At 43.1% G+C, this 118,158-nt stretch overlaps 3 protein-coding genes across 3 annotated transcripts in view; 2 read left to right on the top strand and 1 right to left on the bottom strand.

The window, feature by feature from the left end:
• The first annotated feature begins 43,325 nt into the window (after positions 1 to 43,325).
• On the top strand, positions 43,326 to 54,907 carry LOC127213204 (arylacetamide deacetylase-like 4 family member 1). Its single transcript, XM_051173510.1, has 4 exons — positions 43,326 to 43,515; positions 47,154 to 47,370; positions 51,976 to 52,039; positions 54,133 to 54,907. Exons 1-4 carry the CDS (start codon positions 43,351 to 43,353, stop codon positions 54,905 to 54,907), a joined length of 1,221 nt encoding a protein of 406 aa, XP_051029467.1. The 5' UTR covers positions 43,326 to 43,350.
• Positions 54,908 to 66,583: 11,676 nt separating this feature from the next.
• On the bottom strand, positions 66,584 to 95,082 carry LOC127213352 (arylacetamide deacetylase-like 4 family member 1). The gene is made up of 4 exons (XM_051173699.1): positions 94,866 to 95,082; positions 75,585 to 75,801; positions 72,885 to 72,948; positions 66,584 to 67,443 (listed from the first exon to the last, which is right to left on the bottom strand). The coding sequence occupies exons 1-4, from the start codon at positions 95,037 to 95,039 to the stop codon at positions 66,672 to 66,674; spliced, it is 1,227 nt and encodes a 408-aa protein (XP_051029656.1). The 5' UTR covers positions 95,040 to 95,082; the 3' UTR covers positions 66,584 to 66,671.
• A 20,731-nt stretch (positions 95,083 to 115,813) lies between these two features.
• Positions 115,814 to 118,158, top strand: part of Aadacl3 (arylacetamide deacetylase like 3) — a 7,988-nt gene continuing 5,643 nt past the window's right edge. The window contains exon 1 of the mRNA XM_051173700.1: positions 115,814 to 115,984. Coding sequence (XP_051029657.1) covers positions 115,814 to 115,984 — 171 coding nt within the window. The remainder of the gene's footprint in view (positions 115,985 to 118,158) is intronic.

The following is a 118,158-nucleotide window of genomic DNA, read 5'->3' as shown; positions in this document are numbered from 1 at the left end:
CTACCTGGTGTATGGAAGGCATGTCCCTATGTGAGGAAGGTGATAAGCTCACATATTATTTCCACTCTTACAAGTGCCCCTGCCCTTGTTTAGCCGGCGCCATTATCTCTGTTGAGAGGAAATTTGAAGGACTCCTCTCCACTGCATGTTGGGAGTCATCCACAGCAAGGTGGATGTTGTTGTTGTTTAATGGGTCCATGTTTTGTAAATTATCCCCCATTGTTATTAGCCCAAACCCTATTTCTGTCCAAAATTCTGAATTAGTAAGGTCACTGGCTCTGTCTCCTATGGACACTTGTCCTTTCTTGGTTTTAGTACCTCCAACTGTGAATGGTGGAGGAATGAGGTCATGCCTGTGTCCTGAATCCTTGTAATTAGGGAAAACATCGGCATACAGAATGGAACTGAGATTCTGGGAGTACAGCAGATACTTTGATTCATGGGTTATATGTCCCTAGCTTTGATGGAAGGTGTGCCATTTTCATTTCTCTATAGCAATGCCAACATAAATGTGTTGCTTAATAACACATATTAATTATGCCATGGGTTCTATAGGTCAGGAATTTTGACATGAGCTTTAGGATTATGACACCTGCAGGGCTGTCATTAGGAAGTGTGTATCTCCTGTGCTACAATCTGTTCCACTAATCGGACGAAGGCTAGAGATTTAAATAAAAGACAAGACAGCGGGTCATTTATGCAACAGGAATGCCGAATGCCATTTATTGAGAGGAAGGAGTGGTTTTATACACTGACTCACACACAGTGGGAAATAATCAAGGGTCAAGTGTGCAAGTTCTCAGGCTTAGTTCCTCCCCAGCAGATGTGCATTAGCAAATTAGGCAGAGTACCAGTAACAACTCTGGGTCAAGATGTTCCAGCCAACAGCTTCAGACTTGCTCAAGGTGCCTCGGAGGTCAATGCAGGGCCTTACAGTAAGTGTACAAAGAGCTTCAGGTTGCAAGAAGCTATGGGAATATACAGCACTGACAACTAGTATCTAACGAGTTGACCCCCCCCAGATGAATAACTCCCTGTTGGGAAGCCCCACTTGCAAAACTGTGAGATTACTGACTGTAAATGACTGGTTGTTTCTGTCCATAACTTTCACAGGTGTCACTACTTGCCCTAATAAGAACAGCTGTGGGGGTCTTTCCACAGCCATTTAGTGGTGCATTATACACTTATTGGGCACACATATGGGTATAGATGGTTAGGAAGATGATTTCTGCTTAATTGTATAATTTTGATGAATGGAAATAATACTAGGATATTTTACATTACTTGACTCACATAGAATTTTCAGTTACAAAGACAGTCTTTTACACAGTTAATTTTAGACCCCAGAACAAATTCAAAGCAGGCTGATTGCCCCTGGAGGATGAATATCTGGTTGTCCATGGAGACAAATACATGAGGTAATTTTCCCAGGCGTTGTTTCGCTGATTCAAGGTCAGAGTGTGAAGCAACTTTAGTAGACATAACTCCCTGCATCAATGGACTTACTGCATGTACTCTCTACTACTCAAAGTCCAGCTAATTAATTGTTATTGTTAAGTCTTAAATTCCAATGTCATTTTCTGTTATGTGCATGGTCAAGCATCACTCACTGGACAGTCAATGTGACATCCTCAGCCTAAGAGAAACTATGTGACTTATCTTGTATTATGAGAATATGCCAGGCCCTGAAAATGGAACATATAGTTGTTCAGAGTTTGGCTGTGAGAAGCTGTGTTGAGCTACGTAGAGATTTGCTGGAAATAGACCTGGGCAGAATGTGAGTGAAGTGTGTGTGTGAGTGACTTGCTGCTGTGTAAAGGGACTGTGTAAAGTGCTATATGGTGAGAAAGCTTTGTAAATGAGATGTATAGCAATGGCTATGTGGAGATACATAGTTGTGTAGAGACAGAGTCATAGAAAGCATCTTTAAAGATGAAGTAAAAGAGAATTTACCACCAGTCGTTTTCCTGGAGTTTTTCATCTTAAAGCTATTATCAAAGCATCTGCTGTGTGTAGGGGAATGCCATCCAGTTGGGGTCATATAGATCTGACAGGTCATGTGAAGTAGGGACTAGGGATTCTCTCCTGTCTCTAGGTTAAGGCAGTTATCCCTCCATGGGGGATGTGTTCACAAGGTCATTTTGTGCACTAGGGATACATCCTGGCTCCATTGTCTGAGGTCCCTTAGACTGCTCAGTCCTTCTGGCTGAGACCCATATTCACGGGGGCCTGAGTCAGTCCCATGCTGGCTTCCCAGCTATCAATCTGGGGGCCCATTAGCTCCTCCTTGTTCAGGTAAGCTGTCTCTATGTGTTTCTGCCGCCTGGTCTTGTCCTCTCCATCTGCATCTGGGTTCTACTTCGACTCAGTGTTTATGTATGGGTGCTGTTTCCAACAGGCATTAGATGAGGGCTCCATTGTTGATCTCACTATCCGGGAAGGGCATTTATGGTAGCCTTTCCAGGGAAGCTCAAATTGTTAGTTGGCAGCAGTCTTATAGTTCTCTCGACCTTTCTATGTGTTCAATTTTATCTTCAAACCAATATTGGCTCCCTCTTTTATGTTCTCTCTCTCTCTCTCTTTCCTGTCTTCTATTCCCAACTGGGCTCAATCTTCCTGGTCGTATGTGTTTTCCTTTCCTCCTCCTCGTTTTCTCCTACTTCTCTCTGCATTTGCTTCCCCCCCCCACTTCCCCTGTGTTCTGGGGGACTTGTCCCTTCCTGGTTCTGTGAGGGACTTTATATGGATCTCTTAGAATACACCTTGCATCCTAGTTCCTCTGGTGGTGTGAATTACAGGCTGGTGTTCCTTTGATCTAGGTCTAAAATCCATATATGAGTGAGTACATACTATGTTAAACTGGATGGCATTGGGGTGGGAGGATGGGAGGGGAGGGTGGTTAGGGTGCATGTGAGAGGGCAGAGAGGGTAAAAGAAAGGGAGGGAGGGAGGGAGGAAGGGAGAGGGAACTGAGATCGACATGTAAAATAATAAATTAAATTAAAAAAATGCTTTGACTCCAAAATTTAAGTTCAATGACAAGTTACTGGGGAAAAGGATTTCTATTTTTGTTTCCACAGAAAATGAAAAGCTGTGGATTCCTTCCACACTAATGTGGTTTGATCAAGCCAGACCTCCTGAAACAGAGTACCAGGTGATTCTACATTCAAAACAGCTGGACAAAGCAGCCTTGTAGACTACAGCCAGGATTTCTGCATCTTCTTAGAATCCCCCATGACAGCGCCCCTTACCAGCAAGAAGTAGTTTGGAAAAAATGACACCCAAATTCCCAAATATTGTCTATAAATGTTTGTTTTCATTTAAATGGACTTGGTTATAATAAATAAATAAATAAAAGCATCTTCTCTAACATGAAGGTGTTTTAAAGCTTTGTTTCACCTAATGATGCACACCAAAACCTGGGCCTTTATCTTTAAGCATTAAGATTAAAGGAATTTGAGCCTGGTGTGGTGGTGCCTCTGAGCACTCAGGAGGCAGAAGTAGGCAGATATCTTTGAGTTCAAAGCCAGCCTGCTGGTCTACAAAGTTCCAGGACTAATAGGGCTGTTACACCGAGAAACCCTGTCTCAAAAAAAAAAAAAAAAAAGGAATTTGAGTCAGCCTGGCTCCTGGGACTCAACTGTTTTTCTTAATCATTAACTTGAGCTGTGATCTAATTCACCTCTTTAAGTGAAATTCATAGGCCCTAGCTTTGTAACATTTTCTTGTATTTATTTTTATTCATCAAAACTCTGCATAAGCTAGCATTGTTATTATTAATTAGACATTACTGCTTAGGAGGTAAAAATGCCCAGTAGAATTGAATGTTTCCATGAGATAAGCACACTACATTACAGAAAGTGGTTGTTGTGGTGATTTATTAAAGCATGCCTGAGGATTCAGAAAGCAAAGTCAGCTGCAAGCCATAGAAGTCAGGCACACATCTTTAATCCCAGGATTCAGGATTAAGATGTAGAGCTGGAATTCATTCTCCAGACACACTGAGGATAGCATAACCATCTGGGATTGCAGTCTGAAGATCCAGGATTGTCTTTCAGTAGAGATGAGAGCTAGTGGCCAGCTGCTTTGCTTTTCTGATCTTCTGCTTGAAGCTTGAACTCCAATGCTAATCTTTGGGTCTTTTTATTTATCGTGTTACTAGTGGGTTATCTCCCCACACCTACTCACACCTGTCTCTACCTCCTGGATGCTGGGATTAAAGTCATAAACCTACACACCTGGATCTAGTCTATTAATTTTAAACCTAGAACCACTTATATTTTTAGGTCATAGACAAAAACATAACCATATTTGTTAAAATATGTCATAAGCAGACACTAGTTCCTACTGGATATCTCATAGCCACATCATATTCTTTACTGTCTATATTCTTCCTTCCTTCCCCCACTTTTTTGGCTTGGTTATTAGAGACAGGGTGTCTCTGTGTAGCCTTGGAGCCTGTCCTGAAACTAGCTCTGTAGATCAGGCTGGCCTCAAACTCACAGAGATCCATGTGCCCTGTCTCCTGATTTCTGGGATTAAAGGTGTGCACCGCCATTACCCAGCTTCCTGTCTACATTCCTATCGGTACACTAGTCTTCTAAATTTACCCTGCTCTCTGTCAACACTCACAAGTCATCCTGGAAGAAGGGGCATAAAGAATGAGCTTGAGGATGGAGAAGAGTGCTGTAAAATGCAATCTTCTGAACATCATCATACTTATGAACTGGTTTCCCACATGAAACCTACAAAATATTAAGCCAGCCAAAAGTTCCAACATAGATGGGTAGAATCATCTTCAGGTACTCTCCTTAAAAGCAGTTATTGGCAGTTTAATAGCTGCTTAATAGAGAGAATAAATTTTAAGGGTGTGTAGCCACTAGTAGGTTCCCCATGTTCCAATTGATGGCCCCCATATCCATGTAAATATTTGCAAAACAAAACAAAGCAACAACAACAACCAAGGGATCAGGAAGACTGAGTCAGAAGATGAATAGAGGAGAGCAAGAAAAGAGACACATCAATAAAGGGAGCCATTATAGGTTAAAGAGAAATCTGCCACTAGGGAATTGTAGAGATTCATAAGGATGGCCCCAACTAAGAATCTAAGCAATAGTGGAGAGGCTACCTTAAATGCCCTTCCCCTATAATGAGAATGATGACTACCTATATGCCATCCTAGAGCCTTCATCCAGTAGCTGATTGAAGCACAAGCAGAGATGCACAGCTAAGCACTGAGCTGAACTTCTGGAATCCAGTTGCAGAGAGGGAGGAGTGATGAGCAAAGGGGTCAAAACCAGGCTGGGAAAACCCATAGAAACAGCTGACCTGAGCAAGTGGGAGCTCATGGATCTCAGTCTGACAGCTGGGGAACTAACATAAGACCAAACCAGTCCCCATGAACGTGGGTGTCATCTGGGAGGCATGGGAAGTCTATGAAGCCTCTGGCAGGAGAGTCAGGATGTATTCCTAGTTCAGAAATGGACTTTGGGAGCCCATTCCCCATGAAGGGATACTCTCTTAGCCTAGAGACACAGGGGAGGGTCTAGGCCCTGCCCCAAATGACTTGACAGATTTCGGAAGGCTTCACCCTCCCTGAGGAGTGGATGGGGGATGGGATTGGAGGAGATGGGAGGGTAGAAGAGAGAACTGGGATTAATATGTAAAATAAATTATATAATAAAAATGTATTCAGAACTGACTGAAGAGATGAGTTTAAAATGGGAGTATTATAAACTAAGTATTAAAGGCTGAGTGTGATGGCTTTTATTCACAACCTTAGCACTCAGAAGGTTCAGGAGGGAGACCACAATCCTCTATGCTTTGCTGTGAGAGAGGAATGAAATTAAAAAAAGAAAACTGCAGCTTGCCACTTGTGCCCCTCTTTTATGCCTCCCAATGATCTCATGGACTCAGTGGCCAGTGTTTCCTCCTGTGCTTGCTCTGTCACAGCCCCTGAATATGTTCATGTCCTTCATCCCCTGCCCTTAGTTTTTGTAGGGCCCTGCATGACCCTCGAGGCACCTTGAGCAAACCTGAAGCTGTTGGATGGAACAGCTTGCACCTGAGTAGTTCTTGTTCTCTTCTTGATTTGCTAACACACATCTGCTGGGGAGGAGCTAAGCCTGAGAGCTTTCACTCTTGACCCTTGATTATTTTCCACTGTGCTGTGAGTCAGTCTATAAGCCCGCTCCTTCCCCTCAATAAACAGCATTCGGCCTTCCGGCATTCCTGATGAATGTCTTTTATTTAAATCTCTAGCTTTCGCCCAATTAGTGGAACAGGTTGTAGCATGTGGGCACTACAGTTTTCTTGTTGGTGACTTGGGCTCAAAAGGTGGCTGAGGAACCTGCATAGGACAGAACTAGACTAGGCCCCTGAATGTGGATGACAGTTCTGTGGCCTGGAAAGTCTGTGGGGCCTTTGGCAGTGGGTTCAGGATTTATCTCTAGTGCATGACTTTTTTGGGAGTCCATTCCTTGTGGAGGAATGCCTTGCTCTGTCTTGATACAGGCTTGGTTGTGCCTCAACTTGATATGCCAGACTTTGTTGACTGCCTGGCGGGGTGGGGGGTCCTTACCCTTACTAAGTAGTGGATGTGGGGTTGGGTAGGAGGATGATGGAGAGAAGAGGGAGGTGGAACTGTGGTTGGTGGGCAAAATGAAAAATAAACTTAAGTAAAAAATGTTTTACTTATTTATGTAAAGCTTCTGACTTGGGTTGACTGTACTCTTATTCTACTTTTGTTCCTCGTGGCTCTTCTGGAGTGACCTTCCCCAGCATCTTACTAAAGACTCTTACTGTCACTCTTAGGCCAGACCGGGAACTCCTATCACCACACACGGTTTCTTCCTTGCTAAATGTCTTGGCGGTGCTTATCCCCCATCTGAGTTTTATGATTCTGCTCTGTCTTTTCTTGTTTGCTATGTGTTTGAACTTATGAAGGATGGGAACTCCCAAGAGCTCAGGGAAGACATGTCATGTTCATGGACTCTGTGTTTCCAACTCAATGTTTTTTTTTAATGCATCTATGCATGAATAAGCAGATAAAGGGATCAGTGAGTAACTACATGAAAGGATTAATTTGTGAATGGATATGTTGCAATTTTGGACAAACGGGTCCAGGAGCGCATATCAAATTTGGCTTATAACTAATGACAACGGTCTCACAGAACCATCATTGGAATGAAGGCTACTCACCCTCACCTGGTAAGAAAAATAACTATGACTGTTTTATAGGTTATAGGTGAGGCAGTGTTACACTCTCCTTATCACAAGCCAAGTATGAATATATTCTACCCAGCTATGAGACCCGCCTTTATCCGAGAACATTCTTCCCTTAAGGGGTCCACCCCTCTACACAGTTATGGAGCACTCCGTAGCAACACAGATCTATATGTCCCCCAACAATGCTGTAGATGCACACACCCATCTAGCAAGCTCCCCTCTGGTTACTTGGTGACATTTGAACAACCCTGGTGTAGAAACACTACCCCCAGAGATGCTTACACAATGGGTTGAAATAGCTTGGACAAAGTACTACCCAGTGCCTTTGTGTGCTCAACAGCTGGGGCTGTAAAGGGAGAAATCAAAGCTGCATTGGCAGGGTCTGTGCTAGCACTGGGCTAGCATGTTTCATCTCATGAATGTTAATGGGCCTGCCTCTTAGGATTTCAGAAATACCACCCCACTGACCAAAATACCCTGTGTAACCACTGTTTCTTTTTTAGTCAACACAAATATATGAAATTATTGATATTTCTAAGCAAGACAACTTGAGTAGGAAAGGATTTAGTGCATCTCACAGGTTATAGTCCACCATTGAGAAAAATCAGGGCAGGCACTGGAGGAAGGAACTGGAAGCAAGAAGTGAAGCGAAGACTGTGAAGGTATGTTGCTTTTTGGCTTGCTCCCTAGGACACCTGCTTTTTTATACAACCCAGGACCACCTGCCCAGAGGTGTCACTACCCTCCATGATCTGGGCCCATAACAACCATTAACCAAGAAAATACCCTGGAGACTTGTCTACAGGCCAAACCTATAGATTCATTTTCATGTGAGTCTCTAGTTCATGTCATGTCAACAAAATTAACCAACACAGCATCCATTGTATACATATGCAAAATATCTAAGAATAAGTTTAAATTATAAACACCAAAATTAAAAAAAAAAAGAATACCCACTCTTTCTGTTATTTTCCAATGATAACTAGGTGGAATGTTGCATCTAACCACACTGTTTATTACTGTTACTCCGTGAATGTGAGTTTTGCAAGTACACCAAACACAAATGACAATGGGTCATGGATGCTGCCAACCATATTTCAAAGGGAACACGGGGAACCTGGGAAATGTATGGCCGGGTTGGATTCCAAGTAGGGAACTTCTGACATGTCGAGATGTAAAGTTATAAGTGAGGCTGAAGATGAAATAGAGATTCTGGGATGTTGGAGATGTCAGGAATGTGTATGCCAAGGAGAGGCACAGGCAGTGAGGGAAAACATCCCAAGAGAGGCTGTGTGGTCTGCAACTGTCAAGGCCATAAGAGAGACCTCCCAAGTCCCTCAGTGCTCATGTCATGCTTCTAGACTTGAAGATACAGAATTTAGTATTTTACTTGCTGGCTTTGGGGCTTGGTTTGATTCCATCCATCCTTTTTATACCCACATCCTTTCCATCTACCATAAGAATGTTGACTGTTTACTCTTTGCTACTGTATCTTGAAAGTAAAAGGCATGCTTTATAAGAGTTCACAGATAAGAGTCTGCCTTGACACTCCCCTACATATGGAATTGGGGTGGGGGGATGGGAGGGGAGGGTGTTTAGAGTGCATGTGAGAGGGCAGAGAGGGTAAAAAGGGAGGGAAAGAGGGAGGGAGGGCTGGGGGAGGGATCGAGGGAGGGAGGGAGGGAGAGGGAACTGGGATCGACATGTAAAATAATAAACTAAAAAAAAGATGCTTTGACTCCAAAATTTAAGTTGAAGGACAAGTTACTGGGGAAAAGGATTTCTATTTTTGTTTCCACAGAAAATGAAAAGATGTGGATTCCTTCCAGACTAATGTGGTTTGATCACGCCAGACCGTCTGAAACAGAGTACAAGGTGATCCTACATTCAAAACAGCTGGACAAAACAGCCCTACAGACTACAGCCAGGATATCTGAATCTTCTTTGAATCCCCCCCCAAGACAGCGCCCCTTACCAGCAGGAAGTAGTTTAGAAAGAATGACGCCCAAATTCCCAAATATTGTGTATAAATGTTTGTTTTCATTTAATTGGGCTGTTATATAAAATTAAATAAAATTTAAAAAAGTCTGCCTTGAATCTCAGAGAACACTGAACTTGCTACATGGCTATGGAGACTCTTGGTGATAGAATGAATGCATTTTGCACCATGAGATGGACATGAGACTTTTGGGTACAATGTTACAGTGTAAGGGGATGTATTAGAGTGCCAGGTTGACACGAAGTGGTCCTATGATGGTGACTCCTTGTGAGGGGAGTGAGAAGAATATAACCCATATTCCATCAACTATTTAGATACATTGAGTGATGTAGTCTGACTAAAAAAGACCAGGGGACTCTTCATATTCTACACATCCTGTGGAGACGAGGCTTTATTGCTCATGTGTTAGGAATTGGCCAGAATCCCTGCATCATAAAAAGTTAAGGCAGAGATTCTATGCCACAGAAAACACAGATTTCACAAGAGAAATCTAAAATCCAAACAAGAATACGATTATACTCACCGATACCTATTCCCCCAGCAAAGGTCAAGCATCAAGGGATCCAGGACCATGTGTTGTCCCTGGGGAGTAGTCCTTGTGTAGCTTCCTTTTGGAGGTGAGATGCCTGGTTTCTTCATTGCTTAATACTGTTAATGAATTTGTCACGATCTGGTGACCTCAAAGAACATTCATTCTTGAGTTGCTGTTAGTGCATCTAAGACCATCAGGTCTTCCCACACTGTGAACTCTTTTTCAATTTTTGGGTTTGGGTATGAGATCCCTTGGGCTGTACAAAGCCATCCCGAGAATGCGGTAAAACACAATTGAATGATTTCAAGAAGGAATCCAGTGGTGGAACAGATTAAAAGAAAAATAGTGTGTGGTTGTAAGGACATCTACTAAGAACAATTATCACCCAGTACCCTGGCTTCCCATGCTGTACAATGCTCATCCCTTTAGGATTCCTTTCTGCCAGGGGTCCCTGAGATAGTAGGTAATTTTTTTTGGGGGGGGGAATAAATGTGTTATATCTGGGGCTAAAGCTTTTGAATGGGTTTGTTGTTCTGTCTGTGACTGTTTGCCCTATTTCTTTTGGACTCCCTCTATTTGATCTCTATTGGTGAAAACACCAAAAGACAAATTCAAAGGCTGGTCTGTGGCTTCTGGAGTCCACTATCTTTTTTCAAAGTTCCCTCTAAACATCTGGAGCATGCTGACTGATGAAGTGATTGTTTAGTAGTCCCCAGCTTTGAGTTACTGAATGCGTTTTCATTCTAGTAAACTTGATTATTCACACGCCATCTTGACGTTTTATCTCTCGTAGGTCTTTCTGTGGTACAGGCTTAAACTTTGTGTTTGGGCTTCCTATCTTTCTACTTCCATTTTAGAACAATTCTTTAAATGTCGGACAAAAATCTCATTCCACCATAGTCTCTTATCATCAAGTATTTCTTTTTGTCTTTAAACTATTTTTAGCAACAACAAAAAATTGTATTTGTGACCTTCTAAAGCTTTCTTCCTTGATGGTTTCTTTGGGTATTATTTTCCTTTATAACACAATTAATAAAATAGCTATCTCCCAATAAAAGCACCAGGAGCTGTACCCAGAACCAAGGCAAAAATATGCTCACAAGTACTCAGGACTAGTTTTTCTTTAACCAATAACTAGACAAACTCTGTCTCCTCTGTCTTTAACTTTTTGTTTCCCCTCCTTTGGGTTACTAGCTTTCCCCTCTGCACACAAGCATATTAAAGCACAGAGATGTGACATTTTCTTCTGACAGTGTTGAAGCAGGCTAATTATGAAGCAATGGCTTGATTTTAAAATGGCAACTTTTGGATACTGGAAAGATGACTTGATGCTGAAGAGTACTGGCTGCTCTTACAGAGGACCTGGATTCAGTAACTAACAATCACATGGATGTTCACAACCATCTGTAATTTCAGTTCTAGGAAATCTGATGTGCTCATCTGACCCCAGCAGGCATCAAGTGTGCGTGTGGTGTGCATACATATACATACGAGCCAAACATTCATACCTATGAAATAAATGTAAACATATTTTTAAATGACTAGTTTTTTTCTTTAGTACTAACTTGGCCAAGAAAAGAACCTTGAAAAAAAAATGTTTTTTCAAAAAAGAAGTACACATGGACAGGCTATTGCCTATGTCTCTAGACCACAATTACAGGTTAAAATCACCCTAAAATGCTTGTTTTCACACACACACACACACACACACACACACAGAGACAGACACAGAGACAGAGACAGAGAGAAATGAGGTGTGCCCCCCAATAGAACTTTCTGCCTAAAGTAAGTATAGTAAACATAAAAGTGAAGTAGTTTCAGATTTTGCTACTACTCAGTTACCTTCAGGAATTCTAAGAGGCAAACTGAGTTTTGCCCCTTGATGTTGTAAACTCAAAACAACCCTGAAAACAATGGCCACAAACAGATGTGAGTGCATTCTTAGTACAAAAAAGTTGAAAGTTCATATAGCTACTTTTTTGAGTTGTAACAAAAGCAAAGGTGACCTAGAAAGGACACTTGTTATGCAACTGAGGTAACCCTTATTTTCTGAAGGTCCTGATTAACCTGTTAAGAAAGTGGGCAGGGCTTTCTTCCCTTTCTTATGTAAGCTCTTGGATCTTATCATAGTTGATGGTTTCCTAATATGACTTTCCATTGCTGCCAGGAGGCTTTTCATCATCAGCCTGAATCTATGGGTGGCTGCTGTGCAGGGTAATACCGAGCCCAGAGTGCTCCGGGAGGACTCACACTCTGGGAAGATTGGCATTGGAATGCTGAGCAGTTTTGAGCCACATATCTCCTAGCTTCCAATCCAGAGTTTTTGCATTCTCTCAGAGGTTCAAGTACTCAGGACCAAACATGGTTCTTCCATACTTTGGTCAAATCTTTTTCATGACTCATGCCATTGAAGCCAGTGTCATAGTAAATCTTTAATTTTTTTTCTTCAGGTTGTCAGAATCAGACTGATTTTAGCCTTTGAGGATGAAGACACACTGTAGTAAAGAGGCCGAGGAAGTTAATTTCCTAAATGGGGAAGGTCAAAAGGAGAGGGTCTCTGGAATGAGGTTAGGGGGTATTCCTCCACCCTGTATGCAGAATCTTCAAGGAGACTGATGGATTGGAGCATCCCCGGTTTAGTAGTGCACAGATTTAAGATGCCTAGACTGCAGGATGAGTTGGGCCATTCCCCACTACCATCACACAATTGGGAATTTTTAAAAAGCCAAGAGTAGCCTACTGATGGGGTAGAATGTTGCTATCACTTCTTTGAGGATTGTGAGACACTGGGCTGCAAGCCCATACCATGGGAGCCTTTGAAGATTATTTTACCTTGATGAAGCAACATTTTTCTCCTGAGGGCTGTTAGAATGTCTGAGTGTCTAGGTTCATTGAAAAAGGGGAAGAAGGGTTTTGTGCTGTGCCTTGCACTGCTCCAGGTACTGGCCTGACTTCAGTTCTGGGGAAATGTAACGAAAAGAAACACAGGATCAGGCTCTTACGGAGAAGCCACAGAGTCCTGGAAGCTTAGCACAATTCTTCCATACAGCCGAACAGGTAGATGGGGTTATTCCATACACTGAACATGGAGGTGGGACTATTACATACACATAAACAAGAAATCAGAGTTGTTATATAGAGCTGAACCAAGAGGCAGCTTTAGCTAATCTTAGTAGGAGCCGTCTCTGTTTTAAGGGAGCTGTCTGTAGGCTGTGAACATCAGTGCTTGAGGAAAGCTAAGGTGTCTGACATTTTCTGCACACTTTATTAATATCCACACATGGACCAGAGGAAGGCTTTGCCATCCCCCAGGGCTCCAGCTGGGAAAGGCTCTGCCACTCCCGTGGGTCTGAGGCATGGCTCTGTGCTCATGTCAAACAATGCACTTTCACGCAGGACTTCATTTGCTCTGTATAGGCTTGCCCATGCAAATGGGTCTGGCCTCCCTGCTGACCCTCCAGATTGCCATCCAGGTTAAAAGTACAAATGGGTAGCCTTTCTCTTCCTAGGATCCGTGCTCAAGGAAGTGTCTTACTACTTGGGAGACTAAGTCGATGCCCTCTGGGTTGGAGCTATTTACAGTGAGAAGAACAAAATCGGTGGGAAATGGCAGTACAGAGTTGCAGCGGGAAGCTGAGCAGGAAGCTGAGAACAAAGTTAGTGAGGAAAGAATGATGTGAATGCAGAAAGGCACACAGTATTGCAGGGGAACTCAGTGGCAGTGAATGGCAGAGCTGTGGCTGGATGTACACCAGATCTGGGACCCTTGCATTGTCACCGGCCAGGGCCATCCAAATGGACTCTACACATCTGTGACTTCTCATGCCATCCTGCCTGGACCTCAGAGTGTTGACCAAGAATAAATGCCCAGACAGCCCATTTCCTGTCGTCTACTCACTATACTTGAGGAAGGCAAAAAGGGAGTGGTGAAGGAAGGAAAGAACTGAAGGATGGAAGAAAGGAAGTGGGAGCAGAAGGAAATAAGGATGGAAAGGATCTGGGAAGAAAGGAAGAAAGTGGGAAGGAAGGACTGAAGAAAGGGGAGAAGCAATGAAGAGTGATTGCTTGAGAAGACCAGAGAGAGGAGGAAGACGTCCCTGGCTTCTTTTAAGTTATGAGTGATTTCCTGGGAACTGCTGGGGAACACAGGTAATGTATGATTTTACAATGTGTTTGATGCATGGACATTTCCTTGCCTACAGTAGGGTTAACTTCTAACCTAGGCTCATGACCAGATGATTGCTGTCACAGGAGTCTTCAAGTGGTAGGTGCCCCATGATGCTTAACTGTCTGGAGTACACCGGCAGTTTGGAGTGGTTTCTCTCAGGTGCACCTGGAGTGAGTAGGAATTTTAAGGATTTAAAAGAATAACTCTCACCTCCTTGCTTGGCTTGCCAGCTGGTGTCAGGAGATATTAGGTTTTGGTAGATGCCTCCAGGAAAAGTCCAGGTTCTCAAATCATAGAATGAAGAATTGGCCAGAGACAATCACAGCAGAAGCACAGATAATTTATTAGGAAAAGACACACTTCTGAGGGAGGACACAGACTGGAACAAAGAGGGGTTTAGTAGCTCCACAGACATTCTGTGTTAAGGATTGGGGCTTTTACATCACATAGCACAAGATTGGGATCCTATTTGTATAGCACAGGCTGTTTGCATCATTTGCATAGTGTAAGTTTTCTTCTACTTGTTCAATTGCATATAGTTCTGTATGCAACTTCATGTATTGCAAGACTCACTATCAACTGAAGTCTGCACCCTGGGGTGTGCATTTCAACCTTGTAATAAGCTGTGGGTTAGTTTCCGAAGTCTTTTATGATTACCTCAGTGGGCTGAATTTAGTCAGCCTTGGCTGGGGCAGCGGGGAGGTGGTAGTTGAGATTTTTGTCTTTGCCAGCTTGTTTTTCATGTATGCTGCTTTTGTAAGACTTTATGTTGAAGGCTTCTGGATCTCATTTTCTTCCCTATTCTGCTACTGCATGTCCTTGACAAGGTATGTATTCATTCATTGCTCAGCCCTACAAGCTGGTTAAGTGGCTTGCTCACACTTTCACCTGGTGGGTTATAATGAGTGCAAAGACTGCCACCTTGTGGGCAGTAGATAGATTTCTCCAGATAAATGTTCTGCCCTTGAGCTATAGCCCTGTGTGTGTGTGTGTGTGTGTGTGTGTGTGTGTGTGTGTGTGTGTGTGTCTGCTAGAGATATATCATGGTTGGCTAGTAGAAGCCAGCTCTGTTTTGATAGAGAACCTGCTTGTGTTCTTAGTATCTTTTCTTTCCTGTGGCTGCTACAACACATTGTCACAAAATTAATGCTTTAAACACTAATGAATACATTGTCTTGTAGGTTGAGGTTAGCAGTGTGTGACACTAGGTGTGGTCACAGTTGTTGTATGACACTAGATGTGAAGAAACATCTATTCATCCCAGACAGGGAACCCAAAACATGCCACAGTATGGATACCACTAAAGTCCAACTTGATGGGCTAATGAGTTTTATTTGGGTTATTTATGGGAGCAGGAATGACTCTAAGACAGGTGTACCATCAGCATGGGTGACAGCTCACAAAAACCGGAACCCCAGAACTTACTGCATGATCTGTAGGCAGCTAAATAGGTTTGGGGATGTCTTTTCTAAGCAGATCAGTTGATCTGAGCCTTTCAGGAAGCTCACCCTGTCTCTATTAACTTCAGACAGTTCAGCAAGTCTGAGAGTGTCTCTCTGGAGTGGGGAGGGACCTGGTGTATCTGGTCAGTTTCAGGGACTTTCTGAAGTGTTTGAAGCCTGTCAAAATGCCTGTGCCAACCTGACCACTTGCTGCATGTGTGAGGGAAAGTCCTGTGACCTTGGGCTGCTGATGTTTGTATTCGTGACTCAGCTACGAGTTGGTTCAATTCCACTGTTGAGCCCTGCACACACCCTGCTGGTCATATTGGGCAATTGATACAGGAAGTGGAGTGGGGAAAAGGACTCATGGAAACTGGTTTCCTGACTTTAGAGGACATGAAAAAGGTCATTATCAAACTCACGAAGCACAAGTTACAAAAAATAACAGAGGGAATTTCCAAAAACCCATGCTTAGGCTAGCTGAAACAGTGTACAAGCACACTAACGTGGATCCTGAGAACCTGGAAGGTTAAGCCATCCTGACTGAACATTTTGTAAGCCAACTATTAGATGAAACCTTGGTCCAGAGATCCCTGAGTCCTGACTACTTTATTAGACATAACTTTCATGTCTTCAAAAATGAGACCCCCACAAACCATGGGTGCCAAATTGAAGGAAGAAAGATACATCAGACAAGCCTAATTAATAATCCTAGCAACCATTTCTTCCTTGTCCATCTCAGAACATCTTAGATCTCAATGTAGTGGCCACTTGATTCAGCCTAAGAGGACAAACCCAGATTCTGGCCAAAGCCCTCTTTTCTGCTACCCCTGTACTACTCAGAACATTCCAGCTAGAAGTATTCAAAGCTACTGGGCTTTCAGCCTATCCTAGGGCTATGCACAAGCTGCAAAGTGAGGGGTCTCTGGCAGTGAGAATGAATGTCTCTCTTACCTTTGGGAAAGAGCCAGCTTCCATCCAAGGGCCCCAGACTCAAGTCAAATCCAGAAAAGAACCAATTCTCCTGACATTGTTCTTGAGCTATGAAGATCCAAATAATGAAAGGGTCTACCCCATTTTTGGACTGAAGCTATTCGTGCTCCCGTGCTCGCCATCTCACAGATGAGCCTCAGCTAACTGTATGTGTATATTCATTCCTTTCGGATATGAGAGCAACCACTTCTTTGGTTAGATTTTCCAGTCTCCTTCCCTTTTCACCAATATTGGACACAAACCCCAACCAGTCAGTTCTAACTCCTTTAAGTTGTATGATAGACAATATCTTCATTCCTTTCTTGTCCTAACCAGCTCTCTTCCTTTGTAGAAGTATCACATCCAAACCCAAGACTCATTTAAGATTCTTTGAGAGTTTAGAGGCCCTGTGACTTTCCTAATACCACCCTTGCATCGCTCAATTACTTCCTTCTGAAGTCTGGTATACATCCATTTCTGGGCACTCACTATAGTCTTTTGTGTCACAATTACTGTTAAAGATTGAACAATTTTCCATGAAATATCAATATCCTGTACATGGAAGTTTCTGTCCTACCTGGTCCTGTGGCTATTTAGTCCCAGATAAGCACACAGAGGCTCATATGCATTATAAACTGTTTGCCCAATGGCTCAGGCTCTCTCTTAATGACTAGCTCTCTCTTAATCATTAACCCATTTCTATTAATCTGTGTATCCCCACATAGTCTTGGCTTACTGGTGATGCCTGGGCCTCTTAATTCCTTGGCAGCTCTGTGGCATCTCCTTGATGCTACCTACTATCTTTCTCTATCCCTGTTCAGATTTCCTGCCTGGCTAAATCCTGCCTGTCCATTGGCTGAAACAGCTTTATAACCAATAAGACAAACATATATTCACAGCATGCAGAAGGACATCCCCCATCAATATCTTTTAAAAAGTGGTTCTTCAGCATTGATACCTGGTATACAAATGGACATTAGGAGCACAATCCCCATAGAGGGATACTCTCTAAGCCTAGATACATTGGGGAGGGCCTAGGCCCTGCCCCCAAATGATTGACAGATTTAGATGATGCTCCATAGAAGGCCTTACCCTTTTTTTCCTTTTTATTATTTTTTTCTTTTACATGTCTATCCCAGTTCCCACTCCCTCCCTCCTTCTTACCCTCTCTCCCCCCTCACATGCACCCTGACCACCCTTCCCTCCCATCCCCCCACCCCAATTCCACATGTAGGGCAATGTCCCAGGTGGGGTCATGAACAAGGAGGAGCTAACGGGCCCCCAGACTGATAGCTGGGAATCCAGCATGGGACTGACTCAGACCCCCTGAATATGGGTCTCAGCTAGAAGGACTGAGCAGTCTAAGGGACCTCAGACAGAGGAGCCAGGATGTATCCCTGGTGCACAAAAGGACCTTGTGGACACATCCCCCATGGAGGGATACTGCCTTAACCCAGAGACAGGAGAGAAGTCCTAGTACCTACTTCAAATGATTTGACAGGCCTTACCCTTTCATATGGAGCAGAAGAGGGATGGGATGTGGGTTGGTAGGGAGCATGGGAGAATGGGAAGGGAAGGGAACTGGGATTGATATATAAAATAAAATTATTTCTAATCTAAATTTTAAAAAGGGAAAAATGGTTCTTAACCTATGGGCCATGACTTCCTTGGGGTTGCAAATAGTATATCATGCATATCAGATATTTATATTACAATTCATAACAGTAACAAAATTACAGTTATGAAGTAGCAACTAAATAATTTTATGATTGGGGTCCCCACAACATGAAGAACTGTATTAAAGGGTCATAGTCTTACGGAGGTTGAGAACCGCTGCCGTAAAGCCTGAGACACAGAAGTCTTCATAGACTCCAGCTGATAAATGACTGGTTCCTCCATAGAACCCTCTATGCAATACCACTATTTTAGCAGAAAAATGTCAGATGGATCTATGGGATGGTACAGCATCTGAGGGTCATGCGAGGTTGTGGTCCTAAACCACCCCATCAATTCTAACCCTTAAATCCTTTTTTAAAAATCTACTGTTTAACAGTCAGACCATGACTGCTTGGAACCTGACCCACTGACTATGATGCTCTATATAAAAATTAGAGCCTAATTTTCATTTCTCCTCAGTGTATCACCTTAAAGACTTTTCCTTTGTCACCTCTTAAGGATGTCCCCAGAAGGACTTGGGAATTAACTGAACAAGCCTAATTGAGGAAGCAAGGGTTTAGATTATAGAAATCCTGGCTATCTATTCTAGCAACTCAACACATCCTCTGTGGACCTGCCTTTTCTGTACCTGGATCTTTTTTGCCTACATACATATATAAGCTCTGTTTTGGATCTGAAATGTCCCTCTCCTCCATGCTCATGATTTGAATGCCTGTTCCCGGTCGGTGGTGCTATTTTGGAAGGCTGGGGAAACTGTATGAAGTTAGCTCTGTCTCAATAGTAGGGCACAGGTTCACTGGGTTGTCTTATTTCTAAAAGCTGTCTTGCTCTTTCTGGCCTGCCATAATGTAAATAGCCTCTAATATACGCGTCTGCTCCTCCGCCATGCTACTCTGAGCCAAGATAAATCTTTGCTCTTTTGTTTTGTTTCCATCGGATGTTTGGTCACAGCAATGAAATAACTAACAGGAAATTGGCATGAGAATCAGCAGGTCATCACTGTGACTAGATCTCACCATGTGCTTCTGAGGTCATTGGAACTGCCTTTGAAGGAGAACTTGCAAGATTTTGGAGGTGTGGGCTAAGGAAGCACTGGGATGCTGCAAGCACGGATCCATGGGTCATTCTGTGGGAGCTCAGAAATACAGAACGCAGATTAAAAACACAGACAGCAAACTGTTTTCATGAGGTTTCAGGTGGGAACAAGTATGGCCATAACACTGGGTTAAATCTAATCAGAAAGTGGGTGACTACTCCCGTGACATTCATGCCATTGTTGTACAAGTGGACATGTCTTGGCATGCCATTCATTACTGTAGCTTGCAAGGGTCACAGCTGGGTAAGAATGATGACTATTTTCTCCTCTGGTAGTAAGAAGAACACCTTCCAGCACTATGAAAAGTAGCCAGTAAAGATTAACTTTCAAGGCCGTACCAACTCTATCCCCATATTCTGTAGCTCGAAGATGCACTGTCTTGAGTAATAGAGTCTTACATTCAAATTCTGGAAGGTAATCAAGAGTGTTGGTATTATCCTGTAATATTTGGCCTATGCCCCCCCCCCGGGGCCAACATTTCCAAAGGAGCAAATGGTAACCCATTCCTATCACTGGGCTTTTTATTGGCTACTCAGTGATGTGTAGTAGTGATGGGCATTATCATCCTGTTATAGTATAACTCCATTTAAATTATTGTACATACATGCATATATATATATATATATATATGTACATATATACATGTATGTGTTTTAGGAACTTCCTACAATAGGTTTCTTGGTAACTTTTCAGAAAGGTCTTTAGTGTTAAGTTGTGCTCTACAAGGTGAAATCCATTATCTGTCACCATTACTGGGACCAACAGCCTGTGGCTAAAGAGGTCATACATAGGCCATAAGTGAGAACCTACCATTACTTTCCTGTTATGTTGACATAGTAACAAACAAACTTCTAATGGATTATCAATATACCCATAGGATAGAGCAACTCTCAGCTTTCATCAGGGAAGCTTCTACTTGAGTTCTCTTTGCCTCTGGTTTCTGGTACTCCAGGCACTACCACGGGTGGGCTCCCTCTTATGGCATGGATCTCAAGCTGGATGAGTCATTGGTTTCCCAGTCCCACAATTTCTATGCCACCTTTACCCCAGCATATGTTGCTGGCAGGACAAATCGTAAGTCAAAGGTTATGTGGCTTTGTTGGTGTCCCAATCCCTCTATTAGTTTGCCTGGTTACATCTGATAGCCGGATCTGGCACTGTACCCTCCATTGTAGGAGTCTTAGCTAGAGTCACCGTTTTACCAGGTTTCTGCTTTGCCTTTCAATTGCCCCCCTTGTCCCTATCTGATGCCTCCCCACTCACCCTCAGTCCACCCACAATATCTATTCTATTTATACTTCCCAGGGAGATTCCCCTTCCCCACCTGAAGCCCTCTTTGTTACTTAGCCTCTCCAGGTTTGTGGATTGTAGCATAATTATCCTTTATTTTACAATTAATATCCGCTTACAAATGAGTACATACCATGTTTGTCTTTCTGGGTTTGGGTTATCTCACTCAAGATGATTGTTTTTTCTATCTCCATTCATTTGCCTGCAAATTTCATGATATTTTATGATTTCTAATGATAGTCTGCTGTATTTGTAGACAAGAGTCTGGTATAATCACCGTATTATACCGTATATAATCACCGGTATAATCACCATCCAGCAATTTGTAGAAACAGATACAGAGACTCACAGCCGAACATGAGGTGAAACTTGGTGAATCCTGCGGAAGAAGGAGAGGAAGGATTGTAGGAGCCAGAAAGGTCAAGGACACCACAAGAAAGCCCACAGAATCAACAAACTAGGACTCATAGGGGCTCACTGAGACTGAATCAACAATCAGTGAGCCTGTGTGTGTCTAACGTTGGCCCTCTGCGTATATGTTACAGTTGTGTAGCTTGGTGTTTTTGTGAAACTCCTAACAGAAGGAACAGGGGCTGTGTCTAATGCTTTTGCCTGCTCTTGAGACCCCTTTCCTCCTACTGGTTTGCTTTGTCTGGCCTTAGTATGAGAAGTGCCTAGTCTCATTGCAACTCGGTATACCATATCTGGCTGACATCCCTGGGAGGCCTGCCCTTTTCTGAAGGGAAGTGGAGGAGGAGTGGATCAGTAGGTGGTGAGAGGGAGGGTCTGGGAGGGGAGGAAGGAGGGGAAACAGATCATGGTATAATATATGAGAGGATAAATTAATAAAAATTTAAACGTGTGTGAGCACATGTGTGTGTTCACATGTGTGAGCTAGTGCAGTGTACACATGCCTGGTATGCCTGTGGAGGTCAGAAACACTCTCAGGTTTTGGTCCTTACTGTCCGTCTTGTCTGAGACAGAGTCTCATTACTGTTGCATATGCCAATCTGGCTGGCTCATGGGCTTCCAGAGTCTCACATCTCCCCATAGGGGTTCTGGAATTTTAGATGCATGTGCTGTAGTGTCTAGCTTTTATATTGGTTCAGAGGCCCTGAACCCTGGTCGTCAAGATTTCTCAGCAAGTTCTTTACTCAATGATCCATCATTTCAGTATTCAGAGAGATCATCTGAGGAGACAGTTGATTAACATTCTAAAATCCAGCCCTCCATCTCATCTCTAGCAGTTGGTTTTCTATTAGTGGAAACAAAATAGTTATTCCAGAGTTTAGCCTTATCTCTGTGTTCAAGTAGTCAGCCTGGTCTCTGATGTTTCTGTCCTTACCTCTGTCCTTACCATTCCCCATTGTCACTTCTCCTGGTACAGCTGGGCTTACATAGCCAGAAGGATGCTGAGCCTTGTATCCCCCCCCCCATGTGGCACCTGGGGTAAGGATTAACTCAGAATACACCATTGGCGTTGTCTACATACTAAGCTACATACAATGCATACATACAAATTCCTCTATACAATATGAAGTACAAATTTGTCTTTATAAAATAGAATATAAATATATGCCTACATCTGTTCCTTTTTATAAGAACTCTTTGAATATTATATTAGAGGCCATTCATATTACACTTTGATAAAAATAAAGCCTGTATTTCGCCCATGAACTGAAATGTTTAGACAGGCTGATTACAAATTAAATGGATTAAAGAATTTGAATGAAGAAATTTCAAGATGGCATAGTAGTCATGCTGTGGCATGGTTATTGATGGATATTTTTAAAATCTAGTTTTCAATGATAATTGAGAGTTAAAAACAGAGCATAAAGATGTGAAAACGAATGCAGTTTGGTCAGAAAGGGAAGATATTTAATGTAGACAGATCAATATAAAGAAGACAAACTCATTGGTATAATGAGAAGGGTGTTGTGAATACCTTTCAGGAGAAATGAGACCCAATCCATCACATGCTTCAATGCATGAAACTGTAAACTCTTTGGAAAGACTTGCCTTTGGGAAGACTTCTGTTGTTCAACCTGCAAAGAGTGGCACAGAGAAGTCTTGTCCTGGGTTCAGCCATGAGGGTACTCAGAGTATACTTCATTCATGGTCTAAGGGGCCCAGCTGCTGCTTGATCTGACAGTTCTATACACAATACATGGTTATGAATGCTACCTCAAGATTGCAGCCTGTGAGGCCAGTTGATACATAGCAGGGTCAAGTTGCCTGCAAGGAGTCCCAAGAAGGCTATGTAAGGGTGACATTTGAATTGAAACAGAATCTTCAGATGTTTGAGATGCCAGGAATGTGGGCCATCTGCAAAGAAAGGGCTTAAGTACCAAGTGGAACCATCCCCAGAGGTAAGCTGTGGAGAATTGGCCTAGGACTGTTGGGGCTCATATCATACAGCACATGGCTCAGTCTTCCCTTGTTATTATTCTGTTTGTCCTTTTTTGCAATAGGAATATTTATTTTCTGCCATTGTTATACTGAAAGTAGGAAAGTTAATTTTCAATGTTGCAGGAGCTTACAGTGAAGAACTCACCTTAATTCTCTGTAGATACTCTGGACTTAGCTTTTGAAGAATGTTGGAGCTCAGATGATGTTGAAAACTCATAAGGTTGGATTTGATGCATTTCACATTAAGGGATAGCTGTGATCACAACGTTGGGCAAAAGGGATGGCATGTTACTGCTTGGAAATGCTCAAGTTTTAAATACTTGTTTCCCAGCCAGAAGTGCTATTTTGATAAACCTTGAAAGTTAGCATCTAACTAGAAGATGTAGTTTACCTGCTGTGCATTTTGGGGTTTTATTATTCGCAGTGGCTTATTGTCTTACTCTCTCTGTTTCCTGGCTCACCACGATGTCAACAGTATCACATCTACTGCCACAAACTGAGCCTCTCTGTTATACATTCTCTATTTTAATGAACCAAAATTCTTTGAAACTCAGAGGCAATATCACCCCTAAGCTGTTTTGTTAGGTATTTGGCTACAGTGATGTAAAAGTAACCAATACATTACTGTATGTGCCCAATTGTAAAGCCAGGTAAGCAAAACAGGTCCAGTGACAGCTTATCCAGGGAGCTCAGCCTCCCATATATTCTGGGTGTGTCCCTAGAATGTGCCAGCAAAATTCATCCCCCAGTGTCACCATATTAGGAAGTGAGCCAAAACGAGAGGTAATGAGGTCTTGAAGACTCTGCCTTCATGAATGGGTTGGTTCTGAGAGCACTTGAAGCTATTAATTGTATTTTGTACTTTCATGTTCTGTCCCCTTTTCCCTTTTTCTAGTGAATAATGAATCATGATGGTTTGCACTAGATGGATGAGTCTTGGTGCTGGATTTCACAGCCACCAAAATGATGGGCAATTAATTTATTTTTATACAGAACTTTGTGTGGTATTTTACGACAGCAACACATCCTCTAAGACCTGCTACATGGCCTCCTGGTCTTTCCACTGACCTGGAATTTTCCCTCCACCATGGTGGGAAACTGAAAACTGTTTCTGAAAAGGAGAACACTTATTTGTATTAAAAAAAAAAAGGTCTCTATCCATTCTGGAATCCTAGAGGCTGCACTGTGATTCTGATAGATCACAAATCCAAGTTGGACAGGAGCTCTCACTACAGGGTTGGCTGTCTCCAGAGTCTTCTCTTGTGTGGGCTACAAAACTTTCCAACTCAAAGTTTTCCATTGGACTCTACAGATAGCTTCATGACTGCTAAAATTAGCATTTGAGAAATCCCTACCTTCTACAATAACCTCAAAATTAGTAACTATAAGGTTTTCACAGGTGGGTCCAGACATGAAGAGTTGAGCAGACAAATATTGGAGTCATGTTTCTAGCTAGGGTGTTCCATTGCCTTCTCACTTCAGCCCTTGCATCGTGAAGGGCTGTCTTTCTGTGATTTGTGTAGTGTCCTGATTTTAGAGTTTTTATGGGCATTTTCTGTTCATCAATTTCCTGTTTAGAAGGATCCCCTCAGTATAGCATTGAATTGTTATCTGCTGTTACTAAGTGAAAGAAGTTTATAATGTACTTTCCAGAGAAAATACATGTTTTGGGTGAGCTTGCTGCAGGTACATGTACAGTGCTGTGAGTTATTATTAAAAAAACCCATATTGTACACTAGATAAGAACTCTTTAAATAGAAACCCACAAAGCTCTATTTTCACGGCAAATTTGATAAACACATTGTGGTCAAAGATTTGTTTATCCCTTTGTTTCCCCAAGAAACCACGGTTCAGAATTTGATAAGAGATTTTTGTATAAGAGAACTACCTCAAATACCGTAAGTCAATAAATAAGAACTATGAATCAAAAGGAAGTTTTAAGAGGCCTATTAAACACTCTCAGTGCTATAAGATCCAGAAAATTTTCTTCTAGCTTGGAGAGTATGATACTGGAAACCTCCATAGACCCCTGAGTCCCTGAACATTACCACAGAGGTTACCTCTAATGTTCTGTGAAATTTATCTCCTACTTCTTATTATGTGTATATCTACTGAGTTATCTTTACCACTTAAATATGTATTAACTCCCACTGCCAATCTTCATTGCACAGTCCATGAAATAGACATGGGCCTCTGAATTACTAGCTGAGACTACTAGAAAGCCACTAGAGGATAGAAGTCTCTTTTTCTGGTACCATTACTCTCTGGTCAGCTCCTGGAATATGTGGCTTCTGCAGTGTCTTATTTCTGCATACAGTGATTTTTCTCCAGACCCATCTTACCAGTATCCTTTTGAACAGTTCCTGTCCCTGCTGACCACCTCCTAGATCCTCCATGTGTTTCTCTGGCTGCTGATTTTTAGGGAGGACATTCTTAAAGATAGCCACCAAGGTCTATTCCATTATTTGGCCACTGCCTCATTATTGAGACTGATCACCAAGGTACTACTATCAAAACATCAAGTTTCAGCAGTCAAAATTCATTATTTTGACTAACCGGTGGTGATAACTTGCTTGTACAAATAAAGCTTGTATGAGGGTCAGAGAATGGAGCTTGCCACTAGCTAACCATAAAGGTCTGGAGGTCTGTACAGACAGACAGGACGGAGGTGGCTGGACAGAAACAGGATATAAGCATGGAGGAACAGGAACTTGCTCTCTTGTCTGCTGAGATGAGAAGGTGGTAAGGTGTGGCAGTGGCTTGCTCCTTCTCTCTGATCTCTCAGCACGTTCCTCTATATCTAACTCTGACTGTTTATTGTCGAGACCAATTAAGAACTCCATTTACACTAACCTTTTAAAAATATTCAATAAGAACTTACCAACACATCCTAACACAGACTTCCCTGTTTTCCTCTTAAAATTAACACTTGCAAAAAAAAAAAAAAAAAGCTATTGCTATTGTTTCTGCCCAATTCAGATGCAGCCACCTTGTCTCCTTGCCTTGTTTGATAAAGGATCTCTTCGCATTTGGTTTGTGCTTGGAAAATGGTTCAGAGGGGAGCACCCCACAGTATGTAGGTCCTTTCAGGTATGGAGATACCTGATCTCTTGGTTCACTCAGACTCTTGAGAAAAAGAAATATGTAGGCATTTGCCTCTGCTCAAGTAACAACTGAAAAACTTGAAAGTCCTGTAACAATCGCAAGAAAATTCTTCAATTCTTGCAGCTATAGGAAGGAGACTGGAGGACCCTAAATGCAGAAGTTAATGATGCACCTTGGTGCAATTATGACAGTGAGGATTAGCTACAGTTATGTAGGTCTTCCAAATTCAACCAGGTTGGTGAAACCCCACTGTAGCAGATCCAAAGGAGCACAGTTAACCACAGGCAAGGGAACTGTTCCTTCCATGACAATATTTCAGTATCTATAAGGCTGGTCATTGCTTATCTACCATGGTATCACAGGAAAGAAATGGATGAGTGGCTTACTATAAAATGACTTCATCCCTATAACAGGGAAAGCATCTTAGCCAGATGCTTAATTTGAGTCACTGAGGACAAAAGCCATGCTTTCTCACCCAATTCCAAAGTCCAGTTTTGTTCACAACTCTGGAACCTCCAGATTAAAGTAGAAGCCATGTTCAACGGAGGAAGGACCTTGCATTTTGGTTTAAGTATATAATTATACCATAATATATTACATATGCAAATTTTACTACTTTTTTATTTAATGGGATGTGTGGCTGTCAGAGGACAATCTAAAGGAGTTGTTTCTCTCCTGCTATATATGTCCTAAGAATGAAACTCAGGTAATCAGACTTGATAGCAAGAGCCTTTATCCAGTGAGCCGCCTTTACAGACCTCCTTAAAATCTTTGACAGAAGGGATTGGAGGCCATTTTCTAGATCAGGTGTGCCCAGAAGTAAAGGAAATATTCACATACACCCAAAGTTGTTAGAAGCATATTCTGAATTAACAGTAGCCTCATGACCTTACAATTTCACCCACAGCTGACATCTTTCCCCAAATGGCCCCACTGGAACACAAATAAATGATTCTTATATCTCTGTTCCAGAATGAAATATAGCACAGGTACACCAAGGAACAGGTAGAAACCTCCCACAGAGCAGGGGTCATTGTTGTAGTAGGGCCCATGCGGGAAGTCCCTGTGCCTCTCTTCCTGTCAATACAGTAGAATTTGTACTGTACCCCCACAGACTGCAACAAGATCTAGGCTTCTGTATAAGACTCAAAAAAGTTTCACGTCTTGCTTACATTCCCCTGTCTAAAATATTTGGGAGCCACAAGGATCTTGGGAAATGACTGTCAATGATGCTGATATTACTCATTCAGGAACTGCAGCTGCTCTCCATCTGTGGTGGGTGTCTTTAAGGGAACAAGTAAACACAGCATTAGGCCAGTGGCAAACAGACGCTCACCTATCTTTTTGTCCATCTTAGTCAGTAAGGACAAGAACATCTGCCTTTGTGTGGGAGGGTCGGTGGCCCGTTTTTGCAGTATTCTCAGGTCTTATGTCTGTTGTTCTTCTTTGTACTCTACAATAGCAAGTTGGCACTGTGATTATAACAGTCGTCTGAATCTCACAGTGGTCCTCTCCTTGGATGATCTTGGGCTGATTGGATCGTATGGCCTAGAAGGCTGTAAGTACCACTTTAGATGCTGCAGTAGTCAGGGACTGAAAAGAAGACAGTGAGCAAAAAGCATTCACGGCATATCCACACAATTTCTGCACCCAAGCTTTATGTTGGAAGGCATGGCTATAGCTAACTTGAAAGCAATGCAATTGAATGTCAGATGTGCCATGGGAAGTGTCTTGTTGCTCTGCTGCAAATCTGGCACCAAGAGAAGCTAATGACACCAAGAGAGGATAATGCCTGTTGTGTACTTCAGAAGACAAACACTGAAGGAGCCACTGATAGCAGGGCCCCAGCAGGTCACTGTGCACCAGCAGTAGCAGGCTGCAGAGGGGCTGGGGAGCAGGGGATCAAGTGGCGGTGAGTACTGCAGGCAAATGACCAGGGACACAGGGAGGATAGCTTGTTTATTGAAATGGAGGGGTTAGCTTATATAGCTTGTGGAGAGGAAAGAGGTTGAAGGAGAAAGTTCTGCACTGGGGGTTGGGGCTCTCCAAACATGCCAGTCAGACTAGCAGACTGCCAGTCACATGGATTTCTGTGAAGCTAGTGGAGGAAGAGGGCAGAACAGAAGCTTGACTGACTTTATCACGATGTAGCCTTTGTCTCTATGGAGCTGAGTAGTCCAAAGCCTGATCTGGGTAGGGTGTGGCCCTGCTGTGTTGTCTGTGAGATGCCCAGCATATGGGCAATGCTTTACTGTCCTCCATCTGACTCGGAAACACGCACCTTTGAGTTGGACAAACTGCATACTTTGTGAAGACAGTGCTAGCGAGTTATCAGTGTAAAGTATCTGGCAGGAGAAACACACCAGAGTCAGGAAGAGAACCCCATCCCCAATATTCTCCTTGTCCCTTCCATCAAGAAACTTTGTGTTCCAGGTGACAAAGGAGAAGCTTGTCAAGGGCATGTCAGCCACCTTGAAATGACTGAAATATTTCATCTATTTGCAAGCTACTGAATTATATCATCCCATATTCATAACTACCATTGCAGTAGAGGAGCCATGACAGTCATTTCTAGGATTTTCTTTTAACTTAGAAGGCAGGATGAACTATAGACTGGTACCAGTCCCCTTGACTTTCAGGTCACAGTGGGAGGACACAGAGCTACAAAAGAGGATGAAGTCTGTAGGATGTTTGCAACACAGATGAGAAAGCCAGGCCTCGGGGAACTGCCATCTTTTGCAAGCAAACACACCTGCATAACCTTTCCCCTGTTAGGTGTCATACTGGGTAGGAAATATACACTAAGAAGCACCATCTGTAATTTCCAGCCTTGTTTACCATCTTTGCAGAGAGCCTTATTCAGAAGCCATCATCACTTCTGTTCCCAAGAAGACACCAACAGGAGAGACCCTGGAAGAAGGGTCTCTGTGCATGGCCCACCATCTAGCTGCACCATTGTGGCTTCTGTCCAACTTTCACATGAGTGGGCTTTTCTTCAGCCACTGATTTAAGTCATGCCAGATATCTTCAGCTGATCATCTTTAGCATTTACTTACCAATCATGTCTACAAAGCTACAAATGTCCGGGTTGGGGTAACCTGTCACAGACCTGACCAGTTGCCCAAATATGGTAAAATATAAGGGTTTAGAATGAGAATCTAGGCAGAATTTTACCCATTTATCACCTTTAATTAATATGTATCTTAATTTTACAGTCTGATAGGTTTGCTATGATACTTTTATATATTCATATATTATGCTGTGGATGCATTTACTTTCCCCACTACCCTCACTCCTTATGCTCCCTTCTCTCCCTACCCCTTATATTCCTCTTTTCTCCCCCTTGTAGTCCTAGTAACAGTATAGGTTATCTTTTCTTGAGAGAAAACATACAATACTTCTTTGCCTAGCTTTTTCAGTATACATGATGCAGTCATTTTCCATGCAGTTTCCTTTATGGGTGTGTGAGTATCCATTGTTTACAGACATATCACATTTTTTTCCTATTCATCTGTTAACAGGCGTTTGGGCTGATTCCATAGTTTAGCTACTGTGAACACAGCCTCAATTGACAATGCCTGCTCAGATATCTCTTGTTATATGCTGAGTTCCTTTCCTTTGGGTGTACTCCTAGGATTGACACAGATGGATTACACAGCAGTTTTGACTTTTTGATGATGTTTTCCTTTGTGGGTGTATTAACTTACTGTGTCATTTGGTCTTGATGGTCTATTTGACCGAACTGAGAGATGCCAAGGACTAGTGAAACATGTTTGACATATTTGTGGAGGCTTTCTCAGACATGAGCCTCCATGACCCTGATTTTCCAGCTGTCAAAACATGTATAGCCCAGAGCCTCTTAAAATCCCCTGCAAATAATGTGTCTTGTGAGGACACATAAAATTGAATAGGTATCAGGACAAAGATTTTTTGATTGACACAAATGAGGGGTCAATAACTGGTGGTCTAAGGTTTTAGTTAATGTTCAAAAGGGTTCAGAGTCACTTTCTAAGCTTTTAAGGATTCATAATTGGGAGGAAGTATAAATCCTGGATAGTTGAAATATTAATGTTTTCATAAGCTTCACAAATAGAGGATGTGGTTTTTATCCTTGATAGGCTTGGTCAAGGTATTATGGCAGACAATAGTCTTGTAATGTTTCCCTACCTTTATACAGAACCCAGTTGAACTGTTGTATTGGGAAGTGGTAGTCCAAGTGGTCTCTCAACTGTAGCAACATTGAGAGGATCTGAGCAGGCACCTTCATACCTTAGAGAATCTATTTAAACTCATGCTGTCCCATAGAGGAGTCAAGAGAAACCAATGGGCAGGGAGCATGAAGTTCTAGGTAACTTCTAATTCAGAGGGCCTCTTGTCTTCTCTAATAGTAAAGTTAGGAACCACCACAAAATCAAATGATCTCTATGTTCATGTACTGGAAGGAACCATGAATTGAAATGACATATTCAATAGTGTAAGGTTTTCTGCTTCAACCAGGGTTTAAGAAATTCTGACTATGAGGTTATTTTTGCATACAAACCAGAGGGTGGAGAAGACTGATATAAAGAGAAACCAGACAAATAAACTTTCAAGGGAATGAAAGAATTACCTTTTATCTTGGAGGATAAATTCCCAATATACAGGTTAAACAAACAGGCAAGTCAAAAGAACAAAACAAAAGCAAGCCTACTTATTGTTTCATCCTCCTTATGATAAGTACAGAAGTCCTATTAATTATATTACAACTTACAAGATATGGTATACCTATTCTAGTAAGACATGGAGAAATATAATTGGATAGAAGGTTAAATTATAGAAATAAGTAGACACACAAGGAAAGTAGGACAAAACAATTATTTATTTTTTACTCCTTCCTTCCCTCCTTCCCTTCCTTCCCTTCCTTCCTTCCTCCCTCTCTCTCTCTCTCTCTCTCTCTCTCTCTCTCTCTCTCTTTCTTTCTTTCTTTCTTTTGACACATGGTCTTTCTATATGACAGCCCTGGCTGTCATGGAATGTGCTATGTAGACCAAGATGTCTTTGAACTCACAGAGATCCACCTGACTCTACCTAGTTCATGGGTGCTGGGATTAAAGTTGTGCACTACTATGTCCATTTCAAACTTTCTAATTAGTTTGGCATTGCTTTACCCTCTAAATGAATATGGCAATTAATCTCTTGACCTCTGCTGAATTCTTCAAAGTTGTCTCCAAATAAACTGTGCATTTATTCATTTCTTGCACCCCCTTGAGTGTATCCCTACAGAATTCAAAACTGGATCATCCCTCCCATGTGTTAGACTCTTAGTTAGGAGGGACCCCTGATACTAATCTTTCCTACCACACATCTGAAGTGGGGGGAGAAAAGAGAGAAAGTTGCACAAATCTTTAGGTAATTAGAAAATTTGATTTTATATTTTAGAACATTGAAACCATAGAATTATGCCTCTGGATTTTATGGAAAAATATTTATATAAAATATATACACAGACAAATAAATCCACAGTAAATACATATTGTATACACACACACACACACACACACACACACACACACACACACACACATACACACACACACACACACACAGAGGCAATTCCTTCTGGGGCTCCTTTACCTAAATATAAATTTTCATTATGGCTGAAAGACAATTAAAGATTGCTCGACATCCTTGGCCATCAAGGAAATATAAATCAAAACTACTCTGAGATACCATCTTAAACCTGTCATACTGGCTAAGATAAAAAACACTAATGCTGGAGTGAATGTAGAGTAAGGGGAACACTCCTCCATTGCTAGTGGGAGTGCAAACATGTACAGTCACTTTGGAAATCAATATGATGATTTCTCAGAGAATTAAAAATCAACCTACCTCAAGACCCAGCAATACTACTCTGGGCATACACCCACAGGAAGCACACTCACACCACAAAGACATGTGCTCAACTATGTTCATAGAAACATTATTCTTAATAGCCAGATTCTGGAAACAATCTAGACGCCCCTCGGTAGAAAAATGGATAAAGGACATGTGTTATATTTGCACAATGGAGTACTACTCAGGGTAAGAAACAATGTTCTGCATGTCTATGAAGTGGGATCCTGTAGGAAGAAAATTTTTAGCAACCAAATTTCTCAACAGAACTGGCTGTGACATATGTAGCTAGTCACTGTGTGGCAGAAAATGCTTGACTGTAGTTCTATTTGAAACTCTTTTATGGTCCTCCTTGTTTCCTAGCTTCTCTGGAGGCATGGATTGTAGTCTGGTAAACCTTTGCTCTATGTCTAATACCCATATATGAGTGAGGCTCTATGTCTAATACCCATATATGAGTGAGTGTGTACCATGTTTGTCTTTCTGTGACTGGGTTACCTCACTTAGGATAGTTTCTTCTAGTTCCAACCATTTGCCTGTGAATTTCAAGATTCCTTTGTTTTTTCACTAAGTAAAGGATGATGTTTCTCTGATTTATTTCTCAACCCATTTATCTTCTATATATAGGAAGGTTCCTGTTTTTGTTTGTTTGGTTTGGTTTGGTTTTTGGTTTTTGGGTTTTTTAGTTAGTCTTGTAGTCTGTCACTTTGCTGAAGGAGTAGCTGTAGGAGTTCCCTGGTAGATTTTTATTGGGGGGGTCACTTATGTAAACTATCATATCATCTGAAAATAGTGAAAGTTTGACATCTTCTTTTCCAACTTGTATTCCTTTGATCTCCTTTTGTAGTCTTATTGCTCTAGCTAGAACTTCAAGTACAATATTGAAGAGTTATGGAGAGAGTGGACAACCTTGACTTGTTCCTGATTTTAAAGGAATCACTTTGAATTTCTCTCCATTTAGTTGATGTTGGCTCTTGGCTTGCTATATATTGCCTTTACTTTGTTTAGATGTGTTCCTGTTATCCCTGATCTCTCCAACACTTTTACCATGAAGGGGGGTTGGATTTTGTCAAAGACTTTTTCAGCATCTAGTAAGAAGATCATGTGGTTTTTCTTTTTCAGTTTGTTTATATAGTGGGTTACATTCACAGATTTTCATATGTTTAACCATCCCTGCATCTCTAGGAAGAAGCATTCTTGATCATGGTGGATGATGTGTTCTTGAATTATATTTGCCAATATTTTATTGAGTATTTTTGCATTAATGTTCATGGGATATTGGTCTGTAGTTCTCTTTCTTAATTGCATCTTTATGTGGTTTTGGTACCATGGTAATTGTAGTCTTGTAAAAAGAATTTGGCAATAACCCTTCTGCTTCTACTGTGTGGAACTATTTGATGAGTATTGATATTAGTTCTTTTTTGAATTTCTGATACAATTCTGCACTGAAACTAACTGTCTTTGGGCTATTTTTTGGTTGGGGGAATTTTGATGAGTGCTTTTTATTTCATTAGAGGTTGTAGGTCTATTTAAACTGTTTATCTGTTCTTGATTTAATTTTGGTAAGTGATATCTATCCAGAAAATTGTCCATTTTCTTTAATTTTTCCAGTTTTGTGGAGTACAGGCTTTCAAAATATTACCTGATGATTCTCTTGATTTTCTCACTGTCTGTTATTATGTTCCCTTTTCCATTTATCCACAATGCCAGAGAAGCTAGGAAACAAGGACCCTAAGAGAGACATACATGGTCCCCCGGAGAAGGGGAGATGGACAAGATATCCTGAACAAATGGGAGCACAGGGGAGGGGGGAAGTAAGAGGAAGGGGAGAGAAGAGAGGAACATGAGGGATTAGGAAGACAGAGTTGATGGAAGAACAGAGGAGAGCAAGAAAAGAGATAACTTAATAGAGGGAGCCATTATAGGTTTAAAGAGAAATCTGGCACTAGGGAAATGTCCAGGAATCTACAATGATGACTCCATCTAAACAATAATGGAGAGGATACCTTAAATGTCCTTCCCCCATAATGAGACCGATGACTACCTTAAATGCCATCATAGAGCTTTCACCCAGTAGATGATGGAAGCAGAAGCAGATATCCACAGCTAAACACCGAGCTGAACTCCTGGAATCTACTTGTAAAGAGGGAGGAGTAATGAGCAAGGGTCATGACCATGCTGGGAAAACCCACAGAAACAGCTGACCTGAGCAAGTGGGAGCCCACAGACCCCAGTCTGACACCTGGGGAACCAGCATAGAACCGAACCAGGCTCCCTGAATATGGGTGTCATTTGGGAGGCCAGAACAGTCTATTGGGCCTCTGGTAGTGGAACCAGTATATATCCCTAGTGCATGGGCTTTGGGAACCTATTCCCTATGGAGGGATACTTTCTCAGGCTAGATGCACGGGGGAGGACCTAGTCCCTGCCCCAAATGATGTGACAGACTTTGATGATCCCCCATTGGAGGCCTCACCCTCCCTGGGGAGTGGATGGGGTGGGATGGAGGGTTGGTGGTGGGCATGGGAGGAGGGGAGTGAGAGGGAACTGGAATTGGCATGTAAAATAAGATTGTTTTTAATTCAAATAAAAATCTTAAAAGACTGCTTGTGTACAACACACAGTTCATACCTGTGTTAATGCAGATATGTATGTCACCCTTGAAAGTTTGTGCATTGTCATAGCATCGATGTCAGACATCGATGAAATGGTTGGCCTAGGTGATCAGCCTCTCAGAGTGCCTCTGTTGCAGTTTCCTCTGAGTTCTACATCCAGAATAGCTTCAAGGCTTCTGGCTGAGATGGGAAAGCCTCACAGACTGTTCGAACCAGGACTGCAGATAAGTCTTGCACTTCCCTATTGCACTGGACAACAAATGTCATGGCTAGTTTCCCCCAGACTTGACCATATCTCAATTTTCTCAGGTTCTGTAAAGATGACATCACCTACAGAGAGTAGGAAGAAAGCTAGAGAACACAGCACCCACATTCCCAAGAGGTGGGATGAGTGATTTTTTATTATTTGATGGGTTTGTCATTATTTAGGGTGGTTGGTTACAAGTTCTTATTGGTCACGTTCAGGGAGAAAGCTAAACAAAAGATATTAGATTCAAGGATCTCTTTCTAAAGAGTAAAGCTAGGAATTAATATAGAAATAATGGGATAAAAGGGTTGATTGTTGAGTCTCCTTTTGAACAACTACTAGTCTCAATTATTTTGCGTTGGTATGGAATTTTTGTATACTGACACAAATTTAAGGTTATTTTTGTTATACTACATATATGATTTTTATTGTTATTTAAGGTATTGTTCTCAAAGTAAAATCTTAGTCCTTGAGTACTATTTATGATAGTGAAGATACAGGTCAATAGTCATCTGTAACAATCAAACTTATAGTAATGTTAGGCATGTTTTTAAGGTTATACAGAGACAGGTGATCTTCAAACAGTTCAAAGACCTACAGAATATGGCATTTAAAATGTTTCAATAACATAAGGATTTTCATGACAGTGACACACATCTGCTCCTGACAACACCAATTTACTTAAAAAAAAAAAAAGATGATGGGCTTCAAAGAATCTCTTTATGGAGGTTACTTTCTTTGTGGCAAAAGTTAGTTATTTGAGCAAGAAAGAAATTGCCCTTGCCACAACTGCTGACAGTATATCATCCAAATCGGACAAAGCAGGACACAAAAGGAGAAAACTGTCAAATTTTGCCAAAATAAGGTGTGACAGTCCTTCAAAATTCCTGCTTCACAGAAAAATCTGTCATATATTTTAGGCCCAGAAACCAAAGTTGGATATCCCAGTGTTACAGAGAAACCTTGGGGAGACTGTCCAGTCAGCCAGATGTCTCTGCCATTTCTTAGTTTTGGAAGCTACTTGCTCTGCACTTCCTGTTTATTCAAGTAATATTATATCCTCCTCAGGTATTTGATAGGGTTGAAGGCAAAATAGTTATAGTTCAGTTTCCCTTATTACAAGATTCATAAAAGAAACTCACAAAAGAGGTGTAAAGTGTGTAAGACTGAGAGACATAAAAGCTTAAATTTTTACCTAAGGAAATGTTTTGAGGTCTAAAAAAAGGAAAACCAATATTTTTAGGTTGGAAATACAAACTATGATAAAACATGGTTTCGGTATAAAACTTTAGACTCATTAACATAGGATAAATAATACAGTACTTCACATTTGCCAAATACATATGAACTAGACATTGTGATTAATTCTTATTTGAAAATTGTTCTTATTGCACACAGTTTTACTTTGTTAAAGTTAAAAACATTCCCTTTTTATTTGAACAATAATTGTTTTTATTGTATATGGCTTTACTGTGTTATAGAGTTAAAACCTTTCCTTTTTATTTACACTAAAAGGAGGAAATATTGTGGAATAATTTTTTGTACACTGTGAAGATGTGTCTTTGGCAAGGCACCTTCTGAATGGTTTAATAAAGAATGGAATAGCCAATAGTTAGGCAGGAAGATGTTAGGTGGATCTTCTGGGTGTGTGGGGGGGAATAGAAGATGAATCTAGGCATCAGAGATGTTACAAGCACTTTTCCCACCAGCCTGGTCCCAGAGCCACGTCAGCCCCCAATATAACACGCAGAGATGCTTGCTGTATTAGATACAAAGCTGTTGGCATATTAATAGCATTTCTTATTGGTTAGCTCTGTTTTAAATATTAACCAGTTTCTATTACTTGTTTCCATGTGGTCTTTGCTTACTGGAGAAGAGGTTCAGGACCTCTTCTCTCAAGTCCCTACATCTCCCAGAATCTTCCTTGTTTCCTAGTCCTCCCTATCTTGCCTTCCTATTTGCCTACATTGCTTTATTCATTAACCAATAAGAAACTGATGGGAGATGTCATTCTGTAAATATGGTTCTCATATTGGTTAATGAATAAAGCACTGTTGGCCAATAGGAAAGCAAGATAGGTGGAACTAGGAAACAAGGAGGAAAGAGGAAGTAGGAAGAAGGAGTCAAGATGAAGAGACTGGGGAGACCAGATGCTGGCCCCACTGCCTGGTAAGAAGACCACGTGGAAATACTAGATTAATAGATATGGGTTGATACTTAAGACAGAGCTAGCCAATAAGAAACAAGTAACGTGCCAACAGAATTATATCAAATACAGAGTCTCTGTGCATTAATTGGGGCTGGCGTGGTGGCGGGACAAGACCAGTGGCAGGGGGAAAAAACCTTACTCCTTACAAGAAACATATTTACAGAATGACATCTCTCATCATCTCCTCCTTTCTGTCTAAATAAAAAGATGGGTTTTAATTTTAACATAGTAAAATATATAACAAAACAGTTATTAATAAGAACTACTGTTAACAATATTTAGTCTATTAACATTTAGCAAGATTTAAAGAAAATATTCTATCATCTATCCTATTTTTGTGAGTCTAAAGTCCTATATGTAACTTATCTTTAATCCTAAGGAAAACTATAACCATAACTATCTGTCTTCAGCTCCATCAAAGACCACAGAAGGATAGTATATAAACTCTAGAAATGACAGAGATAACTCACCTGGTCAGTCCTCTGAAATTCTTCTGTAATGTTCCATCTTTAGCCTACAGTCCATACTGTGTCTGGCAGACTTCTTAGCAAAGTAGGAAATTTCAAATGGTCCCACCTGTGTTGGCAGTTTGTCAGTCACTTTTCTCTGTGTCCTTCAGACTGTCTGGCAGACTCTTCCATGAAGCAGGAACCCTGTAGCAATGTCCATCTTGTTTCAGCAGTCACTTTTCTGTGGGTCCTGCATGTCCAGTTTATACAGCATAAAGTCAAACCATCCAGACAAGAGCAGTATGTTGCCCAAATGGCTAGTTTTGCCATATTGGGAATAAACTCTATAACAACTTTCTTTGATGTCCATCTCCTTTCTGATGCAGGTGGTGTTGCCAGGAGCAGTTGTGCCTCAATGTTAAGAAAAAAAACCCTACACTATTTTAAATGCCATATTCTGTAGGTCTTTGAAATGTTTGAAGAATGCCTATCCATTTGAAATATATTTCTGTATATCTAGAAACCTAACTGTAAGTTTTGACTATCATAGGTGACTATCTACAATCTATACTTAATTATACATTACATTTTTAAATGAGCTATATAAACACAATACTTAAGAGGAGAAATGTACTGAACACAAAATTGACCTTAAATTTGTATCAATAAGTGAAAATCCATTCCAAAACAAAGTATTCATTTCTATACTACAATCCCCTTTTACCTTTAAAAAGAGATTGGTTATGATCAGTCTGCAGTGCAGGCTCCTGTGAGCACTTGGAGCAAAGGAAACACAGAACATGGGGGGGGTGGAGTGTTGCTGAAAGGCTGGGGTCAGGGAAGGAAGCAGTGCGGCCGATATGCTGCCGCCTGGGTGAGACCTGATTCCCAGGTCCTGTGGAAATCTACATCCCACTTCTGACACCAGATATCATGGAAAAATAAGGATAAGGGAAAACAGGTAGGCTGAATAGATGTTTATTCAGGGAGAAATAACTTACAACAGAGACAGATGGCCACCAGCAGGTTCCAGTCCCAAGGATGCCTCCAGATGCTATCTGTCTCTGTCCAGGAAGCAAGGGGGAGCTCCAAGGTCCCCAACCCCAGACCTAGTTCTCCCAGGTCACGTCCGCACCTGTCCCCACCCCCACTGAGCTTGATCAGTGCAACAGGTGTGAGCAAGGTGAATATCTCACTATACACTAGAGGATATGGAGGGGAAGCAGGAGGTACAAGACAGAAGAAGGGTAAAAGGCCAGGAAACAAAACATAGATTATCATACATGACTTAATTTAAGTTATAAGAGCTAATGGAACAAGCCTAATCCATAGGTCAAAATTTCAAAATTATTCAAATAAGTCTCTGTGTTGTTTTTTTAGGAGCTGACACCCCTCTAATCTGTCTACACTAATAGGCTTCTTCTCAAGGTGGGTCCTGATTGTTGCTCTTTTAGTGTTTTCTCAGTGAAAGACTGCATTTTGTCTTTCTGTAAATGTTGCTTATTTTGAAAAAGAAGTTATACTCAGACAACATCCCCTACTGGCTGGTAACTCTTAGGTCCTCCCATAGCTGAGATTACTATTTCACTGTTACCTGTGATCTCTGGTTTTCCTAGTGTCTTGGCTTCTCTTCCTTTTGCTGTGAGAAAATACCCCGGCAAAAGCAACTTGAGGGAGAAGGGTTTATTCATAGCTCTAGGATACAGTGCATCATGACAGGGATGTCAAGACAGCAGGAAGTTAGTCATGGTGTATCCACAATCAGGAAGCAGAGAGGGTTAAATGCTTGCTGCTTTTCATATCCCCTTCTTGACTCACATGATCCAGGATCCTATCCAGGAAATGGTGCTGCACACAATGGATGAGTATCCTATCTCAACCAGTGTAGTCAAGATGACCCCCTATTGGTATGCCCAGAGACCCCTCTCTCTGGTGATTCTGGATTCTGTCAAGCTGACAATGGGCCCTGACCATCACAACTTGTGCTTGGAGAATGCAATTGTCTTCCTCCAACTAGAGAATTAACATTGGAATTGGGAATTGCTTCATAATTTTCTGAGTTGGCTTCCTGTGCCATTCTTTTGTTTGATCTTCATGTTAACTCTATTTTTTTGTTCTGAGTTTTCCTTTTTCTACTTGAGATATAGTTTCTCCTTTGTTATCCTGAGTACTCACTACCAGAATTTCCAAACGAGCACTTGAGTCCCATCATCTTGTTCTGTGTTCTACGCTGCTTGATCCATCGATTTTTTTCTTTGCATTAATTTTGTTTCACTTAGGCATTGATCTGGGTCCAGTAGGATGTATCTACAACTGAGCAGACTCTGCTCTGGTCCACACAAAAGCATCAAGGATGCTGCTGGCATTCACATAGCCATGCCAATGACAGAGCCTAACAGGTGGTTTTTGGTTTTTGGTTTTGGTGGGTTTTTTTTTTTTTTGGTGTTTTTTAACATTCAAAGATCTCAGATGAGGTATTCAGTTTTAGTTCTTAAAAGAAATGCAGATCATTGCGTTAAGAGGCATGGTAAATGAATATGTGGTTTATGCATAAGTGCAGTTCCAGGGAAGTACATTTGGCTAATTGAAAAGACAATGTTTCTCACAATCTTGGGACTCACTTAGTAGTACCACTATCAGTTACAGGGCACAGATTGATGTAGTATCTTGTGAGTTTCTGGTGGGCTTGCCTTATTCTTTGGGGTTACCATGGGACCATGTAGCTTCTATAGCAGCTGGAACTTACTATGAAGACTCTTCTTATTTGAACCAGGATGGCAGGATTTAGGGACTTTATCATTGGATTGAAGCAGCCAACACATCCCCTGCATATATTGCCTCCATTTTTCAAAGAGGCACAAAAATTATTGACTCAGAATGTTTTCAAAGGATATAGTACATACACAATGACTTGTTTTTTTTTTTTTTTTTTTTTTTTTTTTTTTTTGTCATGAGGATTTCTCAATATTGTTAAAATAGTTGAACCCCAAAAAACCTCACGTGGTCACTGTTTCCTGATAATGGCCAGCTTTCCCTTATCCATTCTGCATAGATCTCTCTGTGATATTCTGTACTACACATACTCACGAATGCCAGACACCGTAAACAAATGCCAAGAACATAGTGGATTCCTGTGATCATCTGCAGAATGTCAAAACATGCCAGATCTCTGAGGATTATGAGGTTCTTGTAGTGGAGAGCCCAAGACAAGACTAGGAAGGTTTACAGAAAGAAAAAAAGAAGAGTTCTGCTTTACTTGTTGATATGGAGAAAAAGGCATCAAGCAATCATGTGGCTGCTTACTAGGTTATGTGTTTACTTGCTGCAGTAAGATACTGCCTGGGAAGGAGCTTCATTCAGAGTAACTGCCTGGGTATTCAGAATCATTTGCCGTCATTCTGCAACGTACTTCTGCATATTCCAGTTGGGTGCATGCAATCTGTGTGATAGGCACTTCTTTAACTCATCTATGGCAGCCTTGGTCTCTGCAGTGCCCCTTGGGATATAGAACTGATTTTTTTTACTATCCTCTAAGGGGGGGAAGATTCAGGCTCTTCATATAGACCCTTCCAACAAAGTGACCCTGACTCAGTGATCAGAGATCCATTGTGGTTCTGTCCAGTCCCCTTTCTATCCACTGTGTTATACATTCTAGTAGGAGAGCAATAGTGAACAAAAGTATCTGTATGCCAAGAGATGGGACTGAAGCAAGGAATCCTCTGCTACGTGATGTTAGGAAGTGCCTATGTTGACTTCCCAGGCCAAGCCATCAATATTAGTCCTCAAGATTAATAGCCATTTTAAACAGGCATCTGTGAGTATTGCTTTTTCTTCTGCCCAGAGTCAGTGTAGTTCACTGCTCTAAATACCCCACAGAGAGATTGGGGAAAGAGCTAAAAATATATGCTTGTAGCTGGGTGGAGTAGCACAGCTGTAATCCAGCTGATTGTAAGGTTAAGCTAGAGAGATTTTGAATATAAGGCAAGCATAGGCATCAAAGCAAGATCTTGCTTTAAAAATAAATATATAAAATATTATATATATTATTATGTATAATATATATTATAATAAAATATACACATATAAATTATATATACATACACACATACATACATATATACATATATACATATGTATATATATATGTATATATATGTAACACTCTTAGTAGACGATAAAGGGAGATGACCTAATTAGTACTTTAGTCAAGAAGCCTAGCTTAATGAGTAATAGGGGAATTGGGTGAGGAGTCATAACTCTATTGGGCTGCCTCTGAGTGGTTTATGGCTCAGAACTTGGAACATTTTTTTTCTTCTATATATTAGTATATAAAAAAATCTTATGATACACACACACACCACGTGTGTGTGTGTGTGTATTAGTGCAAGTATTATGTATTATAGTACATGTGTATAGATCAAAGAACAACTTTTGGAACTTGGTTCTCTCCTTCCACTACATGTGTTTTAGGAATCAAACTCAGATAGTTGGGATTGACATCTATTCTCCTTACCCACTGAGCCATCGTGCTAGCCACCCACTTAAAAGAAGAGAAAAGAAAAGAAAAAAAACAGAGGGTTGGTAGTATTATCCCTAAGATACCTGTCTAAGCAACCTCTTTCTTGCTCTCTCCTGAATCCATTTCATCTGGGGACTGAATGTGAAATGCCACCTCTCTTACACCCAGTTTCTCCAGTAATACCTATCCTTCTGCTGTTGTCCTTCAGCCCTTGATGTTCATGGGGGACTCAGTCAGAAATAATCAGTGTCTCTAATGGCTCCCATGGTGCCATCTATTAGAGGCTGATTCCTTTTGTATTGTTTCACATCGTGCAGCCTTTGACTCAGGAAGGGCCAGGTAGTTATATTACTCAGTGTTTCTGCTTCCATGGCACGGAGAATGATCGCACAAGCTCCCAACTCATAAGGCAGCCCATGAAGGGTTTTTCCATTCCATATCTAACTCTTCTTCAAATCAAACAGTTTAGATGCAGACTGTTCCCAATTGTAGTACTTTCCTATACTTCGCTGTTGTAAAGTCCCTGTCTTCATGTTGAATCATTGATTTTTTTTTTCCAAAAGTGAACTGCAGAGAATGTCCACATGTCTTTTTCTTTTGCAATTCTTCCCTTACACGGGCAGATTTTTTCTGGGTGGACAACCAAATCTCAGTTGCATGTCTTACTTCTCACAGCAAAGTCCGCATAACAGATGCCACATACCCTTTATGATTCTATCTCATACCCACTACTTTTAAGGTTCTCAGTATATTCTCCAATCTCTTACCTATTCCAGAGAATCACTGCACTTTCTGATGCCGAGAACCCAATAAAGGAAGTGGTGTTTATTTTATATGTCTTAGTTTATATAGTAAAGTGTGTTCGAGGTGAGGTTTTTTTTTCCCCTGTCTCTAAATTAGCTAATACCCTCATCAACTATACCATAAATGTCTATGTAGAAGACAAAAAAACATACGATGGCGCTAAGGCAAGGAGTAGTTGTGAAGTTAATTGCTGATACCAAGTACATCAGGCTAGCAGGAAGAGAGAATGGTATGTGGGTAACTTCCCATACACTCCTCGATTTTTCCTCACCAAATTCCATAAGGCCATCTCCCAAATCTCTGGTTACACTCTCAAAAGAAGACCCATAAGGCTCCTGACGTGACTTCTGCATGCTTCCCAAGTTTCCCACAGATCTAGCCATGCTTGGACATCACACCCCAGTGATTTCTTCCTCACTGTTGTCACCCTTCTAATCAGCTGGTAACTCTCCAGGTGGTATGACTAAAAAGCCAACCTGTACCGGGACAAGGTGCCAGGGCTCCACTGCTACTGGGCAGGAACTTCTCCAGGTGGAGATCTGATGTAATTCATTGAGCATCACAGAAAGACATTCTCAGAGTGCCAGAGCTGCCTGCAGTGGGAGGGGGAAGGCCCTGGAGTCACTCTGTGTATTATAAGGCATCTGGCTCTGTAGAGGAGACAGTTCTACGAGCTCTTTCCAGGTGACTGGTCTTCCTCAGCTCATTCTAAGGACCACCATGATCTTGATGATAATCCTTCTCACTGGTGTATGCCTCCTGGTCCTGGGGGTCAGTATATGGGTTCTCATAGAGGAAATCTTCACTGTCCATGTTCCTCTTGCCATCACCCACCGAGTGAGATTTCACATTCTACACTACTTATTCCAGCTGGTACTAACATTGGTAAGTTTTGTTTTCAATGACCAAATCCTGCCTGGGGTACACAAAAGTCCAGCCTTGTGAAAGAATTTGGCAAAGACCCATAATTTAAGAGCACCTGATAGTATACACCGGTCAGTGATGATGGGAGACATTGTGATAAGGACTTTTTAAGTACTGTGGCCCCCTGTACAGTGTCTATTAAGTGAGCTCTGAGTATTTTCTCAGTTTGTATACTAGCATGGGGACAATTAGTAGGGAAGAAATTCATAGAGAAGATTTCTGATGAGAAGAACTCTGGAGTCTGTTTGATAAAAATTAGAGGAGCAATTGTGTGTGGTGGCTCTACCTTGGTAAAGAATCATAAAACTATCAGTTCATAACCAGTTGGAAAAACAGTCTATTGTGCTTTTGGTAGAAATAGTGACTTCAGTTGGGTGTAGAGGGGTCTGACATGTTGTGATGTCCTGGTCTCCATGGTTCTTCATATATTTTGAGTTGTTTGGAACAAGTAGTCTCAAACCACGGCTCAAGATTTTAGTACCTTCTTGGGAACGGTGGCTCCCATTCAATTTTTTAAAAGTATTTTTTGATAATTTTATACAATGTATTTACATCATATTCACCTTTCCTACTCCTGCTACTTCTACCCTATCCACTCTCACCTTCCTACCCACCCAGCTTTGATTTTTTTGTCTTTATTTGTCTCTTTTTATCGAGTCAAGTTTCTATATTCTTAGAAGTTGTGCCTTCCCTGGAGTCTTGTCCACCCACCCAGGGGCCACATCATTTAAAAAACTGACTTTTCCTCTCACAGATGCTATTACATATCAATAGCCCTTCAGTTAGTACTGGGGTTTTTTGCCTACCTTCTTTCCTTCCATGTTGAAATTTTGGTCTAGCTTGTGCTTGAGGAGATATTGCACATGCTGTCACTTTGCCTTGAGTTTGTATATGCTACTATCTTGTTATGTCCAAGGACCACTGTTTCCTTGAAGTTTCTATGTCCTGTAGCTTCTGTATACTCTATGTATTCTATTCTGTGAAGACCCTGAACCTTGGAAGAGTGATACAGATGTCTCATTTAGGACTATACACTCCATAGTGTCTCTTAATTCTCTGCACATTGACCAGTTGAGGGGTCTCTGTGTTGATTGTCATCTGCTTCAAGGGGAAGCTTCTCTGATGAGGGCTGAGAGATGCACTGATCTGTGCGTAGAGTAACAGGCAGTGAGCAGTTAGGAGTCATTTTTAACACCATATCCATATAGCAGAGTAACAGTCATAGGGTCTCCTCTAGGACCTATGACTCATCTAATCACTGGTTCTTGGCCTCATTAATAGTGCCATGTACAGGTTCATCTCATGGAGTGAGTTTCAGATCCAGTGAAAAAGTGGTTAATTACTACAATAACATTCATGTCATTATTACAAAATTTTGGGAAGGGCAAAGGAGTATTGTGTTTTCATTGATAGGATCTGTTCTGTGGCTTTGGAAATGAAAAGATAGATTAACTGGAGATAGATGGTATATGATATTAATCACTTTATTATGTGAATATTTAATACATACAAACTGCAAAAGGATGGGTAGACATGAGGGTTTATATTCTATTTTGACAAAGAATCAGTCATAGAGAAATGAAAAAGACTTTTATAGGTCATCCTTCATGACACTCTAAGTCTCTCTCTCTCTGTGTGTGTGTGTGTGTGTATGTGTGCGCGCACGTGCTCGCGCGCATGCACGCGCGTGTGTGCACCCAATGGTCCTACATACCCTGGCACACAAAGAGGGCTTTGAATACACCCTCTGGGTAGGTGTCAATCAAGTCTTCTAGAACAGAGGTGAATGTAGAAGACAGATGTCACTCATAGCTTTTCTTCTATTAGTGAATGATGCACACTCACAGACATACCCAACATGCTCTAAAACAGTGCCCTGAGTGGGAGCTGACTATGGGAAAGAAAAGGTAGGAGGAGACCACAGTTCTGCTAGGGAGAGGCAGAAGAGTTCTGCCTTGCTGAGAGGTCACACCTGAGCTACTAGCTAAAATGGGGATGAAGGAAGAAGCACATGGATATTTTGTTGGCTGAGAGATCCAGGGGCTTGGACTTTGGAAAATCAGTTTGGAGTTCAGTGTAGTGGAACAGGGGAGGAGGGGAAGGGGAAAGAATGGCATTAGGGTGTGTGGTTGTAGATTGTGTAAACTGTTAAAGATGTTCTCAATTCATTGGTGTTTCCCCCAATAAGATGAAAGGTCACATGGCAAGTAAGCCCACAAACATCTAATCTTCCAGGTGGGGTCCACCACCAGAGCATCAACATGTTCAGAAGTAAAATGTTGAACTCACTAATCCAGTCCCCATATCAGCTGGTACAGAAGTTAGAGTCCAAGGCTGATCTGTTGGGAGGCATTTGTGGCTACCAGGTTCTAGCCCCACCTTTTGCCTCCTGAAAAATATAAAGTGCCTATTTTGGTTTGAAAGAAAATGGCCTCCAATGGGATTGACACTATTAGGGGTGAAGCTTTATTGGAGGAAGTATGTCATTGTTGGGTTGGGCTTTGAGGTCTTCTATGCTTGAGATACTGCACAGTGTCTGAGTCTACTTCCTGTTACCAGTCTACTTCCTGTTACCAGCATATCAATATGTAGCAGCTCTTTCTCTAGCACCATGTCTTTCTGCACACCGTTATATCCCCCATCATGCTGACTAAATCTCTAAAACTGTAAACTACCACCTCAATTAATGTCTTCCTTGATAGGGTTGCTGTAGTCCTGGTGTCTCTTCACAGCAATAGAAACCCTAAGACAGCAGCCTTGACTTTCAAGCTTACCAATGGATTCTATCCCTGTCATTCACACTTAAAGAGCACCACACAGTTTCTGACAAGTACATAGTTGATGCTTAGACTATCATAGAAAAGATAGCCACCATTTACAAACTTCATTGTTTGCTGGTTTTTCATAACTCACTCACTTTATGACATCCAGAAGCCCTGGAGTGCATGGAAACTAATCCTGCTTTGTGGGTGAGGGAATTATGAGGAAAGTTGTCACTGAGTCACCTAGTTTTTGGCACATAGTGTGGAGCAGAAATTGAACTAGGCATAGGACTCACAGGTATACCAAGAAACTTCAAGTTTGTGGTAGGCTTTGGGCCAGCACTCAACTTTACTGTGTACTATGTGTGACAAAGGTATCATGTGAGTCATAAAATGACCATGGGACTAGAAATAGTGGCTTTCCTAATATTTTCATTTGTGCCTTTGTGTTTGGTTTTGTTTATTCAAGAGAGGGTATCACTATGAAGCTCTGGTTGTCTTATGAAGAGGTACATATGTGCCTAGAAAATGAGGTACCAGATGAGAGAAATGAGTTGAGAGCTAGCATAGAACCAAAACTATGGGGTATATGTTGCAAAAACCACTGGGAAATCCTGATGGCAAGGAGTAGCTTTTTCTCTCCTAGTTTGTGTCCCCCATTTCCCAGAACTTCACAAGTAGGCACTGACTTACTTACAGGAAACAATCCCACCCAATTAGGAGATTTGGCAAAGTCCTGAGTTGAGCCATACAGTACTTTGGGCAATAACAGTAGAGAGGAAGGAAGGAAGGACTGTAAAAAGCAGCCAACTGGTCTTTTCTTCTATCTTTCCACAGGGGAACTTACTGGAGAAGATGAGGATTTGCTCCATGCCTCGCTTTTTCCGCTTTATGCAAGACCTGCTGGTGCTAAAGAATAACTATGGTGTGTTGGTAAAGGACCTGCATTTTGGAACAATACCTGTGAGGCTATTCCAGCCCAAGACAGCCTCCTCTGGCCCCCGGCGAGGCATCATCTTCTACCATGGAGGAGGTTGTATGTTTGGTGGCCTGGGTAAGCATTGTCTGTAAGGCATAGGAAGGGAGTGGCTGTCAAAACTGACATAAATACATCTACATTCCATTGGGAATTCTTGGGAGGGATCCAAAGAAAGCAGCAGCCAGAAATCCTTCTGAGGAGGCCAGATACAGGCTGAGGGTCGTATTGGTCCATAAGGTTGCAGTTTCCATGGAAATGTTTTCTATAATAAATCTTATTCCAGGAGTAGACACAGTGTCATAAGCAGCCAAGTAATTGGTGTGATTCCTCCCTTCCATTCCTTCTCAAAGGCACTGGCTCATTTGAGATTCCCAAATCACATGCATCTCTCAGCTCTGCCGAACCACCAGGTGTCCCGATGGGACCCTTGTCTCCATTTCTTAACTTGTAGGCTGTTCCCCTTTATGGATCATGAGGGTCTTCAAACACACCTCATAGACCATCTCTGCAGTCTAGCCCCTCCTCTGCCCCCTGTGATATCCTGTCCCATGCAGTCACTTTTTGTCCCCTCCTGCCCTTGCCATGCTGCAACACAGGCTCAGTTACACATAGCAGATATGCAGAAATCATCAGTCTTGGTATCTGTGCATGCTGTATTGTTCTCAAAACAGCACCCCCTTGTCTGGCTTGGAACACATGAATATCCTTTTGATCTTGGACCTTTTCACAAATAGTCTTTCTAGAGTGGCTTCCCCTAGCACCCACCTACAGAATTTTTTTCTGCCATTCTAAGGCTAAACGCCTACCCTCCAACTCTACCCGTGACATCTTCCTCATTTAAACGTCTTTATGGCATTTGTCACCCGCTGAGCTTGCTTTGGTTTTCCAATCCCTGTGTTGCTTCTCTTCTTTCCTCTCCTCTTTCTTTCTCTCTCTCTCTCTTTCTTTCTTCTTTCTTTCCTTCCTTCCTTCCTTCCTTCCTTCCTTCCTTCCTTTCTTTCTTTTTGCCATCTTTCTGTGTCTAGTGAAAATGGGAACTCTAAGAGGGAGAGACCTGGGTGTTTTGTGTTGCTGGATCCCCAGTACTTGGCCTTATTTTTTGTATTTTTGACTGATTTGTAAAAACATGGATATGTGTTGAGTGAAAGAACAATTTTACAGAGGAGCAAATGATAGAGTGAGTAAGAAGCACATATGTAGAAAGGATAGATAGATGGATGTCCCTCTCCATTGGTAGAACAGCATGCGATGGTGATTACTTACTGCCACCTTGTGGTAGAAATGTCTGTGGCTATTCCACAACTGGAAATGGTGACTAGGAGGCCCACAAATTAACTATGATTGGAACCCACGTATGGGTCCCACCCTTGTTCGGGAGTATTTTTCAGTCTAAGTAACTCTTGGGTGCCTCCCCTAGACTGCCAAGCTCTTCAGTGGTGTAAAACACTCCTATAAATGCTACTTATATGAGTTGCTGAAGTCCTGGTGTTCCTTTGATTCAGTGTCCACCTATCTCAACCCTTTCCTATTCACTCCAAGCAGAGCAGGTGACAGGTACAAAACTCTGATACTGGAGAAACTAGAGGCTCTTAATTGGAGGAAGGGTATGAGTGAGACAGATTGTAGGGAAGCTGGACAGATAGTGACTAAGAGGAACTTTATAATAACTGTTCATTAATGTCACATCCACTCCCAGTCCCCCCTACAAGCCAATTCAGTCCCTGTCTAAGGAAGTCCCAGACATCTATACTTAAGAAAACATGAATAATGCTAACATACAGTGTAGTAAGGCTTTTTGTCCAGCCAGCCAGTCCCGAATACCACACGGAGACTTATTGTTAATTATAAATGCTTAGCTGATTGCTTAGGCTTGTATCCAGCCATCTCTTACAACTTAAATTAACCAATTTCTAGTATCCATGTGCTGTTCCAAGGCTCATTTACTTCATCTGTGACCTTCCCATGTTGCTTCCTTTGTATTTGGCTCAAGATTCTTCAGACTCCAACATTCTTCCTCCCAGAATCCACTGTCTGGCTGTCCCACCCATACCCTCCTGCCTCACTACCAGCCAGTCAGCTCTTTATTAAACCAATCAAAAGGTGCCTTGGCAAAGACACAGCTTCACAGTGTACAAAACGATTATTCCATAACATTTCCCCATTTTGTCTAATTTAAAAAGGTTTTAACTTTAACACAGTAAAACTACACATAACAGTAACAGTTATTGAGTAAGAATTACAGTTATAATAACCAGCTCATTTGTATTTGGCAAAATTAGAGAAAATACTCTGTTTTCTATCTTATCATTGTAAATCTGAAGTTTTATACCTAATTTCCTTTTTAATCATAATTAAGGAAAATTTTAAATTTAATTATTTAGTCTTTAACTCCATCAAGGACCCCAGAAGGGTATAATGTTACCTAATGACAGGGACATCTGGCTGTCTGGACAGTCGCCCAAAGTTCTTCTGCAATGTTGGAACATCCAACTTTGGCCTACAGACCTAGTATATCTGACAAACATTTCTGAGAAGCTGGGAATTTTGAAGGACTATCCTATCTTGTCTTGGCAAAATTTGGCAGTCACTTTTTTGCATCCTGCTGGTTCAGTTTGTACAGCATACTGTCAGAAATTGAGGAAATGGCAGTTTCTTTGCCCAAATGGTTGGCTTTTACCTTAAAGAAAGAAAACTCTATACAGAGGTTCTTTGATGCCCGTTATCTTTTCTGAAGTAAACTGGCCAAGAGCAGATATGTCTCACTGTCAAGAAAAGTCTTATATTATTAAAACATTTTAAGTGTCATACTCTGTAGGTCTTTGAAATGTTTGGAGACCATCTATCTAAATATATCTGTTTAACCTTGAAAACATACCTAATATGACTATAAATTTGATTATTATAGATGACTACTAACCTGTATTTCTTAACACACATTTTGACTTTCAATTTGAAGTCAAGATACTTTAAAGTATACAGGCTGGTTTAATCCATCAGTTCCCATAATCCGATGTTTCTTAGCTGTTATCAATCACTCATTAGCAGTCAAAAAATTTAAACTTTGCATGTTTCATTTTTTTCTTTTATATTACTTTTCCTTTTAAGTACTTTATTATTTTGAAATTATATATTTTTATGACTCTCCATACCATTTTTCTATTCTCTCTCAAGCTTGTGTACATTTTTTTAAACACACTGTAATCCATTTAGAGGGTTTTGTTTTTTTTTTTTGTTTTGTTTTGTTTTTGTTTGTTTTTTTGCTTTTTGTTTTTTTTGCTTGTTTTCCAAATCTGGATCTCTCTTTACTGAACATTTGTATCCTTTTCTGTTTTCATGAGGAAAACCCCAAACCTACCATATAGTGCAATGTCATAGATTCCACAGGAGGTTCAAGTCCACAGGCAGCAGCTGGAAAACACTTCCCCGTACTGCGGCCAGAGTGAGAGACATCAGACTAGGAAGCATGTTTGGCTCCATTTGTGTGTTTAGAACCTTTTAAAAACTTTCTCGGGTCTTAAGTGGATGTAGGTGCCAGATGTTTGGGTGTCATGTGAAGGTAGAGTTTTCTGTCAGGACTGCCATCAGCTCTGTTCCACCAGCCACTTTCCAAATAACCAGCCAGAGACCTATTATTAATTGTAAATGCTTGGCTGAAAGCTTAGGCTTGTCTCCAGCCAGCTCTTACAGCTTAACTTAACCCATTTCTATTATTCTACACGCTGTCCCGAGGCTCATTTACCTCATCTGTGAACATCCCATGTTGCTTCTTCTGCATCTGGCTCAAGATTCTTCAGACTATGCCCTTCTTCCTCCCAGCATCCTCTGCCCGGCTGTCCCAGCCATACCTCCTGCCTCACTACTGACCAGCCAATCAAAAGGTGCCTTGGCAAAGACACATCTTCACAGTGTACAAACAGATTGCTGCATAACAATACAGCAAGGGTGAAGCATGATTGTTCCAACCACAGAGCTACCTCCTGCCTCAGCTGAGATTCCCTGGCGCATTGGCCTCAGCACCCGTTTTTACTTCTTACCGTGTCACTGAAAGTCCTGGTTTCTACCTACCAATTGCCTATCATCACTACATTACTTGGTGAAATTTACAAAATCCTGATTCCTGCATTCCTAGTTTAGAGTTGCTGGTCCAGCAGGTTTGGGCATTCTTAGCAGAATATGTTTACAGACTACTTAGTGCCTCTGTATGCCAGTAGCCAGGGCTGGACAGAGCTGAGTTGAAGATGCATTTCTCAAGTTCTGTTCCTGGCACTGGGCCTAGAAGTTGAGCCCAGTAATCGTAGAGGCGCCACCTTCTGGACTTCAAATGTACCACCCTCCTAACTGAAATGTTCCATCCAGCCTTTGTGTATTTCCTATTCAATGTGAAATATATAAAGTTATTAATATTCCTAACACGTCATTCCAGAGCCCACAATTCTCACCTTTGTCCATTTCAGACTCCCTGGCTTTCTAGTCCTCAGTCACTTCACTATAAAGTTCAATAATACAGAAGATGAGCCACAAAGTCCCCTTGAGCCCTGACATTGACATTGAGAGTGATGACTATCTTTCCCATGGAGGATATTACCTCCTTACTCATAGCACAAGAGTCTGTCTTAGGGCTGTGCTAGAAAGGTCTAGATCCTCCTCATGAGCTGCATTGGATCTGTTCTTGTCTTACAGATTGTTACCACAACATATGCAGCTACCTGGCCCGGGAGACAGATTCAGTGTTGCTGTCAGTGGGGTGAGTAACTTGTAATAGACATTTGGCTTTATCAGGTACCTGGATGAGCCATAACAGGGAGATACAAGATTAGATGGCCCTGATTTGCTCTGGCCTGGTCCCTGGCCATTCAGTAAATGAAACAGAAAGGTATATCACTATGTGAAGAATCTAGGCAGTGAAAAATTACATAAAACTTTTCAACAACTTACATCAAACCCAATACCTTCTTTATCATAGTTTTAAATGATCAAAATCAGTAGGACATGTTTTATGCATACCTAGAGATATAATAAATTGATGTCAAAAGAAAATAGGTGATGGATCCAGGGATCAGGGTGTCTTAGTTACTTTTTTGTTGCTGTGATGAAGCACCACAGCTGAGGCTGGAGAGATAGCTCAGGAGTTAAGAGCATGTGTTGTTTTTGCAGAGGACCTGAGGTTAGTTCCCAGCACCCATGCCAATAGCTCAATGACCATGATCCAACACCCTCTTCTGGTTCCTGTGGGCACTGCACCATGTGCACAAAACCCCACACAGACTCCTGCATATACACATAATTATATACTAAAATACAAGTATTTAAAGAAAATCTGCCACAACCAAAGGCAACTTAAGGAAAAGAGAATGCATTTCAGTGTATGATTCCAGGAGGATAAGAGTCCATCATGGCTAGGAGTCAAAGCAGCATGCAGCAGCCAGGGCAGTGAGAGCCGCAAGCAAAGAGCTCACAGCCTGAACCACAAGCACAAAGCAGAGAGTGAGCAGGAAGTGGGGCAAGGCTATAGACACCCAAAGCCCACTAGCAGTGACATACATCCTCTGGCAAGACTCCACCTCCCACAGGTTCCACAGCATTGCTAAACAGCGTCACCACTGGAAAACAAGTATCTGAGCCTATGGGGGACACTTCTCATTCAAACCTCCCCAGAGAGTAACCTTCCTCTCAACAGGCTGGCATTGGCCTGGAGAAGATAATGGAGCAGTAAAGGATGGCTCAGGCGAAGCCCAGGGTTTTTGTTGAAGTGATGATACTGACAGTTCTCAGTACACTGTTAAAAACCCATCTACCTGATGCCAGACACACAGGGGCCAAGTTAGAGAGTGACTTAAGACGTTTATTTAGGAAGAAATAACTTAAAACAGAGACAGATGATTGCCAGCAGGTTCCGGTCCCAAGGATGCCTCTAGATGCCCTCGTTCTCTGTCCAGGAAGCAAGAGAGAGCTCTGGGGTCCCCTACCCCAGACCTAGTTCTCCCAGGTCATGTCAGCACTTGTCCCCACCCCCAATGGATGTGGTCAGTGCAACAGGTGCAGGCAGAGTGAATATCTCACTACACTGTTGCTGTGATAAAACACTCTGGCCAAAAGCAGAAGAGAGGTTCATTTTAGTTTATGACTCTGGGTCACAGGACATCATTAATGAATTTCAAGGCTGGAAATTGAAGGCAGGAGTGCTTACTAATCTGCAAAACATTACATCAGACCAAGGAACTCACTTCATAGCCAAGTACAACAGGAACCATGGAGAATGTTTCTTGCTCACTGGTTTGTAGACTTATGCTTAACAGCCCAAGGTCACCTGCCCAGGAAATGATGCTGGCCATGGTGGTGCCAATTAACAGTCAAGACAACTATCCTACACATACATGCCCACAGGCCAATTTTTAGTTTGTTTGCTTGTTTTGTTTTTGTTTTTGTTTGTTTGTTTGTTTTTCAATACAGGGTTTCTTTGTGTAACAGTTCTGCCTATCCAGAACTTGCTTTGTATATCAGGCTGGCTTTTAACTCACAGAGATCTGCCTGCCTCTGCCTTCTCAGTGCTGGGATTAAAGGAATGTGCTACCATGCCTGGCTCAGCCCATAGGCCAATTTGATCTAGGAGATTCCTCAACCGAGGCTCTCAGATGATTATAGACTCTGTTAGATTGACAGTTAAAATTAACCAGGACATCATCTTTATTTGGGGTGTTATTTTTAAGGCTTAATCAGGCTTTGTCTCCTCTGGAGATAAAGATTAGCCTCTACTAAACTCTGCATGTGTTAGTGTGTTATGCTTTTTTCTTTCTTTTTTTTTTTTTTTTTTTTTTTTTTTTTTTTTTTCCTCCTTAGGTACCGCAAGCTTCCTGACCACCATCACCCTTCTGCTCTCCTGGATTGCCTGAATGCCACTATCCACTTCTTGAAAGACCTGAAAACCTATGGGGTAGACCCTACCCGGGTGGTGGTTAGTGGAGAAAGCGTTGGAGGTTTGGGTGCATCCGCTGTTACCCAAGCGTTATTGGGCAGGCAAGATCTTCCCCGATTTCGGGCTCAGGTTCTGATTTATCCGGTTCTCCAGGAGATCAATTTTCAGTTACCATCTTACCAGCAGAATCAAAATTCCCCATTCCTATCTAGGAAATTTTTGATGACCTGTGTATGTAAGTACTTGGCCATTGACCTGTCCTGGATGGATGCCATGGTGAAAGGTACTGTTATACCCCCAGACTACTGGAAGAAATACAGCAAGTGGCTCAGCTCTGACAATATCCCCCAAAGATTCAAGAGCCAAGGCACACAACCCAAATTTCCTGGAATTTTTAATGAGGCTGCCTATCTGGAAACCAACAGTATTTTCAAGGTAGAAGTTTCACCTCTCCTGGCAGATGACAAGACCATCGCTCAGCTCCCTGAAGCATTCCTGGTGAGCTGCGAGTATGACATTCTCCGTGATGACACCTTGCTCTACAAGAAACGCTTGGAGGACCAGGGGGTCCCTGTGACCAGGTGCCATGTGGAAGATGGCTTTCATGGGTGCATGCTTTTATTTGATAAGAAGATTTTCTCTTTCCCTTGTTCACATAAGATTATGAATTCTATAGTCAGTTACATAAAGGGCATATGAGGCCTTCAGGATGAAACCAGTAGTCAAATAACCGCTTAGGGTACACAGTTAACACCCCTGCATTGCAAACAAGCAAGCAATCCTAAAGAAACAAGTAAACAAGCAGACTGAAAACCAAAACCAAAACATACAAAGTAAAAGAAATCATGTGATAATAGACATGAGTAGAGTAAGTCAAGGATGGCCTCTGACATCAGCAAAGGACTTGGCTGAGTACCTCACTTCATAGGGAAGAGTCAGAGCTGAGATTCCTGCTGGGGGCACAGATTTTCACCATGTCTGTTCTCTTCAAGAGCAATGTTTGGTTGCATCTAGTGGAACTCTACCACTGTCCCTTAGAGAATGAGTATCATGGAATCGTGTAGAAGTAATACTCTACAGCTCTGTGCAGAATAGATGCCACCACGCTGCCACGTGGTCACTGATGGATGAATCTGTATCCAGTGATGATAAATCTTTGCAGAGAAACTCTTAATTGACCCATCTACCCTTGAGCTGAATTACAGGAAAATTTCTTAGGAAGGAAATTTCATTTGTAGGAAAGAGAAGCAGGGGATGAGGACGAAGGGAGGAGTAGAAGGGAAGAGTGGACTTTGAGGGGTGTCCAGCCTTGCCTAGACTCAAACCTTTAATTGGAATTTCTAGAGCAGACTTTCATTTATGAGGGGGCAGGGTCTCACATCATGACTCTCTCATGGGTAACTGAGACTAGCAGGAACATGGAAAGTGAATTCTAAGGGACTTGGGGACCGAGCTACATCTGTTGTTTTCCATTAGAGCAAAGTGCCTTACTCTTTTTCAGAAAATATATGTTTCTTCTCAGATGGAAAGGGAAAGGCATGAGGCCTTTGTAGAAATAAGAGCCTGCCGTTGATTAGCTGCTGTTTGGATCCACTTGAGTTGGTTCATCTTGTTGTCCCCTCCATTGGTTGAAAAGTCCTTGGAATCTGGACTGGCAACTGGGGAGGCTGCATGGGACCAAACAAGACCCTCTCATGTGGATGACAGTTGTGTGGCTCTGTCTGTTTGTGGGGTCCCTGGCAGTGGGACCAGGATCTACCCCTGGCACATGAGCTGGGTTTTTGGAGCCCATTCCCTATGGTCGGATGCCTTGCTCAGCCTTGATGCAGGGGGGAGGGGCTTGGTCCTGCCCCAACTTCATGTGTCAGATTTTGTTGACTCCCATTGGAGACCTTACCCTTTCTGAGGAGTGGATGGGGGTGAGGAGGAGAGTTCAATGGGGAGCAGAAGGAGGGAAGGGAAGGGGAACTGTGGTTGTATGTAAAATGAATAAACAATTTAAAATAAAATGTCCCTAGAGTAGTAATTCAGAGACAATTACATCACAAGGATTCTGACTTGTTGAATAGTTGAGTCTCTGACAGATACAAAATTTGAGGGTGGTAGAGCTTTAGAAAGGGCAGGAAGGATCCCTGAAGAGAAGTGGGCCTTTCTCCTTTAGGCTTATAAATGGACTTGGCTCCTTCCTTTGACAATGAACATTAGTCCCACTTTTGTTGGCATGGACAAATATCTGACAAGAAGCAACATAAGGAACGTTTATTTTGTTCATGCTTTTATAGAGGAGTCCACTATGGAAGCCATGCAACAGAAGCATGAGAGAGCTGGTAACATTGTGTTAGCAGCCAGAAAGTGGAGAGCAAATAGGAAGGGATTTTGGCGGGCAAGATTTCAAGGCCTCACAACCCTCGTGGCCTTTTCCTCCAGCAAGATTCTACCCCGTAAAAGTTCCACAGCCATGTGAGGCAGTACTACCAGCTAGCAACTGAATATTCAAATGAGCCTAAGGAGGACATTTTACATTCATGACTCCTGTATGTTATTGGACCATTTTATAATACAAAACTCACTGATTTCCACTATGAAAGTGCTGTTAATCTTTTGTTCCAAAGCCAAGACTCCTTTAACATCAAGGCAGTTACTTAATTTTGGATCTCTGTGAAGAAAATGGAAAAGAGAAAAACAAACAAACAAAACAAAACCCAACAACAAAACAACCTACGCTCCCACTATATAATAGAATAAACATTTTTATTCTAAAAGTGTGAACAGGGGGATGTCAAGTAAAGACCAAAATTCAGCAGTGAAAACATCAAATCTTCTGTCTCCATGTCTGGCATTTGGGGCCTGCGGCCTTATTTTCTGTGCTGGTTAGCTCCAATTTTCAATGTGACATAATTTTGCCCATTTGAGGCACCATCTTGTGGGAACCCTAATTCATTTAAAGGAGGAAAGACTAAAATTAGCAGGCTCCCTGTCTTTGAAAAAAATGCCCAGAAAAATGTGTTCTTGGGGTTTATACACAGAAGTTGACACATCTGTGAAACAAGGGAACCACACTACCTCCCAAGCTGCCATAAATGTCATCTCTGTGGTGCTGGATTTGAAAGCATGACAGATGCAAAATTGGAGGGGGTTTGTGGAGAGCAGCTGATCCTTAGCACAGTGTGGCAAGATCAGAGTCCCTGCAAAAAGGCTCTGAGAGGCCATTGAATCAAGCTGTGAAGATGCAGCCTCAATTGCAATGGCAACCCCATGATAATGGAGATGCCAGGACTGTGGGATGTCCCCAAAGCATAGCTGCAGTTGAGCAGTGAAGCTGGACTAAGCCTGAAGGAGGGATACACTGTATATGGTGCAGGTAACAGAGCTAGAAAACTGGGCATGCTGAAGCCTATTGGAGTCAAGATTACCTTATGAGCCCCAAATGCTGGACGTTGAAGCTTCATGATTTGGTATTATTTCTGCTAGACTTTATTTTGTGTTATTATGATGAATTTTTTTATAACCCATTCCTCCATTTCAGAATAAAAATTTTATTGTGCTATGGCATGATTTAAGTACGTAAATTGATTTTAACTTTATAGGCGGTCACAGTTAAAAGACTTTGAATAGACTTTGATCTTTAAACTTGGACTATATTTTATATTATATAAAAAAAAAGGGCCTTGAGGATGATGAGTAGAAGCTAGAGGGTGAAAGTAATGTGTTTGTGTGTCAGGTTGTCAAGGAGTGGAGTATGGTTAGCTGTAGTTATCAACCTGGCGTAATCTAGGATCACCTGGAAAGAAGGTATTACTGAGAAATTGTTTACATTACTTTCTTCCATTGACTAACTTCCCACTGCCTTTGTCTTAGAGTTTTTAGTGACCAAAACATCATGACCATAAAAAAAAAAAATGTGTGGAAGAGAGGGTTTATTTCAGCTTACAATGCTCAGGTCATACTCAATCATTGGGCAGAAATTCAAAGTGGGGACTTGGAGGCAAAAACTGAACCAGAGGTAATGAAGGACTGGACCGCTGCTTACTGACTTGTAACCCATGGCTTGCTCAACCTGCATTCTTTCAGCAACCACGACCACCAGCCCAGGGATGCATGTTCTCCCACATCAAGAGAATGTACCATAGACCTGCCCATAGTCCCATCTAATAGAGGCATGTCCCTTTTCCTAAATGACTTGAGCTAGTGCCATGTGACATAATTAAATTTTCTTTTGTCTATTTCGTTTCCTGCAACCCAAGACTGAACTTAAGACTAGACTTCTCCTACCCTCCCCAACTCTATAATAAAATATTATTTATTAGCAGCAACCCTTGCCTGGGAGACATTAAAAACTCGGGACTCTAGCTCCTGATGGTTTCCCCTAACCATTCCAAGCTGATCAACAACCATATATTCTAACACACTTCATGAGACTGGGCTCACATGTCCCTAACCGAAGATTCTTGTTTTACTGATGAGAAATCAGAAGTGTTTTAGCCAACAAGGTAAGGACGTGCTGACCCATGCAGCTTGATTAAGATGAGCCACTAAGGACCCCACCTTGTTAACCCAGTATCTGGCATTTGTAAGGGCCTCAGATTGTTTCCCACTAGACATCAACTCCCTGGTTTTTTTCCATGTTGCTTATTCTTGTCCTAAGTAAAGGAAAAGAGAGGGCACGTAGTCCTCACTTAGTAGTCGTGGTGCCCTTGACAAGCCTGAAACACCCATGCCTGGCATGTTATTGCTGACTAACACACACTGGCTATTAGACTATGTGGCAAAATGCTTTCCTCGGGCTGAAGTGCTGTCTGCCCTGGCAGGAAACAATTATTAAGAAACAAAATTTACCCATGTCATCGTCAGACGAAAGCTGTAGTGCAGAATCTGAAACTTATGGGATGCATGATGGTAGGAGGCACATCAATAGTAAGGAGATGATCTATGAGAACCCCCACACTGACTCCCAGGAACAGGAGACACATGGTAGGTAGCAAGGAAAAGTTCCACCAAGGGAAGCATTCCTTCAGAGTGAGCTGGGGGAAACCTGTGCCCTTGGGAGACTTCATAGAACTTCCTACCCACAAACCCAGGCACCAACTTATAACCTTCAGAGAAGTGCTATGGTCTAACATCACCCCCTTTCAAACCCATTTGGATATTGGAAACATTGCTATGTGAACTGATTACAACAGACCCTAGCCCAGAGAGGCAATGGAGCCCTGGTACCTTGTCTCCAGGTCAGAACCATCCTTCATCACACCACCCAGGGAGTCACCAACCTGGTTAGGAGATGGATGCTTTTGGAGAAAAGATCATCTGGAAAATGATGCCTAGTGACAAATCCCTTGGAGGTTGAGGAAGCTCACTGCAGTCATGTAAAGTGCTCTGGGACTCTCCTCTCGGATGTGAAATCAAAAGATTAGAGCATCGGTGTATGTGCCCAGGTGAAACACAGTGAGAAAGGGCAGAACCAGGTGTTTAGAAAACCCATCATATCCCATCCTCACCTGTCTCTCTATTCACTAGCCTCATTTGCTTAATACCAGAAATGGGTTTCACAATTGTTCCTTGTATTAGTTCTGACCTTACATCCCACAGTCATGTTTTGAGGTCCAAAGTCACGTTGATCTAAACATGTCACGTTAACATGGATAAGCCAATTCTGAGAGACGTTAAGACTTTACTGTAAGCATACTTTTGTGTGTCTGTGCATATACACAGACTCTCGTGTGTGTGTGTGTGTGTGTGTGTGTGTGTGTGTGTGTGTGTGTGTGTGTAGAAGCTGAAATTAGGTATTTTCCTCAGTTGCTCTTTGCTGTATTTATCAAGGCATGGTCTTTCCTTGAATCTGGAGCTCACCAATTCTAGCCAGACTGCCCTGATTATCCTGTGTCTCCTTTCCTACCATCATACCTGTCCAGATGTTCTCAGCTCCGGTTCTCACATTAGGCCTTATGAACTGAGCCATCTCCCCAGCACTGAGCACACATTTTAAAAGATAAAATGAGAAACCCAATCCTTGAATCCACAGCCACTGCCTTTGTTGGATTGTCAGTGTTGACCACCTTCCACCTGCCATGCCCTGGTATGGGGTTTCCCCTCCTCTTGGGACCTTTTTCACTGCAGAAGTCTTCTGGTCTAAGCGGGTTCACAAAGCTTAAAATATTCATTAATACACTACATTTTAAAGAACCCAGGGGATAATGGATAGTGCATAATAAAATGATAGAGACCGTGGATTTATCTCCAGCATCAACAATAAGACAGGTGCTTCCTCTTCTGATGTTAGCATTCCTTGCAGGTGGGGTAGAGACCGGCGTAGAGGCACAAGGCATGTCGTGATTGCCTTCTTGCTAAGGTATGGGTAAAGAAGGACCTATGTTACACTAAGCATGGTTTTAGGTACCAGGTACGCACGAATAAACATACAGGTTAGCCACTGGCAGGATGTTGATGCCGGGCTTCAAAAGATGTGTCACCTAGAATACCAGGAGAGCATCATTCAGGCGATGGCCATTTTGTTTGTCATCAAGTGGATTCAATGTAAGGATCTTGAGATATGACTGCGCTGGTGGAGATGGAGAGGAATGCATGCAAAGATAGGTACCGTTATAAGAGAGAGAGGGGGAAACTACATAGAAACAAGGAAGGAAAGCAAGTGAGAGCCCAAATGGGAAGAGGCAATATTGCTATGGGCTGGACTGCACTGTGTACCACAAGGAACATGAGGCACAGGGTCTTATACACAAGCACTGCACCTACACCCCTCCTGCACCTCCCTCTCTCTCCTTGCACCGGCACCCTGAATTCACACGGCACCATCCTAAAAACCGTAATGGAAGTGGAACAGGAGAAAGCCGTGTTGGGCATTTTCTCTCACTGCTTTGATTTGCTCTGTTCTGCCACAGCCTCCCAGGCATGATGAATGGGAAAACCTCATTCTAAAATACATCTCCACTTCTCTAAATTGTTTCCTTCGGTATTTTGTCGCAGAAGCAACAACAGTGACTATTAGAGTATTGGTCTCAGAAAAGCTGTGGTTGTGCAAAGGGGACAGCTATGTGGCTCCAGTTTCATCATGTCTCGGATTCATTCGTCCAGTTCATTGTGTATGGAGAGCAATGGACATGGAGTTTTCATTGGTGCATAGAAAAGTCAGGCCACACATAAACTACTGACCCCACTCTACTCTGGAACACAGAATCCTCCCATTCAATTGTGATGAGAAAGAGCTGGGGTATAGAAATGAATACTTTGCTTTGGAATGGATTTTCATTTATTGATATAATTTAAGGTCAATTTTATGATAAGTATATTTCTACTCTTGTTTAGGTATTATGTTTATATAGCTCATTTAAAAATGTAATGTATAATTTAGTACAGATTACAGTTACCTATAATAGTCAAAACTTTAGTTAGGAGAGTTAGGTTTCCTAGATATACAGATATATATATATATATGTATGTATGTATGTATGTATTATATATGTATATATGTATGTACGTATTTATGTGTGTATATATATATATATAGTGTGTGTGTGTGATGGGAGATGTTATTCTATATATATGTTTCTCATATTGGTTAATGAATAAAGCACTGTTGGCAAGATAGGTGGGACTAGGAGACAAGGAGGATTCCGGAAGTAGTAGGGAGGAGATTCAAGATGGTGTACTGAGAGAGACCAGAATGCCAGAGCCTCTCTCAGGTAAGATAAGACCACGTGGAAGTACTTAGATTAATAGATATGGGTAAATATTTAAGACAGAGCTAGCTGATAAGAAACTAGTAACTGGACAACAGCATAATATCAAATACAGAGTCTCTGTGTATTATTTGGGACTGGCATGGCGGTGGGACCAAACCGGCAGGGAAAAAACATACTATAATATAATGGCGCCTTCAATGTGGCTAATAAGAACTTCCACTCAAAACTTAGCAAAAGCTTAAAAATGGTTTTAGAAACAAAAGAACAGAGACAAGCAAGGTTTCTTGGTAACAGCATTTTCTCAGTTGGGTTCTGCTTTGTTAGAAACAAGCAGAGATTCGCACGGCTCCTTTAAGGGAGGCTTCCTGATTCAGCATAAGCTGCAAAAACTGCAAGGCTTTTAAAGAGCTCTGCTAGCAACTGAATGATGTGTATGAGAGCTGGCAATGGCAGTGACCACATCTCCAAGCCGGCAGCATGCTGCTGGATGGCAGCATAGACCAAGGCGATGAGCACAGCTCTCAGTTTTGGTGGTAAAAGTACCTGCCGCCATCTTGGATAGACCACAGCTAAAACAGCCGTGGCTTTCATTTTAGCAGTGTTGTTGTTTACCAGATAAAAGACTCATGGCCAGAAAAAGATAAAGCTTTACAGTAAAGACAGATTCACATTAAGAAAAACCGCTAAAGGTTTACAGTGTATTTTAAAATATACATAGGCTTGGGAGAGAAAAAGAATAAAATGGTTTTGAAAAGACAGAGAGTAGGTGGGTGTGGTGGCACACGCCTTTTCCAGCACTCAGGAGACAGAGGCAAGCAGATATTGAAAGACCCGTGGAGGGCACGAACCCTCATGCCCCCGACTCAGGAAAGCACCCCCCCCCCCAATCACTCACGAGAAGCGGTCTTGATGCAAAAGCATGAGGTCTTTTATATTCCAGTGCACTGGGGTCCACAGCCATACTCCACGAGGGGTAAAGGACTGGGAACCCTGGGTACAGGGTTCAGACAGCTTTTATAGGGTTACAACAAAGCCCTTGCATTACAAATCAATCATCTTAATAGCATCCAGTGTGGACCAATCAATTTGAACTATCCAAGCCCGAGCTTTGCCCAGGAAGTCTGCTTTCGCTAGGCCTCCTGGGTAGTGTGGCATGGCTCATTTCCTGTTCTCATTCACTCACAGGTGCTGTCGGTAAACCCACCCTGTTGTAAACAGTCAAGAATGACCTTTTTCCTACTTACTGCTAGGGGGCAGAGTCTAGGGAAAATTAGGCTAAATTTTTCCATCCTTACAATATCTGTGATTTCAAAGTAAACCTGGTATACAGAATTAATTCCAGGAAAGATAAAAGTTACACAGAGAAACTCTGTCTCAAAAAAATGAAAAAATAAAAATGAAAGAAATAGAGTAATAAAGAAAAAAGCCACATAAGATGGGAAGCACAAAAAGAGTGTGGATACTGTATGCTGTTCTGTATCTTTAAATTATTTGACTGCTGAGGAAATAGCAACAACTGTTAAAAACAAATGCTGCTGGATTAATCCAATTTACATATTTTAAAAATGCTTTGACTCTAAAATTTAAGTCTAAGGACAGGTTAGGGGGAAACGATTTCTAATTTTGTTTCCACAGAAAATGAAAAGCTGTGGATTTTTTTTCCAGACTAACATGGTTTGATCAAGCAAGACCCCCTGAAACAGCGTCCCAGATAATCCAACATTCGAAAACAACTGGGACAAGCCAGGATTTCTGTGTCTTCTTGGATCCCCATGACAGCGCCCCCTACCAGCAGGAAGCAGTTTGGAAAGAACTACGCCCAAATTCCCAAATACTGTTTTAAAATGTTTGTTTTCATTTATATGTGGTTGGTTATAAATGGTTAATGACCACAACCAATCTTTTTAAAGGTAAAAAGGGGATTATGGTATAGATATGAATGCTTTGTTTTGAAATGGATTTTCATTTATTGATACAAATTTAAGGTCAATTTTGTGATATGTATATTTCTCCTCTTGCTTAGGAATTGTGTTTATATAGCTCATTTAGAAATGTAATGTATAAATAAAAAGAAATGTAATGTATAATTTAGCACAGATTATAGATAGTTAACTATAATAGTCAAAACTTTTAGTTAGGTGAGTTAGGTTTTTCTAGATATATAGAGATGTATTTGAAATAAATAGGCATTCTTCAAACCTTTCAAAGACCTACAGAATATGGCATTTTAAATGGTTTAGGGTTTTTCTTGACAGTGAGGCACAAGTGTTCCTGGCAACACCACCTGCATCAGAATGGAAGATGGACATCGAAGAAACTCATTATGGAATTTACATTCAATATGGCAAAACTAGCCATTTGAGCAAGATACTGCTCTTTTCTGGACTGATTGATTTTATGCTATATAAACTGGGCATGCACGATCCACAGGAAAGTGGTTGCTGATACAAGATGGACATTATTGTAGAGTCCTGCTTCATGGAAGAGTCTGCCAGACATTCTGCAGGCCACAGAGAAAAATGACTGACAAACTGCCAATACAGGTGGACAGTTTAAAGTTTCCTGCTTTGCTGAGGAGTCTGCCAGACACACTTTGGCCTATATGCTGAAGATGGAACATTACAGAAGAACTTCAGGTGACTGACCAGGTGAGTTGTCTCTGTCATTTCTGGAGTTTATATATTATCCTTCTGTGATCTTTGATAGAGTTGAAGACAGTTATGGTTATAGCTTTCCTTAGGATTAAAGATAAGTTACATATAGGACTTTAGACTCAAAGGTAGGATAAATGATGAAATATTTTATTTAAATCTTACTAAATGTTAATGGACTAAATGTTGTTAACTGTGGCTCTTATTTGATAACTGTTTTGTTATATAGTTTACTACATTAAGTTTAAAATCCTTCTTTTTATTTTAGACATAAAAGAGGAGATGATGGGAGATGCCTTCTGTAAATGTTTCTCTTATTGGCTAATGAATAAAGCACTGTTGGCCAATAGGAAAGCAAGATAAGCGGGACTAGGAGACAAGGAGGAGAGAGGAAGTAGTAAGGAGGAGTCAGCATGTAGAGACTTGAGAGAACAGAGATCCGGGTCCTCTCTCCGGTAAGGAGACACCACATGGAAATACTTAGATTAATAGAAATGGGTTAATATTTAAGACAGATCTAGCTGATAATAAATTAGCAACTGGCTGATAGCTTTATATCTAAAACAGTGTCTCTGTGTGTTATTGGGGGCTGGTACGGTAGTGGAACCAGACTGGCCAGCAGGAAAAACTCCTCTTAACAGAGCTGTGTTGACCAGGCAAAGGCAAAGATTTTTCTAATAATCAGAAGACTATGTATGCTCACTAGAAAAAGAAAGCTAGCATGTTATTTCATTTTCAACCTATTTCCATGGTGCACACCATTATTCCTAACACCCTGGAGGCAGAGAGAGGAGAGTCTTCACAATTTCAAGGCCAGCTAGGGCTACATAGTGAGACTGTGCCTCAGAAAGAAAAAAGAAAAAAAAAAAGAGTTTCCTTTTGAGACAAGGGCTCACATAGTTAAGGCTGGCCCCCAACCCAATATATAGCTGAGGAAGACCTGAAAAATGCATTTGTTGAAATGGTCTGGAGATCATCTGGGGTATGAACATGAATGTCTTGTTTGTTTGTTTGTTAAGAAAGAATCGGGAACTGGCTTAACAGTTAAGAACATTTGCTGCTCTTGCTTAAGACTGGAGTTCAGTTCCCAACACACATGTGGCAAACATGCTTACATGTAAAATAAGATATAAATCTTTAAGAACCATTCCTTTTAATAGCCCAGATGGCCTCAAGAGCTTCCCAGAACAACCTTGGATCTGACCATTTGGTAGCCAGGAACCTGACTTTGGATGTCTAACTAAAAGCTTGAGTCCAAGAAAAGCTTCTTTCTATTCCCCCTCCTCTCCTTTCTGTCTCTCTTCCCTGAAAATGTCTTTTTAATATTGCAATTGGGCACCCCAAGGGTAGCCAAATTGGGGTGGGGGTTCCTCTGAACTCAAGTGAGTTGGCCTGTCACCAGTGACCTTGACCTCATAAATGAAGAGGTATGGCCTCCTTCAGTGGGAGTATCGCCCAACATGTGTTGTTACTGAGTGCAGAGACCTCACTGTTGATATTCTGCTTGTCTGCATTTATTCATAGAATGTAAGTTAAAATTCAAGAAAATGTAAAGACATTTTCTTTCTTCTATCATGCTCACTCTATGAACAGGGGTGCTAAAGAATGTTGCTAGATGCAGCAGTGGACATGGTTAGGGGTGCAAGCCTTCACCCAGGAGACCATAATTTCCCTTTTAGCTCTGCTCCCTGTAGCTTGCACCTACTCGGTGTTTCCTTCCATGAAAACTGGAGGCCATCTAAGGTTGCAGCTGGGGCAGAAGCCTTCCTTACACTATCTATCTGTCTATCTATATCTATATCTATCTATCTATCTATCTATCTATCTATCATCCATCTATCTATCTATCTATCTATCATCCATCATCTATTTATCTACCATCTATCTATCTATCCATCTATCATGTATCTACCTATCTATCATCCATCTATCATTATCTATCATCTGTTATCCATCTATCTATCTATCATCTATCTGTCTGCCATCTATCTATCATCTATACATCCTTCCCTTTATCTCTCTCTCTCATTCTGACAGTCTACAGTGCTAGGTATTTAGTTCAGAACCTTATGTGCAGCCGGTGAGTGTTCAACCACTCATCCTGTGTGCAAACCTTCAAATTCCCTTTATGAAACTCACAATGGCATTGATTATTGTCCAGCAACAAGGGAAAGAGAAAAACTTATCAAACAAGAATATACATCCATGAAAGCCATCCTCTACATTGTACCAGGTCACAGGGACCCCGTGGTCTTCCAGGCGCTTCTTGTAGAGCAAAATGTCATCTCGGAGAACATCCCAGTGAATGCTCACCAGCAATGCCTCTGGGAGCTGGGCAATGACTTCATTGTCTGCCACAAGGGGTGAAATGCTTATGTCCATAAACTGTTTGAGTTCTAGATAGGCAGATTTGTTAAAAGGCCTAGGAAACTGAGGTTGCTGTATTTTGTTCCCGAACCTTTGGGGAATATTATCAGAGCTGAGCCATTCCCTGTATTTCATCCAGGTGTCTGGGGGAATATAAGCTCCTGTCAAAATGGCATCTTTCCAGGAGGGGTCAATGATAAAGTACTTAAGAATGCAGGTTATCATGAAGTCTCTAGTGAGGAATGGAACATTTTGGTTCTGCAGATGTGATGGTAACTGGAAGTTGATTGTCTGAAGGATTGGATAAATGAGGACTTGAGCCCGGATCTGAGGAAGATCTGGTCTGCCCAATACAATCTGGATGATGGTGGCCGCAGCGGAACCTCCTATGCTTTCTCCACAGATCACAACCCTGGAGGGGTCCACCCCGTAGGCTTTCAGAGACTTCAAGAAATGGATTGAGGCATTCAGGCAATCCTGCAAACCAGCAGGGTGGGGGTAGTCAGGAAGTTTTCTGTACCTAAAGAGGAAAGAGAAAGACATCATACCAATATCTGGTCAGGTTGGTAAAGTCCATTTAAACATGGTCCTCTGTGCACCTGAGACTGAATTTGATCAAACCCTGAAATGAGTGACTAAGTAAGAATAGTTACCCCCCCCCCATTTTCTCCTGTGTGAATCTGAAGAATTTGTCCAATGTCAAAATAGCTGGGATTCTCTATTCAGACTCATCTGGTGATGCCTAGAGATGATCAGGCAAATCATATAAATTAAAAGCCCAAAGTTTTGGACCAGAGAGATTAAGGAAGCTGTTTCCTAGTTTTTTGGCCTGACCTGAATTTGCTACAAGTCAAAGAATAGCAGGATAGAACTGACTCTGGCAAGTTGTTCTCCGGATTCCTTATTTATACCACAGCATGTGAATCCCCCCCCCCATACATAAATAAAAATAGAAAACAAAACATCTGTTTTTTAAAGCAGGGGAAAAGACAAAAAAAACAAAAAACAAAAAAATCTGGATTGACAGAAGAAAAAATGGCAATCAAAAGTCCTACTGGTCTGCCTATCTATAAAAAACAGGGAGCTGAGATCAGGGGCAAGGTTAAGATGCTTGTGTTCAGAGAAGAGAAAGAAAAGGAAAGAAAACAACAAAGAGGAGAGTAGGGGAGGGGAAGGGGGAGGAGAGTAGGGGAGGGGAAGGGGGAGGAGAGGAGGGGAGGGGAGAGAAGAGGAGAGGACAAGAGAGGGGAGAGGGGGGGAGAGAGGAGAGGGGAGGAGAGAGAGAGGAGGAGAGGAGAGGAAAGGAGAGGAGAGGGGAGGAGAGGGGAGGGGAGGAGAGGGAGAGGAGGGATTAAGAGAGGACAAGAGAGGAGGGGAGGGGAGGGTAGGAGATAATATCTCTCCAGGTTCAGATTCTCTCAGACATCTCCCATGCACTGCCGACTGAGGTCCTCTGGTTGTACAGACCCCCTCCTCTGGCTGAGTCATTTCCCCAACCGCTGTATCACAACCCAGGTCCCTTGACTAGATCTCTTCAAACATAAGGCAAAAGTTACACTGAGCAGTAGCCTGCAGCCTGTCTGTGTGCATGGTTTGTGAAACCTTCATTGTTTGGAACACTTCTGAAGAAGTGGGTTCTAATGGTGATGCTCAGACACTATGAAAACCCACATGGGTGGGTTCCTGGATATTAAACAGTGATGCCTTCTCCCAAAGTCATCAGAAAGGTTCCATCTTATCCCAGTGACACAGCTGTACTGTGTGACAGCTTGTGGATGTCAGAGCTGAATGTGTTTCTAAAGAGGCAAATGTGAAAACTGAGGATGTAAATCCTCCCTCTCTTCTCTAATCTGTGTCCTGCTGAGTGGTTTCTTAGAGAGGGGCCCTAGATTGTAAAGAGATGCTGTGCTGGCTAGGTATATGTCAACCTGAAACACTCAGCATTCTCTTGAAGGTGGGAGCCCCAAATGAGAAGATACCCAACCCCCCAAGTACCCCCACCCCACCCCCTGCTAGATAGGCTTGTGAGCAATTCTTAGATACATTTTCTTGATTGAGGATCAATGTGGGAGGGCCCAGCCCATTGTGGGTGGCACCATCTGAGGCTAGTGGTTCTAGGTGCTATAAGGAAATGGCTTGAACAAGACAGCAAGAGGCACCCTCCATGGCTCCTGCCTCCAGGTTCCTGCCCAGTTTGAGTTCCTGTCCTGACTACCATTGCTAATGAACTGTGATACAGAAGTGTGAGTGAAATAACCTCTTTCCTCCCCAAGTGGTTTTGGCCAGGGTGTTTCAGTCACTTCACTAAGACACACCCTAGCTGTCCTTCCATCCACTCAAAGGCCTATTGGGTTGTTTTGTTGTTGTTGTTTTGTTTTTTCAGCATCCTCCTAATTGGTTCCTGTACAGTAGGCCAGTATGCCTTTAGTGGGTAGATATATTTTTACTTTTTTTTTTTTCCATGCAATGAACTCCTGAAAAACCGCTGCCTCAGAAAAACCAGGACCTTAATCATGACCTTTAGCCAGTTTGGGCTGCCTTTACCATCTTTGTTCCTGACTAACTGATTCAAGGAATACTCTGAGTCCTAGACTCATCATTCTTTCTACATCCTTTATGCATAGCTTTATTTGTGTCTATATGTTTTTAGAAAACCCTCGCGAGGGGCTGGAGGTGTAGCTCAATTGGTAGAATGCTCGCCTAGTACAAAGACTGCGTAAACAGGGTGTGGTGGGTATCCCTGCAATCCCAGTACTCAGGAGCTGGAGGGGGATACAAGGAACAAAAGTTCAGGGTTACATAGTTATGTAGTCATGTGTGGCGTTTGAGGCAAGAGTGGAAGGAAGGAAGGAAAGAAGGAGAGATCTCTTGATTATAACTGTTATTAAAAAAATTACAAAGCGGCTGCTGCTGAACTTTGGGGGCAGATTGCTGGGGCCTGCTGGGAACAAGACTTCTAAAAGGCAAATATGTCTGGAAGGCTGTAGTGCAAGGCCATTTTTGCTGTCTATAAGCAAGGTGTCTGGAACCAGCAAGAACACACAGCTCTTCTTAAAATTGAAGGTGTTTATGCCTGAGTCGAAACTGAATTTTACTTGGGCAAGAGATGTGCTTATGTGTATAAAGCGAAAAACAACATGGTGACACCCGGAGGCAAACCAAACAAAACCAGAGTGATCCGGGGGAAAGTAACTCGGGCTCATGGAAACAGTGGCATGGTTCGTGCCAAATTCCGAAGCAACCTTCCTGCAAAGGCCACTGGACACAGAATCCGTGTGATACTGTACCCTTCCAGGATTTAAACTAGTGAAAAGTAAACATATAAAAGCTCATTTGTGCTCTTAAAAAAAAAAAAAAAGAAAGAAAGAAAGAAAGAAAGAAAGAAAGAAAGAAAGAAAGAAGTTACAAAGCTTTAGGAGGATTAGAGAGGAGCGTGAATAAATGACCTATCCACATGAAAACACCACAATGAAACCCATCAGTATGTATGTTAGCCTAACAAGTTAGCTTAAAGGCTAGAGAAAGATGGTTTTGCAGTTAAGAGCACTTACTGGTCTTGCAAAGGACTAGAGTTCAGGTCCAAGTACCCACAATGTAGCTCACAACCCACATTTAACTCCAGGTCCAGGATACTCTGATAACCTCTTCTGGTTACTATGGGATTCTGAGTCTGCATATTAACTCACCCAGGCACACAGGCACATAGGCACACACACACACACACACACACACACACACACACACACACACACACACACACACACACAAATACATTGTTTTAATATGTAATTTATTTTTATTTTATGTTCACTGATGTTTTGTCTACATGTCTGTCTGTGTGAGGTTGTCAGAAGTCCTGAAACTGTCCAGCTATGTAGGAGACTAAGAGTGTGCCTTTGAAAGCATCTTGTCCCTGGACATTTTCAGACTCTCTTCCTTCTGGCTGGCATGGGGCGGAGCAAGTTTCCACTATTACCTCTCCTACCAGTGAATCTTTGACTTCACCACAGACCCACAGCAAGAGAACAGAACTGACATGGACTAAAGCATCTGAATCCAGGAACTGAAACATACCCTCTTCCCTAAGGCATTTCTCTCACTCATTCATCACATCGATGAAAACACAAAGTAATACTAGCCATGTGGAGTTGTTGTTATGACTACCTGATGGTGGGAGTGGCTACAAAACCTTAGGAAATGGTTTGGGGAGGAATTTGGAGAAGTTTAAAGATGTGACTAAGGGAGTCCCCCAAAAATACTGCAGGTGGAGCTAAACTGGAGATTATAGGAAAGGAAGTTCTCATGAGGCTTTCAAGGGTGGTAAGAAGTGTTTGGAGTTATACTGGAGGTTATTTGTATGATATCATGGCAAAGAGATTGTTTCTACCTTACCCATGTCCTGGTACTTTATTGGAGTTTAAATTTAAAGATGATTTATCTGATGGAACAAGTTTTAAGCCAGCCCAGCGTTCAGGCTGTTACCACAGCTGGATTACTGCTGGCTTCTTTCACAGTGAGAATTTGGAACAAAAAATAGGATTTGAAAATAAAGTCCAAAAGTAGCTTATTGAAAATTCTGAACATGGAAGTGGGGTTGTTAAAGAGAGCAGCATCATTAAAAATAAATTCAGTGTGGAGGATAGGGATTGGTCAGATCCACATCACATACTCCAGGGTGAAAACACAAAACTCATCTGAAAGACTCACTGCTTAGAGGAGAGCATCACCAAGTGTCCTTCTCAGAAAGGGCTACATGAGGTCTGCTCAGGTAGTTAGCCATTTTCACCCACGAGACGCTCACACAGACAGCCACATTCATGGTGTCAGCCACTGTTTGTTCAGACCACAGGTCTCGGTACCTTCCATAACCCATGATTGCATACTTGAGTAGTTTCAGGGTTTAGGAGGCTTCCACAGCAATTTCAAAGGAAATTCTGGGAGACTAGGTGATCTATGAGTGACTCAGACTCCCTGCAGGAATCCCTCCCCTCCAGGGGTAATATCTGAAGGGGTAATAGTAAAGCCTACACTATAAGGATGTCCAAAGAAGGTGGTGATGGCAGAGGTGTGGAATGACTACAGAAGAAAGCTGCAGTCAAAAACAAAGCCTCCCCAATAGAGTGGCTAGGAGGGCTGCTGCTGGGAACGAGACAGAAACAGGGCTGCAGAAATCCATTGGCTTTCACATCATGCCTCCAGGAACCATAGATGCTGGACACGGAGCTACAGGCTTTATCATTTGTATATGCTTTAGTCTCATTTTGAACCCATTTCTCCTTTCTCTTCCCTCACTTCCTCCCTTTGGAAGTAAGAATGTTCGCACTATGCCATTGACTATCTGAAGCATTAGCACTGAATTGAAAATTTCATAGAATCTCAAAGCTAAGCATTTGGCCCGTGTACACGAACTTTTGAATAGCTCTGAAACTGTTAGGAAATTGGGGGCTATTGGAGGTTGTCTGTGTGCATTTTACATTATGAAATAATCACCATAAGCCTCTGGTACCCAAAGGGGAAAGGTTACCTTTTTCATATGAAGTATCCCACACATGAAGGTCATTGTGAAGGCTCGGTCCCCAGATGGCAGATCCAATCATTGAGAAATGATTGCATCACAAGGGTCTTGACTGCTTTGATGGATGAGCTAACTGATGGATTTAGCGTTTGACGACTGTTGGGAGACAGTTGGAGGTGGCTCCCTGAGCTTGTACCTCGAAGAGAACCCTGTTCTTAACCATTCAGTCTCTACTTCCTGACCACCCTGGGGGTGACCAGCTACACTCTGCCAAGTGCTTCTGCTGCCATGACGCTTCGCCACACCACAGAGCCATAGCAGACCATAAACTGAAACCTTTGAATCCATGAGTCAAACAAATCCTTTCTCCCTTCAGTTTTATCTCCCTTCAGGTAGAAGTCAACGCAATGAAAAAAACTGACAACTAAGTGTCCCCAGCCACTCACCCCACTGCCAGAAGCACTGAGTCTGTCTTCTGGGCTAAGAAACTGCACAGGGTATGGTAGGAATCTGAAAGAGGAGACAGGGTGAAAGTTAGCTCATGAGGAGTGTCCACCATAGCCCTAGGATGTCACCTGTTATGTGGTCATGAAGTTGAGGTCCTCTGTCTGCACCTGTTCTTACCTTCTCTGAAGGGACCTCATCAGCTGTCCCCTGGCAAAGCCAGATGTATGCCTTAAGCATTTGAGTGTCTAAGCTTGAATGGATACGGGGACTGAACTTCCACAGGTTGGGGAAACTGAGGACAAGGAAGGGTCAAGGACCTGAAATTGACAATGCCAAGACTGGGAAAATAGGACCCACTACCTGGGAGTATTAATATTTTCACATATTAATATTAATTAGGACATAAACAGTGGTTGGGTAGTACATTTAAAAACCTATTTTTAACTTTTTTGCGGGGGTTCAAAACAGAGATCTGCCTGCCTCTGCCTCCCAAATGCTGGGATTAAAGGCATATGCCACTATCACCAGGCTAAATTTTTATTTATGTATGTAAATTATTTGCATATCTGCATGAGTTGAGTGTGTCGGGTGGGTGCCTACAGAGGCCAGGAGAAAATGCTGGATGTCCTGGAGCTGGAGTTGCAGACGGTTGTGAGTCACCCTTGTGGATTCTGGGAATCAAACCTGGGTCTTCTGCAGGAAAGGTTCTTTGCTATTCTCCAGCCCCCACAAATGGTACCTTCTAATCAGTAGGTTAGTGCACCTAAAGTTTTAGAAGTATGTACTTTAGCATTAGTGCATAATGCTTCCTGGTCCAGTGTATCAAGTTCTCCCCTGACTCAGCCCCTCCCAGGCCCAGCCATCAGCATGCAGAAATGGGATGGTCCATTGCACACCTTCTGCCCTGGCTGCCTTGACCCACTGGATCAGCATGATCGCAGCGGGAAGCATCAAAACGGGATTTTTAAAATGATACCAGGTAATTCCAGTATTGAGGGCACTTTGGTGTAGGCACAGGTGCCATTAGCACAATAGACAAAGGGTTGAAAGAGCAGACACAGCAGCTTAGGTGACAGTCGCAGCTCTCTGGGTATCCAGCTTCTGTGTCCAAGGTTCTTCACAAAGAGTCTCAGCCTCCTGGCCACTATCTACAATAAAGATGCCTGGCTCCACCCCAGAGGAGGCTGAAACAGCCGAGGGGCAGCCCTGGGTATGGCTTTGAAAGTTTGAATTTTTAGGAGTTAAACTCCAGGAGAGTTTAAATATAGCCTGTGTTCGTTTGTATAGTATAAATATAGAGGGAAAGGCCTCTACTAACTGTGACCTGGGCTCTGGGCCTTGTGAACTGCCCAGCCTCACTCCCTACACTGTCACCCTGACATTTTTCTTCTTTCTCAAGTTGGTCCTGGCCGAGAGTTTTTCACTGAAGCTCTTCCTTGTAGACGTCACAGGGCTGGAGCGAGGGTGAGGCAGGCAAGGCATCACCACGATTAGTACCCTCAGTCTTGGAGAGAGGTAGTATTTAAAATGTATTTCTGGGTATATAAGTGCCTGAGAGTTTTCCACGTCTGAAGCCACTTCTGCATTTGTCTTCTCCTGCAGGTTTCAGCCTTCTCCTTTGACACATGGGTCAGGGACTGGGTCTTCTTCTCCAGTGAGTTCCTGGAGCCTGGAGAGGGTCTGAAGCTAAGTATGTGGTCAATAAATACCTGCTGAACCACTGGCAGCATGGGTGAAGTGGATTCCCAGTGGCTTCTGATGCAGGAGGAAACACTTGAACATAGGTGGGTTCCATAGATGGGATGCCTTCATAGTCTGTGACCTAAAGAGGACATCATGACAGCACCTCCAGCTGCCATGGATATTTCCACCACCGGGTGGCAGTAAGTGACCCTTAAGAGTCAGGGAGAAGGGACGGGAGAAATTGCTCTCACATGGGAAAATTAGGACAAGCATGCATGCATGCAAGCAGCCATCCATCCAACCACCCAACTATGCAACTACTAGCTCATTTATCAATGTCTCCTTTTATGCAATAACTTTTCTAAACTTCCACTTTCTCATGCACGGGTTTTTAATGAGTAAAAAAAGATAGTTAAGATGGTAGGGATCTCTCCCAAACCACAGATGTATCCATAACACAGGGCAGTGGAGGAGATTTAACAATGCAGCCTCAGGGTGAGACACAGGTGACCAGTTCAGAGAGGTCACTGAGGGGCATAGAAGATGCTAAAGATAAGCGATGCCAGGTTTGAAACTGTTATTTTCAAAGATTCCTCTGATTCAGGGAAAACATCAGCCCAAAGGGATAAAGTGGTGCTAAGATACCATCACTGGGATATGGAGTGGAAGGGCCAGGCATAGTGGTCCCAGCAGAGTTTTTTTTTTTTTTTTTTAATGCATGGGATTGAGATCCTTGTGGGAGAGACTGGATAAGATGGAGGGGAGGGGAGGAGAAGAGAGAGAAATGAATCATTTCATGTCCTTTACTTTGGAAACTTTGTTGAACCTTACTGCCCGCTATTAAAACTGAGACTATGGCATAGTATGACTCTCAACTTTAATCTATTCACTATTGAAGGATCGATCCTCAGCTATTGTGTGCTTTGACTCCATCCCGGAAAGACCTCGTGGGATGTAGTTGAGGTTATGCAGGTCTTGATGTATTTCTTGCCCCATGTCCCAGGGATGCTTCTTACCCAGGCTGCCAAACACTCCACCCCCTCCGTGGATGAAGATGATGCCTCTCCTGAGACTGGAAGAAGTTGCCTTGGGCTGAAACAGCCTCACGGGGACTTCCTCAAAGCACAGGTCTGTCACCACCACTTGATAGTTCCTCTTTATCGTCACCGCATCGTGTAGAAATCGAAAAAATTTTGGCATGGAGCAAATTCTCAGCTTCTCCAGTATATTCCCCTAGTAGAGAGGTGGATAAAAAGACACAGAAAATTAAGGGGGGCCATGAGAAGGGGGAAGAATTTGAGGCAGGGGGAGAGCCCTTTTGCCCCAACAGTCTGGGGTATGGCTGCCTTCACCTCCTTATGTAACAGGCATGAAGAGAACCCTTGACTTTTAAAACAGATGTATTTATTTTCATTTTATGTGCATGAGTGTTTTGCCTGCATGAATGTCTATGCATCACATGTGTGCCTAGTGCCACTGGGGCCAGAAAAGAGTGTCAGCTCCCCTAGAGCTGGAGTTGCAGATGGTTGCGAGTCAAGAGTGGGTAGTCAGAACTGAACCCTAGCCCTATGCAGGAGCAACAGGTACCCTTAGCCACTGAGCTGTTTCTCCAGGCCCCACATGTTTGTCTTTGAAACACATGATGTGGAATTCTGATGGGGGCTGTCCTTCTGTATATGTGTTTCTCTTATTGGTTGATGAATAAAACGCTGATTGGTCAATAGCCAGGGAAGAAGATAGGTAGGGTCACTAGACCAGGAGAAGGCTGAGGAGAAGAAGACAGAGGGAGGCCATCAAGAGACAACATGCTGCCCAAGGAGTAATGTGCTGAATTATGGGTAAGCCACAGTCTCGAGGCAATACATAGATTAGTAGTTATGGGTTAATAATTTAGAGAGAGCTAGCCAGTAAGAAGCCCTAGCCATCAGCCAACAGTTTAATACTTAATATGTCTCTGTGTGCTTATTTGGGGCTGAAGGGGGCAGGACGTGACAGGACAGAAACTTACATCAACAGAATTCACTACATAAAACATGCTGTCCTCAAACTAACAGCGTCTCCTGCCTCTGCCTCCTGAGTGCTGAGATTGAACAAGGGCACTACCATGCCCTGCCTTGCTTGCTCCTTGTTGGTTTTTAGCTTATTAGTACAATGCTCACAAGTAAACCTGCACAATCCCCCCCCAACAGTCAGCTTACAATGGTAAAACTCCCTCTACCTCCACCTCCACACCTCCCACCCCTACCCCTCCACCTCCCACCCCTACCCCTCCACCTCCCACCCCTGCCCCTCCACCTCCCACCCCTACCCCTCCACCTCCCACCCCTACCCCTCCACCTCCCACCCCTACCCCTCCACCTCCCACCCCTGCCCCTCCACCTCCCACCCCTACCCCTCCACCTCCCACCCCTACCCCTCCACCTCCCACCCCTACCCCACCACCTCTCCACCTCCCACCCCTACCCCTCCACCTCCCACCCCTGCCCCTCCACCTGCCACCCCTACCCCTCCACCTCCCACCCCTGCCCCTCCACCTCCCACCCCTACCCCACCACCTCTCCACCTCCCACCCCTACCCCTCCACCTCCCACCCCTGCCCCTCCACCTCCCACCCCTACCCCTCCACCTCCCACCCCTACCCCACCACCTCTCCACCTCCCACCCCTACCCCTCCACCTCCCACCCCTGCCCCTCCACCTCCCACCCCCTACCCCTCCACCTCCCACCCCTACCCCACCACCTCTCCACCTCCCACCCCTACCCCTCCACCTCCCACCCCTGCCCCTCCACCTCCCACCCCTACCCCTCCACCTCCCACCCCTACCCCACCACCTCTCCACCTCCTACCCCTCCACCTCCCACCCCTACCCCTCCACCTCCCACCCCTGCCCCTCCACCTCCCACCCCTACCCCTCCACCTCCCACCCCTGCCCCTCCACCTGCCACCCCTACCCCTCCACCTCCCACCCCTGCCCCTCCACCTCCCACCCCTACCCCTCCACCTCCCACCCCTACCCCTCCACCTCCCACCCCTACCCCTCCACCTCCCACCCCTGCCCCTCCACCTCCCACCCCTACCCCTCCACCTCCCACCCCTACCCCTCCACCTCCCACCCCTACCCCACCACCTCTCCACCTCCCACCCCTACCCCTCCACCTCCCACCCCTGCCCCTCCACCTCCCACCCCTACCCCTCCACCTCCCACCCCTACCCCACCACCTCCCACCCCTACCCCTCCACCTCCCACCCCTACCCCTCCACCTCCCACCCCTGCCCCTCCACCTCCCACCCCTACCCCTCCACCTCCCACCCCTACCCCACCACCTCTCCACCTCCTACCCCTCCACCTCCCACCCCTACCCCTCCACCTCCCACCCCTGCCCCTCCACCTCCCACCCCTACCCCTCCACCTCCCACCCCTGCCCCTCCACCTCCCACCCCTGCCCCTCCACCTCCCACCCCTACCCCTCCACCTCCCACCCCTACCCCTCCACCTCCCACCCCTGCCCCTCCACCTCCCACCCCTACCCCTCCACCTCCCACCCCTACCCCTCCACCTCCCACCCCTGCCCCTCCACCTCCCACCCCTACCCCTCCACCTCCCACCCCTGCCCCTCCACCTCCCACCCCTGCCCCTCCACCTCCCACCCCTGCCCCTCCACCTCCCACCCCTACCCTCCACCTCCCACCCCTGCCCCTCCACCTCCCACCCCTGCCCCTCCACCTCCCACCCCTGCCCCTCCACCTCTCCACCTCCTGCCCCTCCACCTCCCACCCCTACCCCTCCACCTCCCACCCCTGCCCCTCCACCTCCCACCCCTGCCCCTCCACCTCCCACCCCTGCCCCTCCACCTCCCACCCCTGCCCCTCCACCTCTCCACCTCCTGCCCCTCCACCTCCCACCCCTACCCCTCCACCTCCCACCCCTACCCCTCCACCTCCCACCCCTACCCCTCCACCTCCCACCCCTGCCCCTCCACCTCCCACCCCTGCCCCTCCACCTCCCACCCCTGCCCCTCCACCTCCCACCCCTGCCCCTCCACCTCCCACCCCTGCCCCTCCACCTCCCACCCCTGCCCCTCCACCTCCCACCCCTGCCCCTCCACCTCCCACCCCTACCCCTCCACCTCCCACCCCTACCCCTCCACCTCCCTACCCCTCCACCTCCCACCCCTGCCCCTCCACCTCCCACCCCTACCCCTCCACCTCCCACCCCTACCCCTCCACCTCCCACCCCTACCCCTCCACCTCCCTACCCCTCCACCTCCCACCCCTACCCCTCCACCTCCCTACCCCTCCACCTCCCACCCCTGCCCCTCCACCTCCCACCCCTACCCCTCCACCTCCCACCCCTACCCCTCCACCTCCCACCCCTACCCCTCCACCTCCCACCCCTGCCCCTCCACCTCCCACCCCTGCCCCTCCACCTCCCACCCCTACCCCTCCACCTCCCACCCCTACCCCTCCACCTCCCACCCCTACCCCTCCACCTCTCCACCTCCCACCCCCATGGTAGGTTGTATATTTAATTTTCTTTTTTGTTTTCTGACTTAATTGTTCATTGATTGTTTGTGGATTTCACATCTTGCCTTTCAGTCCCTTTCATCTCCCCATCCCTTCAGATGTGCTCTCTGCCCTTGCAACCTTTCCCCCACAAGATAAAATAAATCTTAAAAGAAAGGAAAGAAGAAAAATCTCATCATGAAAGCTGTAGTGTGACACAGTGAGTCATACATTATGCCCTTAAGTCCATACATCTTTACTTGCAAGGGTTCATTGTGGTGATATTTTTTTTTTAATATTAAAGCTTGCCTCAGGCTTCAAAAAGAAAAGTCAGCCACAAACTATAGAGGTGAGGCAGTGATGGCACACACCTTTAATCCCGGGACTCAGGAGACAAAGACAGATAGATCTATCTCTCTGAGTTCAAGGCCACCCGGACCTACATGAGACTGAATGAGTCTAAAGAGTAATAGAGCTCATGCCTTTAATCCCAGAACTCATGGGAGGTATTTAAGACAGGAACAGGGTCCCAGAGCTGGCATCCATTCTCCAGCCACAATGAGGACAGGACGGCATTCAGTTTGAGAATTAGTCTCAGGATTAGTCTCTAGCCCCACTGAGGAGAGCATAGCAGGCTGAGTGAATTTGAGGAGCAGTGAAGAGGGGAGCAATCTGAGGATCGCCCCTTTGGTCTGAGCATAGGTAGAAGTAAGAGCTAGTGGCCGGCTGCTTTGTTTTTCTGATCTTTGGCCTGAAGCCTGAACCCAAATTTCAGTCTCTGGGTCTTTTTATTTTCCATACTCAGTTCACTACAATGAGCCATTGGTCTGTGTTGTTTTTCTCTTTTGCCTCTTTATTCTTTGGGGGGGTGGTCCACCACCCACTTCCCAAATAAATACACACAGGGGCTTATTATTACTTATAAATGCCTGGCTTTAGCTTGGCTTATTTCTAGCCAGATTTCTTAACTTAAATTATCCCATCTATCTTTTGTCTTTACGCTGTTACCTTCCATTATTTCTGTATATTTTGTCTTCCTTCTTATTCCAGCTGTGTAGCTGGGTGGCTGGCCCCTTCTTTTCTCACTCCTTGATCTCCTCACAGATTTCTCCTCCCATTCATTATCTCTGCCTGCCAGCCCTCACCTATCCTTTCTCCTGCCTTGCTACTGGCCATTTATTAGACAATTCAGGTGTTTTAGACAGGCAAAGTAACACAGCTTCACAAAGTTAACAAATGCAACATAAAAGAATGTAACACATCTTTGCATCATTAAACAAATGTTACACAGCACAATAAGCATAACACATCTTTAAACAATATTCTGTTCTGGCTTGAGGCTCTGGTTTCTGCTACACTATGGATGCTGGGCCCTCACTGGAATTCCTCTTGGATATCCTGTTGTTGTCCTGTGTCATAAAGATTCTGCAGCTTTGAGTCTACAGAATTAGCCCCTGAATATGCTCCAATATACAAAGATGGAGTGGATGTTAGGATGTGTCAAGTCATAGTTCTGATTCTGGGCCTGGGTGGTTGCTAGGTTGGTCAGCCCATCTGCTCTCCCTCCTCACCACCAGGGTGAGCTCTCGGGCACTGCCTCAGCTAGTTAACCCTGTGCAGCAATGAGCAAAGGCCAGCGCTAATTCTTCTGCTCTCACACCCTCAGGACTGGCTCACTCCCACTACACCACCAGGAACAGCTCTGCTGGACTCCCAGGCAGGGCCCACTTTTCCCAAATGCTGCAGCTGGCGAGGGACAGGATCAGCTTTCCTGGCCGTTATAGGTAGTGAGGGGGTGGGCATCTTTCCCTTGCCCTTGCCACCACATAATGAATGAGTGTGTGAGACAAACTCGCCCACTCTCAGAACACCAGGTGGACTTATCCTACCCCTGCCAGCAGGGTGAGCTCTACTGTGCTGCCCAAAAGGTGCAGGGCCTGTTCTGAGAGATACAGCCAGTGAGGTTCTGGGCCAGCTCATATTCTCATGACCTCAGGGACACCTCTCCCACTTGCCACAGGCAGTGAGGGGCGGGGTTGGGGGCAATTTAATTTTCTTAATGGTTCTTGCCACTTTCAAAAGAATCCAGCATGCATTATTCCCGTGAAGTATCGATTATGAAATTTTTGCCTGTTTTTGTAATTACACTGGTCATTGGTGCAATAGGAATTAAAAATGATTAATAGAGTCACTGAATATGTTGGTTGAATTGACAAATTTGGGGGAGAAATCATAAAAATATTTGGTGGTGGGAATTATGTAATTTGAAATTTTTCTTTTTCTTCCATTTAAAACTTTAAGAAGGACTGAATATGGCTCAGTGTCTAAAAGGTTAATGTACTCTTGTAAGTAAAGGACCCACGTTTTGTTCTCAGCACTGACATCAGGCAACTCCAACTTCAACTCCAGGGGATCTGGTGCCTTCTTTTAGCCTCTGCAGGTACTTCATGCAGGGATCATGCATGAACACACACACACACACACACACACACACACACACACACACACACACACACGCTCACATGCACCCAAACCTTTCAAAAATTCAAATTTGTAAAAAGGAAATGAGGGAGAAAAAAATCTATACCAGCTCATTCTATGATAATGTCAATATGTAATTGTATTGCTATACATAAAATAAAATATGACTTTAAAAATAAAGAAAAGAAATATAACAGCACAGTTTACTAATCCTTAGGAATAAATCACACTTTTGAATAAGGGAACGTCAAAAATCCCCAAACCAACATTTACAGCTATAGTAAGATACTAAAGTGTGTGTGTGTCTCTCTCTTTTTTAATGACCACAGTTAATTCTGACTGTATATCTGTTATTTAATGAATTTCAATGCTATTTCATGCTGACTCATCCTGAAATTTGTTTCTGTGATGTGAGTTAAGACACTACTATGTGTCAGTGAAGTCTGCGGCAGGAGCTCCTGAGGCTGCACAGATCACAGCAGCCAGCTTTATTTTGTACCACCCTGATACCCTTCTGGGGGATACCTGATACCCATCTGAGGCCAGCTGAAGCATTGTATTTTCTCTTGACCACCACTTTTCCCAAAGCATTTTCTTTTTCTTTTTTTCTTTTTTTTTTTTTTTTTTTACATGTCGATCCAGTTCCCTCTCCCTCCCTCCGTCCCTCCCAATCTCCCTCCCTCCCTCCCTTCCTCCCTCCCTCCTTTCCTCCCTTTTACCCTCTCTGCCCTCTCACATGTACTCTAACCACCCTCCCCTCCCCCCACCCCAATTCCACATGTAGGGGAATGTCATCCAGTTGGGGTCATGTAGATCTGACAGGTCATGTGAAGTAGGGACCAGGGCTTCTCTCCAATAAGGCAGTTATCCCTCCATGGGGGATGTATCCGCAAAGTCCTTTTGCGCACCAGGGATACATCCTGGCTCCATTGTCTGAGGTCCCTTAGACTGCTCAGTCCTTCTGGCTGAGACCCATATTCAGGGGGCCTGAGTCAGTCCCATGCTGGCTTCCCAGCTATCAGTCTGGTGGCCCGTTAGCTCCTCCTTGTTCAGGTAAGCTGTCTCTATGTGTTTCTGCCGCCTGGTCTTGTCCTCTCCCTCTGCATCTGAGTTCTACTTCGACTCAGTGTTTATGTATGGATGTTTGCTCCTGTTTCCAACAGGCATTAGTTGAGGGTCCATGGATAAGTTACTTGTTGATCTCACTATCCTGCAAGGGCATTTATGGTAGTTTTTCCACGGAAGCGCAAATTGTTAGTTGGCAGCAGTCTTGTAGTTCTCTAGAACTTTCTTTGTGTTCAATTTTATCTTCAAACCAATATTGGCTCCCTCTTTTATGTTCTCTCTCTCTCTCTCTGTCTCTCTCTCTCTGTTTCCTATCTTCTATTCCTAACCAGGCTAAATCTTCCTGGTCACACATGTTTTCCTTTCCTCCCCCTCGTTTTCTCCTACTTCTCTCTCCATTCGCTGCCCCCCCCCCACTTCCCCTGAGCTCTGGGGGACTTGTCCATTACCAGTTCTGTGAGGGACTTTATATGAATCTCTTAGAATACACCTTGTATCCTAGTTGCTCTGGTGGTGTGAATTATAGGCTGGTGATCCTTTAATCTAGGTCTAAAATCCATATATGAGTGAGTACATACTGTGTTCCTCTTTTTGTGACTGGGTTACCTCATTCAGGATGGTTTTTTCAAGTGCCATCCACTTGCCTGCGAATTTAAAGATACCATTATTTTTTTCTGCAGAGAAGTATTCCATTGTGTAGATGTGCTACATCTTCATTAACCATTCTTCAATTGAGGGGCATCTAGATTGCTTCCAGGTTCTTGCTATTACAAATAGTGCTGCTATGAACATAGTTGAACAGATGTCTTTGTTGGATGGATGTGAATCCTTTGGGTACATGCCTAACGGGGATTGCCGGGTCCTGTGGTAAACTAATTCCCATTTTCCTGAGGAACCGCCATACTGATCTCCAAAATGGCTGTATGAGTTTGCACTCCCACCAGCAGTGGAGGAGTGTTCCACTTTCTCCACATCCTCTCCAGCATGAGTCATCATTGGTGTTTCTAATTTTAGCCATTCTGGCAGGAGTAAGATGGTCTCAAAGTTGTTTTGATTTGCATTTCCCTGATAGCTAGGGATGTGGAACATTTTCTTAAGTGTCTTTCAGCCTTTTTGATTTCCTCTATTGAGAATTCTAAGAAGTTCTGTACCCCATTTTTTAATAGGGTTATTTGGTGTTTTGTTGACTAGTTTCTTGAGTTCTTTGTATATTTTGGAGATCAGCCCTTTGTCAGATATAGGATTGGTGAAAATCTTTTCCCAGTCTGTGGGCTGCCATTTGGTCTTGTCTACTGTGTCCTTTGCCTTACAGAAGCTTCTAAGTTTGAAGAGGTCCCATTTATTAATTGCTTCTCTCAGTGTCTGTGCCCTGGAGTTATGTTCAGGAAGCGGTCTCCTATACCAATTTGTTCAAGGGTACCTCCTACTTTCTCTTCTAAGAGGTTCAATGTGGCTGGATTGATGTTGAGGTCTTTGATCCATTTGGACTTGAGTTTTGTGCATGGTGACAGACATGGGTCTATCTGCAGTCTTCTACACACCCTCATCCAATTGTGCCAGCACCATTTGTTGAAGATGCTGTCCTCTCCCCATTGTATAATTTTAGCTATTTTGTCGAAAATCAGGTGTTCTTAGGTGTGTGGGTTAATATCAGGATTTTCAATTCGATTCCATTGGTCTACCTGTCTATTTTTATGCCAATACCAGGCTGTTAACCATCCCTGCATTCCAGGGATGAAGCCTACTTGGTCACAGTGGATGATTTCTCTGATCTATTCTTGAATTCGGTTTGCCAGTATTTTATTGAGTATTTTTGCATCGATGTTCATCAGGGATATTGGTCTGTAGTTTTCTTTCTTAGTTGTGTCTTTGTGAGGCTTGGGTACCAAGGTTATTGTGGCCTCATAAAAAGAGTTTGGCAATGAACCTTCTGTTTCTATCTTGTGGAACAGTTTGAGGAGTAGTGGTATTAGTTCTTCCTTGAATGTCTGGTAGAATCTGCATTGAATCCATCTGGCCCTGGACTTTTTTTGGTTGGAAGGCTTTTGATGACTGCTTCTATTTCATTGCAGGTTATAGGTCTATTTAAGTTGTTTGTCTGTTCTTGATTTAATTTTGTTAAGTGATAGTTATCCAGAAATTTGTCCATTTCCTTTGAATTTTCAATTTTTGTGGAATACAGATTTTCAAAGTATGACCTGAAAATTGTCTGTATTTCCTCTGTGTCTGTTGTTATGTTCCCCTTTTCGTTTCTGATTTTGTTAATTTGCATGTTCTCTCTCTGCTTTTTCATTAATTTGGATAAAGGTTTGTCTATCTTGTTGATTTTCTCAAAAAAAACCAACTCTTCGTTGCATTGATTTTTTTGTATTGTTTTCCTGGTTTCTATTTTGTTTATTTCAGCTCTCAAGTTGATTATTTCCTGGCGTCTACTCCTACGGGGTGAATTCGCTTCTCTCTGTTCTAAGGGTTTCAGTTGTGCTGTTAATTCTCTTATGTGACTATCCTCTATTTTCTTCATATGGGCACGTAGTGCAATGAACTTCCCTCGTAGCACTGCTTTCAAGTTGTCCCATAAGTTCGGGTACGTTGTATCCTCATTCTCATTGAATATTAGAATGTCCTTAATTTCTTTCTTTATTTCTTCTTTGACCCAGGAGTGGTGCAATTGCACATTGTTGTTTCCATGAGTTTGCAGGTTTTCTGCTGTTTGTGTTGTTGTTGAATTCCAATTTTAAAGCATGGTGGTCTGATAAGATACAGGGGACTATTCCTATTCTCTTGTATCTGTTGTTACCTAGTATGTGGTCGATTTTAGAGAAGGTTCCATGTGGAGCAGAGAAGAAGGTATATTCTTTTGTCTTTGGATGGAATGTTCTATAGATGTCTGTTAACCCCAGTTGAGACATAACTTCTGTTAATTCTTTTGTTTCTTTGATGAGTTTCTGATTTGTGGTCCTGTCTAGTGTTGAGAGTGGTGTATTGAAGTCTCCCACTATAACTGTGTGAGGTTTTATATAAGCTTTGACTTTTAGTAGTGTTTCTTTTATGAATGTGGGTGACTTTGTATTAGGGGCATAGATGTTCAGAACTGAGACTTTGTGTTGATGGATTTCTCCTGCAATGAATATGAAATGACCATCTTCATTTCTTTTGATTAATTTTGGTTTGAAATCTAACTTGTTAGATAGTAGGATAGCTACACCTGCTTGCTTCTTATTTCCATTTAATTGGAAAATCTTTTCCCAACCCTTTACCCTGAGGTAATGACTATCTTTGAAGCTTAGATGTGTTTCCTGTATGCAGCAGAAGGATGGATTCTGTCTTTGTATCCATTCTGTTAGCCTGTGTCTTTTTATAGGTGAGTTAAGACCATTAATGTTGAGGGTAAGGACCATTGATTGTTGATGCTTGTTTGATTTAGGTTTGTTTGTTGGCAGTGGTATTGTGAATATATTAGTTCTGCTTTACCCTTGGTTTCTGGAGTAGTTGGATTATCTGTTGCCTACATTTTTGTGGGCGTAGTTACCTTCCTTGGGTTGGAGTTTTCCTTCCAATACTTTTTGTAGGGATGGATTTGTAGATACGTATTGGGAAAATCTGGTTTTGTCATTAAATATCTTGTTTTCTCCATCTATAGTGATTTAGATTTTTGCTGGATATAGTAGCCTAGGCTGGCATCCGTGTTCTCTTAAGACTTTTAGAACATCTATCCAGGACCTTCTGGCCTTGAGGGTTTCCATGGAGAAGTCAGGTGTAATTTTGATAGGTCTGCCTTTATATGTTACTTGTCCTTTTTCCTTTGCTGCTCTTAATATTCTTTCTTTATTCTGTATGCTAGGTGTTTTGATTATTGTATGTCAAGGGGTCTTTTTTCTTTGGTCCAGCCTATTTGGGGTTCAGTATGCTTGTTGTACTTTCATGGGCATGCCCTTCTTCAGATTTGGAAAGTTTTCCTCGATGATTTTGTTGAATATGTTTTCGGCACCTTTGAGCTGGGCTTTCTCACCTTCCTCTATGCCTATTATTCTTAGGTTTGGCCTTTTCATGGTGTCCCACATTTCCTGGATGTTTTGTGTTAAGGATTTGTTGGATTTATGATTTTCTTTGGTCGATGAATCTATTTCTTCTAGTTTATCTTCTGTGCCTGAGATTCTCTCTTCCATCTCTTGAATTCTGTTGGTTATGTTTGTGTCTGTAGTTGCTGATTTTTTGCCCAGTTTTTCTATTTCCAGCATTTCTTCAGTTTGTGTTGCCTTTATTTTCTCTGTTTCAGTTTTCAAGTCTTGAACTGTTTCCTTCTCCTGCTTAATTGTTTTTTCTTGGCTTTCTGTACTTTCCTTAAGGAATTTGTTCATTTCTTCCACTTTTTTTTTTCCCTCCATTTCTTTAAGGGATTTTCTCACATCTTCTTTGAGGGCCTCTATCATTTTTATGATGGTAATTTTTAAGTCGTTCCCTTCTGCTTCCTCTGCTTTGTTGTTGTGTTCCATTCTAGTTGGTGTAGATTCCCTAGATTCTGGTGGTGTCATGCTTGTCTTTCTGTTGTTAGGTGTTTTCTAGTATTGTCGTCTTCCCATAGCTTCTTCCAGTAGGTGTTGGTGGGGTCTCCCCCTCTCTCTATGGTACTTCCCCAGTTGGCTTATGTGGGTCTGAGATTCAATATCTGTAGCTCTGTGTGGTCCAAGCTCTCCAGGAGGTCTCTCCACAGACAGGGACCCAGGGATGGGGTCAAGGATGAGGATCCAGTAGAAGATGCCAGCAGGAATTCACAGTGGTCCTGCAGAGATAGGCGGATCTCTGGGAGGGGCCTGGGACTCCAGCAGAGGACTGGAGGTGGGTTCAGAGACCAAGCAGGTGGAAATTACGGGTCGTCCTGCGTGGATAGTCAGGTCTCCTTTGTTCAGAGTTGCTCCGAGAAGTCTCCGAAGTAGGATGGACTGTTGGCTCCATCCTCTGTCCCAGTGCTCAACCAGAGCGGCAGGACTGTGGGCAGGGTAGGGCACAGGGAAGGGGGGGCAGGCTCACCGTGGGGATGGGTGGGGGTGTATCAGAGCTCCAAGGGTGCTCTTGATGGGGACAGGAGGCAGGAGCAGCAGGATCAGGGGCCAACCCAGGGAGTTCTCTCCCAAAGCATTTTCTATATTGCAATCTTATGTCAAATGGAACCATCATGGCTACTTAAGGAGACATCACTGCAAGGAATATGTACCAATACTCTAAGTCACTCTGATGCTTGCAAGAGAGCTATCACAAGCTTGTTGAGGTAAGTCAATTGTGGATTAAATGACTCAGAGATTCTAACCTCATTAAGCCACCTACATTGCATTCCAAACACATTTAGATGATCAATGATTTAGTTCATCTAAAGGTTGCAAAAGTCCATGTCTTCTTCCTATGGTAACTAGGTATTTCCCATCTTTCCTCTCCATCCTTATATATTAACTGCCTGTGTAAAGCTCAAAGCCCCATAAAGGAGTCTTCCAGATCTTGTTGATCCCTCCTGGAAGGCATCACCCTCCCAGTGGAGTGGTGGTGAGGGGGGGCATAGAAGGGAGGAAGGGAGGGAGAGGGAACTGGGATTGATATGTAAAATAAGAAAATAAAAATACAAAATTAAAAAAAGGAGTCTTCCCAGTACTGTATCCAGAAATCACTTTGCAAAGTGACACTTACAACATCAGCATTTTCTCATAAACTCTGTCTTTTACTATTATTTTGGACGCATATTCAAATATATCCCAGGGGGAAAAAATCCCTATGTAATTAGAGTAACTATCTTTCTTTTAAAAAGTCTTAAACTGGATGTGGTGGTGCAGACAGGATTTCTGTGAGCTTTGGAGACTCTCCTGGAACTCTCTTTGTAAACCAGGCTGGCCTAGAACTTACAGAGATCCTCCTGCCTGTAGTGATTTTTTTGCCTGTATACCTGTAACAGTGGCGCCTTTTGGATGAGGTTATAGGTGGGGGCATGATCTCAGATAAAGGGAGAGGATCGAAAATCAAGGTCCCCTTTGGGTCACAGAGAGCATCCAGGAGGCAGGGTCTGCATCCTTGGAGCAGGAACGCTGTGGCAGTCACTGACTGTTTTCTGTGTTAAGTTCTTTCCCCAATAAACTCAACTTATCATTTATACTAGATCTAGTGAATCCTAATTTCCACACCTCCACCCCCCTCTGCCTCCTGAGTGCTAGGATTAAAAGTGTGTATCACCACTGCCTGGCAAATCTCTGTAATTTTGAGACCAGCCTGGTTCCAGACCACTCAAGTCTATGTAGTGAGATCCTATCTGAAAAAGGATTTTTTTAAAAGATGTATTTATTATGTATACAGTGTTCTGTCTGCATGTATCCCTGCGGGCCAGAAGAGGACGCCCATCAAATTTCACTACAGATGGTTGGGAGCCACCATGTGGTTGCTGGGAATGGAACTCAGAACATCTGGAAGACCAGCTAGTGTTCTTAACCACTGAGCTATCTCTTTAGCCCTGAAAAAAAAAAGTTTTAAATAAGGGAGCTGGAGAGATGGCAATTCAGAGTACTTGCTGCTATTACTGAGGATCTAAGTTGGGTTTCCAGCACCTACATGGTAGCTCACGACCATCTACAACTCCAGTCCAAGCCTAAATGAAATTGCACCATGTGAGGTGATATTGCTCCCTGTAAAAGTCATGCATTATCTAACACAAACCCCACCCCACAACCAGACATGGGAAATCTCCCTTTAAGTTGTAGGTCAGGGGAGTCCAAGAGACTCCCAAAACAATATAAGCTATTGTCAATATAGATATAAACAATATAAGAATATTGCCATTATCTTCGGTTGTTTACCACAACTTGAAGGTAAGAAATACCCTATTGCTAAAGACACCACAGAACTTAGAGGAATCAAGTATGAAGTAACTTAGATGCTTCCTCCCTGACAATTATCTCTCATAGTATCAGAACGTGTTATGTAAACTGATGAAGGAAAAAAACAATCAGTAGTTGTAGTGAGATGGGGGTGAGTGGGCGGTGTTAAATCTGGGGTTCTGGACCCCAGCTGGTGCTCTCTGGGTTCCTGTCAGTCATGGAGAGCAGCCTGGGTGTGGATCCTTGGAGCGGGAACTTGTGGGTCATTGGTCTCTAATGTAAGTGACTTCTCCACAAATAAAATATAATAACCTGTATTATAACCTCATCCCGTGTATCTTAATCTGCACATCTATAAGTAGTCCTACCCAGCTGTGGGCGAGCAGTTATTTCCAGGAGTTACTTACCACTGGCTATATCACTTTTTAAAAATGCCTCTTCCCCACCCCATCAACAATAACAACCTCAGCAAGTGGTGGGGCCTTGTGAGACCCTCCCCCATCCATATGGATGAACCCAGTCTTGTGGAGATCTACTCACAGCTGCTGTGAGTTCAAGACTGTTTCCTCCACTTCTGCTGTTTACATTCTTCCCAACCCTTCTTCCACAGTAGTCCCAAAGCTAAGCATTCAACAGTCATTTATTCTCAGTATTTTGACCAGTTATGAGACTCTATAGACATTGTTGACCATTGTTTCTCTGATCAGAGATAGACTAATGGATGGACACAAGCATAGTTATAGAAAGTAATTTGATGGGCAGACATAGCATGCCTATTTATCAAAACAAGATGATAACTTACTCGATAGGGCTTCTGAACTCCTCAGCCACTGACTTTTGGCCAGGTTTTATAGAACCAGATATGAATTACCTCCTGTGGAGTGTGCATCAGATCCAATCAGGAGGTGACGGGTCATCCCATGACTACCATGCCATTAGAGCACCAGTGGGTACAACTTGCCTGGCAAGTTGATAATGTAACACACAGGATCCATGATTGAGTAATACCATTAACAATTCTCCCTCATCAGTCTTCAAAGGACCTTCCATCATTTCAAAATCTAGACAATGTGCATACCCTTCTTAATAGCAACATTTACAATATAAGAAAGTTCATTCTCTTTCTGATTCCACCTTTTTTAAAGGCACATTATTTTCTGTACATTCAAGGAGTAAAAAGGACTCTTCATTCTTGGTCTTGGCACACACACACACACACACAGCTTCAAGAAAAAATGTATTCACTAACATTATTCCTGCTTATGATACTAACAGGACAGCCGCACAGTGGGATCTTAGTCTGAAACATATGAACATAGATTCCACATGTCTTCATTTCACAAAATGTTCAGATACAACCACTGTGTGAAGCTAACCATCACTTTGAAACTTCTCAAGAGATATTTATTTTGTGGCTCACATACTCACCAAATCCCCAGTAGATGGCAGTATAGAGGCGTCCAGTGGCGTTTCATCCAGGAAGTCTTGGATTCTTTTGGAGTATTTCCTTTAACTTTTTTCTTTTAAATGCCCAAGCAAACACAGGGGCAACACTAAAGTAACTATGGAAATCTGTCTTCTATTCGTGAGAACTCATCTTTAGTTTTCATTTTATGTAACTGAACAACTTTAAAACAGATGCCTCAAGAAAGAATAATGCTATCTTACACAGGAAGTTGGTAATGAGGTAAGGGAGAAAGTAGGGAAAAATTAGCCTCAAAATGGGACTGTAAATTACAGTACGAATTTTTCACTTAGATTTGTTCAGTAACCTGGAAAGTAAAGTCTGACATTTTTCTTTAATAGAAATAAACTCCCACATAGGGACCTCTCCTATGCTGTTCCCTAAATTTCAACTGTATAATGCTATATAAAGACAGATATTTTTTGACTCAGGGCACATTACACAATTGTCACCCCCTACAGAAGGTCTGCTCAAGCAACTGACTCAGTTTTGTCTGGAACAAAGAAAATCATTCACTGGACTCTTACAGAAATCTTGACAGGAAAGAAAATCTTGGGGCCAAAGAGCTGGTTCTGCTTCAAGAGCTCTTATTTGCCTCCACAGAAGTCTGGAGTCCTGTTTCCAGTACCCACATCAGAAAGACTGTGATTCAAGCTCCTGATGCCCTCTCCTAACCTCTATGGGTCATCAATATCCAAGATTTACGTTTCAAATGTAGCTGATGTCAGGTCCTGCATTAAGTTTTCATCATCTTTTACTAACATGGTTCTCAGACCCCTGACATGGTGATTAGTCTTCCCAACTTAGGTTTTATACATACAATGTGCTGTATATTTTACCAACGCTGTGATACGATGTCTCAAAGTAGTAGTATGATTTGTTCTAGATTCCTACAAAGCAATGATACTCTACAAGTTCTGACCCCCCTAGATCAGGCGGGTTGAGAAGGTGGATTCCCTGAGTAGATATGATCCCATTCCTTCTCAATATGAAGAACTTTAGAAAATCGACCAACTTTGCACGTGTGCACAAGCACTTGTGTTCTTTGTATCTGTGTACAACTGTATGTGTGTGTGTCTGCAGTTGCTGGTTCACATGTAGACAACCACAGGCCAGTACTGACTTCTAAGTCTCCACCTTACTTTTTTGAGACAGGGTCTCTCACTGAACCTGCAGCATGTCAATTTCACAAACTAGCTAGCCAGCCATTTCCAGAGATCATCCTGTCTCCACCTCCCGGCATTGGGGGAATACAAATGCACACAGCTGTGCTCAGCTCTTTACATGAATGCTGAGGATGAAAACAGGTGTTCATGTTTCTACAACAAGCACTTTACCAACTGAGCCATCCCACCAGCCCCTGAACAACTCTTTAGATTAAGGGATAGGAGGTCTCTAAAGCGGGGAAGGTAGCATAGAAAGGCAGGGGAGATTAAGGGGACACAGGGCAGAAAAAGAGATTAAAAAAAGAAGAAGAACATTCCTTTGGATCTGGTCTTTGTCTCTCACTGGCTGAGAGTCAAGAACCCTAACACTGTTGAGCAATCCCCTGCAATCTACCAGCACAGGAAGATTATTGGAGTGGACAATGAAATACAAGTATATACCCAGGTTAAGACTGTACTTTTGGAGCTGGAGAGATGGCTCAGCAGTTATAAGGCATTGATTGCTCTTCCAGAGGACCCAGGTTCAATTCCCAGCACCCATATGGCAGTTCATAGCTGTCTGCAACTCCAAAATCTGACAGCCTCACACAGACATGCAGGCAAAATACCAATGCACATAATAAATGAATAAATAAATAGAGACTATGTTTTTGCCTTCATATGAAGTATAATAAAAATTATTTGGGTTGGGGACATGCCTTTTTCCCCCCAGTAGTTGTCAAGGAGTTTATTTCCTGGAAGAAACAGAGTTGCATAAGGGAATGAGTGATGATTAAGTGGACCAGTTTCTAGGATGGTAACACTCTTCTATTTAATAATAATAGTGAGATAATGAATATATGGCATAAATGTTTGTCAAAACCTATAGAAATAGACAAGCAATGAGTAGGTCCATATTCTCTTTTTTATCTTAACAGCATTCCTTTTTCATATGCAAGCTACTCAGTATGCCCACATTGGTCATCACAACAATCCCATTAAAAAGAGAAACTTTAAATACATCATAACATTCTGTCTTGTCTTTAGCGGTAGATTACCAGTTTGAAGGATGTACTTCAAATTCCCAAACCATGTGTACAGTGACTACATACAGTCTATGTAGTCATAGACACTTAGGTATATTCTTTTTTTTTTTTTTTTTATGTCTGTATTGGATTCCCTTCAGTCCATATCTTTGTCCTTTGCCTAAAAATTCCAAGTTTGCTTCAGGCTGACTCTGAAATTCTTTTAGTTGACATAAATGAAGTATTGAGTTCCTAACTACAGCTGTATAGACACCACACCCCAGGGTGGATGAGAACTCAAAGCACTGAGAAGACCATTTGGCTGTTGTTAGGATGCCATTTCTTCTACTGAGCTGGTTTTGCCCCTTCTGCCTGTCTCAGCTGATGGCTTTACATGAAGCTCCCCTTTGGATGTGGTGAAGAAAGGCTGATTACTATGAAGCTAAAGACTTTCTCGTTGGAGCAAAAGAAGTGATTTATGGAGATGAGCACAGAACGAGCTTTGCAATGGCTGGTTGCTTTTGCTATGATTTCTTGAGCATCTACTGCATGTTTGGCAGTGATGACATGAAATTCTACAAGCTCCACAAATGCACTTCACAGGAAGTAAGGCTGTCAGTGACTCTGAGACTATGGCAAATTGATTCCCAAGAGGCAAAAAGTATGCCTGGAACTAAAATCTCATAATAATAACTGTGAACTCTACAGCTGCTCTCCCATCTTGGGTTGGTGCCACAGCAGTGAACAGAGCTAGTTGTCACTCAATGGATACATGCACATGTAAGCAAGAAAAGAGGACTGATGCTACCATGCAAGTCAGAGAGCAGTAACCTGCTCCCTGGACATTCTATCCCACTGGGGCAACTCTGATGGTCTTAGAAAACACCCAGGGCCTTACACAGCTGTTCACAGCTCTCTGAAGTTAAGTCCATCCTGTCTTCCACTTACTGTTCCCAAACACTAAGTCCCTAGACCTCACAGTTAACTGTATTCAAATCCTGAATTCCTCCCCCTTATTTCTCTACAACTGTATTAGTGTTTGATAAATGGCATATAAACCCCCTGATGTAACCATTGCTTTAAGGTTCTCAATGTTCACAGGTCTCAAAAAGATATCAATATAACCTAAATTGGTGCTCAGTTATTCTGTCCTTTGTCTGAGGGCCTCAGGAAAGACAAAGGGTAGAAGGCAATTTTTCATCTTCCTCAGACTCTTAAGTTTTCATTGGTTTCCTTCAAGTCTCATCTAGGAGATAATAAAACCTAGTTTTGTGGTTTGTGACTGCTAGTTTCAACCATCCAAAAAACTAAAAACCTATCAACCACAGCTGTCAGTGTGTTGGACCCCAGAACAGCAACGGGGGCTCTTTTCTTGCTAAAGAACAAAAGGATGTATTTATCCAACTCAGTAGGGACTGAAAGATTCACGTGATCCTAACCAAAGTCATCATAATGAGCTTCCCATTCACCAATTCAAAGCATATAAAACCCCAGATTATTTCTTATAAGAAATAGATAGACTCCATAAAATTCTCCCTTGCTAACGCAACTCTTGCATGGAAAAGGAAGAGATAGGACACTCATCTCATTAAATGGGCACAATAATGCCCATTGTCTAGAACACACAGTGTCTGGCACGTCACTACAGAACAGCACACACTGGTCACTACTCTTAGACTATGTTGGTTTTTGCAAAACACTTTCCCAAGGCTCGAGTTCTGTCTCCTCTTACAGGACATAATATTAAGAAACAAAATTTACCCATGTCATCGTCAGTTGAAAAAGGTAGTGCAGAATCCGAAATCTCATGCGGTGTGGGATGGAAGGAGGTATATCCGTTTTGAGGAGGTGCTGTAAAAGAACCCATAGGTTGACCCCCAGGACCAGGAGACACAAGGCAGCAAGGAAGAGTTCGATGGGAACCAAGGGAAGCATGGCACTCTTGCTTGTTCAGAGTGAGACAAGGAAAACCAGTCCCTTAAGAAGACTTCATCGACCTCATCCACAAACCCAGGCAACTTATAACCTGCAGAGAAGCACCATGGCCTGACTCCTCCTCTTTTAAGCTGTTCTTGGTATTGAAAGCATCCCTTTGTGAACTGATTGCATCAGATTGCAGCTTGGACATGTTCCTACCCAGTGAAGCCCTAGCACTTTGTCCCCAAGGCAGGTCAGTCTTTCATCATACAACCCCGGTACTGACTATCCCGGGTAGAAAATGGACTTCCAGTTGAGAAAACTGTCTGGAAGGTGATGCCAATTCACAGCCATATCTCTGGGAGGTTGATGAAGCTCACTGAAGTCAAGTGAAGTGCTCTGTGACTCTCCTCTCAGGTGTGAAATCAGAGATTAGTGCAGTGGTGCTCATGCCAAGGTGAAATGCAAAGAGGCAGGACACAATGGAGGGAGAGGGGACCACACACCCTCCTTCTTTACCTAACTGTTCCCTGCTCCCTAGCCTGATTGGTTCAATGTCAAAAAGCATGGTTCTGTCACTGACCTTGCTCTATCTCTTCTCTTCTGCATGTGGATAAAACACTGTAGTACCCAGGAATGACTGGGTTTATCCCCCACAGTAATTCTGTTGTCAAGGCAGAAGTACCAAGTCCTTTGACGGTGCACGCTGTTGTACCTTCCTCTGTTGAAATGAGCACTAGACACTGTAGAGATGGTCAGGGAATTTCTGCGGCCTCTCAAGTTGGTCCTCTCTTAGACAAGCCTTGAGATAACAAGAGTTCTGGCTCTTGATTGGAGTTTAGAAGACCCCGAGTAAGGCTCTGTTCAGGGTCCTACACTGATTTTTGCTGTTTGCAGCTGCAAATGCTGACGGTAATTGGATGTAGGGGTGAGAAGTGGTGAGCATCCTGAGTGCCCAGAGAGAAATGCTGCCATCACAAATATCTAAAGATGTGGTTGCTGGACTTGAACTTATATTCCATAGGCAGCCTTCATTTTATGAAGTTTATATGCTAGAATTTCCCCAGATGAATTTCTAAAGGCCCAAGCAACCATTAGATTGCAATTCAGACTTCCAACCTACAAAACCAGCCATATGATTACATCCATCATAATGCTCCCTTTAAAATAAAAGGAAATTCACTATATTATAGAGGTGAGAGGGCAATTATGACTTTAAAATATGTTTCTCTAGTTCTTCTACTTACATGGTGCACAGATACACATGAAGGCAAAACACCTATACACATAAAGCCAGATAAAAGAGGAAAATTGAGTGACATTTTGTAAGTCAACAAAATGAAACAGTGGTCCCTCACATAATCTCCAAATCCAAGTTAATTTACAGATATGAGCCTTTGGATTGACATGGGGGATCGGCTCTCCTTGTCAACAGACTGACACTTTGTACCAACTAAATACTTAATTCATGTTTACTTTATTATTTAAGTCACGGTCTTCTTATGTTGCCCTGTATGGCATCAAACTTCCCATTTTCCTGCTTCAACCTCTTGGCTGATTGTATGTATATGCTGTATATCTTCTACCAAATGTCTCCCAGCCCACCAGGGATCACAGCCATTTGTTGGATGGACCCAACACAGCAAAAAGAAAATACTGTTTTCCCAAGGATCATTGAACATCTGTTCTGAGTGGATATTGATCCTGAGAAATAATATTGCTACTGTAGCTCCTGCAGTCAGAAGGACTTATGGTTGTCAAGGGACAGACCAAAACTAACTTCATGAAGGCTTCTTGACCCAGAAACATATTTGTTTCTATGGACTTTTTGCTGTGATTTTTCTTGTAACAGAGGCTCTTAGAGAACTCCCCAAAACCAACATTGACTCTGACCACAAATTGAGACTCGGTGTCATTAATATGAGTCATGGAGAAGTCCCTTGGACCTTCTCCACCATTCCAGGGTAGTAGAGTGGAAATCACACTGCATCCTACAGGGATCTGTCAAACTCAGGATGACACCCCAATTCCATTCACCTGACTGGAATTTTTAAAGGTCAGATGCACCTTGCAAAATGACTATAGGTGATTCTAAAATTATTCAGAAGGTGACTACAAGTTCAGCTGGTCCCCAGCTGTAACACCTTCACTGAATCATGTAAACACAGCCCATAACATATGGGAAGCAGTCACTCATCTGTCTAATGCCCTTTTCTCCAGACCAGTGGGTAAAGACAGAAACCACTTCCCTCTTACCAGTAGAAACAATAACAAATCTTTGCAACCTGACCTCAAGGCTTTCTGCTTTCTGCTCTAATACAGTGTAGTTCTCAGAGGTCTAATTGCTTTGAAATTCCAGAGGGGACCACTATAAGCCTCTGTGTTTCAGTTGTTGGCTTGTGATGTCTAGTATTCATGAGTACATGAATGCCACGGGAGACTTAGGCAAAGTGGAGGAGGTAAAGTCAACCAGAAGCTCTCAGAGGACAGTGACCACAATGAGGGTCCTTGTGGTTCTGAACAGTGTTGAAATGTGTCCTTGGGGTAGATGATGAGCCACTACACATATAGCATATAAAAATAGGTGTGTGTGTGTGTGTGTGTGTGTGTGTGTGTGTGTCATATGAGTGTGTACATGTGTAAGTGCACTCACCCATGTAAGTGCACATGGGATTTCAGAGTTTGACATGGAGCAACTTGCTCCATCAGTTTCCACCTTACTTTTGGAGACAGGCTCACTCACTGAACCCCGGGGCTCACTGTGTTGCCTGGACTGACTGTCCAGTGCTGCTGTGAGATCAGCCCTTCTCCTCCATGCTCCAGTGATGAGGTCACAGCCACGTCACTGCACCACATTTTTATATAGGTGCTGGGGATCTGAACTCAGATCTCCATGCTCTGTGTAGCAAGCATCTCACCCAGTGTGTTATCTTCCCAGACTGCCAGTTAGTGTTCTTTACACCTTTATAATGCACACACAGCAGACATGCTGGTTGCCTCAAGCCAGTGACAAATCCCAGAGTCTTCCTTCTTGTTTCATGCGGGAGCCCTACAGTATGTATCAGGAGGCCCTGTGGCTGGTGCTGGATACTACAGAAGCAGCATGGCTCCCTGAGAATCTTATCATGTATTAGACGAGCCAGTATACTCATTGGATACTCTGTCAAACCTTCTTCCTTTCCTATCCTATGTACACCCCGGGTTTGAATGTGATGATGCAATCAATGTTCTGACAATCTAAGAGAGTGGACCTTTTGCTACACATTGCAGTCAGAGTTAATAACACACGTTGCAGTCACAGTTTAGCTTGCTTTTAAGAGAACAACATAACAGCCAACCTTACTTACCTTGGATTTCCCATGTGGTCAACTTTTATAACCGAAGCTAATACATAAGTATAATCTTAAGTTATATACTCTTCCATGCCCCTGAGTCAGGTAATGAGTGTGTATCGTTTGCTGAAAGCAGGAAATATAGAAGTTGAAAGAAACTGCCCAAAACCATCCATAAAGGCTGAAAGCACCAATTTATGGATATTGGTGAATAAATAATGTTTGTTGTCTGGGTCAGTTGGGGTCAATTGCATTCAGTGACTTATAAAACTCTACTAAAGGTTTCTGGAAAGTGTCCCATCCCTTCCTCGTGTGATTTGTTCTGTGTTGTTCCAGAGCCCTTCATGAGGGACAGTCACACTGCCCACATACAGACACAAGTCTCACACATTCACACACACGGTCCATACAGCATCCAGCCGTCCATAGGAATAGATACACAAAGATGTGACCCCATGACCATCTAGATAAGCTGCCTCAAGATCCTGTTGCTCTGTTCCCCCCTCCCCACCATGATGAATTATACCTTGAACCGTGAACTAAAACAAAATCTCCTTTGAGTTGCTTTTATCGGAGTATTTTATCACAATAGGGAGAGAAAGTGGAGTGCCTGAGAACCACTCAGCCAGGTTTGCGGCAAAGTAAAGCTTCCTTCCTGATGACATGATGCTGACATATTTATGGTCATGTGCCAATATAAACTCTATTTCTTTCCCAAGAGTAGCCTCTGTACCTGAGAATCATTGTCTCCATGTCTTCTGACAGGAGCCCAAGCACTTCGTTCTCTGGAGTACTTTCTGCTTTCCGTCCATATGATGGAAACTGCAGAAGGTTCTCGGTGTGGCAGAGTGGTGTGGGCTTTGGAAAGGGGGTTGTCATGGTTTCTGCACAGTGTGTCAGGGCTCAAAGCAGGACAGACTGTATCTACAATGGTGATGCAAGACTGCAAAAGTGTGCTGCAGGGCCTGCCACAGAAAGGCAGATAGCTTTGCTCTTACTAACTGATATGGAGAAAAAGGCACAGAGCAGGTGAGCTGGTGCTTTTCCAAGTGCCTGGTGCTGTGTTTACCTGATTCAGTAGAGACACTACAGCTGGGGAGCAGCTATTGTAGTCACTGCATGAGTAACTTGATCAAATGCACTCATTCCCTAGAGGCTGCCTGACTTATGAGCATTTCAGGAGGCCGAGCTAAAGCAAAGGGTGATGTGTGCTTTTGTGAAGTCTTTTGTGGTGATCAAGGGTTGCAGTGCTTTGTGAAATACAGCAATGGTTCCTTTATCATGTTTGCAGAGGGGGTGAGATCCACCCAGCTCCCCCACAGTAACTCCCAATCTGTAGCCAGAAAGTTAGTGTGCAGTTGTTTGAGTTTTCCAGTACACCTATTGTCTGGACAATACAGCCAGCAGGTGAACAACACACACACACACACACATCTGTGGGGCAAGGGGACCATCTGAGGCCAGAGGTTGTCTGTCAGTCACAGTAAGCCTCAAGAGCCTAAAAAGCCATGTTATTCCTCAGAATTAACATCCATTCAGGACAGATGCCTAGTGAATCCTAGAAAATGGGGTGATTTCCTTTTTTCCTGTGAAGAGTCAGTCTCTATAAATTTCTCAGGGCCTTTAATATGGACTGTTGGGGAAGACTTAAAACAGAGGTAGAGTTGGATAGACAAGGCAGTCCCTATGTGTAATATTAGATCCCCAGGAAGTAAAATAAAGAGATGCCCAAGTTCAAATCCAGGCTTACCGTCATAGCAACACCTTTCTCATATAATAAACTGACTAATTAAAATTGAAATAGTTGTTGCAAAGATTCAGGACTCTTCCTTATGGAGACTTGGTCTGTACTCACCTGTGTGGGGTTGAGCAGTTCATGGCAATAGATTTGGATCATTTTTCTCTTACATACAATGATCCTCTAAAAGTTTGGTAATAGAATTCATTCATGGGACACTATGGCCCTCCACTGCCAGAATCTCTGTGGGCAGATCATTAGTGATTGCAGGTGCATCCATCATTCCATTGAGGTAAAATGTCTCTGCTTGGTCCTAGTGAGGTCACTCCCCGTTTTCCTGTAAGCTCTCATCTCTTTAGCCCTCTGGCATCAGTGAGAGGAAAGGGTCCACGGTGGAGACTGCAGGATGCTCATACCTAGTGTAGTGAGAGCAGAGGCTGAGGTTTAAAAATGGGATGAACATGGTGTCTGGTGGTACACGCCTTCAGTCCTAGTACCCAGGAGGCAGAAGCAGATGGACCAACATCTCCATCCTATTAAGGGGCCTATCTTAATGTGGTATCCTTCCGTGATCGCTTCTGACTTACAGGGATGAGCACCCAAAGGATGGCTTTATTAAGGACATAGGTGTCCCCACTATTATGGTACAAGCAGGTCTCTATGAGTTTGAGGCCAACTTAGTCTTACACAGAGAGTCCCAGGACAGCTAATGCTACATGGTGAGGTCTTGTCTCAAAATCAAACCAAAGCAATAATAACAACAATAAAGAGCCTTGTTCTTGTCAGCCTGGAGAGATGGGTTATTGGTGAAGCGCATACAGTGCTCTTACAGAGGACCAGAGTTAGGTTCCCAGCACCTATGCGGGGTGGCTCACAACCACCTATAATCCCAGACCCACTGGATTCTACACCCTCGTCTGGTCTCAATGGGCATATGCACACACATTATCAAAAGATAAATAAATGTCTTAAAAAGAACCATGACATCAGCCTCTTTCCGTCTCTTTATGGATGAAAATAAACAAAATCTGAGTTATTACCATTAAATGGGGACAATTTACCCGAAAATAATAGTTTTCGTTTTCAAGGGGTGTGCTGAAGGTTGATCTTGCAACCTCAAAAGAGAAGTAGCAACACCAAAATGGCAAAACTGGGTAAAACACTCATTTGGAAAGGAAAGGAAAGTTTTAATCACCCAAGGAAGGAGTAGAAGTTGATGGAAAGAATTTCAGTGTGGTCTAGAAGGGTCACAAGGGGATGGTGAAAATGCCATAGGTAAATAAATTTGTGGCCCTCAGTTTTGTTTAAAATCAGCTGTGATACAAAAAAATTACATTTCTTTTTAAAATATTTATTTTATTATTGTTAATAAGCTATTGTGTGTATGTGGAAGGAAGGTTATATGCACATAAGTACAGATGCCCAAAGAAGTCAGATGTGTCTGAAATGTTATGGGCAGCTGGGAGCCTACCAGTATAAGTGCTGCCACCAAACTCAGGTCCTTTGCAAGAACAGTATGCACTCTTAACTCCTGAGCCATCTCTCTAGCCCTGCAAGAAATTATCTTAGTGCAACAGTAGTCCCAAATGTTATGAGGCATGAAATTCTGCTTGTCACTGGAGAAAATGCTTGTCACAAAGAAACAAGATAATATAGTCCAGTCACAAAATCCATGTACGGAGACAAGCAAGGGGCAGGAGATAATATTTATCATGTATAGCATAGGGTGCTGGGGGTGAGAATTCACACCCACACTGTCATAGTTACACAGTGTATTCCCTCTGCCTTTCTTTACATTGTGTGCATAAGATGACCAGAGCTGAGAGTGATTGAGGCAGTCTGGCGACACAGAGAGGCAGTTCTAATGCCACGGCGGCAGACCCCTCCCTTGCTCACCTGGTGAATTCCTGTCAGTTTTATCTGCATCCTTTTGGAAATAATAAGCAGAGACATAGTGAGCTCATACCTAATGAGCAATCAGTCAGACGTATGCTCATGACTCAGGACTTAATCATTCTGTATCTTTTTATCTCTCTCTATCTCTGCCTCTCTGTCTGTCTGTCTCTCTCTCTCTCTCTCTTACACACATCCTATTTGTTTTTGTCTATATGCATGTTATTATCTCCCTTTTTATCCATGCCTAGCTTGTTACTTTGATCTTTTTTTTCATTTTATATTCCAACCCAAGTTCCCCTTCCTCCCTTTCTCCTGCCCCCACTTCCCCCATTTCCACCCCCCTCCATTCCTCAGAGGTGGTAAAGCCTTCCTTGGGGAGTCAACAAAGTCTGGTATAACAAGTTGAGGCAGGACCAAGTCCCTAACTCTCTATCAAGGTTCAGCCAGGTATCTGATCATAGGGAATGGGCTCCAAAAAAAAAAAAAAAATTCATGCACCTGGGATAGATCCTTGTCCCACCGCCAGGGGGCCCCCCAACAGATCAATCCACATAACTGTCACCCATATTCAGAGGTCCTAGTTTGGTCCCAAGCAGGTTCCCCAACTATCAGTCCATAGTCCATAATCACCCACTAACTTAGGTCAGCTGTCTCTGTGGTTTTCCCCATCATGCTCTTGATCCCCCCTTGCTCATATGATCCCCCCTCCATCTCTTCAACTGAACCCCAGGAGCTCAGCCCAGTGCTTAGCTGTGGATCACTGCATCTGCTTCCATCAATTACTGGATGTAGGTTCTAGCATAACAATTAGAGTACTCACTATCTAATGAAAGGGGAAGGCCCATTCAAACACCTTCTCAACTTTTGCTAGAAGTCTTAGCTGGCTTCATTCTTATGGATTCCTGGGAATTTCTCTACCACGAGGTTTCTCCCTAACTCCATAATGGCTCCCTCTATCAAGATATCTTTTTCATCGCTCTCCCCCTCATCCCCTCCCCCAACTCAGTCTTATTGATCCCTCATGTTCCCACTCCCATCCCCTCCCTTCTACCTCCCTCCCAATTTATCCAGGAGATCTTAACTATTTTCCCTTCCTGGGGCTTTCCGTGTGTGTCCCTCTCAGGATCTCCCTTTTTACCCAGCTACTCTGGGATTGTAGATTGTAGCACGGTTATCCTTTCCTTTATGTCTAATAGCCACTTATGAGTAAATACCATGTTTGTCTTTCTGAGTCTGGGTTACCTTGCTCAGGATGGTTTTTTCTAGTTTCATCTATTCGCCTGCAAATTTCAAGGTGTCATTGTTTTTACTGCTGAGAAATACTCCATTGTGGAAATGTACCTCAATTTCTTTATCCATTCGTCAGTTGAGGGGCATCTAGGTTGTTTCAAGTTCTGGTTATTACAAATAATGCTGCTATGAACATAGTTGAGCAAACATGGACAATGGCCTCTGCTGGAAGGGGTTTCTCCTTCTAGCTGATCTCAAGGGCACAATGTTTTTACTCAAACAATTCACTCTCGTCCCTTTATCAAGAGAAGAACACTTTTATTCTTGAGCTATTTTAATGCTATTCTTTCTTTGCTTTTGTCTGCATTTCCTTACTATTTTTATGTTCTCTCAAATTGGAATGGGAATGTTTACAATATAGCATTATATGTTGGAAGTATGTAGACATAGATATAGCTGATACCGTAGGGATTCTGGACTCTTGTTTGGACTGTAAGGTTATGGAGACTTTGGAAGTTAGGCTGATACATTTTACATTATGAAATGTCATGTGTTTATGGGGGTGGTCAGGGACAGAATGCTATTGTTTGAATAGGAAATGTCTTTACAGGTCGTGTGTTTGAACACTTGGCTCCCACCTGGTAATGTCATTTTGGAAAACTGTGGGACATTTGGATATGGAGCCTATCTGAGAGAAACAGGGACACTGGTAGGGCTTGAAGGTCTGGGGCTATCTGGGCTCCCAGTGTGAGCTCTGTGTAACAAAACCATACTGCTGGGTCCTGCCACCATGGAACTATCTAGCCACTTTGGCTGCCATACCTTCCCCCACAATAATGAACTGTGTGTCTGGATTGTGAGCCAACCTCTCCCTGATGTTGTTTAAGTCAGGTTCTTTTGGCAACAAGGGAGAAAGTAACTCACTCATTCAGGCCCCTAACATGTCAAGTACTAAGCAGCTTGTCGGTAATGCAAGTGGTGAATACTGTTTCCCTTGGGACTTGAAGGGGCGTCACACAAACAAGTAAATCTTCTCAGAGGATATTGCATTAAATATCCTGGGTAGGCCTGAAGAAACATTTGTTCACCCCAGATAGGATACCCACTGTCAGAGAGGATCAGTGAGGAGCCTGACGCGGGCATGGAGCCCTTCCAGACCACAATGCAAGAGAAGAGCCACAGGCCGGACAAGTGACACTCTTGGACCACATACTAACTAGGTCCTTTGTTCTTCCCAGCCCTCTCTATGGAGATGTGCCCTTGGAACCTTTAAAAATACTTTCCATGGCCAGAAGTATAAGGAAACACAGTGTCTCTTAGTCTAATTTGGTGATATCAACTGAACTTGAACCCATTTCTTCCTGGCACAACATGGCGCTCTTGGTAAGACCATGTAAAATTACAGTAGTAATTATGGGTTAATAATTAAGGCAGATCTAGTCATTAAGAATTATAATTAATACAAGAATTAAGAATTATAATTAATACAAGTCTCTGTGTGTTATTTGGGAACCCTGACACAGCTGTGGGACCGGGCTGGTGGAAAAGTGCTCGTAATACTTCCCTCCCTAATTTCCCCGCAAAGGACTTTAAAAGAAAACCAGAGCTGGTTCTCCTGAAGCTCTCTCCTTCAGAGCACCACAGCACTGCTGCCTGTCTGCCTGTCAGTCTCAACAAAGCTATTGCCCGAAGGACATTTCAACTTCATGCTTCTTTCTCCAACCCTGCTTTTCTCCTTCAACCCTCAAACTCTGACACCAAAGATAGACAATATAATAATTCCACCAAAGTTAAATTGACAGATTAATGAGTTTCTTTGGCTTATTTACACAGCATTGATGAGAAGTTGTTACAGAAGTATGAGTGACTCCAAAAGAGCTGTATCAACACAGCATCCTTCCCCAACATGGTGATCTCATGGAAGCTGTCATGGATGTCTATCTTCAGTTAATGTGTTTCTTATATACTCTAATATCTCTCCAGATCACTTGCATCTAAAGAAAGGAATGGGAGAGCAGTGACTACAATACCAAGGGAGGGCCCTGTGAATTCCACTTGCCTCCTACTAATGTGTGTCAATAGCCTCACCAGGCCTTACTACCTTTGCTGGTCAGGTAATCTCTAGTTCAAGATGGCAATGGACCAGAGGGAAAAAGCCATACACTAAGTGAGTACATTATTCTGGATTCTTCCAGTGACTGATATAAGGGTCCTTATAGGAGGGAGATGGGAGGGTCATCGGTAATGGCCAAAGCATGTGGCAGAGTGATAAGGGAAGGGATCACATGATGAGGAACAAAGATGGCCTCCCGAAGCTAGAAAGAACAAGGATCTGCATACGAGCATCCGGAGGTACCATCCCTTCCACACTGTGAGTTTGGACTTCTGTCTCCAGAATGGAAAACAAGCTGCTGAGTGTATGATAATTCATTACAGCAGCTACAGGGAACTAATACAGCTCAGCCCCATTCTTTCTCCACACGAGCTTATTAACTGAGATGCAATATGAACTGTAGAGAGCTGTTAATCAAACCATCTCAGTGTTGGATATTGCCCCTCCATCCCCAGGGTGTGTCTTCTGCCTTTCTCCACCTTCTCTGTGACTTTGTAAGTCTCTATCCTCCATCACCCTGAAAGGTTTGGGCAGTGAGGAGTACAGCAGCAGCAGCAAAGCATTTAGGGAAAGTAATGAGGGATGTGGGGCTTGGTTATTAAGTCCAGTGGGATTGCTTTGCTGCATGGGCCAGCGGCATCTTGTACTAGACATTTCTGTATCATACTCAGATGCAGCTAGAAGCTCTCTTCAAACAGTTCTGGAATCTATTTCCAGGACTGGTGTGGAACCCTGCAGTCACCAGCTGTGTTATCCACGGTTTGTCCTTATGAAGTTCTTCTCAGAGCCTACTACCTGACTATCCATCTGTTTCTGGGCCAAACTCTGATCATGTGACTGTAACATCATCTTTCTTTCTGATTCAGCCTATGAGGAGGATGCGTAGCTCAGGTGTGTGCACAGGGTTGTTAGCTGACACCAGGAACTGGTGCCAGGTGGCTATGGACACTGCCCACTTCCACCTGTGGCCATGAGGAGCAAGCAGGCAGTTCCTCCAGACACCTGCACATGTTGAGTCTCTCCTTCATGGTCTCACTGGGAGAAGTCACTTCTCTCTTGCAGAATAGTCAGAGTAGAGATGGCAAGAGTCTGAAATCCCCTCTCTGAGAGAGCCCTTTCTGAAGGAGTCTTCACCTTAAAAGCCTCCTAACATCTGACTTTGCACATGTAGAGTGCAAAGCAAGACATTTAGTATCAGTGATGAAGGATGCTGTTGAGGGCTGAATCATTTCCCCTGATCCTTAATCTGTATCTAAAATCCTAACCCTATATTGTTGTGTGATATATTTTGCTATGTTAAGGTTAAAACCCTTCTTTTTATTTAGACAGAAAAGAGGAGATGATGGGAGATGTCATTCTGTAAATATGTTTCTCATACTGGTTAATGAATAGAGCACTGTTGGCCAATAGGAAAGCAAGATAGGCAGGACTAGGAGACCAGGAGGAAAGAGGAAGGAGTAAGGAGGAGTCAACATGGAGAGTCTAGAGAGAGCAGGATGCCAGCCGGCTCTCCGGTAAGATGAGACCACATGGAAATACTTAGATTAACAGAAATGGGTTAATACTTAAGACAGAGATAGCCGATAAGAAACTAGTACCTGGCCAACAGCATTATATCAAATACAGAGTCTCTGTGTGATAATTGGGGCTGGCACGGTGGGACAAGACCAGTGGCGGGTGGAAAAACCTTACTCTGTACACCATATAGCCCATAAGGAGACATTATTTGAAGAGGGGCATCTTAGAGAGGCTGTTCCATTAAGCCCCTGTCAACTGTGACTGGCCTACTTACCCAAAGAGGAGATTGCAGTCACAAAGACAAATGAGAAATGAAGGGGTGGAAGACACAGGGTGGGAACAGCCATCGCTAAGCCAAGAGGCCCCCAGGGGATCTGACCTCCCCACCCACATCCCCTCAGAAGGAGCCCATCTTGCTGCCACCTTGATTTTGTACTTCCAGCCTGCCTGCAGTGGCAAAGACTAAGGTTCTACTGTTCTCAGCCAGTGTTTTATGACCGTCTGAGTAGAAACTACTGAACATGCCTGCAGTGATAGACTTGTGAATGTTTGATGGACACAACAGCATGATGCATGAGGGAAAATATGATTAGACATTCAGGACGACTCCATGAAATGGAAACGTAAGTGCACTGAGAGGCATTGCAAGGGTCTGTGAGGCAGAACACTTAACCTCATGCCATAGACCCCTGGACGGGCCATGGCTGAACCTCAAGGATGCAAAATATCATGGTCAAATTAGTGTGTGTTCCATATACCAGAGCCTGGTACTCAAGAGTTGTCTTTTCTATGCACAGGAAGAAACATGGGAGAGTAGAGCAGGAGAGTAGAATAATGTTCCAGACTTTTCCTTCTTCCTTCATTCCTTTCTTTCCTTCAGCTTGAGAAAAAGAGAGAGTCATTCCCCCAAAAGAATACTGATTTTACTTATCTAAGAGTAGCACTGAAGAGGGGAATAAAGCACAGGAAATTATTTGGAGAGGTAGGAAAGCATTGGAAAAGCTCAAATCTGCAGGATTAGCAAAGACACTTTGAAGCAACAATTTGACAGTATCAAGAGTGATGTCAATTCAAAGTTTAAAGACTGGGCGGTTATACTTGCAGGGTGTGTGTGTGTGTGTGTGTGTGTTAGTAGTGGCTTTTGAGCAAGATTGAGATTCTGGGAGATTTATTTGTGTTTGTTTATTCACTCACTCACTCATTCATTCATTTTACAGCCAGAAAAAAATTTATTTATAACTAAATAAAATAAATTTTAAAATTATGTACTTCCCCTCCCTCCTCTTCTCTCTGTCCTCCCCTCCCCTCTCCTCAACCTCAACTGCCCCCATCCACTCCTCTTCCATTTCTCTTCGGAAAAGGAGAGGCCTCCCATGGATAGCAACAAAACAAGGCATATCAAGTTGTAGTAAGATTAAGCACTGAGTCTTGTATTAAGGCTGAGCAAGGCAACCCAGTATGAGGAATAGGGTTTCAAAAGCCAGTCCATCGAGTAATCTGCAATAGTGTGTGCAAAGCCTTCCTGTACTGTCTCCTGGTTTTATTTATTTTTTATTAGTGTTCACACAAAGGACTCCAGTTTGATGACAACAACATTCACACCAGCATTTCTCTGGGTTTGGTTTTTCACTCTGTTGGAAACTTTCCTATAAAGTACAGAAATTATCTAGAAATGAAGCCCATGTTTCCCTGGCAGCAGCTGAGGAGAAACACATGAACACCCCCAAAACAGGATGTGTCATTTTACCCACAGCTCCCCGTGTCCTCCTCAGGAATGAGGAGCAATTGTTCTTGCAGAGGACCCAGGTTCAATTCCCAACTCACTTGGTGCCTCACAAGTTCTTGAGATCCACACCCTCCTCTGACCTTTTGAGCACTGTGATGCCTGTACACGATGCACAGACATGCAGGCAGAATACCCACACTCACAATATGAAAAATAAAGGGAAAAAAATTTACATCAAGCAGACTGAACTGAACTTGGTGCTGGAGTCCCATCAACTGGGTAGTGGAGCTAGAAGATCAGGAGTTCAAGGCCATCCTCAGCTACAGAGTGAGTTGAAGGACAAATCCAAGAACAATGATACTGTTCAGTGTGTTGAGAGTACAGGAATGATCACTTCTGGTCTAGTCTGGATTGAGGTATAAATTGACACAGCTGTTCTGAAAGATAACATCTTTGGGTACAAAATAATATGAAAGTATTTCCTCTTTTTTTAAACTTACCAATCTTTACTTATTTTCCCCCCTCTCCTACTGAGATAACTACTACCAAAAGATTAAGGGGAAAACCAGAGACAATGTACATGTCAATTAATAATTAATTAAATCAATTGTGGCAAGTATAAATGAGTGATGAGTATCTTATTTTGTAGACACTGAAAATTATATAAGTAAATTCATTGGTGTGGAAAGGACAAGACTAGGCTACAATGTCCCACGTAAATATACGTGCATCTGTGTACACACACACACACACACACACACACACACACACACACAGGTTTGAAGCTAGCCTGGACTGGAACACATAATGAGTTACAGGCCAGGCTAGGCTGCTCTTCTGAGACCTTGTCTCAAAATAATGATAATTAAGAACAATAATAATAACAACAACACCAGTGTGAGCCTCCACATTTCAGACTGACCTTTTTCTTCCTTTCCCTAAGCCTTTTTGCTTCTTGAAGTTTGATCTTGCTATGTACCCCAGAATGGCCTTGAATTTGTGGTCCTCTTGCCTTGACTTCTCAGGTGCTGGGATTATAGGTTCAAGCCCCATGCCCAGCTTCCATTCTTTCATTATCATCTTTTCTTTTTCTGGTATTGATTTTTGTTGGGTGTTGAGGTATTGGTTTTGTTTTGTCTTTTAATCCCAGCACTCTAGAAACAGAGGCAGGTGGATCTCTGTAAGTTTGAGGCCAGCCTGGTCTGTTATTGAGTTCTGAAACAGCCAAGGCTATATAGAAAGACCCTGTATCAAAATAAATGCATACATAAATACATAAATACATACATACATACATACATACATATATACATAGGCTCTAGGGACTGTGGGTGTGGCTCAGTGGTAGAGTACTTGCATAGCAAGACTTAGAGTTGGGCCTCAGTCACACACACACACACACACACACACACACACACACACACAGAATTTCATTTAAAGGTGGTATGTGTGTGTGACTGTGAGTGTGCACATGTGCACACACCATGATTCAGGCGTGAAGGTCAGAGGATAACTTTCTGGAGTGGTTCTTTCCCTTCTAGCATGTGTTCCAGAGACAAACTCAGGATGTCAGGCTTGTACAGCAAGTGCCTTTATTCACTAAGCCATCTTGCCCACCCCTCGGAATAGTTTGTACATCAGGATGTCTGCACAGCTAAGACAATAATCATCTCTGTTGTTGCAAAACAAGCTTTGGCCTAACATAGATTTGCAACCAGCTGCCTGTTGAGCAACACATAGGCAGTTCCTGCTTAGATTGTGTCCTGATTACTCATGCTGGTCCTTGCATGACAGACAGCTAAGCCAGTATGGCCACTGGGAGTTTGCTTTGTTAACTGAAATTTTGTCATTGCATAAAAAAGGGGGACACAAAAGGAGCCTCTCCTATCTGTGAAGTCTCCTGTGGTGAGTACTTGGGAGTTTCTCTAACCTTCTGAAAGCTGCTTAACTTTATCAAGGCTCAGTTTTCTTATCCATTAAGTGGGCACAAGACTTGACTCTCTTGAAATGATAGACAAGGGAGCTGTACATGTGTTGTGGCTTCTCTTCTAATTGGTCTTAAGGAGTCTGGAAAGGGCCTTGCCTCTAGCATCATGAGACCTTGTCATCATGGACACGATGTCTGTCATGCCACCTACCTTCATGTGAAGACTCCTGCCTGAGGCTCTGACCTGCAGCAGGAAACTTAGGTCAGGTAGCCTTTGTGATTCTTGTCTGGTTTGTACCTGACTCATCTTTATCAAGACAGACAGTTGCTGTGAGGGTCCTGACGAGGCAGAAGGAAGGCCAGGTTCAGGATGCTATTCACAAGGGACACGTGAGGGTGACTCAACGGAGCACATGCAGTAGCAGAATCACAGTGTTTCTCACAGGTTCCAAAGAGGAGGGTGACATGACATGCCTGGTAGAGCCGTCAGAGGAAGGCAACCAACAGCTGGAGTTCACTGGGAGAAGAGGGCCTGTGGGTCACAATCCTTTCTGGGGGAGGGGGCGGGGTCAGTGAAATGGCTCCAAGCTTACCACACTAGCCTAGTAGCCTGAGTCTGGTCCACAAACCACAAGCTAGAGGGAGAGAGCTGACCCAAAAGCAGTCCTCTGATTCCACATGCCTGCCTGCTGTATTCTCTCTCTCTCTCTCTCTCTCTCTTTCTCTCTTGCCCTCTCACACACAAACACACACATACATACACACACATGATAATAAGTAAAATTTAAATGAAAACCTTCATTCAAATCAGAACATTTTTAAAAAGATATTATTTATTGATATTATGTATATGAGTGCTCTGTCTGCATGTGGGCCTTTAAAGCAGAAGAGGGCATCAGACCCCACTATTGCAGTGAACTATACATTGCAGTGAACCACCACGTGGTTCCTGGGAATCGAACTCAGGACCTCTAGAAGAGCAGCCAGTGTTCTCAACCACTAGGCCATCTCTTCAGCCCCAGAACATTATTCATACAAGACTTATTCAATCAGTGAATTACTGTATGTGTTCATGCATGTTGGGGGGGGGCGGTGTCAGAGGTTAATTTTGTGTATCTTCTTCAATCGCTTCTCCATCTTATGCTTTTCCTTGTTTGAGATTTATTTTTTGTGCATATGTACATGTTGTCCATGTGTGTACCTTGTGGATGTCAGAAGAGGAGGTCAGATTCCCAGGAGTTAGAGCTACAGGTAATTGTGAACTGGCCCACATGGGTGCTGAGAACCGAACTTGGGTCTTCTGCAACAACAGTACACACTCTTAACAACTGAGCCATCACTCTAGCCACTCCAAATTAGTGTGTGTGTGTGTGTGTGTGTGTGTGTGTGTGTGTGTGAGAGAGAGAGAGAGAGAGCATGGCTGTGGATATCACAAGACAACTTGTGGAGGGAGGGAACTGACTTTCACAATGTAGGTCTCAGGGATCAGACTACTCAGGTAATCAAGCTTGGGGTCAAACTCTCTTACCCCCTGGCTGTCTTGACAGATCTCCATCTTATTTTTTGAGATGGGTCTTTCGTTGAACCTGGTCTTTCCCTTCTTCAGGCAGATTAGCAAACCAGCGAGCCTCAGGAGTCCTCCTGCCTATGCCATGCCAATGCTAAGATAACAGGGGTATACTGCTACCCCTGGCTTCTCACGTGGCTGTCTGGAATCCAAACTCAGGTTCCCATGCTTGCATGCATATGTTCTGTGGACTAAGCTGTCTCTCCAGCCTTACAGGAGGGAGTTCTAAGTGGTGGGTCAGATATGTAGGTGCAAGTTTTGTGCCACCCTATGCCAAAGTGGCCACTGAAGCTTTCTATGAAGTCCATGTTGGGTGTGGAAGTCAGTAGAGTGAGCCAGTGATGTTACACTTAGCCGCTTCACGGAGGGGATGTCTTAGTTGAGGTTTCTATTGCTGCTCCAAAACCAATTTGAGGAGGAAAGGGTTTATTCCAGCTTACAACTCTCAGGTCACACCCCATCACTGGGGGAAGTTGGTCCAGAAATTCAAGGCAGGAACAGAACGCAGAAACTGAAGCAGGAGCTACAGGGGACTATGGTTTTTTCCAAATCCTCCTGACTTGCTCAGTTTGCTTTCTTATACAACTCAGTGACACCTGACCAGGGTTGGTATGGTCTGCATGGGACTTGTGCCTCCAACAGCAACCATTAATCTAGAAAAAGCATTATGGACTTTGCCTACAGGCAACTCCTATGGTGGCATTTTCTCATTTGAAAGTCCCTCTTCCCACAGGACTCGAGTTTGTGTCAAGTTGACAAAAGACTGCCAACACAGGTGAGTTCACAAAAGACCAAGATTTGACTCAATGCCAGCAAACTACAAGGAGCAGAGCCCTGAAACAGTGTCAAAGGTGACTGAGCCCTGATTTATGTACCAATGAGTTAAATCTGAACATGTGGGAACTCACCGTCATACCTTAACATATGCAAAGGATTTGGACCTGGCTTGCCACAGAGGAAAAAAGAAACAACCCAGACTTCATTTTATAGATGAATAAACTGAGGGAGAGACAGACAGACAGACAAACAGACTCTGTGGTCTTTCTCCTCACAGACTAGCAGAACCATCACCTTTGGGTAGATTCCAGTGAAAAATGTACACAAGGGATAAAATCAGAAAGAAATCTGCAAGAGTGGAGTATGGTTAAACTGGATTTAGAATCTAGTACCACTGAAGCTAGCTGCTGTTGAAACCGCCACCATGACAGGTGGCTGCCAGAACAAGCAACCTTGTCACTCTGCAGCTTCATGCAATGCTCCCACAATGTCTTACATAAATGCCCCTGGCAATGTCCTTCCCATCCCACTCCATGCCTCTCCCCTCCAAGCTTGCCATGTGGATGTGATCTGATAAGACTCACTATCAGGAGCCCTTCCTTTCCAGAGAGAAAGTGTGCAACAGACTCTGGGGATGCTCTACAGCCAGACATTGGAGGACCATGTAGACCTTCCATGGCTAAACAAGGGCTCCAGCATTCCCACTCACACCCCACTGGCCAGGATGTATCCCAAGCTCCCATCCCCTTACAGCAGAGGCCAGAGCATTGCATTTTTGTGGGTCCACAAGAGACACGAATGTGTCTGAAGAACACTGAGGAAATGTGTTGGTCACCATTTCTATCCTTGTCATCTGTTGACTGTGTGGCATGGCACACTCATACAGATGCTTTGTATTTGATGGTGTGATTTGGTACACTCAACCACCCCCTGAGGAGAGGTTTAGGAACTGTCAGTAACTTGTTCCTTATTAGAATGCTTGGCATTGAGCAAACCCAGAATTCCAGTCCAAGTGACCCTGACTGGGGTTATTTTAACCTCAGCTGTGTTGATATGCTGGACCAGACACTTCTGTGTTGCAGGGGCCAGCATGAGTCTAGAGATGCTTAGCACATCTCTGTCACCTGTCTCTGAGATGCTAATACCCTGCTCATCTGTTACCCACAGGCATGGTCCCCTTGTCTCCTGAGAGACAACATCCCTTTGTTTGAAAGCTTCTGCTCCATCACCCAACCGGAGAATGCTCATGAAAAGCAATTTAGGTGAGAATTCCAGATTATGGTCCATTATTGTGGGAAAATCAAGGCAGAAACTTCAAACAGTCATTCACAACATATCCAACAGGCAAGAGCAGAGAGAAAAGTTAATGCATGCATGCCCGACTGCTTGTTTGTGCCCATCTCCGTTTCTCAGTTCAGGACCCTGGCTTAGGGAATGGTGCTGTCCACAGTGACCTGGGTCTTCCTCACATCAAATAATTTAATTAAGACAACCCCCACAGGCTTGACCACAGACAAATCTAATATGGACAATCACTCATGGACACTTTCTTTCTTTCTTTCTTTCTTTCTTTCTTTCTTTCTTTCTTTCTTTCTTTTGAGACAGGGTTTCTCTGTGGCTTTGGAGCCTGACCTGGAACTAGTTCTCGTAGACCAGGCTGATCTTGAACTCACAGAGATCCGCCTGCCTCTGCCTCCCAAATGATGGGGTTAAAGACATGGGCGACCAACGTCCGGCTTCATGGAAACTTTCTTTCCAGTTGATTTTAGGTTGTGTTAATTTGACAATTAAAGCTGACCACACAGGGAGGCAGGAAACAGGACCCATGTCCCCATCGATATGATTACATAGAGCCTCCTTGCTAGGAAAGGCTGTGAAAACTGTCTTAGAATCTGACCTGACCTAGAAAGCAAGCATACTTAAGCTTCTCTGTTTCACTATGGAGAAGAATAACCTGTTCGTCGACCCCTCCATTTGGTGCACCTTTGCACAGCCCCAACAAAGAACCAGACTCTAATCCAGCCTCTAGGCACAAAGCCACAAAGTCGGAGGGGGGGGGGTCAAAGAGATGGCTCAGTGGTTAAGAGCATTGGTTGCTCACGAAGAAAACCTGGATTCAATTCCCAGCACCCACATGGTAGCTCACAGCCATCTGTAACGCTCTTCCATTGGATTTGGCCCTTTCTTATGGCATCTGGGGCACCAGGCAGACATGGTGCATAGACATACATTTAGACACAGTGTTTGGATATTCATAACATAGAATAAAAATAGATAAATCTTAACAACAGCACGGATATTTCTGTATTCAAAATGTATGCTCTACAGGCAAGGGACTGGCATCCTGGGTGATAATACAAGTCATAGAATAACTTGTATTCTATGCCAAAGGGGCCAAGGGACTATTGGTCGTGAAGTATTGCAATTTTAAAAAGCCAGCCAGACAGAAGGCGACATTTGAGAACAACAGGCAGGATAAGAAGGATAGAGCCCAGTTGGCATCTAGTGTGTGCATGTGTGGCGGGGGGGGGGGGCAGTTGTACAGAGAAACAAGTGCAAAGTCCCTGGATGCTCCTCATCTGGTTAAGGAATCGTAAGTGTGGCAAAGCTATAATTAGGGTGTGGGCGATGACATCTGAGGGCAATTGTCTAATGACTACAGTCACTCTGTGCCTTACCCAATGCCATATCTAGTAGCGATGCCAGGATTTAAATGGGAGCTCTTGAGATCTCTTTCCAGATGAACGAATCTATTGGATCCACTTTCTCCTCTGCATGGGCCCTGGTCTAGAACCACACCCTCCTCTGTGTCAGTGACTCCTTGTCTGGGCTGGGCAGGTGTTTACCGGAAGCAGAGAGGAGGGCAGAGCGAGCCTGGTGAAATATAAGAGGCCTGCTGGCCTACACTGTCTTCCATGGGCTGTGGCAGGCACAGATGCCACTTGGCCTCCTCTGGAGTAGAAGCAGCATGGTGATTCTAGCCCTGACATTCCTGGTAGCTGCTGTTGCTGCATTCTCACTGGGAGTTCTGCTGTGGGTGATCTGTATGCACTTTTGGACTGAACACATCCCCAAAGGCATCACTCACCCCGTGAGGCTGCGAATCCTCAGTTGCCTTTTACATCTGACATTGACATGGGTGAGTTCACGCTTTGCTTGTCTCCTTTGTCTGAGGACAGAAGGGAGGAAAAAATCAGATGCCGGATGCTTCAATACGGCACACAATTCAAAGAGTGTTTGCTTTCTCGATGCCTCAGTCAACTTCCCATTGCTGTAACAAAATACCCAAGACAAGGAATTTACAAAGCAAGAAGGGTTGTTTAGGCTCATGTCTTTTTGAGGTTGTAACTTATGATATTGGCTTGTTGGGCCTGTGGAAGGGGAGTATATCCCAATAGGAGCATATGGCTGAGGAAACCTACTCATGTCCCAAAGAACAGAAGAGGAAGAAGGGTCGAGGTTCCACGATGCCTTTTCCTTTAAATTCATTTTGTGTTTACCACACAAAGGAGTGGGCTTCCTAGTGTATTTCAGAGTGTGGGTGTGTCACTAAGCTTTGTTCTGTTTTCTGGAGGTGGGGTTGCTTTTGTTTTTGGAGACTGGTTTACTCAGTGTGTCCTTGGCTGTCATGGGACTGGCTCTGTAGACCAGGTTGGCCTCGAACTCAAGGATCCACCTGCCTCTGCTTCTCAAGTGAGCGATGACTGCTGGCTTAGACTTTGATCTTATTCTCTACCTTCCCTCCAGTGGCCTATATCCCCAGTGACCTAAGGACCTCACCCTAAGCCTTCCCAAAAGTTCTACCACCTATAAATAGCATCACCCTGGGGCCTTTTCCACATGGGCCTCTGAGGAACAAGGAATGTGATAACTCTGGTACCCAGTTAACACAGAGGAAAAAGCCATTTCCATTCCTTGTTAGCCCTTGGTACTTAGGGAAGCTTTGAAGATAGGGATGGATTTTTGGGCTCCAATGATTACAGATCTGCTAGCTAGAGTCAGCAAACAACAAAATTAAAATAACAGAAAGCAAATTACCAAATTAGCTCAAGACATGAGCATTCATAGAACACACCTCTTGAAAAACATTAAAATTTTTTGTGTGTTATGGGTATGGATGTTTTGCCTACATGAATGTCTGTGTATCATGTGTGTAGTACCTGCAGAGGCAAGAAGAGGCTACAGGATCCCCTAGGACTAGAGTTACAGATGGCTGTGAGTTACCACATATGTGCTAGGAATTGAACCTGGGTCCTCTGGAAGAGAAGCCATTGCTCTAAACTGCTGAGTTCCATAGAACATAACAAATCTTCCATTGCATTTTTAAAAGCTATTTTTAAGTCCAGGTGTGGTGGCACATGCCTTTGATCACAGCACTTGGCAGATAGAAGAAGATGAATCTCTGTGAGTTTGAGTGCCAGGACAGCCAGGATACAAAGAGAAACTCTGTCTCAAAAAAAAAAAAAAATGATAAAAATACTTATTTTTTAAAAACAATTATTATACAAAGTATTGGGTTTGGTAACAGCATTTTCAAGCAAAATTTGTTTTTGTAGATCCTCCCCCCAACTGGCTTTCTTTGGTACCCTTCCTCCTCCAGCAACCTTCTCTCCACCTTCCTATCCCATGGGTCCTGATGCTTTGTCTCCGGTTTTAACCCCCCCCCTTTCCCCTTTCTTATGACCTCCTTCCCATTTAATAGCTCATGGTGACACTCACAACCACTTTTACACACATACATAAAAATGATAAGGTAGAATCCAGATATGAAAGAGAATGTGGCCTTTGTCCTTCTGGATCTGGGTCACCTCACTGTAACACCCCAAGGATCCCATATCCTACCACACAGACATTTGTGCATCCATGTTCATTGCTGCTCTATTCACAATAGCCAGGAAACGACATCCATCAACAGATGGATGAAGAAAATACACAACAGGAAATACACAATGAAGAACAAAATGAGACGAGGTCTCACTATATAGACCAGGCTTGCCTTAAAATCAAGAGCCATCTGCCTGTGTCTGCCTCTTAGGATTAAAGGTGTGACTCACCATGCCCAGACACAATAGAATTTTACTCAACCATTAAGAGAAAGAGGTAGGGGGCGCACGTGCGCACGTGTGTGCGCACACACTCACGTTTTTTAGGAAAAACGATGGAACTAGAGATCATCGTGTCAAGTGAAATGTTCCAGATTTATTTTTTTGTCAACAGTCCAGGTTCCTAGTTACCACGATTCAGCTTCTCTTGTGTGCTAAACAGGGAATTGTAACAGCTCCTATTGCTGCCATTTCTCGGGGACTCCAGAGT

The sequence above is a fragment of the Phodopus roborovskii genome, unplaced genomic scaffold, assembly GCF_943737965.1.
Source record: "Phodopus roborovskii unplaced genomic scaffold, PHOROB, whole genome shotgun sequence".
Classification (NCBI taxonomy): domain Eukaryota; kingdom Metazoa; phylum Chordata; class Mammalia; order Rodentia; family Cricetidae; genus Phodopus; species Phodopus roborovskii.
Note: the sequence above shows the minus strand (reverse complement) of the source record. Positions and strands in the feature narration are given on the sequence as shown.

Coding starts and splice junctions, on each gene's coding strand:
- LOC127213204 (XM_051173510.1), top strand. CDS start 43,351: ATGATCTTGATGATAATCCTTCTCACTGGTGTATGCCTCCTGGTCCTG. Junction 43,516..47,153: donor TCCAGCTGGTACTAACATTG/GTAAGTTTTGTT, acceptor ATCTTTCCACAG/GGGAACTTACTGGAGAAGAT. Junction 52,040..54,132: donor TCAGTGTTGCTGTCAGTGGG/GTGAGTAACTTG, acceptor TTTCCTCCTTAG/GTACCGCAAGCTTCCTGACC.
- LOC127213352 (XM_051173699.1), bottom strand. CDS start 95,039: ATGCTTCCCTTGGTTCCCATCGAACTCTTCCTTGCTGCCTTGTGTCTC. Junction 75,802..94,865: donor TTCAACTGACGATGACATGG/GTAAATTTTGTT, acceptor CCTCTCTACTAG/GGGAATATACTGGAGAAGCT. Junction 67,444..72,884: donor TCAGTGCTTCTGGCAGTGGG/GTGAGTGGCTGG, acceptor TTTCCTCTTTAG/GTACAGAAAACTTCCTGACT.